Genomic DNA, 102,644 nt, shown 5'->3' with positions numbered 1-102,644 from the left:
AGTTTGGATGTTGTGAAAATCACCAGTAATTTTAAAAGTTGTCTAAATGCCGTTGAATGTATATATATAAATTGAATATTTAATATATATATATATCTTGGAAAACAGAATTATTGCCTGTTTTTGTGGGTTGATTATTTCCACAGTGTTAGCTCAATTTGTTAATCCCTGTGTACTACAGGTAATTTTTTTCACATTGTTTCAGGATCCCCATGAGTTGCCACTGTTGTGACATCTTTTCTTCCTCGGTTCCAGAAAGTTATACATCCATCTCGTTATGTTTATAGATTGCTCATGAAATCCAAAAACTCCAATACACATCCAAATTATTATCTACAGACAGTCATAACGAAAACCAGAGCCAAAACATAAGAAAAACACAACAAGAAGCCCAACATGGATGGTAATGGGACATCACAGCCCTTTGATGGGTCATGGATCCCTGACACAGTCAGTCATTTCACCTTCCCTGCCACACTCTGGCGTTTGGTGAACAATCCCATTGTGAATAGCATCTATTGGGATGTCCGGGGCCACAAGGTTATCATCGATCAGAATCTCTTTGTGGAACAAGTCCTGTCCCCTTCGGGTTTCTTCTCAAACGACAGTAAACCCTTCAAGACCAACAAGTTCTGCAGCTTCATCCGTCAGCTCAACCTGTACGGCTTCAAGAAAGCAAATAAATACGAGGCCTGCCTCACCGTCCCGGCCTGTCATCACTTCTTCCACCCACACTTCAAACGGAACCATCCAGAACTTGTGTGCTGGCTGAAGAGGCTCACCCCGAAAAACAGGGCCAAGCTTCAAGCTGGGGTGGAGGTGAAGAGTATGCCTCTTCGTAGAACCTGGCCAATAGTCAAGAATCAGGCTGACTCTAGGGAAACTACAAACAGAGGTTAGTGCTGTTGGATGTTTCCTTTAAGCTCCAAATGTGTGTAGATTGTAAGTGAAAAGAGAATACACTGACCAGCAGTTCATCCAACATCCACACCTCATCTAACTGTTGCAGGCTGCTGGAGGTAATGCCAGCAGATTAAGGGTACACTCTCACCAAAGGGGAATTTAAACTCAGTGTCAGAGTGAGCTTTATTATCAGACACAGTGCAATCGAAATTTCGTCTCACTTGCCCTCCCACGGCGTGGACATATATTACCCAGAATAAAAAAAATAGAGAATGTACACAAAATATATTTCCCCCAGAACTGAATAAAAATAACAAAATAGAGACTACAGGCAAGAAAAACAATGCAACAAGATTTTAAAATACAAGTTAAAAAAACAAAATGTGCAATATCTAAGACAGTGTACCCCTGAAAATATGCAATATATAATGCAGTATAGCCTCAGAATAAGCTTTATTTGCTTTATTTTGAGACTTGAAGCAGTGGCTACCGCAGTAGAGTTACCAGTCAAGAGTTATTAATCAACTTGCAGTCAGTACGTCTTCATGATGCAGGAAAAGTAAGCATTGCTGAAACAGTTGGAGTATTTTACAACATAATTAACTTAATAGGGGAGGCAAATTCATATTTAAAATCTCATTTGAAAGAGACAGAGGCCCCTAGAAGTAAAGATTGATCTGTGATGATCAAATCCGGTTTGAAAATCCAATCTAACTTGGTCTGACTGAGTTCAAATGCCTCTCTGATGGCAAGGGGTTGCATTCATGCCTCTAATGCACAAAGCTGATAAGTTAACATGTGGAGATGAACCATCAGTGCTAGAAAATACACAGAGGTTTCAGAAAAACATCACTTTAAATACATGTTTCATCCGGAAAATGCAAAAGCATGTGCGCTTCACAATAGAAGAGTCCATGTATTGAAATTCATATTGCAGTCAAGAGCTTTCACCAATCAAAAAAATATGAAGCATTAGAAAAACAAAAGGAAGGAAGCTTTGAGTCACTAGAATCTTCCTTCAAATAACAGGGGACCATATTTCTGCCCTAAACCTCCATCATCTTGTCTCTTGTGAAACACGTGCAGATTGTTACACAAGAGCAAACGTGGCCTTATCCTCACCTTATTGGCATTTGCTGCTTCAGATAGATTGTCTATGTCCTGTAAAACACCTGTAGATGTTGAAGAATTACAGCTTAGACTTTCTGGTGCTGTGTTTTGTCCCGTGTCTGTAGGAAGAGCTTCTCCGCCTCTCTCCAGCCACCAGCAGTCGGCTCACCCTTCCAGTCTTTGTGAAGTCCCAGCCCCAATGTTGACTGGAACCCCAGTACCTCCACCATGGCTGATCAGTGGCGTAATGCCCCCTCAGCCAGTTTTGATGGTGAACCACAGTAATCCACATTTCACCGGCTTTAACCATCAAAGTTCCCTCTTCGAATCGGTCTACTATTCCTCAGGTGAGCATGGAATCAGTTCAAGCGACTTTAACGGGACAAGGGAGAAACTTAAAAAAAGTTGCATCTGAATTGACTAAAAAGTGCTTGAACAAAAATCTGAATATTGAACCGTTTTGATCAGTAGAAACCTGACTTCAGACACCGCTTAACATCAAAACCCTGTTTTTCTTCCTTAAGTGAGTGACTTCTCCCCTCCATATCGTTGTGGCCTCCCGAGCAGCATGTTCTCTGTCCAGGAGCATGTCCAGGTAGGTGAAGAGCCGTGCGTTCACTCCGTTCACTCCGTCCATCCATCTGCTCATACGCTGCACATCTTTATCCAGCTCCGGGGCACACGGCGCTGGATCTGATCCCAGATGACTGGGTGGAGGCAGATTACAGCCGGGACAGGACAAACACACAGAGACACACACCCAAAAGAGCTTGAAGAGAATGAAAAGGCTCCTTTTAGATTCTTATATATGATACGGTTAAAATATAATAATCCTGCACAGACAGACTGTGATTGAGACACGGTCTATGAAACATCATCAAAATCAGATCATGACTTTATTCATTCATTTTTCTCTGCACTCCACTCACATAATATGGTTCATATTACTGAAGAACTGATTAAATCCCATATCACTAAATTATAAATTAGATGTGTCTGTGACTGAGATGCAGAGCAGGTTGTCCTTTAATGCTCAAGTGAGCGCTTTGATATCCATCTCCTCCTGTCCGTGTGCCAGGAGGCCCTGAGGACGGACGCTGACCCTCATTTGCTCCCAGTGCAGGTTGAACACCTTGCATGGCAGCTCTGTGAACGCAGCTGAGCGTGTAAAGCACCTCTAAAGGAGTCAGAATGTGCTACATAAGTGAATTTACAGTTACGGCGGATATGCCGCTTGTTTAAATGTACACAAATCTGCCACTCGGTGGGGGAATGCTCTTACTAACGGTAAAACTGCTGCTTTCAGCAGCTGAAAGGGATTAAAAACAGGGGAAAAAGGTAATCCAATCCGCCCTCAGAGTGGCTGCCCAGGCTGCTGAGATGACTCTTCGCAGTTATGAGGAGTCATCTCGGCTTTCCTCCACGTGACGCCTTCTGAGAGCAGCGAGCGTTACCTGTCACCGCTTAACCCCTGCAGCTCCACCAGCAGCTAACTCTTCCGGCGTATTGTACCATGGAGCGTCATGAAGAAAAGCTTCCTTTTCTACTGCCAACATATACTGGAGGAAATACGCTATTATTCAAAGTGTTCCATTAGAGTCAGACAGAATGTCATTTTGAGTTTTGGAGTGACATTGTGGAAAGGTTGAGCAGTTCTCTGAAGGCTGATGAAAGCTCTGCGCATACACACTTCATACAGTATTTACCATGTGTTTTTGCTTTTAATATTAACTTCAGTCCCTGTCATCATGTTGCTGCTATTATACCTAAATGTTGTGTTCTCCGTGTCCCAGTGATGTTTACGCCGCCTAAATGCCTCTCACGTCTCGTCCTTTCCCTCTTTCAGACAGTGCATCTTCAGACACACTCAATGGATCAAGCTGACTCCAGCAAAGATGTCCACAACAGGGGATCCCAGGATGCGAGGAAATCCAGCATCGACCCGAATAGTTTCTTCCAGATTACAGAAGAGGGAATGCAGACTCCTCTCACTAACCGCCTGGTTCAAGTGGAGAGCCTACATGATCCAGAGCTGTCCTCCAACACCGGTGGCACCAGCAGCAGCTCTGATGAATCCGCTCCTAAGCCTGTCTGCACCGTTCCCACTGAGCAGGACGACTGTTGGACTGCACTTCCTGAGCAGGTGCCCCAAGATGTGATCATTGATGTGAAGCTCCGTGTCGTAGAAAACCTGAAGGACCTAAATGCTCTCTCTGATGAACAAAGCATAGTCATATGTTTAGACAGCCGATATAAACTAGTAATCATTATTTTATCACTGTGGTTCTCTGCTCTGCAAAGGATTCTGGCAGTCGTTCAGAGTTGTTGTGTGGCGAGGTTAAACAGGAATGCAGTCAGGAGTGAGACAGCTGAACTGTAGGTAAGACATGATTAAAACTTCACACAACACAATCATAAGATCTCCATCTTCTTTGACAGCTGCTTATATTTCTCATTTTCAGCTGCTTCAGATGTGACAGGGAGTCCAGTTCATGTCTGGATGTCTTCATTCATTAGAGCAATTCATTGTTTCTGTGTTCAGATCAAATCTTATTTTAGAACTTTTACAGTAGCAATTAAAAAAAAAAAAAAAAAAAGGCTTTAGGGAAGTAAATTTAACGGAACTTTTGATGGCGACATTCCAATAGATTTTAACTGAGCTTGTGCATTTTTACAGCTGTTCATGTCTATATCTTCTGTGTACAGTATGACCCTAAATGTTTAGTCTGTGATTCCTTTAACAAATCACATTTCATTCTAAAGTCTTAACATGGTTTTTACTGCTGTGCAAAGCATCAACTTTGTGTTTTGCATGCTCAGAAACTGTACTGAAAACAGACTTCACCACTTGTTCAAAGAAAAGAACATTTGAAAAATGCATAATCGACTTTATTTCCTTGTTCTTGTTGAGTGGTAGCAGCTCCTTTTTGGCTGTTTTAAAAGGTTTTACTGTCATGTTTAAATTATTTACTGGTTGAAGTGTTAATAAATTGAAGATAAATGCAGTGCTCTGCTGTATGGCATGTTGATGACCTGTTTGGACACTAGAGGGCGCCACTCGCCTGCTTTTAACACGCTGCTCCGCCCTCGAGGTCTCATGCTGCCTTCATGTGCTCGTTAAAAGCTTCGGACATATTCAAAAGTAAGTGTTTTTAAACGGGTTCTGGAAAACCTGTTTTCAAATATTGAGGTAGTTTTATGTATATGTTGAAGGATTTGCAAATTAATGAATAAAGATGAGCAAACGTGACTTCATACAGGATAAAATACCGACTGAAGTGTATTATCAATCATAACAGTAAAAATAAAGTCTCAGTTGAATTCACCAGGTGTGTGGCGCTTGGTGAGGAGCGACTCGTTTGTCCCGCGGCTCCTGAACGCAGCGCAGTGAGCAGGTAGAGCCTGTCAATGAGGACCCGGGGGAGGACGCTCAGTCCGGGAGGTAAACTTTGTGGACGCCGTGTCTCTCTACAACACTCAACCCACTGTCAATGGACACCACGAGGAGGCTGGACCGCATTCACACTAAACTTTCTGCGGCGTTTCTTCTCCGTTGATAATTAGCGCCTTTTGGGAATTCTCGGGAGACTCGGGTCTGATTTCTCTGAACTCGGGGAAAGCCCTCTGGTTTTTTTTTCTTTATTTTTTCATGCGGGTTTAAATGAGTTGACGGCTCTGTTACACAAGTTCCAGACGCGGTTTGATCTGCCGGCTCCGGTTAATAAGTGGTTCAGTCTTTAACAGCTTCTCGGAGGATTATTTTTTGATCTTTCCCAGCCTCTCTGGCCGCCAGCATGCCGTGTGGCTCCGCAGCGGCAACCTGTAGCTCAGCCTTTGAAGTTCACGCCGCGGCTCGCGTGCCTCCCCGCTGGATTTACGCAGAAAAAGTGGCGCAGCCATCCGACGCACGGTCAACCTGCGCGCAAAATGTGATCGGAAGCTTCGGCAACTTGTTGAGAGCTGTGATCTAAAGCTTGTCGTCTTCCCCCCCTCCTCCTCCCTGTGACCGTCCACCGACACGGATACACTGTTTCCAGGACCTGTCCTTCTCGGAGAGGATACACCGTTTGTGCCACAACGCAAACACGCTACAAATGAGGACATATGTTGCGTGTTCCTGTGTGTGTGTGATTTGTGTTGCAAACAAATGCACAATTGAAGATCTGACACAACACTGTGCAGTGGAGCGTGCAGGGCTCCACCACCACCACCTCTAATGACACTGGATAAAAAGTTCATTGGAGCTCGTTTCGCTTTGCTTCTTCACGTTGTGCATCCGTCGTGCGTAACTGCGCACTTCTGCACCGCGTCCGAGCCCGATTGTTGACTCTGGTGCTGGATGGAAGTTTCAGGACGTTCACGCGTGATTTGTGATGGAAGTCCTGCAGCTTTAAAAGTTTGGATTGTATCTGTTCAGCAATAATCACCGAGGCAGAAAGGGAGACGTCGGGACCCGTGCATGTGTGTACCTGTATAAATCTACATTTTCTATCGCCTCCTCCTCCTGGGTATTTTGTTCTTTTTTTTTTTTTTTTTTGCTGATCCGCGGTGCTTGCCTGCTTTGATCGTCCACCATGTGCGGCCGGGCACCGCCGCTGCAGCCGAGGCCATGACCGTCCCCCCGCGGCGCCTGGCCGGGCTCTGGCCGTGGCCGTGGCTGCTCATGGCGGCCCTGCAGGTGGTGGTGGGCCAGCCGGTCCTGGAGTCCGAGCGGCCGGCCCTCCGAGCGGTCATCAAGGTGACACTCATCAAGGAGCCCACCGGGAAGCCCATCGTTTTGGAAGGGCTGTTCGTGGGAGGAAGCGCCGGCAAAGCGGAGGGAAAACTCATGCAGGTAAAGTTGGTTTTCCTATTTTAATGCACAAACTCACCTGCACACCTGATGTCAGCTGCAGCTGCCGTGCTGCAGGGGGTCACTCCATTGCCCATCGGCTCTACAACACTTTATATAAGTGGAGTTTGTGTATTTACTGCTGGATCAGATATACTGTGTGAAAGTAGGACACACTGCACAGCTTCAAAGTGCCCTCACTATAACACACCTGGCTGTAATGATTGGCTCATTATCAGGCTTTCTGCAGAGCTGCACCATGAAGCCTTCATTAGAGTCAGGTGTGTTGGAGCAGGGGAACATAGAAAGCATGCAGGACTCCAGAACCAGGATCCCTTATCCCTGGTCTGAAGAGAGAAACAATCAGTTATCCAGTTGCATGATTTTGAAATATGGGAAGATATTTGAGTACCTGCACAAGCAGCGAGAACATGCAAACTGGGCCTATATTCAAACCCATCAGGTGAGAGTGCAGCCCCTGAAGTCACTCTACACACCGATAAAATACTCTCATGCCTTATGAGCTCCACTCCAGTCTGTGCACAGTGCCATGTACAGTATGACAGGAATAACAAACCCACATCCGCCAAGTATTGAAAATTGATTTGAACACACTATCCCATCTCTGCAGAGTGACTGCTGGACCGAACCACCTGCACGTGTGGTCAGCTGCCTTCACAAATACCGTAGTGACCACTGCTTTGAGCGATCCGCTCATGATCCCACACTCAAATTCCTCTCACAACAGTGATGGCAAACAGGTGTAATTAGTTTGTTTTCAGTCTATTTTTACTCGCTGCTGGAAAACAGTGGCTTGGTTGAGGTTGCCAACTTTTTCTAGGTGGATCTTCACTAAGGCGACAGCTTTGTTTTGCACTAACTATTTTTGGCAATGTGAGTCTCTCCCAACACACTTAATATCAAGGTGTGGCTGAAGACTGTTAGATCATGTTGAGGCCCATGTAAACCTATAATTTAGGCAAAGAGTTTTGACTGTTTAGTTTAAGAAAAACATACCATCACATTGCAAATGTCAAATATGTGCACATTTAGGGTTCCCGGCCATAAAAACGCGCCTCTCGATTTATTTACCGTCTCCGAAGAAACGGGATGACAGATCTGAGGCACTGTAGGATCTTGTCTCTCTTCACTCACCAGGTGTGGGAGGTTTTGTGAATGGCGAGCCAGATGCTGTCGTAATTGATAAGGATTTACATGCCGTCTTGGTGGAGAAAGGCCTGCATTAGTCTGGAAAGCTGCTGCTGGTTCGTCTCTTCGGTTGAAGCTGATCTGACTTTAATGTGTCGGTATGAGATGTTGACTTGTTACAGATGGATTTTGCAGAGCTGCTGAGTTCAAAGGCACTTGTACCTTTCTGGGATTTCCACTTTTTTTATGTTTTACCAATGGACTTCAAACCTTGAACAGTTTGCAGAGGAGCTTATTGAGAATGCACATTCGATATGCTCCTGTGTTTTTGTTACAAGTGAAGGAAAATGTTATTTTTAACTTTTAACACTTTTTCCACAGTCAGAATGATGATACCCCCCTCTGGTTCTGTACGTTTTTTTTTTTTTTTTTTTTTTTCGTCAGACTGCTTATTGTGGTCATGTCTGAGGTTTGGAAGGTATAGTTTGGACTCTCTTCCCAGGCTCCTCTCGCAGTGCAGAGACTTGGTGTTATGCGGCGAGATGCTCTTTTGTTGTAGCTCAGGCCTGTTGGAACAGGCCCTCGCTGCCTCTGCAGGCGGCTTTACGGTCCCGCTTTATGTTCATGTCCTCCGGTGGATGAGAGGGATGAAAGCTGGGAAGTTGCTGTAACAGATTTTACGGTTTCTGCCTCACATCAGATGTATCTCGTATGATTTTATGGAATCGACTTGCATCAATTCATGTATCATTTTTTGTGTTGCTTGTTTTTGGAATTACATACAGGCGCTCTGTGAACGATACGCTGTACACATTAAAAACAGACATTTGTATGGACAGGCGACCATGTTGGATTACTGTTATAGGTCACTCTCAATCTATAAAACTACTAAGTCCCAGGAGAATATGTACTGGGATTCACGATGCTCTGGAGGCAAACATTATTATCCATCTACTCCCACATGTGCAGGAGTCTATTTTCTACAGCTGTGATGCACAGTAGCAGCAGCTCCACCGTCTGCATGGAACACAAACATTTTCAGAAAGACACAGTCTGAGCGTTTTTGCTCCACTTTCCAAAAAGTTGCCGTTTCAGTGGCTCCAAGCACTGTTTTTTTTTTTTTTCACACCCAAAGCACAACGAAGTTTTGCGTTTTCCCTTGAAAATGTTGTCAAGGGGGGGCCTAAGATTGATGCTCAAGAACCACAGAAGTTCATCAGTAGGCCTCCACTGGAGAGGACTGCTGTGTTGAACTTTCCTCATTCCACAGGCAGAGGATGGAGGTTATCCTCTTACCAGTCCCAGCACCCAATTAAATGAACCCCACCCCCTTTCACTTGAAGTCATCTTGACTTTATTTCCTTTCTTTGCTACTTTTTGTAGTTTTTCGTTCTTTGCCTTTTGGAATGTTGAATTGACCTTTTGAGAGGTCCCTAGAATACGTCAGCTGTAATTAAGGCTGGTCGACAGTCGGCTGAATACTAGTTAACTATGTACCACTTCACATTCTTCCAACGCCCTTCTCAGTGTCCCCCAAGGTACCAAAGGCCTCCTCTTCCCTCTCTCCTTTCTCACTCTTATTCTCTCTTTTTCTCTTACAAAACCCCCCCAAAAAACTACTGAAGCTCCGAGTCCAGTATGACCATGTGTCCTCCCGCCCCTCACTGGCTCTTAGTGCGGGCCGTTTGGGATTGAGGGATGGGAGGGCGGAGGGGGCGCTGAGGGAGAACATCAAAGTGCGTCCAGTTCCGAACGTGAGCCGGGATGATTAAAAGCCGAGACTGTTTACACTGCACTTCCCATATGGGCCCTCTCCTCCCCCTCCCTCTGGGTTTCCTGTCCGTGCTTCCCATTTCCCTGGATGCGATAACGGCCCGTCCAGGGCTCCTCCGGGCTTCTCGCTGCCTCGCAGCGCCTTGTAGCTCAATAGAAGAATGGAAAATTAAATGCTGTCTTGTGGATATTGTTTTAACTCTGTTTATCAAAGTTGAGGAAAGGTTCATCACTCTGTGAAACATGGCTGGAAAATGGTGTTTTAAAAAAAGAAACTGACATTATGTCTCCGTATAAAATTGAAAAGAATTTGGGAAATGTTATCAATGAATAATTCTGAGAATACAGGAAAAGCTGCTCAGCACAAGGCTAAGGTAGAATATTGTTGGGTGGATGTGATCTCTGGGCTTCATGGATGTTATTCTGCCATTTGAACCGCTGTGCGTGCTCAAAATCACATGATAACCATCGTCTATGAGCACATTTCATTACTTCATATTAGAGGTAAGAAACGCTTCACAAAGTGCACAGGTGTCCTCTGTGGTTCTTGGGATCCAGTGTGAAACCATGCATGCTGCTTCCTATATCCTTCTGTGTGTGAAGTGCTCCATGTGATAGATCCCCACATTTGGCCAGCGGATTCTTCCGCTGACCTCTCGCGTCTCTCTAACGGCACATTAACGGCGGACGGTTCCAGCTCTGAAGTCTGCCGCAAGCCTCGCTTCGCGTTCGTGACGCTCACGCCTGGCACGCGAAGCTGCCACCAGTATGGGCGCCATATGAGACCTCGACATAAGCGGCGGTGCTTGTGGTCACGTGCCCGCCCCTCCCGCCTACCCTCGGGCGACACTGGCAGTTACATGAAAGTATGAATGAAATCGCCATAAGCTCACAATTTCCCCTTTCGCTGTGCGGCGGCGCCCGTTTAAAGAACTGCTGACTTTCCTGTGATTAACTGCTGTTTGTGCAGAAAATGAGGCCATTCAGGGACAAACGCCAACTTTCAAATAACATAAGAAACATGCTCTGTGCTGTTCATACAGGGATTATTTATTATTTGGCTAGAGTTGTACAGATCTGAAGATTTTTTTTTCTTTGAAACCTTCAATTCAATATGATGGTGATTTTAAGCTTCCATGGCTCTTCTACCATCTCCCTCCCCCAGTGAGACCCCCCCACCCACGCGTGTCCAGGCTATGGGACGAGCTAATGTCTTCTCCTGAATAGGGATCTGACCGAAGCGTTCAGCCTGCAGCACAGGAAGCGAGGGCCTGTGTAGCGCTGTCCCATCCGCCTTCTTCCACCAGAGATGACTGCGGAGATGTTTTTGAGGGCAAGTAGGGGAGAGGCAGGTAGGGAAAACATGGCAAATCTCTTAATCCTGCCGGCCCCCTTCTTTTTTAGCCATTAGACCAAGTCTGGAATTCTTGAACGTTACACAACACATTCTTGTCCTCCTTTCATGGCTCTCCTCGTACAAATAACCCAGGACGCTGTCTGTTTCTTCGAAGTACACTCCTCTGCGATCGCTGCCACACTCATCCAGCCACTCCCGCTACGTTCACAAAGGAAATGCACACTTAATTCCATTTTTTTTTTTTCTTGCAACACACTCTTCACGGAGAGCATGCATGGACACTCCCCTGCTGAGCGCAGTGCTCTACGGTAAAGGCGCTATGACGGGATGTACGGGCAGGGAAGCAGAAACGGAGAGAACAGCGGAGTAGAAACAAACAGTCTCACCAAATATCACATTAAAGCCAGGCCTCTGTGACCACCGTGTTTATGTGCACTTTCACGTTCACACACTTCAGTGGTCTCAGACAGAGTGGTGGAAAAACTTGAAATGCACACACACTCAGATGTTAATGACACAGGCTTTGTGCGGCTCTTCATTCCGGGTTACTTTTATTGCGCGTCCCCCCGAGAAACCGCTACAGCAGCAGCAAAACGTACGCCGCGCTTCTGAAGTCGTGCCGTTCTGCAGCCACGCATCCATTACAATGGAGCGCAAGTGAGTCACCGCCGACTATAAAAGTGCGTCGGCTTCCCTTTGAAGGCGCCGCACCTGACACCGGGCCAGGTGGGGCCGCTGTGCTTTCAGGGGTCAGAGGAATTCAATTATGTGAAATGTCTGCGGGTTAAACGGTCGAGGATACCGCTGCATTTCTGCATTCTCGGCGAGATGTCTATCTCGCGCGACCTTTCTGAATTCGTCCTGACAGCTCAGGTCAAGTGAAGCACCTGTCTCTTTCCAGTTGAAACCGATCCACTGGGAGTACAGAGGAAAGCCTGCTGATCCATAGCGGCTGTGGAGGCCAAGCTATCCCTTCCCCGGGGATCAAGGCCACATTTATAGAGATTTACAGAGAACCCGGTTGCAACAGATGACAATTGTACCATAGGGTCCTGACAATTCTACTGCTACTGCCGGGAGACCGGGCTTTATCTGTCCTGTATTCTCCCCCAGGTGAAAGGTTGGGAGAGAAATTTGAAGTTTAAAGTTTCTCTATATTGTGATGCAGAGTTATATGTGATTAAAATGTCTATTTTCACAAAACCAAGCAATTGCTACTGAAAATTACCACAATCTCAACATAAAAGATAATTTTAATGAAAACTTCTGACGCACAATGCTGTGAAATATCCTAAAACTTCTCTTATAGCTGTTGCATTATAAATATTTTTTTTCCTAACTCAGCCTGACAGCATTGCTTTGAGCAACAAGCTTTCATGTTTGCGATTGGAGCCTCTTGCTGGCTGGTTTTGGCCCACGGCCCTTATGTTTGACACCGCTGGTGTAGACAGTCTTTTACAGATATCCAATTAAAGAATTATCCGATTTAAAGGTTGTTTTAGGCGAGGAATTCGTTTTTTTAAAACATGCCTCAACAAATGTGATCCCAGGGAAAAACAAAATTGTCAGTTTAATGAAACCACAAAGAAAAGAAATGACTTCCTCATTTTAATACAAAACTGAGATTTACTGTGCGGTACGAATAGCGACATGTTAGCGTGTTAATGTGCGTATTGCATTCCAGCTTTAGTTGTTTTTTTTTTTTTTTTCAAACTTCTAAGGAGTCTAGCGCTGCTAATTAAAAGCACAGTACTTTCAGCTGACGTGCGTTAGTAATGCAACAATAAGTGCCCGATTACGCCCTTCATTTGAGGATCAACACACCCAGGGGTGTGCAGATCAGTGCTAGCACACTTGCTGTGTAAACGTTGTGGCGGCTGCACGGGAAAGTAATTTTGAATCTGCCACAACCGGATCAAAAAGACCAGTTCTTCGTGATGTGTGTCTACTAAATTAGCATGAATAAGCACATGGTGCAGGGCCAGATTTGTTCACTCGGCATACTGGGTGTAAACGCTGCTATAGTTCTGAATGTGTGGCAGCTAGATCAAGAGGAGCCGTTCTTTAATGTCTTTGTGGACTAGATGAGCGTAAATAAACACATGGTGCAGATCCAGGCGGTGCTTAGAATCAGTGTGGACTGTGGACTTCGTGTCGTCAGTCAGCAGCGACTCCTCTTCTCCTGAAGTCAGTCGCTCATAACTTCTCCCTCGCCTGCAGACCTTCCTGCTCCCGCCAACATCAAAGCCGGCGACGCCTCTCTACACTTTTTCATTTCGCTGCCCGCCTCGCTCCTCTTCTCTCGCGGCAGCGCTGCTGCTCCGAATTCCTCCTCCTCACCTCGTCTCCTCTCACCAGCTCCTCTCTTGTTTCTTGACAGCTCTTTAAAACGGTTGTAATTCATTGCATGTGCTTCAGTTTCAAGGACAAAAATGGGTACATGTACTCAAAAGGCAGGAAGCGCTCAGTTTGCTGAGAGCTTGGAGGAAAAGAGTCATCACCATACCACAGATAAATGCTGTCTGACAAACTCCCTCCCTCTCTCCGACTCCCTGCGGCTCCTGTAGTCACTCTTGCAGACATTTTTTTTTTCTTTTTAAACAGCTTTGTGCTTGCCGCTTTGACTACAGTGAGTAAACACGTCCCAGGAAAAGTCATTTCATTTTAAGTTGTTTGGGTTCTCTATGACAAGCTGGAAACTATGTGTGTACACCATGTTCAGGCATTTGAGCGTACTCACATCGGAGCCGCAGAGTGATACTGTGGAGAAGCAGGATGTGAAGAGCTGGAGCAAATTTACTGCTTTTCTGCTTGATCGCACGGATCAACCATCCGCAGGAGGAAGCGCTTTCACCTGTGTGAGCGTCTCATTCTTGTTTGTGTGTGTGTGTGTGTGTGTAAGCATGAGTGAGTCCTTGTGAGCGTGTGTGTGTGTGTGTGAAGGCGGAGCTCCCATACTGAGATCATTTACCAAACTCTATTAAACGGGATCAAAGTGACTTAGATCTTTCAATGCTGCTTGACTACAAAAGCCATATTGTAACCCCAGATCCAGGCAGATAGCGCAGCCGACAAAAAAAGCTTTATGTCTCACAAAGTCACATGGTCACTTCCAAACAACAAACAACATGTCCTGTTTTTGACCTGCTTCTTTCTTTCTTTTTTGCCTTCTTTCCCAGAAAGGCTTCAGTGTTGGTTTTGATAATGGTCCTCATGCTCCCCTGTTCATGCAGAGCATAATTGAATTAGCAGCGCTGAATACAATCGTCACATTTTACTACGACAAAGACGGAGTGGCTCAGTCTCGCGGTGAACAACGAGGCAGCAGTAAAGTGGTCGGAGGCATGTTGAAACCGGCTGCTTTCAACTTTGGCCTCTCAGAACTGTAATACACATTGTCACTTTCCTGAAGGCCACAGACCACCCATCATGCCTGTGTTAGTGTTAGTCTGTGCATAAGTGGAGTCAGGTGGCTGCGTGTACTCCCCTCTGCATCAAATATGTGAGAGCCAGCGGAGACAACTCTTATTTCTGGAGCCGCTGGTATTGGAGGATGTTTGTCCTTAAAGGCCGATGGACTCACAGAACCACGATTCGACTCCGGTCGTGGCTTTGAGTCACGTTTCATATCAATTTTCTAATCTGCAATAATGGATGAATTGATGAATTTCTGCTATCAAAACCACGAACAACCAACAGGTCTCCAGAGCGTAAAGATTCACACAACAACGGTGCTCGGAGCCACTGAAAGCACAACTTTTTTAAAACTGCTTCCGAGGTAGAACATCTCAAATGCTTTCACTCCATCGTTGTGTAAATCATTTAACCGTTTCTGCTCCATCTATTTTTTTATTAAATGCTTAAAACAACATTATACCGGGAAAAAGTATCTCGATAACCTCTTCTTTTATTAATCAAATTCAAGACAACTTGCGTATTTGAGGTGAAAATCTAGTTTTGATCATTAATATTGTGTTCTGTGTGGAAATACTGGTGAAAAATCCTCCAGTTACAGTGTTTACGTTGGTGCACTCACCCATGTGTTTATAGCACTGTCAAACAAAGTCATTATCATGCAGCACCAACCTTAGAAAAGTGTGTATATTCAATGAACGACTCACGGTAGTAATCTCCTAGTGTAAAAGATTTTTCATGTAAAGCATCAGCATCCACAGATTGAAAGTATCCAGTATGTTTGACATAAATTAGATAAAACTCCAAACAGTGGAACAAGATTACACAAAGAAACAGGATCTCAATAGTGTCTGCTTTATATAAATCACCGTCCACACAATGAAGGTATCATTTCCCATCAGTCTGTTGTGATTTTGAAAGCTATTTTTGCTGTAAGTGGACCAGTCTTTCAGAAAATGCTTATGAATCAGTTCTGTCCCTGTAAGACCATCAGGAGACAGTCGGTTTCCTTTCCTCTGCTACTGTCCGTCTGTAATTTGCAGTGTATACAGTGAAAAACACCCAGTCAAGAGCGATCATTAGATCTGTGTGAGACTTTTCAGAGCGTCCACTGTTGTTCTCCTGGGGGCCGATAGCAATATGCTACAGTGTAAATGGAAAAATACTTGAGGCCTGATAGAAGGCTGTATTTGTGCTCTTTGCAGCTGCTTGCCTCTGCGACTGCTGTTTGATTGGGAGGTGAATGATAGCGCTCTGTGAACCACTTGCTCGTCATACATCCAGGCACATGCCTCCCGGCGCGATGGATGGCTGTTCCCTCAAATTTGTCTTTTGAATCAGACAAAAGGGAGAATGTCTGCCAGACTGTTTCCGCAGGCAGGCTTTCCCTCTTTCTCCCCTCCGGGAGTTTTCTTGTTGAGAATACACACTCAGGCAAGACGTCCCATGTGACTTGTCGGGAGAATTTGAACTGTGTCACATGGCCTCGGGTGCTACTGTACGTGCACCTATTTTATGTGCACGCTCAACATTGCGGCTCAGAAAAGTCTTCAGTTGCAGGGATTTGGTCGGTGTGTCACACTCTGGCTAAATTGACATCGTTTGCCGGGATTCGCTCTCCTCCCACCTGATCTGAGAAGGGAGTGCACCTCGCTGTGACGACGTCCCCACAACTTCTGCTTTACTTACATTTCTTGAATGTTTCAGGAAGTCAAAGGCATAAACGGACTGTGTTGAAATGTAAAATACTAGTAGCATACTGCTTAGTGCAAGGTGCCTGGTACTTCAGCAGCATTTAAACAAATGGGTTTGTTGAAGACCGTAAGTATATATTCTATGTTTTGGGGAACAATGCTCGCAATATGTTACTAAAATTGCAAATCCCCTCCCCCTTTCTAAAGGCCATCCTATGTGTCTTAATTAGATTTTTTTTTTTTTTGTTATTGTTTTTTGTTTAGTTCATAGAGAAATTAATTTCCAAAGTTTTTTGCTTTGTGGAAAGTCTGATTGTCTGATCAGGCTCCCCTTCTTTAACAGTCTTTAACAATACTAGGGATCAACATGCAGGTTGTCCACCTCCAGTGAACTTCCTTGATGATAGTGTTTAAGATGAGTGAGTGATTTCATTTAGATCAAATCTAACATGTGAAATGACATTGTGTGATAAGATTCAGAAGTTTCCTGAAAACGTATCCTCCACTGTTGCATAGAACAAAAACCTGCAAGACAATAAAGCTTCCAACATCAGTTATGTAAACTCCCCTGCTTGATGTGCTCCAGTTAATTCCTTTGGGTGGCAGCACGCACACTTTAACAAACGAGGCTGCAAATGTTTTTATTCTAATCAAAACTACAAGGTTGAAGTTCTTCCTGATGTCGTGTGACTCATTGCATCTCTGGCTGCTACACTCACTCTCATTTACTTTCATGATCAGGAGTGAGATTGTCCACGAGCTTCTATCTGAGTAGGCATGTTCCTTCGGCACCTATGTGCCAACACACACAACCCTTACTTAATCGCACTGGTGTGTTCATGCCAGAGAGAACACAAACTGATTGTTGGGGTCTCTTGAACTCTGTGGGAAAACCATCATTTGTGCACTGGTGGCCTGTGAGTTGAATGCAGAGAATGAGTTTGGCTGTATATCCGTTGTATATGTGAATAATTAAGTATTTTTCTTTTGCTGCGGTTGGAGCTGCATGGTCTGACTGTACGACGATAGCTATGAATGTACATGTCACAAAGATGGGTTCTTCTTGCTGACCTGTTTTCTCGTGCCTGTGAACTGATCTGGACTGCCGATGACCGGCTGACTTGTTGCTTCAATCATACGTATTTGGTCAAACCTCTCCAACAAATTGTAATGACCTGGAAATAAATCTATACATCGACTGTGAAACTTTGTTAGAGTTCTGTTGACTTCACACTTGAATGCTCCCGAGTTCCAACAACACCATGACTGGCCATTTATCAGTCTCACCAGGTGGACGGACTGAATCCACTCTGCCACACGCCGACCTTGTTATGTGCTCCAAAACCAAGTGAACCCACTCTGGACCGAGCCTGGTTGACCATCCTGCAGACCCTCAAAGAGGGACTGCGTTTCTAGGAGACTCGTTCCAATTGGCCGTGACCTCCTGACTGGCTGCTCCTAATTAGAGGCAGTCCCTTACAGTGCCTCCCTCTCTTGTCCAAAGTAAATACCTTGGCACCCATCAGGAATGCTGACAGGCTGCTGTTTAGGGGGCTCTGGGAGAGGCCTGGGCAGTCGATGACTCCCTGCACGGTTAACCCTCTGGAGTGCGGCACAGCCAACACTAACAGCCAACACCAGCCGCTAGCCGCAGCACGAATGAGCTCATCGTTGGATTAGTTCAAAATGTGCGTTACTATCTTTTATTGTTTTTCTCCATGTAAGCATGCTGTGTTGGTTTTTCTCCCCGATTATTCTCTTCAAATGGCGTTGCCCACAGACCGACGCAGTTCAGAGAAGTGATAGAATAAAATCCACATCTTCCTTGCATGGCATATGTATTTACATTTACTTTCATGAGTGAGCTTCCTGTAATTCTGGACTTAAAAAAACAAACAAAAAAAAAACAAACCAGATAATGTTTGAATGTCAGCTGCCCTTGATGTGCAGCGGATCAGGTGGGCGGATCAAAAGTCAGCCTGTATTTGAGCGAACAGGGCCATGATGTCTCACCGGGGCCGTTCACCTGATAACCTCCTCTCTGGAAGCCGCTCAAAGCAACCGAAAAAGCAGCACTCAGCAGCTAACGAGGCATGTTTTTCAGGGTTGCGTGGAGTCATACGGGCCTTTCTTCTGCTTTGAGATGGTCTGTTGGTGACTCCAGCTGCCAGGCCTCGTTCCTCCGCAGCCTGCTATTAAAACCCCCAGATTGCTGTGCGCGAGCGAAGCAGACCATGGTGTCGCTCTTTGTATTCCGGGCCTTAGGTTAAGGCTAGTGCCGCGTTACCGCCACAGCGGCCCTGAAAGTCGGCTCTGAGAGACCGAAGCAGAGCTGTGTGTGGTTTCTGGTGTTTGGTCTGCTCGCTCTGAGATTAGAGCTGCAGGTTGGCAGTGGATCGGGTAATGACATGCCTACCGTTTCTCGAGTCCTTGGGCCGTCTGAGGCCGCGAAAGCTGCCTGAAAACGAGACACGCACACCTACAATTGTGACCATGAAGATTTGCCAAAAAGACAGGCTGACATTGTGGCCGCAGAAACAACATAACATTTATAATCGCTGCCAAATGAGATGTGACATGGTCAGCCGCTAATGGCCCGAGACGCATTGATGACACATTGTTCCACTCATGTCACTTTTGAGTCACAGCATTATTTTCCAGGGTGTTAAGTCTTCACGCACATATGTAATCATAGGAAAATAAAGCAGCGGGGCTTTAGGAGAAGTGTGTTGCAGCCAATATCATGTTTCTATAAATAACACCAAGATGAGTGTCTCTGCTAAAAATTGAGAATTGAATGTTGAAGTTATGTATTCATATCATAGGATATTATTATCTTCTGCTGAAACCCAGATGCAGTTAAACATTACTCTTCTTTAACAAGCTGGATGTTCTAATCAGACATATGAGATTTTAGATATAGTCTGCTATAGTTACACTTATGGTTTTGCATTAAAGCCTGTTTTAGGTCTTTAATTTGTCTCTATTTCCTATCACTTCAAGGAGAGAAATATAAACTGAGGGTAAATATTTTAAATGAGCGTAATAAAATATTCCTCTAACCTCCAGAGTTTTTCTGCTGCTCTCTAATCTCCACCGTTTAAAAACCACTGATTTATGGGCTAGACCAGGGTTGACAAACATAAGGCACGTGGACCAAAACCAGCTACATGACACTCCAGTCTGGCCCACCAGACCAGCAAGCAAATGCTCAAATATTTCAAAGAAAACATTATTAATTAATTTATTTTTTTGTAGGCAAAAAACTAGTAGACACAATGAAACACTGAGACCGGAGCTGAGGTGTCAGTGATTTGCTAGAAAACTAGTTTTAGCCTCAAAATGATACTGTTGTGAGTGTGAGTTTGTAAAAACATGCAGAATGTAGCAGTTTTGTAAGTGTTTTTTTTCTTACATTTCACTGTATTTTGTACTAGAAGATTCCATTAAATTGGCTCCCTGCAGTAATTGGCTTGATGGAAATATAGATCATTTTTACATGAATATCCTCACCACATCAACAACAACAAAAACCTATTTAAAGTTTATTATGCCACTATGTTACCTGTTTAACTCACTCAAGATGCTGCATTGAGGCGCCTGAACCAAAATGTTATTAACACTTCTGATTAAGACGGTTTCAGAATAACCTCAAGCTGTCTGCAAAATATGAAGATGCATGTAGTAATTCAACACAAAGATGTCCATATTCTGCTGCAGAGATGTTTGTTTTATTTATTTGCTAGCTGTCTTGCCTGTTGACTGTTGTAATCGTGCTCTGCTCCACAAGATGGTGTGTGGATTCACTGTAGTGCGTAATCCCTCCAGTCGAACAAGAGAAGAAGTCGGCACAAAGTATGTGACATGGAAAATTAGACATAAGAAACTATAGTTAATGAAGAAAAACCAACCCACCAAACCTCTGAGATCAACGTCCTCCAGCATTGCCTGTTCATGCATGGAAGTTTCTGCAGGCTGAAGCATCATTTTAATAAGAATCACAGAAATAACTTCCAAAGAAAAGCGAAGCTGGAGATGTTTTTCACCTGGTCCCGATGAAGTTCGAACTAGTCTGCTTTTTCAAAGCAGTTGCAGTGATGTTTACAGCTGCGTATTCTTTATGAGGAGAGCTCTGTGGAAGTCAACAGCGTGTTTGTAAAGCTCCGGTCCAAACGTAAGAGCCAGGAGCCGAGCCAAGAGCGCGACAGGGGAGGGAGGGTTGTGTCGGAGCACGGTGGGGTTGGGCGGGTGGTGGCGGGGGGGGGGGGGGGGGGCGGCGGCGGTGGCGGTGCATCCACTGCAGTTCCCTGACCTACCTCCATGCTGCTGACTTCCAGTGTTTGCCCACTCTGTTAACTATTACCAAAAGGCTGTGTACCTTGGCTGCAGCCCAACGCTCTTACACATACTGCGGCCCATTATCAAAATAGAGCTGCACTACAAGCCCTGGCGTCCTTCCAGGAGGGCCACAGTTTGTGCCCGGAGACCTGTCCCCGCACCGCCGCGCTATCTGAGCACTCCCTCCTGTTTTGTCTCCCCATCTCTCTCACTCCTTTTTCCCCTTGCCTTCTCCCTCCTCCCCCTCCCCTCTCCATCCCCCCACGCCCTTGCTTCAACATGCACCCGTTGGTTGAGCTGTCCTTGGCAGGTACTTTGCCCACTGGCACCTCACTCTGTAATCCCTTGGAAAGTTCTCTCACATTCATTTTCTTTGGTGTGGTTACAAAGTGCAAAACAAGAACCCATCAGACAGTTTTTGTTTTTTCACATGATTTAAATCCTCTGTAATTAAAAGTGCTTGTTGATGTGCAGCTGTGTAATATTTCAGAACAACAACAGGAGATTCGTACTTTGCCGGGTTGATTGAGAGATTTAGCGCACGGGTGTCAAACACATTTTAATTGAGGGGCCCGCATACAGCCAAATTATTCTTGAGCGGAAAAACCAAGCCGTTACGACAAAAAATTACTACAATCTCAACATAAATCCAATTTGAATGAAATTTTGTGGAGTAAAATACAATGAAAACCTGAAAAAAAAAAAACTGATCGCATGGCTTTGAGGCTAATGCTAGTTTGTTAGCTTCTATGTCAGCATCATCGACATCTCAGCTCAGGTCTCAGTGTTGTTGTGTCTCTTAAGAAATTTGTGACAAACTTGCGGTTTACCGGACCACATTGGAGCCTCTTGCGGACCAGTTTTGGCCCATGCACTTTATGTTTGGCACCCCTAATGTAGACCAGTATGCTTAGCCTGTCAACACCTCTCTGTACAAAACATAAATTCTGACTTGAACCATAATATCCCAACTTTTCCACTGAAGAAGTTGAGCCTAATAAATAAAAGGCTTTATACTATGAACAGTTTATTTAAGCCTCCTCAAGTGTAGGACAGCAATGAACATCTCTGGGGTTGTTGGATCAATGACAGATGTAATTTTTTTTTTTTTCCCAGAGTGCAATTTCAAAAACGGGGGAATTAGCGTAAATGGCAGTGTCATGAGTCAGTAATACCGATGTTATGAAACCTGTTCTCAAACTTCCCAACTGCAGGGTTACTACGTCTGATGCAATTAGGCACATTGAATCCTGCATGCTTTTTGGTCATATCGCTGTCAGGAATGCGCAGTGCTCTGACTTTCAGGAGTCACAGACTGGGTGTGTGTTCATTACTGTCTTTCATTTACATCCAGCAAAGGTCACTTCACAAGCTTGTCTTTACTTTATGGGAGGAATCTGAGGACAGGAAGAAGATGAAAACTGCACAGAATATCATGACGTGTTTATCCTGAGGCAACAGTGCTCACCACTACCCCACCATGCCGCATAATCCTCCTGAATCCCCATCGTAAAAAACATTTAAAGATATTTCCAGACATTTAGCTTAAATGAGGGGTGTCAAGCACCTTTTATCTCAGGGTCCATATTCAGCCTAATTTCATCTTGAGTGGACCTGACTGGTAAAACAGATCTGTAACAGTCAAACCGGTTTCAACCCACGGGCCTCATGTTTGACACACCCACTTTAAATGGTCATCCCACTTTTGAGCCATTGAACAGTATGGTCACCACAGCCCACAAAGTCTACATTTCTCTTCTATTTTTAACCAGAGAAGAAGTTAGCTGTTATGTCCAAGTGTTGTTATGCAGAAAAAAATGCTGTCAAAGTACACAGAACTACTTCCTCCCCTCCTGCTCATGAATTAACTGTGTAATTCATGTTTTCATAGCTGTTATAATAAGAACTATCATGTTTGCTAATTGTCCCCACAAGACATTTCTTGTCTTTTGATTTCTTTCATTGATATACAGCCACCGAGCTGCAGTGTAGCGTGCTCAGTCGGCTGGAAGTGTCGTAATACACGAAGGCAAGTGTCAAATAAACAGGTGCTATTCTACTTATAAGACCGTGGGCCTCGCTGCTTTATATACCCACACTGAGAGCGGATGTAGCTGCTCATAAATGTTTTATGCTCGCCATCTCATATCGCAGCGCCAAGGTTTCATCCCTGATAGAAATGTTGACTCTCCTGTGTACCTGCTCTCACTCCCACAGGTTTATTCAATTACACCTGAAAACAAACAACACATTTTTTTGTGCAGCTTCCGCCCATCCAGTTAGCGACTTGTGTGACAGTGAGTTCCATTATATTACTTATGTGTATGGCTGATATCTGAACGTTGTGACTTTGTTAACCTATGTGACCAATCCTCAATAGGTGGCACCTACAGACGCCACAAAATATTTTTTTAAATTGTTTTTCAATAGAAATTAATATGAGAAGCAATGGAAGCCTTGGCTGTGCCCCCTGTTGGTAGTTCTTGATATGTGGCGGCCAGATCGTTGGTCTAATTTTAGATTGGGCAGACTGTTTCTGTCTGAGGGTGCATTGTGATGCTCCGCAGTGAAATTTTTGGATTTATTGTGCAGGTGAGAGGAGCCCATGTCAATGCCGCCTATTGTCGTCCATTATGTGGCCTATTTGATCAGGTGGCCGCCTCGTCATGCTCCAGCCAGGTGCTCTGTCTGCACACATGGCACCGTCTGTGGCATGTAAACGCCTCATACTTTCAAGTGTGTTTGTGTGTGTTGGTGTGTGTATCAGACTTGGACTTGATTCTTTCTAATTGATGTGTAAACAGAGGCTGCTTTGAAGTGTGTGTGTTTGTGTGTGTGTGGGTGGGTGGCACAGACTGTATCTGAAAGTGTGATGTCAGGCTCCCTCGGGCCAAGCGGCGCACTGGTTCTGCTGGTTCACCGGAGATGGTTCATGTGGGGAGTTGAACCACACACACTCTCACACTCACACAGATGGCTTTGCTCAGTCCACATCCCCTCCCCTGAGCAGGATGTCCTGGCCTTTTCCACCCCGAAGGAGCAGCGGGGACGGCGGCGTCTCCTCATCCGAGCCTTATCTCCGCAGCTTTTAATTAACTGTCAGGTGTTTAGTCTCTGCCCCGTCATCCCTGCCTTTTCAAGCCAGGGCAAGGGTGATTAGACACACAATAGCAGCACTGTGACGCTTTAATCCTCGACTTGAATGCGGTTCGTGATGCACAATAACCTGTGTTTTGGATCAGCTGCGGCACCACGCTTCACTTCAGTATCCACCGGCTCTTTGTGTAACGAGCCATGCATTCAAACCTCGTGTGTTGGGAGGAAGACCACCTTAAACTCCAGATCCACCATCCGTCAGAAGGGAACTTTTAATATCGTTAAACCTGACTGGAAGAACACATTTCAAAACAAAGTTAGATATGTGCGTTATCAACCACATGCACAAAAACAAACTGACATCAACATTAAGGATAAGAAATAGGAATGGCGTTAAAAATTTAAAAAAAAAAAAAAAATGAAACTAGGTCTGAAGGTCACATCCAAACAGTGGGTTAAAAGGTCTTAAAGTTTTTTATTCACCTTCAACCACCAATATAACTGAATTCAAAAGATATCAGAAGGTTAACAGCCTCATAACAAAGGTTATAAGCATCAAAACGAAGTAGCAGGATGTTGCTGTAGGTCTCCAGGAGTCCACATCTTCAGGCTCCAATGATACAGTGTGTGAAAGCCTGAACACTGTCAGTGCATTTTGATTGTCTGTTTAGATAATAACAGTGCTCAGAGTCACTGAAAATGCAACTTTTTGAAAATGCTTCGACTCCATCGTTGTGTAAACAGGGGAAAACAATACTTTCTGGAAACATTGTTTCTCCGTTTTTTTGCTGTCGGCGGAAACGCTGCTTATGCGGATGCTCAACATGCCTGTAGTAAATGATTCTTCTGCACATGTACAAGTAGATGGACAACAGCAGCGTCATGACTCCCAGTCCATATTCTCCAGGGACTTGATAAAGAGTTGACGGTCACCGCAATGAAAATCACACTTTATCGTCTGTGCATATGAATGTCCATGTACTCACCGTTCATGTTTATAGCGTATTGTCCTCTGAATGCGCACGTGTTGTTTTATTACAAAAACGAACAGCTCCCACTCGTGACCTTACATAAAAACTAAATTGTTTTCATTATTTCTGTCATTTGCGTGTAAATGGACAAAGTTTTCAAGACGTTGCCGTGCAAATGACTGATGCGCTAAAAATAATATGGACCATTTGTGTGAAAGTTGACAGATTTGGAAACCTGTTTCCCATTCTGTGCCTCTCACCTGTATCCCTGTATGACTTCGGATGCGTAGCTCCTCGGAGTTTGCTCTCCGGCAGTTTATTTACCTCCACTGCAGCCGGTGTTAGCCGTGAGAGGCTCTAGCTGAAAGGGCTGGCCTCAAGTTTGAGAAGGTCTACGTTTGACGAGTGTTCAGTTGTTGCCCTCAGGGCAAACAGTGGCAGCAGTTTACAGCTGGCTCTTGCCAAAGACTTCACAATGCAGCTCACACAATGATGCACAGGCCGCAATCTTGATAAATTACAACTCTCCGGCTGAAACGTCTGCAGTTGCCACTGCATAATTATGTGTAAAATATAGTTACTCACCACCCTCTGAACACAGAGTTATTGCTTTAAAGAGCCTAATTAGGTCCAACTTTAAAATTGGGAACCGGTGAGATTTCAAACACACCACCCACCCCACACACACACTCACACACACCGACAGTTCAGACATAACATGCCCCGTAGCGACCCGGTGCTTCCAGTCTCCATGGCGAGCAGGGAGGAGAGAGGGCAGCACCCTGTCGGAGGGTTTTCTCCTCCACGCCTACGACGCCTTTGTTTTCTCACATAATGATTTCCTTTTGGGTCACCTCTCCAGCCTTTCAGGGCAGTGAAAGTGGATCTGTCCAGGGCCTCTCCATTACATAGCCCATCAGATAGGGAGTGCTAGATAAGTCCCCCCTGTATAATAAATGTCTCATATTTGATCTTCACAGGTGGGAGCGATCTCACAACACTCTAGCCAGGCTGCCTCTCCTGGGACAGCTTGCACAAACACCTGCTCTTTCGGAGGAAAAGACACGTCTACGTGCCTTTTCACATACTCCACGCCATACGAACAAGGGGAGGGGGGAAAAAAATAAAGCACGCCCTCGTGTTGCCTTTTCCTGTGACTCTACACTTTTGGTGTGCGGTAAGGTGAAAGGTTAACATACCGGCGCTCATTCAGCCCGATCGACCTTTCAGGAAGCTTTATGGCGCGAATCGTAAACGAGTTGACCCCCAACCCAGAGCCTTCTTGCCGTGCCTCGCCTCCTTACAGTGTGCTGCCCTGTACGGGTTCAAAGTTCAGACGCAGGGCCCGGCAAATCATTGACTCGCTGAAACGACACGGTTTTAATGGAGGAAAATTTTTGCCCGGGAATCAAAAATGAGGAGACACAAGAGAGTTCGACTTGGAAATGCCCAAGTGATCATAAATACAGAGGAAAGTAAATAGTGGAGGCAGAGTGTCAGGCTGCCTTGTTAGCACGTATAGTATTGCACGGCTGTGGTCTGAATGGGAGGCATTGGAGACACGGGAGGCAACCCTAGCTGTGAGTTATGTTTCCCGAGCTGCACGGGTATGCACTGTGTTCCCTCCTTAGCATTCACCAACAGTCAGAGCGGCAGCCTTGTCAATCATTTTTGTCAGCGAGTGACCTTTTCCTTTTAGATGATTGGCCGGTCGGGTGGGGGAGTGCTTCGCCGGACGGCCCACCACAAACTCCCCGCCCCACCTCCTGCGTGGGTCGACCGTCGGACGCTCTGTGCCCTGGTACACTGGAAACGCTGTGACCTGCTTTTGTGCCGTTCTTCTTTCCCCCTACGTGTATCTGTTCATTTAGCAACACTCTAAAGCCCCCTATTCCTGGAAAAAACGCGGTGAAAACTTCAATTGAAAACAGCGCAGCTTTTATCAGATGTAGACAGCAAACCCATTCAGCTGCATCAGTTGCGATAATTTTTCATTATTTCCAGTCTCACAGTCCTTTGTGAGCTGTGCTACAGATATGGATTGGAGCCTCAACATTGTTTGCAGTCTCACAGTTTATCTAATGTAAACCAATGGAGAAAATTCTAATATCAGGTCATGATTTTAAATCAAAGTTTGTTATTCCAACTTGTTCCTTATCTATTTTGTTAAAAAAAAAAAAAGAAAAAAAAGAAAAGAAATAAATGCCCGAATTCCATTAGCAGGAATCTAACATTCATGAAGTGTTTATTCATGGTGCCATCAGTACGTACAGACAGGAGTTCACTGGAGGATAATCCCAGTTAACCGAGGAGCTGACCCCTGGGCCGTGTGTTGTTGTCGTTGTTGTTGTTAACAGTGTTTGTATCCAGTTGCAATGGAAACAGGCATTTCCCAATTTTATCTCCTCAATGTTTCCTCTGCTGTACAGGTTCAGTCATTGTAACGTGCACGCTTTGCTCTGTCACCGCCGACCCACGTCTTCAGTCCCCCTTATATTTTTAGGTCTCTTATCTGATATTGTCATGGCAATAGAGAGCAAACAAACCGTTTGGATAGCTGCCTGCAGGTCTTTTTTCTTTGTTGGTTGGAACCTGTCTTGGGCCTCTTTGATCAGTGGGGCCTTTTATTCTGCCAAGAAGCTTGAGAAGCCGGGAGGGGGCCGGAGCCACAATGAAGCAGCCAGAAGAGCAGCGGCGCTGCTGAATGGGCGGAGGGAGGAGGGAGCCTGATAATTCCTCGCAAAGGTTTTAAAGAACTGACCCGCGAGTAACTTCAAACAGAGGGTTCGGGCTGCTCAATATTTTCGCCTCATAAGACTCTATAATGGTAGTTAATTATCAACGAGGTGAGTAACGAGTTATCAGAGTCGGCTCTATCACTTTGAAATGAGTCAAAAATGTCTTAATACACCTTTTGTCATGAAGCTGCTTTACTACACTTCACTACGTGCCGAATTTACAATGTTTCCCAACTGATCTGCAGTTAAGCATGTGCTGACGTGTGGGGAAGCGACCCCGATGAATCAGTGATCAATTTCAATTGCTTACTCACTGGTTATTGAGTAATAAATTCTGCATGCGGGTTACCCAGAACGGCCCTCTGATTCAGTTATATAAACATGGCTAGAAATGGTAACAATGTTGCCAGGGCTGGTCAGATAGCATGCTAAGCCAGGAGTTTGCACTGTTGCTTGTTTCTGGAACACACAAATGCGTAGAGAATATTACGCTCCTAACTTTTGTCATGGCAATTACACGGGCAGTCGTATGACCGGACGACAAAGTTGGATTGCTATTCCAGCGACTCTCAACAGGTGGAGTGATAGAAAGCCTCCCTACTTTACTGAGACCTTGTGCAAACCTCACCAGCATGGACGAGTGATGATTTCACTGTTCCAACAGTTTCTTTCTTTTCATCTGCCTCAAATAACAGAACCTCACTTGACCCTCAAATTAACAATAAATGGTTTCAGCTTCACATTCATTCATGCCACCATGTTGACATCACAAACATTTGTTGCTGATGCTGTCCATTTGAACAATAAAGTCCTCTTCCTGCCATCTCGGCTGTCTATTTACAGTATGTTATGTCGATGATTTGGACGATTATACTTGAAAAAAGCCCATCTTTAGGGACGACCGCTGCTTTGTGTTTAGTTGTAGGTTTACATCCTCTTGTAATTTAACCTTACTGAAAGACTAATGTTGACTTTGTGCAGCAGAGGGTTGGTGGCACTGAGAGAGTAGCTGTGTGAGTCCAGCACTCTCTTCCTGGAGGTTTTTATCAACAATACATGGCTGTGAAGTTGTGCGTTAGCCTCTGCACGGTGAGGTCACTGCTCATTGGCCTTTTTGAGGGGGCAAGGTTGGGGAGCAGTGATGCCTGCTAGAGAAAGGGGAGTGTGGGAACCAACTGGGCAGCATGCATGGGATGGGGGGTGGGGGCAAAAAGATGAGGTAAATGTTCTGGAGCCCAACAATCAGCATGTTGATGTCTTCACTGGGTGGCCTAGTTCTACGGGGGCTGCAGGACAGAGCAGGTCGCTTGGTGTCAGAGCACTGTGAGAGCACAGTAATGTACGGTTGGGTGATGAATGAGCTGAACTGCTCTACAGGAATATTCCTATGGAGCCTCAAACTATGAAATCTGTGTGACTCTGAATGCACGGACCAGAGGGAAGGTGGGGCGCATGGGTTATGAGAATGTGAGATGGCATTGTTTACCCACTATTGTTGCTATGCTTGTAAAGCAAAAATGGTTATCAATTAATTTATGTAATGACATGGCCCTTTATCATAATGCGCCAGTAGCTCAGAACCAGAAAAATGCATGCGTCAGTGGAAAAAGTCTTCAAGCCTACGTTTTTTTTTAAAATTATTTTATTTTATATTTGACCATTTCCTGACATGTTTCCACTGTGGAGCTGTGTGGGTTACCTCAAGGTGATTTCCCACTTCAGTTCTCAGCCGTCTAAGCTCATACTCAGCGGATCTGTAACCTCCTTTTAATCTTTGTATCTTTTTTTGAAGACTTTAAAATGGTCCATTATGTTTTATTTGGGCAATTTTTCATCCGATTTTCATTTTTATTGTGTGCTTTAAAAATGGATTTTGAGATATATTTAGTTGTTTCTATTTATGTTTATTTCAAATTGAATGTGTTCTTTCCACAGCCTATTGGGAGGATTTGCTGTGGAAAATATACCTGATGCTTCTAAAAATGTTAGCTGTCGTGATTGTTAGTTTGCATTCGCAGGCTTATCATTCATCTGGTCACCAGAGTTCCATTTTTAGAGCCTGTTTTTTAATCATCACGCATCAAACAAACCCCAATTTATTCACTCATTAAAAAGAACTATCTGTGCTTTTAGCTCTGCTAACATGTCTTTAGGCCACGAGTCATGGCCTTTATTGTGGGATGGGCAGTTCTCTGTTGGCATAACATCACAGATTCCATTCTTGGGTTTTGTTTTTTTTTTTGTGATTTGTAGCTTTGGCACAGTTAGCATAGCTTACAAATAATGATTAGCCTTTGCTTGTCTCTCAAAATAGTGCTCACAGTCATTGTGGCGACTCCTCCCTGTCGCTCTGTGCAAGCACCATCATTTCTTCTTGCTTGACAATACAATACCTCCAGCATTCCTCTCTTGTTCGATCCCCATGTAACACATTTTTATATATGTATATATTTTTCGAGCACAGGTGGCTCCTGTTGGGACCGTGTCAACACTCGCCGCCCTTCCCCCCCCCCCCCCCCCCCCCCCCTTTGGAGTGAAATCTTAACTCCCAGCACTCAAAACCCCGTCAATGAAAGGCCAGCTGTTCCCCGCCCTCTGCTGGCCTGCTCGGGCCTCCGTTAGGTGCCCGCCTCGGTGTTCCACCCCCAACTAACACAAACACACACACACACACACACACACACACACACACACACACGCATGCACACTGACAGCCCGGGCTCGTGTGAAAGCATGAAATGCCATTACCATAGGGCGTCAGGTTACGCGGGCACGGCCCCAAACTATGTCCCCGCTGCTAACGAAGGCTGCGGTGAGAAACCCTCGAGCTACAAGCTACAACTGCGACGTCCAGCACGGTCGTCACAGCACGATTCTGTAAAACTTAACCATGGGACAGAAATAGAATGCAGCGGTCTCTAATGTTGGAGTCTCCCGGAGAAAACCCAGGCTGCTGGTGGGACCCCTTCGAGTAAATGAAGGCTTATGTGGTCGGTTCTGATGTTACTGTAAGAGAGGTTTGAAGGCTCCGGCTGATCAAAGACAGCATGGAGCACCATCACTGCCAATAACATCCTGTGTCAAAGGAAATATAGGGCACTGATGTCACTGTTGTTCACGTATACAAATTACAGCCTTCAGAAGTCATAATTTACCACAGAAGGATTGCACATAGCAAAAGAAACTGCACACCTTCCCACAGTGACAGATTAATGGTGGAACCAGAGACTGAGGTTCAAAGCGGCCATCAAAATCAATCCAAAAATACAGCAAGCATAAGTTCAAAGAAGACAACACTTGTGCATTCGTCAAAATTATTATTGTGTCATCGGACACCCTCATAGTGCAAACGCAACTTCCAAAAGCTCCTCAATGTGGAGTCACATCCTCAGGAGTGGTGAAGACGCAGCAGCTGTTGTGAATGGATGATCCTCAAAGCACACACATACACAAAAAACGCTGAGTTTGGTGTGCATATGGGCGGATTTGGCCCACAGGCCTTGTGTTTACACCCCTGCTCTAAAATGTATCCTATTGACTCCCATTACAAATATAATCATGCATTATGTAGTATTCTGTTTTTTGCTGTTTAAAAATAATATCAGACACTACCTGTTTGTGGACTTTTACAAAAAAAAAAAAATAGATGATGAGCAAGATTAGTGTCTCCAGCTGGACCATATTAATCTTCCAGAAGAACCTAGTTTTTCTCCAGGTGTTTTTTAAAATTTTTAAAAAAAATTTTTTTTATGAGACTTGATCCATGCGCATGACGCTGCAGATCAAACAAGAAAATAGAAAGTTGCCGTCAGCCATATTTTATTGTTGACACATTTGTTTTGATTGCATCATGCGCGACAGTAAGTGCGCCGCGGTGGAGTTTTTAAACTCTCCGCCCCCGCTGCGGATAGCCACACTGCCGTTTTTGAAGCAGCAGAGGGATTGGCTTGGTTTCCCCACGTGGGAGGCGTACTCTGCACAGCCCGAGGACACAAAACCAGATATCTTTTTCATCTGATATCAGCTACTATCAGGTCGATGGTTTCATTCATAGAACTGTGAATGCGCCCTTTATTATCACTTGCTCATTTTTCTGAAATAAAGATCTGTCTACAAAGATTTCCCGATTGTTTCCAGTAAAGTGAACGGAGGTGTATTTGTTAAGTCCTCCTGCTTCTCCCTGCGAGTCTGAGTCCGAGGCAGGTTTGCTTTAATGACTGAACTCCATTGTTACTTGAGGGCGGCTGCCTGCTTGCAGCTGTGGATGAAACTATCTGGTGTATTTGGCACAGCGCCCATCTTCGGCCTCAGTTTTTTTGGGGGTTTTTTTTTGTACAGGCAGAGGAGGAGGAGGAGGCGAGACCAGTGCATTCGATGTGCTTGATGTGGACTGATGGACAGCAGACAGCTTGCTGCGTCTCCAAGAAAACAAGAGTGCTTTCCTAATCTACTTAGACAGGAATCCACAGAAACCAAATGCTGGTGGAGAAGGACAGGGTGTTACAGTAGATGAGAGATTGGCTAACGGAGCATGAAGTGAAAGTACCCCTCTGCTGTCGGTTTTTCCTCTCCATTCAGTTGATTTTTTTTTTTTTTTCCCCTCCATATTTCGGCTCAGTTTCTCCACAGTATAATCTGCCTGGGTGGATTTCATGCCGCCATGTGTGACAACATCAATTTGCAACATAAACTCTGCTTTAACCTGTGGGCTCCACTGACTCCTGAGCCCATCCTGCTGCTGAGAGACAAAACACTCTTATCACTTTTATCCCTGCGGGCTTCCCGTGTCTGTTTCAAACTTTATAAACCATCTCCGAAAAGCAGCTGAAGTCCCAGAATCCTCATAATGCTCAGGTCTTAGATGGATGATCAGACTGTCATGGAACTCCCACATTACACAAATCCCAGGAAAAAAAAAAAAAAGGTCTGTGAGTTCATCCTCTGAGGCTTTTCTGGATGTACATCATGTACAGTTTTAGATTGTTTCAGACAGTCAATAATTGTTCCAAATCGTACAGTAGATTTAAAATGGTGGTCTTTTCTTGTGTTGTGAAGGTGAGCGGGGATGGCTGCTGAGAAGTTACAAAGTCCCTTACATCTAGCTAGCAGCTAGTTAGCATCAGTTAGCTGGGTAAAGCATGCTACTGTTATCCAAGAGATTAGTGGATTGTTATGATCCTTATCTACTGGCACTGGATTAAAGACACTGCAGATCTGGTTGGTAAAGGGCGTGCCTCTGCTGTTAGCCTCATTAATAATGTTTCATTTACACAAAGGCTTTTGTTTCAAGTGAAGTCTTAATGCTTAATTAAAAGCATCCATCCGTACACAGATGTACATCAATCTTATTTACTCCTTTTTTTTTTTTTTCTTAAAAGAAAGAAAAAGCAACAAGTTATTTTATATGTTGAAAACGGACATACAGAGATGCGTGATTCTGGGAGTGTTGCCTTTGAGTTGTTTTCTTTCATATTGCTCAGATTAAACATAACTCTATTCAGCGGAAATGATCTCCTGATGCTTTCTGCCGTCTTTTCATCTAACAAGGCTCACCTACAGCACTGCTTCGTTATTTGCAGTTCCAATTATATATGAGTACTGAAATCTGAATTTTTTTTTCCCGGTAACTTTGGTTACACACCTTGTTTGTTGTTAATTGAATATACCTGTGTTGCGATCATTCCTGCACAGGATAGTTGTGGTTGAGTACAGTTGTGCTGTCTGCCGAACCCAGTTCCAAAAACTGAGCACTTTAAACCTTTATAACTCCAAAGTCATGTAACAGTGTTGGCTTGCCTCACTGTCCTCTAAAATAAACACATGTGCAGTATGAGGCAGATCAGGGAGGAGTGTGGAGACGTGTGTTGGCAGAGGGCTGAGATTCCAATATCTGGGGAGTTTTATATTTGTTCCAAAACAGAATACGGGCCGGACAAGTCAGTCACTTCTGAAAGCCAAAATATTTGAACACCTGGAGAAGTCATTGTTGAGTCATTGGTATTTATCCGCTCCTGTATCGTTGTGAAGAAGTCTGTCGAGTTGCCCTTTCTCCGTGGTTTTGTAGTTTTCTTCTATACGCCGTACCCATACGTCTGTGCATGCAGACCAGTAGATTGACATGGCCGTCATGCTGGCTGCTTTGGCCGCCAGTGGAGAGAGCTGACCCCGAGAGCTGCCTATTGTCTGCAGCAGTGCAGGTTTCGGCAGCGGAGCGAGGCCGCTGTAAGTGTTATGGGTGGAAATAAAGGATGCGGATGAAAGCGGACAGATTACATATTCATCTGGCCCCTATTAGAGTAAGCCAAGCCTATAGTGATGTCTGTCGAGGCGCGCCGACACACTGAGATTGCTTACAGGTGCAACCGTGAAACGCACCTCCTCCTTCACACTCAGCCGCTCTCCAGCTCTCCATACCTGACTCTTTCTTTCTTTCTTTTTCTTCCTGTCGCTGTGTTTCAGATGCTTGTGTTTCGCCACCTTCAGCACGTTGTTTCTTATCACGGGCTGTAATCTCCCTGGTCTTGGCGCGTTTCTGCATGTACAGTCTTTGTGTCTTATCACCAATCTGCGCGGCTTATCGGTCTCCTTTTATGCACAGGATTTTTCTCCCCCCCCCCCCCCCCGTTTCTCCTTGTCTGTTGTCGGCATGCTTTCATATTTCTGCAGCAGCTCATAATAAAGTCCTTCATAGGAAGGTCCTGTTCTGAGGCTGCCGATGTCGCGGTTCCTACCCAGAGGCACAAACAGAGGGGAGCCGGTGACGTCATGACCACGGCGTCTCCAGAGGACAGATAAGGAAAGCTGTCGTTTTAGCTAGTTTCCAATTAAAATAAAAAAACAAAAAGCTCAGTCTGGGCTGAGCTCAAGGGCTGGGAATGCCTTGCTTTAGTCAGTTTGCCTGAAGTCTTTATAACACATTAACAGTCAGAGAACCGAGCACTCGGCCATGAATCATGTCCTGTAGTCTCACATTATAGACGGAGGTTTGTTCTGCAGGGAGAGCTTCTCCTCCTTGCAGGAGCCCAGCATGCCTCACATCTTGTGGTGCACAGAGGACTTTTATTTTCAGTTGACAGAATAAAAATTAATACAGCGGAACTACAGATAATGCCTTTTGTTCCTCCCGATCAAAGCCTGTTCCCTGCATTATCATTCAGCCCAGCCAAGGCACCAGACATTGGATAGGAAACGATGGTGAGCCGCGCTGGGAGCAGCTACTGTCGCCTTGAACGGAGATGTGGGCTGCAGAAGTCTGCGAGCTCGCTTCTTTCCACTCCCACACCAGCAGGTCTTTTCATTTTCTTACCTTGTAGCTTTGAGAAACTTCCTCAGACTTCTCGTCGAGCTCTCCGAAGTCACATAAAGATTATTTTACATATGTAGCAGTAGCCTCTCTCAGCTCCGATTAAGAGCCTGTGTTTGAAGTTCCCAACCTGGGGTCCAAGACCCCATTGAGGAGGCGCCAGAGGTCACAGGTCTTCTGAGGTTGTCACAATTACATTTACACATGTTAAAGAAAAAAGAGATGAGGAAAAAAGAGACTTTTTCATGAACAATTTTTCCTTTGTATTTCTGTGTTTGTCAATTCGTGTTTGACTTCAATGTGAAATTTGCAAATTAGGAAAGGGGGTCAATCGTCTATATTCAAAGCTACCCGGGGAGACTCTGGAAAAGAAAACAGGGAGTCACTCCTCTGAAGAAAAAAACAAATTAAAAATTATATAAAATGATAACGAGAACCATTGACATATAACTGTCTGGGGCTTTAAAATGTTGTCCACTCATTTCTGAGTCTCCTATAATATATTTTGCAAACTCACATTGGAAAACCGAGGCATCCCCATTCACTGCTTCAGCACACCCTCTCTGTGGTGGCGCTCTCTTTTTGTGTTTTTTCCTCCACCTGCAGTGTGTTCAGCCGTGCGAGAGATCTCTGGTGCCCTCTCCCTGTAAAGCAGGTGGCTCAGGTTGCCTCTGATAAAAACTAATGAATAAGTAACTTTCACTGCTTTCCTCTTCAGAATTCAAAGGAGAAATATGCCTCGTCATTACATGATCGATCAGCTACATGCAAGACCGTTTGCCCGATGGGATTTGGGTCTTTGTGCCTGAAAAGGAATCGGAGTCGGAGCTTCCCTTTTATTGACCTCGACTTTTGATTCATTGTTGGTGACTTCGGGGACTAGAGAGGTGGCTTCCTGCCCTGTTTATGGACTGTACGATAACAAGGTCAACAATGAAGTAACATCAATCACGTCTCTGACGACACTATCAGTTGGATTTTCCGCCTCTTCAAGACATCGAGGAGATTGCGTGCTGGTTCGAGATAAGCCGCCTTGTTGACTTTATGTGCAGGAGGCGGTGTGTGGAGGCACGTCGCACAGCGTGGTCAGCAGCCGCATGGTGGAGACGTGATGTAGGACGTCACGGAACATATCGTTTTATAAGCCAAGCCGGCATTCTCAAAGAATGGATTTGCTCCTGTCATGAAAGTCTCGACGAGAACGCAATCAAGCATACATCCTACGACACCGAATCGCTCTGTCTTTTTTTTCCCCAAACCACAGGTTCGTGAGGAGATCTGCAGCAGGCTGCCTCTCCTTGAGGGTCTCTCAGTTTGACAGGCATGTTTTTGATTCATGCCCCATCTACCTGCCTGCTCCTCTCCCACCTTTTTGCCTGACTGGGCCTGAAGGGCCCAAATAGGCGGCGTGCTTCTGAGCACATCCACACCAAAGGAGCGCTGCGGCTCAGCTGTCGCAGGACGTTGCCCGAGGCCGGATCCATCGCGTGCAACCGTCTGAGCCTCTAATTAAGCTTCTGAAGGGAGCGACAGCCTTTATTGGTAATAGAGATATAACTCAGTGTGCAACTGTTTCGCCTCCTTCCTCATCCATTTTGCAGGAAGCCGAATGACGGATGTCTTCCACTTAACCTCTCAGATTTAACCTCTGTCTTCTGAATGAAAAAGTGCAGGATCTGGTTGTGTTTTTGCATCATGTTAGCTGGTAGTGGCCGTCATAGGACGGAGGCCCGGAGCCGCTGGACGGGGATGACTCCTCCAGACGATCATGGTGTGTAGCAGTGAGAGCCACGCAGCTGGAATTGTTATCTCCTTTGATATTAGGGCCGCATGTAATGTGGAAAACACCCTGGGCCGACTCCACTTCCTCTTCAGATGATAGGGTTTTCACATGCCAGGAGCTTTTTACAATCCTCCAGAGATTTGTAGTTTATTCCACTGAATTCGACTGTAGCTATGTTAGATATTTCCGCACTGTTGTCGGGCCGAAAGGGAGAAAATGGGGATCACATTTTGTTTTGCTGTCTCTGAGTCAGATCAAACAAGTCTCACTAGTTCCTGAACACAAAAACCACGACGGAAATGAGAAATTGTTTGATAAAGTGATGAACTCATCGAGCAAGTTGGCGTGCTGCGACGGCCCACAATCATGTCTTGTGTCTGATGTGGCGCTCCCGAGTGATGAACATCCAGAGTCTCGGCCCGTCTCCTTCTCTTAACAACATGTTTCTTGGGAGGGAATACCGGGGAGGAAGTGCTTTGGATGTCGTAGCCTATCTTCCCAGAGGGGCTGCGTGTCGAGACACACCCCTCCCTCCTTCCCCTCCTTCCCTTCACACCCCTCGCACTGATCTTCCAGCCCATCCATCTCTCCTGAGGCGACAGTCCCGACTCCTTCACCAGAGTTGTCTGGCCCGTGGGCTTCGCAGAGCGTGACGAACCTGCTATCCCTGTTCCAGAGCCTGCCAGCATCCGTTCAGTTCTCCACAGCCGTGCAGGGCTTACATGATCGAGCCTTCATAGATACGTACGCGTTAATAAATAACAGTGGAACGTTTAAATTGAGCCATGAATAGTGTCTGGCGTCTGCACAACTGTTGCAGTTCTCTGTGAAGACAAATGTTTGATTGTGTCTCAGTAGTAATCCTAATATGATGTGACTAAACTCACAACTCTTTCCAAACATGTTTTAGGTTCGGGCTGCTTGATATTTGTGGGGAAAGAGTGGCGTTTTTTTCAATAACCACATGACGTTAATGTGTTTGTGTTTGGAGATTTGTTCTTTCCTGACCACAGCGCTCTTTCTCATGCTCTGAATTCGCATTAGCTGTGACCGACAGATTTTTTTCTTTATTTCTATTTTCCATTAAATGAGCAGTTCCCACCAGCACCAGGAAAGCTTGTTGACTTGATGTTGATGTTGTGATCATGATGGATTTGTGACACAGAGCGAAGTGGATCATGATGTCTCCACAGCATGACCGCAGACATCTGCACCTTTACGATGCTATTCTGCAAATATTTAGCTTATTACAAACGTAAATGGGCAAAACCAGCAGAAGATGTAACTTGTAAACAGGCGTCTTTGGAAATTATCAACATAGCAGCTCCTTGTGAAATGACGGAAGACTTCCAGCTACTTTTGCTGAGTTTGTTTGTGTGTTTCTTATGAAAGAGCAAAGTTTTTCTTTTTTTAAAAAAAAACAACAAAAAAAACTGATGTGATCGTAACAGCTTCATTAGTGAACTGAGCCCACTTAAACTTTCAAAGCTTGATAAATACCTAGTAGTACAGCTAAGATAACAATCTTAAGTATTTTTTATCCTGATGGTGTAATCATGTGCGTAGCCTGCTCTGTCCATAGAGCTGTAGATAATGAGCTACTGTAAGAGCATCTGGAAGATTTGGTGACAAACCTTCAGGCAAAGTAATAAATGTTTTTCTTTGTGGGAGGTCTGGACTCTGCTTTAGAACCCGACATAATAAATAATAAGTGGTTGATTAGTGATTTCTGTAAAACTCCTGGAGACTAATAGCTGGGTTAAGATCTCCCACTAACTGTGGTAAATCAGCGCCTTTTAAGTGTCTTCCTTTGAGGAAATAAAGATGTGCCTATAAAAGAGCCATCATATGCAGGTCGCCTGAGGGCAAAGCAGCCCAGAGAGACGCAACAGAGGCTTTTTTCAAGTCCTCATCTTCTGGCCATTGTCGTGATCATATTGATTTATGTTAATCCTCCCTCTCCTCCAGCCGTCTCAAGTTTGAGCGTGTTTTCTTCTCCGTTCAGCAGAAAACACATGACTTTTACACGAATGGGTGTTGGGTATTGACTGCCGGAGTTCATCCCGAGTGAGACGGCGGGGCTAATGATATAGCGATGTTTAGACAACTTGAGTGACGTGTTTACCTGGCAGCCCGGCGCAAAGTGTGTCTACATGTGTGTTTGTGTGCCAAGAATGACAGGGAGAGTGGAGATAACTGCTTGACGTCGCCGGTAATAACGGCCGAGCCTGGAAAGCGCAGTCCTCCGAGCGGCGATGAGTCACAGAGGGTGCACGGCGTTAATCGTCTGGCACAGTGTCAGCGTGACTAAACATCTGCTTGAATCACACGTCTGCCGCTGTTGATTTACCAGTACTGGTCTCGAACGCCGAAATGCACAGGAGAGGGCACACCTACAGCTTACCCAACGCCTCATGAGCATTAGACGGAATTAATTCCTCTGTAATTACCGGGCTTATTGAAAGCGGTGAGTCACGCCTTCACACTGGCAGATGAAATCAATTCAACTGAATGAAAGCAGATCAGGAAAACAAGAAGCTTCTATGAGTGCGTTCACCGCCGGCGCGAGGGGAATTTCTGTCACCCAAGACGAACTCGAAGAGACAAAGTGGTTTGGCATCACGGCCAGACTGCAGTTGGAGACAAACAGACAGTTGAGATCCAGCGCGGCTCATTGAGGGACAAACTGTAACCTGCTGGACAAAGAAACGCACCACGGCTCTGTTTTCAGACGCATGACGCTGCCACAACAAACCTCAAAGAAGATTTCAAATCTCCGCCTGCTGATATATTATCACGTCTGTATCGTTATGCAATGTGATAAACAAAAAAGGGCTGCACAATGCAAGTTCAGTGTGTCTGATTCAATGTAGGTGATCAATTAACACTTAAGTATGGGATCATTTGGGATTTGTACTTCAAGATCATAATGGCTTTTCTCCTTTCAGAGCAGGTTTTACTGCACAGAGTTCGTACGTCTGTAGTTCAACCGGCGGCAGTATAATTCCAGTGCTGATAGCGCAGCCCTTTTGAAAAACTTATTGATCTTTTAGTTTAACAGTTAATCAAAACTTTTGACGGTTTAACTTGATTGTAAAATGAGAGAATGTAAAAATGTAGTGCAGCATTAAAATTTCAAGTCCTTACTGTGATCTTGAAATGTTTGTGTGTGTCGGCATAAGTGTTCCTGTGGAAAGAGAATTTGTAATTTAAATTCCAAATAAACAAACCCCATAATAATACAGTCGTATTCTTTTAGCTGAGTGTTATTAGCGCATGAGGTTCATATTTAATGAAATATCATGCAGAGAGAGGAATTCATTTTATTGATTAAAAAAAACTGACTTCGAACGCAACCTTTTCAATGAGAAAGGAGATTAATTAGTTGGAGTCTTTGTAATAAAAAAATCTAGAATAGAAAAAAATAGACTCCTTTGCACACATTAGTATTTTTCTGGTATTAATTCATTTAATAGAAATGGCTTTGATTTCAGTTTTGGCTGCATATGTATCTTCCTTTTTTAACCTTTAAAAATGTATTTGTATCTACTTTCAGTGCACTAATAACTTCGAGTATTTTGCTTTTCTGTAACCTGTTTGGTACACTGGTTTTAACTTTACCATAGTTAATCCTACTGGCGACAGGGTTTATTGTATTATTCAACTTTAACGATTTATCTGTGTGTAAAAGAGCTGCTAACAAATCAGATGCCCTTCAAATCCATTAAATATGCATATCAATGCCATTGCTATTTTATAGTGAAATGCAGACATTTGTAGACGAAATTTATTTCAAAGCAATCAGCAAATGAATCACTAATCATCATCATGCACACTGAATTCTATAAAAATTCAAAAACTGTCCGGAGTAAAGATTAAAATGTGACATTTGTAATTAATTCTGAGTGAGTCTTTTACCTCCTGCAAAGATCATTTTGACAGTAATTGTAATGATGCCTCTGCATTTTTCTTTGTATTCCAGTTTATTGTCAAAATGCTCGCGGTCTTACTTTCTCTTCCACAGTGAAAACCGCAAATTAAAAGCATCTGCAGCGATGATTAAAGACCTGTGAAAGTGTTTTTTTCTCGTCATTGTTACCTCGCATCCACAAACAGATGTTTAACATCAGCATGACGCCCACACGGACTCATTTTGAGCTGTTTAACCGCTCGTTCCCCCTGCTGTTCCCGTCTTTGTTGTTTCACCGCAGTCCTGCCATGATAAGCAGGTGTGAATGGGAAGTGGAGGGCTGCGGCCATCGGGAGGCGATGAGTGGTCTAGAAACTGGCGTTTGCTTGAGTTTTCTCTCTGATGTGGCGCACCGGGATGATGCAGAGCGGCGGGAGCGGCGGCACCGATTCCTGTAACAAAAAGCTGCTTCAGATTTGCGGCCCACCCACAATGCAGCGGTGCTCAGACTGAGGGAACGCAGTGCTTCCCCTCTGAATTTATCACATCCCTGCCAGGAGCTCAATTTTACACAGTTATTTACAGCAGGCTTGAGTTCCATCACTTTCTTCCCCCTCTGCAGGTGTGTGTGTTCACTCGACCGGAGAGACGAGTCGCCTCGTCTACAAAGGCGCCGAAATAAAAACAAAAAAAAAAACCCATCAGGAAATTCTGGTTCCATTTTATCCACGGTTCATTTCCTCGATTGCATGGCAGAGAAAAGGTGATGCAAAGCTTCAGCCACATCGATGCTGTCACCACATCTCTTTTCATGATTTGATCAGTCTGACAGCAGTTAGGAAAAACCCGATACAGGAGCTTGTTTTTTTTTTTTTTTCTTTTACTCTTTCCTTTGTGCTGTGGGCGCTTTAGCAGACGAGTCGGACTCGGGTGACAGTTAATAGGCGAGCACGGTGCTGTCGGCATTGTGGCCCCTTCGGTTGACTCCAGTTGAGGCAGGACTCTCGAGTCTCCTTTCATGTCATATGAGGTCACTCTCTTTTGTGTTCACACACACACACACACACACACACACGCACGCACACACAGTGTCGCACTCGGTCACGGCGGCTCCCAGATACTCACGGTCCTCACACCCTCAGGGCCAGAGGAAGGAGACCCAGCAGAGGAAGTGTAAAGGTCTTAATGTGAGGCTGCTGAGTGACTCTGGAAGGATCCCAGATCGGGTTGCAGAGGCCAGCCTGGCCTGCATTGTAAAGATGAGTCAATCTGTCTCTGTGAATTGGGCCCTGCATCCGTCAGTGGGGTCTTGTTTGTGTCGCAGACCCCCAGACCTGCCTGTAGGCGTCGACCGCAGAATGCCACAGTGGAAATTTGAATTCCTTTGTATCGCACAGGAATGCCATTCATGACTTTTTGACATGGAAAGAAAAAAAGATATCAGAAGTATGCGGTGCATTGTATTCACACCGTGAGGTGGTCAAGTCTAAAAGTTGAACTACACGGTATTTAAAGGTAAAACAATGAAATAATTTAAAGCATTATTTATAGAAGCTTTTACATGGTTGAAGCTTTCAACAGTCAGTCATCCTTTAGTACAGGTGTCAAAAAGCCCAATTTCATGTAAGTCTAACACAGAAAAGATGAAAACACTGTTGTTTGCTTTCCAGAAGCTCCTTTAAATAGTTTATCTTCCTTGCAGAGGCCCCTCAGCATCTTCTGTATGTGAGAAACATGTTTTTGATCCAGATAATTGTTTAATAAATGTGCGCTCTGTTGGAGAAATGCTGTTAAATTCAAGAGTGAGCGGTGAAAAACACTTCAGTGAAATGAAGTGAAAAATTTTCCGTTTTCACTTGAAAACATTGTTGTTTAAACTGGGTGAGTGAGTCTAATGATGTAAAACTGTTACTGGTCGAACTCTTCTCAGATAGATGAATGAGAAGAAGTAAGATCATTCCGCTTTAAAGGAAGAAATGCAAAACATTGCAGCTCTAAAAACTTTTCTTCAGGTTTGATAATTTCATTTTGAAACAGAGATTGTAAACGTGTCCTATAACAAAAGCAGGAGCTGAAAAGGGACTGAACATGGTGATGGGGCCCAGAAGAAAAGACTCAGGAGTGAAGAGAGTGACCCCATGACGAGCTGAGGATTGAAATAAATATTCCAGCAGGAAATGACTTAAGGGGCTTCCTGGAACTGACCCCAGGCTGGTTTAGTCATTTGAGAGAGTCTGAAAGACAGCAGCGGAGTAAGGAAGGCACACTTTCCACCCGGGGGGGGTGGGGGTTGCTCGCTCTTTCCAACAACACCAGGGATTCGCGACCTCTGTTTACAGTGATCCCAGGCCAATGATAGTAGCGAGAGAAAAAAAAAAAAATATCCGCAAACCTTGAATGCAGTCTGTGTTGGCCTGTGATTGAGTTTAGAGGATGTCTGTGCCGCCGCCAGGAATCTGCAGGAAAACAGCAGCGTTTCGGTCTGCAGGCGCTCCGAGCGTCCAGGTTCAGAGCAGGAGAGCTGCCCGTCTGACCGAGCTCCCGCCCTCGGAGCAGTGCCTGCTTGTGGTATCGGCTGGCCCCTAAATCACAGACAGTAAATCTCCTCCCCGCCGAGGAGATTTATCTGAGCGGGTACCAGAATACACCAGCAGACCTGCCCTGCCAGGCAGCACAAGTACCAATTTAAAAAGCTTCCCTGTGATATGACAGCGCGGCGGCGATGACAGGCCGCGCCTCGCTCCGGCCTCCCCTGCCTCTCCTCCCGGAGGAGGCTTCCGAGAGGCCTTTTAAAAGCAGGAAGCACTTCGCCGCAATGCTGCTGCCGCCGCAGTAGAAGGATGGCTCTGGCTTTGTTTTTGTCTTCAGGCTCATTACACTCCCCTTCTGTAATTATACCCCACATATATTTTAATGAGGAACGATGTCTAAATAAATGCCGCTTGTGCAGAGCCGTTTCTGTAGGAGGATATTTTGGAAAGTACAGTAGGTGACGGCGGCAGAGTTCACCTGCCGGGCGCCGCTGTTCAAAGGCTCTTCCAGCAGAGATGGCACGCCTCTGTGAAAGCGATGGCTGACGACAGCGGCAGCCCCGGCCCGACTGTACTTTTGTTAGTGTCTGCGTGTGTGTGCTGTATACACACTGTTACCACGTAGGGCCCGTGATTTATGTGTATGTGTACACCATAGAGACTTTTATGAGTATATATATGCATGCGGTGAGTGTGCTGCCTGCTGCTGGAGCGTACAGATGGTATGTGACGATAACAACCTCCTGCATCCAGTATTTAAGACTTCCTCCGTGGAAGATAAGCACTATCCCTCATGTATTTCTGGCGATAGCGCACACTGCATTCAACATAAACGGGTATGAGGAGGTCTTCTGCATAATTACATCCAATGATAACAGTCTGCTGAGGGTAACTTTAATAGAAACGGCTTGGTGTTGTGTCAAGACAAGAGAAAAGGTGTAGTCACTATTCTATGTAACTTTTGCGAATAAATTAACAAAAACACAAATATGAAGATAAAATGTGATCATATATTACCAGTACAAAACCAAAAGTTTAGCGAGTCCAGTGGTTATAGAATGATCAGAATAGAATGAACCCCTCTTTACGGCTTGTGAGTTTAGAATTAGTTGAGTTTCTTCGTCAGTTTTTTGCTAGAGCAGCTGATTGTTTAGCACGACAACCTGTCAAGTGAAAACGTATCATTTTTGCGTTTTTGTTTCAGAAAAGTTTCGAATATGCTAACAGCATTAAAAGTGGTGAGAACATTTGTATGGACAGCTGACAGACATTGAATTGCCATTATGGGTGACGCTCAACTATCAAGTCCTAGGAGAAAATGGACCGAGAGCCATGACTCTCTGGAGGCCACCATCGTTGCTGTCCACCTACTGAGCATGTGCAGAAAACTACCTGCTCGGGCGGTGTGTATGCACTGTAGCAGCATTTGAGAAAGCTGTGTTTTCAGTGGCTTCGAGCATAAAAACGTAACAAAAAATGATCCGTCTTCATTGCTGGTGTAGCAACATTGTGCTGAGAATAATTCAGCAGACATGTCAAACTTGCAGGACTGCCAGACATACTATTCTTGCACATTTGTCTCTTTGTGGGTCTTTTTCCACATTTCGGATCTTGGCCCTGATGGGTCACCTGCCGTAAGGAAGAATTGTGATTGTTGCATCATTCAGAAAATGAGTGCTGTATGAATACAGTGAATGTAATGTCATGCTTATTGGACACTAATGCACAAGTTATATTTAGTTGTATTTTTAGCTTCAGAAGAAAGGACTTGCAGATGTGATATCGTTGGCAAACGAATGGTTAAACCTCAAACTGTGGAAATAGTGAAGAAAATATGACATTTCTGTCAGTTTTGTGCAGCTGCTTTTATACTGAGGGATGGAATTATACCCACTGCAGCCAACACAATTCATTGTCATCAGGCTGTTACGTAATGAATGTGGCAGAACGAGCAGAGGGAAAAAGCTGTACCCGCTTCTCCCTCATTGCCACTGATAGTAAACTGCTCCAGTAAAAGCTGCAGTGTGCCGGGAAGTTGTTCAGGTGTGAAAGTGTGAGGAAAAATACCCAAGTGAGGCATTCGGCGCTATATGAAAAGAGATATCGAACCTGTTCAGTGAGTGCCAGAAAATGAACGATTACTGTTACGGCCTCGAACGGGGAAAATGATGAGCAGCAGATCAGGTGTGTTCAAAGTGTTGGAGGATGAGCCCTCCTCACGGGGCTCACATCAAATTTCTCTCAATCCTTATGGCAGACGGGCTTCATTTTACACTAGGTTGTAATTCTTATTTATTTTGACATTGTAGGTCATAAAATGGAAGTCTTCTCATTAATAACATTAAGTCTTTACGAGTATAAACAGCGTGCAACTTTTTGTACAATTATCCTACAATCTGAATTTGTTTCCTATACTCTCTAAACTCTCTAAACATATTTTATAAAAGTAATAGTTTGAGAGAACTCCTAGACTTTTCCCGCCTAGAGAGTCTTTGTCCCCCCCCCGGGGAGAGCTGCCCCGCATTTTGAAACCCACCTCAGAAGACCGTCTTTTGTCTTGGACTGAGGATAATATAAATGACCACATCAAACAGCGTCACCTGCTGTTGTGCACGTGTGGCCAAACCAAGCAAAGAGAGTGTGTTCATTCGATCCCATGCAGCTCTCCTCATTTGTTTGCTAACATGTGGATGTTTACATGTCTTTGTTTTAACGTGAAAATTATGGCCCGGGAGTGTTTATGCTCTCCAGACCGATGTTTTGCAGTCCGTGCGGGAAGTCGTACCCCCAGAAACCACTTAAGTATCGAACCCTCAATGTTTTGCACACGATCAGAGAGTGGTTTCTACACAACGCTTTCCACCGTGTCTCTCTCCTACACACACACTGGCAGTAAGAGGGATGGCGTTCCAAAGGGCAGCGGTGTTTACCTGCCCACTTGAGCAGATTCCTCAGCCGGCTGGCTCAGACGCTGAGGTACAGACCCCGGTGCCTTCGTGTCTACCGTCGACAGCGGAGACATTCTTAGCCCCGTATCACCGCCGCGCGCTCAACAAAGACGTTGAAAGGCCATATTGAAGCAGCAGTGGAGGGCGAGAGAGGCGAAGGGGGAGGGAGGAGGGGGGTTCACAATATCAACTTAGAGAGTCAGCGGGGGGCCGGAAGCCTTGAAGTGCCGTGCTCGTGGGGGGGTGGGGGGGGGGGGTGGGGGGGAAGCAGGTGCGAGCTTCTGTGCGTGCTTGTGTGCGTGTGGGTTCACATGTGCACTGGTGGGCTCTAAGTTGAGTGCATCTGTGTCAGAGTCATAAATAGAGCGTATGTTCCGCAGCCGCGGGACGTCACAGCGTGCACATACTGTACGTGCCGTGTCGGGAAGACGGGTTCTCCAGCCGCCGCCGCCGCCCAAAAAACGCTGCGCAACACACTCATTAGAACCTTCTTCTTGGCTAATTGTGCAGCAGTAGGTGTCGGATCTGTGTGTGTGTGTGTGTGTGTGTGTATGTGTGTGTGTGTTTGTGTGTGTGTGTGTGTGTGTGTGTGTGTGTGTGTGTGATAGGGAGATGGAGCGACTTCAAAGCAGCATGGCAGCATTCTCTCGGCCCAGCCTGTTTACACTGCTCAGTGGAGTCTGCATTCCTCTGTCTCATTTTTCCATGGCATTCCACGAAGAGCTCAGTGCTTCTGGCTGTGTGCCCTACAAAGTTTATCCCCCCCGCCCTCCACTGCTCACTCAAACCCCCCCCCCCCCCCCGTACACATATAGTGCACACATAGTTATGTACACACAACTGTACACTCCATTTGGCCATTAAAACAAGACAGAACCCAGCTGGAAGTGAAGCACCCAGCGGCATGGTGAGCTTAGAGGGGAAAAAAAGAGAGATTAGGGAGGGTGGGGGGGGGGACGGAAGGGATCACATGCCACGGCAGCCTCCCCAGGAACTTCCTCCTCTCGCTTGCCCCCCCGGTGGACTCAGGTGGATGTCCAGACGTGCAAATGTCGGTGCGCGTCTCATCGAGAGGCCGGACCGAAACATCTGCGCCGACTCCGTCTTGAAAAGCTCTCAGTGCATTCCCTGCTCATAAATCAGGCAGCTTCAACGCCTGCCTCGCTGCCAAAGTGAAATATAGCAGCAAAAAAGAAAACAGTTATGCTGCCAATTACAAGGTGTGTTGCAAGCAGTCTGCGGGCCACATCAGAGTGGCTCGGCGCTGATGTTTTTGTGTCTATTTACCACCACCGTTGCTAAGGATGCAGCATGTGCTGGGGCAATATGGTCACATAAACATTTGTGTTAAGTAAAAATAACACTGAAAATATCCCTTTGCTTAGATGTTGTGTTTACCCCGCTCCTCGCCTCCATGACTGCGTTTCTCCGGCGTCGGCCACAGGTGGTTACGTGATTCCCTCTGGGGTGGAGCGGAGCGATGGTGGCAGACGGTGACATCTGCGGAGAAGTATGTCGCTGCCTTGCTCTTTTCACTTTTCCACTGGATCCTCCTCTGGATTAAATTAGAGATCTTCCATGACAGTGTTGAAGGTAATGACAACTGCGCAGCAAAAATATCCATCTGAAAGGGCGCTTTCATCTCGCCTGGATCCTCCAAGAATTCCGAAAATCTTGAGACCGAATGGAAGCAATTTTCTTTGCTCTTTTTTAGAGCTCTGACTACGTTTCCTTTGGTTTACGGCAGTTTTCTTCCCTGGATTACAAGATTTAAGGCTGAACGTGTAACTACATGTCTTGGTATTAGTTTGGAAAGGCTCCTTTGTAAATAGCAAGTGGACATGGATGAGGACAGATGTTAAAGGAATCAACTGTGAGAAACGAGGAAGTCAGTGGGTTAAGCCATTTTTGGTCTGTCATTTGTTTTGTGCAGAGGAGGATTGGGATACCTCAGAGGGTACTTCAACAAAAATGATTTATGGTGTAAACACCAACTTCCACGGCTGGGCTTAAACCTTTCCCTGCAGGCTTTTCTACTTCATTCAGACCCGCGCAGGTGAAACATACCTGATGCTGACTCACCGCTTAGGATTAAAAAAAAAAAAAAAAAAAGAATTGGTATCTGTCAAATGTAACAATGTGTCATGGAAATGGTGTAAATCATCTTGTGAAGATACTTCATTGGCCATTTTGACCATCCTATTCAAAGCAGTGGAAGCAGCAGTGCAGCATTCAGGAAGCTACTGGGGGTCAGTGGTTTTGTCAGGGACCCACAGTGGCGACCTGTTGGCATTGAGATTTGAACCAGCAACCCCCTGAACTGAAGCTTGCTTCTGTTATTGCACAATTTGCCCAGTCAAATCTGACTGAAGATAGTGTAACATTTTTTTAGATCTAAAATATTCATGCATTGATTCGGTTTGATGCATGTGTCACGTCCCAAACTTTTGACAAAGAGGCAATAATGGAATAAAAAGGTTGTGTTATTGCTGTGCGAAATAACCAAATAGCTGATAAACAAATACTTAACAGACCAGTAACTGCACGAACTGAACCAACCTTTGAATGGATAGACGCCTCAGCCACAACCGCACTATGAAGCTCAATCGCTTCTACAAAATGTTTGTCAACTCTCTTTTGACTATAATTATATTCCAACCGCCTGACAAGGGAGACAAGCAAAAGACGCAAAGACACGACTGAAGAGACAGACGAAGGTTTAGACAGTTTATTCTTGGTCACAAAGGCAACAGAGTTCAGTACGTGAGGAGTCAGTCAGTGCTGTAAACACAGCAGATGAGGGAGGTTCAAGACACGAGATGCGAAAACAGGCCAGGGTCAAAATCAGACTGATTACTGAGGCTCAAATGCCAAATACAATGGACAAGAAACAACGGACATGGCTGAGAATGAGGAAGCTCAGAGAACACGAGAGGGGGATCAGGATTTCTCCTGAACTCATTAAAATACACAAGCATGAAATTGTCCCTGTGTCGGCTCAAACTCCTGCAAGATTGGATCCAGGTTAATGAGAAGAATTGACATCCAAATTGTCAACATCCTAACAAACCGCTTCTGCTTTGTTTTGATCTGTATGTATAACGACTTCCTGTAAACTGAGCCATCTTTACATCTGCTGCCTCTGAAAGACGTCATCATGTCCATCCTGACCCACATGCTGCAGCCTCAGTAGCAAAAACCAGACTTCATACAGTTTCTGAGAAAAATTTTATGCATTTTTACATTTTTTTTTCCACCCGAAGTTCTGCCTACTGAGCAGTTATGTTGGCTACCTTCTTATGTTTAACGAATTGCATATACAGTCGTTCTAATCTGTGTTTAGGCGTCACCCTGTCAAGTTTGACCTCCCCTAAAGAAAAGGATATCACTACAAAAGACACATGTTGGTGGCAGGCTTCAGGGGGAGTGAACAGGGGATTGCATTTCCCATATAAAAGAGCGGTGTTAAAAGCCCCCCCAGCAGCCTACTGGTTTTTTTTTTAATTTTATGTGCAACTGTGTAAAAAGGGCACCTGTTTCTCGTTAAAAGGTCTCTCATTAAAGGGAGCCACAGTGAAAGGATGCTGTGGTGTCCCTCACTGTTGGAGGAGACACTTTTACACACTGGTTTGGTTTTGAAACTGTACCTCTGACTGTCTGATTGAACTCATCTAAAGTCACGCTCCTGTTTTCTCTGGAGAGCCGACAACATTTGCTTGGAGTGAAACATTTAAATACGCTTTGGCTCTCTGGGAGTTGGTTACATATGGTTGGAGCCACAGTCGCAGGCCAGGTCTACGGTGGGTCGGTCGGCTGGGCTGTTGGTCCACCACTTTGGTTTGGACTGAAATATCCCAGCAAGACGGGAATGGATCGCCATGAAATTTGACGCAGATGTGAATGATTGTCACATAATAATTATGCCCTGTCTGTTCTCGTAGCCTCTACTCTGAAAGTAATCTAACATAACACAATAGAAAGGTTCCAGTGCAATGCATCACAATACATTGCAGTTTAGTGCATTCATTGTTCATATACATAGAATTTATTCACACAGGTATTGTCATTGAGAGGGACCTGTGAAAGCAAATGATGCATATTCACATAGGGTTACATAAAGTTACTGACTAAAAGTACAAAGGTACATAAATCAGAAGGTGCAGGCGTACAATGTTTGATATAGTCAATAATTAATTCCCTGAAGTTTTTTCAGTCAAACATTGTGTGTGTTTAAACAGCATGGCATTGTGGATAAATGTGAGGACGATATATCAAGAATGGATTTAGAAATAAATTTCATTTCAATTATCAGAGAAATAAAAGTGCATACATCCCTTGGCCACCAGAGGGCAATGCTGCGATCCATCCATCTATAAGACAAGTAGAATAAGAAAGTCTTAGTCTCAACAAATGATAACACATCTTGATGCACTTTGTCCAAATTTTTCTTGCTCTCTTGAATAAGTTTTAAATCTCTTGATAACCATCCATCTATTGATCCGTTGATCTACCTTCTGTACTTAAAACACATTGGGACAGACAACTGCACACGTCTGACCTTAAACAGTCAGTGAGATTACAAACGCATTTTAAAATGTTCTGGTGTTGACTGAAGCCGCTCAAAATCAAAGCATTGCACATGTCAAGTGAAATATGTGCCCCAAAGTCAGTCAGACGGGAAAACAAATACCTTTGTTGAACTCATTTGGTTATTTAAAGATAACCTCTAGTTTGTCCACTTGTTTCTTCATCTTAAATTTTCTTCTTGTTGATTCCTTAGTGTTTATTTCCTCTATAAATTGGAGTTTCCCTCTGCATGCAGCCTTCCTCACTCCCCCGGCTAATCACTTTCCACATAGCTGACCTTAAGTTCTCGGCTGTTTGAGTGATCGACGCTCTGGAAAGTGTGTCTTTTCTCTCTGACTGATGTTGTGGAACCTGAGAGAGCTGTGCGGCGGCCCTGCAGGCCCAGGACGGGGCTCGGAGGAAGCCTGCAGGCGCTGCGGACATGGCTCCCGTGTCCACGGGGAAGGAGGATCGCTGCTACACTAACAAACCGCTGGGTTAGCAAGCCGCGGACTTGTTATGACAGGGAAGTGCTGTGTTTACGTTTAACTCAGAGCTTTGAAATGTATAGTGCGACGCTGGCCTCGGGCTGATGGAGTGGACCGAGTGGTTGCTGGATCGAAGGCTAATGTGTTTGTGAATGCGAGCGTTTGTGTTTGCGGGACCAAACAGCCTGTGTCATGAAGTGTGGACAGTACACAAGGCTCCATCTTCTGGCTGTTCCCATGACGACCGCGATGCAAACCAACAAAGTTTGCATGCAAAGTCGCACGAAGTGCTTCGACCCCACATACACAAATGCAGGCGTGTGGCCATTTGGCTGTAATTCATTGAAGTACCTCCAACAATAATACTGACTAAAGTTAATAATGACTAATGTGCTCTCAGCGGAGCTCAGGATCCTTCGCTTGGGTCATGGGGGACGTGTCGCTACGCAGCAACCTTTAACCGCATCTAGTGTCCAGAAAGGTTTTGTCTTCTGATGCAGAAGTTCCCAAATTGAGGCCTGTGCCTCAAAATCAACCTAAATTCCAAAATGATTCTTCTTATTGAGCATTTTGTTGCCTCTTGTCAACTTTCTACATCAGAATAAATTCAACTTTTTGGTAAAATGTCTTACGTCCAAAATCAGTAAGTTTGTCTGACTTCATTTGGGAATAAAACTGATTTAAATGAGAACTGCAAATCATTGCATTTTGTTTTTATTCACACGATGCACTATCCACCTACAGCAGCTTGTGTTTGTATTTCCAGTAGACTTCAAATGGACTTGGTTAATTGTTATTACAGTTGTGTGTACAGTGATCTTAGTGTGACAGTCTGGTCTGCGGCGTTATTGTCAGAGTCAGCGGTGTTTTCAGGGTGTGTCCTCTCTGGTTGTGTCCATCCAGGCTCTGCAGGACTATTTCTGTTACTTGTAATTGATTTATACCGAGCATGGTTAGACTCAGGCGAACATTAACACTTTTTGGAGACAGCTTTGGGAATGTGAAGCCTCTTTCTCAAACTGTTATGACTCCTCCACCGAGCTCTGAAATCCAGGATTTTCTAATGACATTTTCCAGGCCCGAATAAAAGTCTGCTGCTCTCATCAAAGAACAGGTGCGGCTCGGAGCTTCGCAGTGCAAAGTTCATTCCAGTTGAACTTTTGTGCTGTGTGTTATCTAACAGAGGAAAGGGAAACGGTGAGTGAGAAGGGCCGAGGAGTGAGATGGAGTGGAAGATGCTTTTTTTTTTTTAATGTGGTGGGAATATTTCTGTTTGGCGGTGATTCCTTCGTGTCTTGCCAGTCCAAGAGCTCAGCTCACTCCTCAGCTTCCTCTCTTTGAAGCTGGCTCCTCATCCCTCTCCAGGTCCTCTTTCTTCTCCGTCTAATCCCTTTTATAGAGCGGAGAGACAGTCTGACGGGCCTGGAGTTGGTGCTGGTGGCGGGGGAGAGGTGCAGCACACCTACTTAAAGAAAGCGCCCGGGCAAATTTGGGGCTGCTGGTAATTATTTGGGGCTCATTATGGGATCACGTTTCCCCCCCGACTCATTCTCTGCAGTAAGCGTTACTGGATACGGGGCTGACACTGTCAATAAAGCTGATCGGGGGGAGGATGAGCCCACCTCTCCACCTCCGCCTCTGCCTGTTCACGTAGATCTGCTCACAGCATGGTCGTCAGATGTGAGGGCGTCAGATTGATCTCTGTTGTTGGTGCCAGTGATGCCTCATGGCTTCAAAGATGAACATGACATTTAGGAAAATGCTCCGCGGCCTCGCAGCAGCCACAGGTTCCCGCGCCCAGCGCCGCTTACTCACCGCTACAACCACACGGGGACTTTCTGCACGGAGACACACTCATGTGCACATATGTTGACATGCAAGCACATGCTCACAGGCTGCCTCCAGCAACAATACATAGCTGCGCTCTCACTCATTAACCCGCGCGCTCCTTCAAACCCAGAAGTGTTTCCGCGGTGGCTTCGAGCGAAAGGTCACCTGTCCCGTCGCCTGAGGCTCCCACCCCAAGTCTGGAACAAACACAGGAGGAATTGATGGAGATGCGCATGTTGCTCGGTAACCTTGGCAACCAGATTGCGATCTCCTTGAAGTATCACACACGGCCTGGGTTGCTCGCTTTTGGCAGCAGATTTTCCTACGCTTAAAGCAAATATTCGCCCACAGTGCCGCGTCATTTACCAGCAAGAGTGAGACAGAGCTTTGATTTAAGAGATTGAGAAATGACAGAATATTAATAGGAACTCCATCAAAATTTGATTGACTATCTATCGCTTTCTAATGAAGTTTGGATGGTGAAAATGTATGATATAAACCTTTTAAGTTAAACTGCATCAGAAGCAAATTATTTCCATCTGCTGAACATTGTGTGTTTGTTTCAGGTTTCCTATGTATTTTTGCCATGCGCTTAAAGCTTTCATAAATAAAAATAGCGATAATGTCTAGGTATCTGTTGTGCCAGAGATTTGGACGCTTTAGTTAGTGAACCAAAGTCTATAAGTGGTCCTCTCAAAAGCAGTTGAATTGTAAATCAAAATCTCTCTTTGGTTACTTACTCAAAAAGTTGCCAGAACTCAGAGAAATTCAAAAGAACTGGACTGAACTACAGTGACTCACTACTGCCACCCAATGCATGTAAAAGGAACAACTTCATTTATTATAATGCAGCTTTGATGAAAATAGAAATATCAGTAAAACCTTAACAAAACATGAAAGGTGCATGATATGGCGTGACATTGTGTGGCTCGGTATTAATGTAGACCAGAGCAGAGAAAAACATCTTCAAAACCATATAATGTACTGACTTTTAATCTGAAATATATTTATATCGATCACAGTATAACATATAGCATGGTCTGGCCCTCCATAATAATTCCAGTTTCTCATGCTCATCTTCATTCTGCTTAACAGGTTGTGTACGGATTTTAGTTTTTAGAATTACAGGTGTTTTAAGGGTCTTTCCCAAAATAAAGTGTGTTTCGTGATACAGGACCAAGTTTCCAAACTGTGGCCAATAAAGTGTTTGTTCATAGTGTCACTTTCATAAGAAAAAGTAGTTTAATTTTCTCTTAGCCTCTCAGAAAAGCTTTGGACACCCTCTCCAATCCATTGTTTACCAGTCAAGACAAATAGTGGACCCACCTAATGCCATCTATAGCAACAATCAAGTCTAGAGACAGTGTTATTATGATTTCTTTGATATATATAAACCTCATTTTTTTAAACTTACTAAAAAACAAAACCTCTAATCCTGCCATAATCTCTGGAACAGCCACAATATATTTCCCGGTGTGAATCCAAACTGTTTCCATTCTGTGTTAATTGCAGCCTGAATATCAACTCAATTAGTTTTTGAGACCTTGGAAAAAAAATCATTCAGCTGAATTAAACGTTTTGACACATTGAGTTATTTAAGAACACATTGAATCAGTTCTAGCTCTGTCCAGGGTCTCTTTGTGTGGAGTTTGCATGTTCTCCCTGAGCCTGAACTTGTATTGCTTTTCTACAGAAGCACCAGCTTCCTTCTTCGCTGACATGGTTATCTCGGTCAAACCTTTCAAAGGAAACACAGGATTTTACTCTTTGGAAGGAACAGGAAGTTGCAGCATTTCACTGATTATGGCTGCAACTTTGATTCCTTGTTCCAGCTTCAGCTGGCTTGATTTAGCTTCTTTTAGACATTCTCTGTGCACAGATATGTGTATTCAAAGTTATTGTGAAGAAAACATTCAATCAGATCACGTGCCACCAAAGCCGTGTAGGCACCATTAATTTTGTTGCAGCGCTGGTATAGTTGGTGTGCGTGTGCGCGTGTGTGTCGGGGCTGATTGACTTCTTCCCTGATGTGCTCTAACCTGGCAGCCTTTCCAGGCCTCGGGGCAGAGCTCCATTGAAAAAGACGCTCAGTTTTGATTCCTGTAACAGAATAATCACACTCTCATGTGTGTCTTTCGTCTCGTCTGGACTGTTTGTGTCTGCGGCGGTCCGGCCTGCGGTCCGTCTGACCTGAGCAGCTGGTAATAGAGTGGTAGCACTTGATGAGAGGTGCAAGCTGACTTTTTTTTTTTTTTTGCTTCCTTTTCTTTAACACACTGACATAACTGCCTGGGCCTGGCTCCCTGCTGGCAGCAGATGAACTAGAAAGCTCTCCGGCTGATTATTGGCAAATGAAAAAAGAAGATCCGCAGGGCTAAGTGCGGGGGGAAAAAAAATATTATTGACTTCTCACCGCAGCTACTATTTATTTTCCCCCTCTTTCTGTCCTTGTATTTGTTTTTTAGGCTGTCCCCATTCTTGCCTGGGAATATTTTTGGGGTAGTCTTTGATTGGGCTCGAAAGGAATGCCTTTAATCGCGGCTACAAAGGAACCGAGGGACATGTCCCCGTCAGTTTCGCAACAGATCTAGACAGATGAGGAGGCGGCGGCGGCACGGAGGAGTGCGCATTGTTAGCAGTCTGTGGGGAGCTGTTTGCGTGCCCTGTGGTTTCCAGTCCCTGTGAAATGGAGACTCAGTGATTCGCTTTCCCAGGCCCCTTCTTCTCATGGCTGTACAAAAAAACCAAAGGAAGACGTTTCGGTCCGTCCCGCGTGCCGTTTATAGTCCCGCGGCAGCGTGTTTGTAAGTGGTGACTGGCATCGCTGGTGGCACATGGAGGGTGTTCACAGCCATCTGATTGTTGGTGCTGTGGGCGCTTCGAAAATAGAAGGTAATGCTTAGTTATGCCGACGATGCAAAACGCAGACAGTGTGACCGTGGAGGTGGTTTGAGAGGCAGAGGAAAGTAAAAGCAGCCACTCCTTCCTTCCGAGCCTGTTTGGCCCAGCTTTGGGATTATTATCTGCTTTATTAGGTATGATTGCACGGCCCCGTGCATCAACATGTCTCATATCACCGTACGAGAAAAACACCGCGGAGTCAGACTCGGGATCCAAGTACGTGTCACCGTTTTACAATCAGACCATACTGACTGTGGCTCCTTCTCAACGGTTCCCACAAACCTTCAGTGAAATGAGCAGAGGTCATGACATGAGTAAAGTAGTGTCATTAAAGGATTTTTTATAATTTTCTTCCCTTTTTCTTTGTTAAGGGCCAAGTTCAACCGTAGGCCTTTAATTTGTGCCTAGTAAATGCAGACTTGTGGAAGCAGCTGGCAGCACAACACAGAGGCCAGGCCAGGCCAGGGGTTCATGCTCCACTTCTATCTTGTTGCCTGCCTGCGTTCCTCAGAACAAGGGCAGCCGTTAAGGCAGCGCGAGGGGGCGGGAAGCATCAGAGAGGGCAGGAGCCTCCGCACTCGCCGTTTCATGGGACTTCAGGAGCACCTGTCAGCCTCCAGATGTTTCTCTTCAGCAGATGGGAAGCAGTTGTTTGGATATTGATTCATTAGAAGAATGACAAATGGTTCGCGACTCGCTCATTTCTGCTCTTCAGGGTCATCAATCCACTACTTTTTATTAGCTCAGTTTTTCAGTTACAGAATTATTGACTTTTAGTCATGTTTAAATTGTTCACGATTTCCAGAAGTCGAGACATTTTCCCAATTTTAACCTCTTTTTTTACATTTTGCATTTTGAGCTTTCTAACCAGTTTACTAGTAATTTAGTACATTTGCAAATTTAGCTGATTGCTAGTTGGTAGTTTTATGTTTTAATTTACTTTCTTTTCTTTTTTTTTTTTCGTTCAGTTGTGGATATTAGCTTTTGAATTTTCTCATTGGCATCTTACTATTTTTTCACTTTATGCTGACTTTTGTTGAGTTTTATCCTACTTTCAACTTTTTTTGTCACTCTATATCAAATGAATTTGCTCCGCTGTTTACGGTGCTTTAGATTTACCCTTTTAAATATTCTGTTTTACATCCAACGGACTAAACTTGTTTTAGTTTTAGCTAACTTTTTAACCCTTTACCTTCAACTTTTAAACCAGTTAGTTTATGTTGTTATAACTGTTTGTTTTGCTTTTCTGTTTTGTTATATGTTTATTGCATTTTTCCAATTATTTACCAAATGATTTGCTGCACTTTCAAAACTTTGATTTGCTGATTTGTTAACTTTACCTGCTTTAAGTGTTCTTTTTTTCTTTCACTTTCTCCTGTAAAATGGATTAAAGATGGATGCAGCTCCTGACTCCAGGTGATGACAGATGTTCACTGTGCTGTTAAAAGAAAAATATGATCCTTACTAATGTCAAAGATCGTCATCACACCTGTCGTCACACTACTTCCATGTCGCTCCCAGAGACTACAGTTTGGAATCACTGGCCCGGCGTTCATGCAGTCAGGATTCAGATTTTTCCTGTAATAGATGCGAAACATTTGAATTATCATGCTCCGCTGCACAGTCGTGATACCCAAGGTGTCTCTTCCCCATCTCTCCTTTCAGCCCTTTGCTTTAATCTCTGGATCTGACTCCAGTCCCCCGTGTCGGCTCTCCTCCTCGAGTCCCGTCTCTCCCCCTGACAGACACGCACCAGCCCTTTGCAGCGCATTACGTCAATTCCCCTCTCCGGGGGTGCCAGCTGTTGATGTCACCCTTGGGTCTTTTTAATTTAGGGATTTCCGCTGGGTGAGATGAGGGGGAGCCCCATGACCTCAGCCCACAGCCACATGAAGGGGCCCGCCGGGCCCAAACCAGGCGGGGACGGGCCCCATGGCGGAGCGGGGCATGGCAGGACAGGGTGGGACCGCTCCTCCGGGGTGTGGGTGAGCGCACACACCGGCCCATCTGTGACCTCGGAGGTCCGGATCCCACACCGTGCGGGCAGGTCGGGGATGCACCGGGGGTTGTTCCAGACGCGGTTCGCTTCCTCGCCGAGTGCCGTGCGACTCCGCGTACCCGTGACAGCATGTCTGTGACTCGCAAACACAGCAGCTATCCCTTGAGCTCTTAAATGCAGCCTTTCAGCAGCTATGAATTTCCTCCCTTTCAGAGGGGATCAAATGTTCCCTACCAAAGACTATCTCTCATTCTTCCAGTCCTCAAGGCTTTGAGTGGGAGTGAGCATCGCCATCCATGTAATTGATTTCGTAGGGTGCCAGAGTTTTTCCTCCACATATCGACTGGAATCGGCCGAAGAAGGAAACGCCTTAATTTAACACACAAAGGCTCCCATCAAGTGCCACTGTTGTTGTCTAATGGTGTGAAAACAGCTTTAGTGTCTCCGTCTAGACTGCCTTTGAAAGGCTGACTTCTACATTTCTCTCTCTGACTCGTGGTTTTGGTCGTTTCTTTGAAGTCAGGAAGGTCAGAGTGAAGACTGGAGGTTTCCTTTTTTCTGCACAAGTTTTACAACATGCAGAGTCACAGAAACAACCTGAATAGCTTACGACAAAAAAACAAAAAACAAAACACAAATATGTAAAATGTCTAAAACATATAGCATGTTGAAGTAATTTATGTCTAGGGGCCACATACGGTCCGACTTACTGTTGATTGGTTTGATCCAGTTAAATGGTGCCATAATAATTCAGTAATCTTAAAAATGATAAGTACACAATTTCCTTTGTTTTATTACACAAAAATGTGTGATACATTTTCTTTAACCCTCAACAATACACTGTGTAACCTACAAAAACCAGTTCCAGTAGTGTGCACCCTTAAACATGCATGTTTTTCCAAAAATCCCTTCACAATATGGTTTGATGGCAAAACTTTCACTGTGGGATCATCACTCTTTGGTCTAAGAGAAACATAGGTAAAAAAAAGAAGCATCCATGTTGGAGTTTTTATAGTCACATGCAACTATTTATGGCAGTTCCTCATCAGTTTCCTTCAGGTTTACTGAGGTCATGACCTTTTAGACATGCAGCTCCAGGCTGTTGCCCTGCGTCTCCTGGTTAGAGTGAACTCACAGTGCACGTCATATAATTAACCAGTTCCAGGGAAAAAAAGAGAGAAATGGATCCGCTCTGATGGTTCACCTCAAAGAAGCAGATACAAGAGTAATTTCATTTGTGACACACGTTATTACATTCATCTAATTCAGTTAATTTAGGTAATTGCAATGCTTTTGGGGATAATATTATCACGCTACAGACCTTTACAAATTCATCTGTCTGTTTTAGTATTGTAAAGCAAAAGAAAGAGGAATGCCTGATTTGTTGTCATCTGTGAATCTAGAACATCATACATACATAGGTGTGATGTGTGTGTTTGAGTGTTTTACAGCAGTGAATAACAACAGAGACATTGTGATTTAGATATTATATTCTATATAACATCAGTGGGACACTGATTTACATGTCAACGTCTTTAAGTCAAGCGGGAAGTTTCGTGGCATTTTGGGTGACTGATTGCCTGTGCTCAGAGCCAGTGAAAATGCAGCTTTTTGAAAACGTCTCCCAACGTGCAACTTTTTGAAGACGCTCCAACTCTGTCTCCGCAGAAACGGAGTAAAAGGCAGCTTGAAATGCTGCTACTGCGGCCGTAGTAAATGGTGCTTCTGCACAAGCACAATCATGTTGAATATAGTGAACTCACTGATATATTATTTTAATGTCGCAGTTGTGTAATTTGATTAAACTGTGTTGGAGCAGCTCTGCTGCTCACATCGTCTTTTCTTCCGCTTTGACCGTGTTTTGTGTGTTTCTCCTCAGTATCACCCCCTGTCTCTGTGCAACAACAGCGAGGATGACCCACCGGAGAGTGACTTCATCACCATCGTCAAGCTGGAGCGCACAGTCACCAGCTGCCTGCCGCTGCTCGATAAGGTACGAACGGCGGAGACCCCTCCCTCCCCGCCGCGGCAGCAGCCGGATGAAGCCTCTCGCCCCTTCCGCTCCAGGGTTTAGACTTTAAAGCGAAGATGGTTTTCGAGGGAATCATCTTGGCCGCGGCCGAGCGCCTTTGTTGAGGACTGTGATCTTTCAGAGCAAGGGCTCGGACCGGAGGAAGGGGAGGTTTTCGGGGGAGGCGGTGGGCTTAGCTCGGCGCTGCTATGTAGCAAGTGGCAATGAGCCCTGGCTTTGGATGTGAGGATTTCAAGCCCCAGCTGTCACTGGTCCGATCCCAGCCAGCTAGAACCAGACACTCAGCGCTCTCCATTTCTGCTTCCCTCTAATATGAACCTCCATAGATTCCACCCAGTGGCTCAGACGTATGTGCAACTTTGACGGAGTTGACCTAAATCTCCCTCCTGTTTTAAGTGCTCCACCATACACACTGGCTGGCATGTCCCGACTTTAAAGTAGTGTGATTTAAAACTGTTGCTATTTTCTCCCTCGTTTTTCAAGTGGTGACAAATTAGCAGGCAGGAGTATAGTTCGGCGACTGCCTTTTTTTAGCCCGTGTTTTCTTTTCCACTAATTTAAAGCCATGTTTAGGAGCTGCCCGCCGTGGCGACGATGTAGAGACATTCCCACACTTCCCCGCTCCTTTCTTCCCCCTCCTGTCGCTGCCCCAGTGGGAACCCAGCGGGGATAGAGGGGTGTCACTCCGCGCTAACTCCCCACAAAACGCTTCTGATTAAAGCCTTAACGGCAACGCTGTGTTGTCCCGTAAACAAAACCTGCTCTCCCCTTCCTGTAAAAAGCCCGGCGGAACAAAGAGCCGCAGCTCCAGAGTGCTTTCTCCCTCCCTGCAGATCGCTTTTGAAATCAGGAGAAGTGAAAGAGAGAGGGCGGAATGTGTGAGTGTGTGTGTGTGTGAGTGTGTGTGTGTGTGAGTGTGTGTGTATGTATGTGTGTGTGTGTGTGTGTGTGTGTGTGTGTGTGTGTGTGTGTGTGTGTGTGTGTGTGTGTGTGTGTGTGTGTGTGTGTTGTTTTGGTCGTCTGGAAAGTATGTGTTGCAATAAACTCCCGCTCAAGCCACCTGCATCCTCGCTTCCTCCTGGAGATCCAAAGCTTTCGGTGGTGGTGGATTTACTGGGGATTCAACACGCAGCTGTTGAGGAGTTTGCTGCCGGCCGTTTGAAGAGGATGAATCAGATAGTTTGGGATGTGCGGTGCTGGCTCAGCCGCGCTCGCCGCTCTGCTCTTGTTTACAGTTTAGTCTGAATGTAACCCGCCCTGCCGATCTATAGATACTCAGACAGCCACAAAGGGTTCGTGTTGCACCGCGTGAGCTCAGAATAGCCCCTAAATCAAACAAAGTGACACTCAAAACCCTGATGGATAAAGTTTCATTGTTGTCCTCTGTTTTTATTTTGGTTTTCGGAGGTTCTTCTTCTGCTGATTTTCATCTCTCCTCGCTTTCCGACGTCCTCCGTGTGGCTCGGGAAAGCTGCAGATTATCTCTGGGGATGCACTTCTGCACAATGTTTAGACAAAGCAGATCATCTTCAAATGAAAAGGGAAACATCTTCAGCCGACGCTGCAGCGTTAGGCTTTTCAGCGTCGCCCTCTCCTGGTACATCGTGCACCGTCGACCTCTCTCACACTCACACACTCGCTTGAGTCCAGTTCAGCTGCTTCAGAGAGGCTTTGAAGTCTGCAGAGTATTTAAATACATTCTAGAAACAGAAAGTCAATGCTGATTTTATCCCATTGCTTTCATTTTAATGCCCTGTTACGCACATGCATATTAAAATGCATACAAGTTGTAATCCTGTATGTTAATTGATTGCTATGGCCCGCTCTTTCTCATTGAGCTTTAGTCCTCTCAAATGTGTGCTTTTTCCGACAGTAATGACTCAAATTCTCAATTCTTAAATTCAGCAACTCAAGTGTAATGCAGGAACTTGAATAGATCTAATGCATACACACTGACAGAGGATGTAGGAGACAATTTCTTTCAATCGCAGTTCAACTTTCTAAATCGAAAAGTACACATATATCATAAATCTTTTTAGTAATAAGCTACCAAGTGAGTTTCATGGGGGTATATGATATATAGAAAAAAAAAAAAAAGGTTTTCTGATCAAATCTGATGAAACGTTATAATTCCATTTTTGTACATACCTGACAATGCATATGAGTCAGATAGTCAGGTCTTCTTTTGTGACATGTAGGAAGTCCGGAATTAAAATTAAATTTCCCCCGTGTATGAATCTAAACTCCAAAGTTCACCAATAAGGACTTTAAAATCCGTTTTCCTGGCTCTTGTTGCCTCTGCGTTGATTTTGCAGCCACTTTTAGCCTTAGCTAATGAGCAGCCGTGTTTGTCCTGTAAACTCATTTGGCGCTGCCGTGCTGCAGGACGAGGTCAACTCAAGGCTGCACATTTTACACAAGAGTGTGCTTGTGTGGCTCGTTTGCCCATTTATTATTTTATTTAGCACCTTCAGGTTTCCCGTTTGTACAATTATTTCCCTGTGGTCTGTTTTGGCCACGAGCCTGCACTTCCTGTTCACACATAAGAAAGAGAGCGGATCGGAAATCTCGATCACATGTGTTTCGCTCTGCCCCCTCGCCTCCGTCCAAGTCCATGAATCAGAAGGAGTTTTGTGAAAACCCTTCGCAGCGATCGAGTCTCTGGCCCGTGTCAGAACTTGTTGACTCTTTTAGAAAACCTCGCTCATTGATTCCGCTCCTCTCATGAAAAAAAAAAAAAAAAAAAAAGGCCTCTCGGCCTGATTGTGCAGTAATCCTGTTTTCTTTGAAGAGGGTTTTCGTGTGCACGTTTTGTTCGTGCGCTCATTCCGTTTATGTTGTTCCAGATTCCCCTGAAACAACATGATTTTTGTAATACTTTGAGCTGCCGTGGTGTCTCTGAAAGCTGCGTCGAGCAGATCAGCCACTGGCAGACCTGTTTTCTTTTGCCATGTTTTTTTTGGTTAGTTTATTCAAGTAAGATTATGTGAGCTGGGTGGATTAACAACCCTGAATACAATCTCTGAATGATGAAGCCTCTTGACTTTGCTCATCCCCTGACCTCATGGGCTGCGCCAGGAAGACGAAAACATCTTAAATAGCTCTTTAAAAAAAAAGCTAGCTACTTTTACCCATGGTTGTTTGTTTGCATGTATGATCGCTCCATAACAGAATATATTTTTGGGGAATCATTAACTCTTTGACGTGTAAGAATGACAATCTGGGAAAGCAAAGTTTGCCTGGCTTCTTTATATTGTGACATAAACCTGATCTGGCAAATGATCCACATATCAATCACAAAATAGAAATAACACTCTTTATTTCCTGGGAACCCTGCTGGAAAGCTGAGCCTGAACGTTCTGTCGCATCATGTCGGCGATCGCAGCAACACGTCTCCCTCCAGGCGACACTTAAGAAGACTCTTTAAGAAAAAAGCGGCTGTGTGCAGCTGTTGCCGTGGTTACCGGCTGTTTTGCAAGACGACGCCAGGGGAGAGAGAGAGATCGGCAGGAACGGATGGTCCCGAAGGAGACTGGAGTTTTTTAATTGATCGACAGTTTTCCGTGAGACCGCATCGTGTCTGCATGGAGCGCGGATTATAATTCATCAGAATGACAGATCTGAATTGCACATGACCCCGGAGGGTTTCTGCGGTTTTTCTGAAGCACCCACATGCGTGTAACATGGAATTTAAGTGGATTGGCCGTGTGTAATTGCGATTAAACTGATACCTGCAGCCTTCGGATTCCTACAAAGAAAAGTCACCCAGGAGAGGTGGAGAGATGCTGAGAGCACTTATTCACCATTACATTAATGAAAGGCTCGGCTCTGATGTGCCAGGTGGATGCCTGTGGCTCTCAGACTGCAGTCGGTCATCGGAGACTTTAATTGTTTTACTTCATATAAAGTGAAAACACAACCAAAATGGCTGATATGTTCTGAAAGGAAAAGCAGACTGGGGTTTTTCTCCTGTTGGCACATCACTGAATAAACATGTGAGGAATGTGTTGCAAATAATAAGCTGCTGATACAAATATTCTAAGACTAAGCAATTTATAATCAAATCAAGCTGGAAATGGAGTTGGTATGCTCCATAAATTCCTAATGGAAAACGAAATGTGATCATCTTTAACTCATATGAAGCCAATATTTGGAGGAACCTAACAAACCTTTCTGTTTGCTTTGCTCATGCAGTATGTTAGGTAATATCCAATTAAGCCATTAGCACCATAAATTCAGGAATGTATCCAAGGTGAATGGTTTAGTAAAAGAAAAAAAAAAAAAAGAAAATTAATAGCTTGGACCTGTGAAACAAGAATTTGTATCAGATGAAAATAAAATAGTAATTTTTACTTTCAGCTGCTCTTTGAATGTCTATTTATTTTGTATTTATACTGAGTTAAAGTCTAAAATAATTTAATTGAAGAGAATCTGGAGAAAAACATCTGAAACCCAAAGTTGGCTTGTCATCATCTTCGGGCAGAACTGCAGTTTAGTCAAAGCCACATTTGAAGACGAATGTCTGATGCCTTAGTCACTGAACCATAAATGCAAGATAAAAACCATGTGAAGAAGGAGTCACATACCAAATAATAATAAAATGTGACTGTCGTTTCAGTTTTGAATTCTCTCTATAGCTTTTAGTTCTCCTCTAGCCTTTATCCAGATCAGGTTATAAAGACTCCTGATGGTCCGTCTGGTCTTCAAACATGGCCTGAACCTTCAGGAAATGGTTAAAAACAAGGGAAACCCTTTGAGAGAGGAGTAAATCATGGTCCTCCTGACAGTGTTTTTTGTTTCCCGGTGTCTTATTGTCTGTTGGGGGGGTGACGCTGACCTCAGGCTGTTCCTGCTGTTTTTCACCAAAGACAGGGGGCTGGAAATGCAATGGCAGCTGCCTCGCTTTGGCCGCGTTTCCCTTTCGGTAGCCGAGTCCAACGTCTCCAGTTCATCTGAGACAAGTCGAGGAGGAGGAACACAGGGACACATCTGGAAAAAAAGGGAAATCTCAGCTTTTCACAGTCAATGCATAAAGCAGCAGGTACACAATGGACATTTTGGCCGGTCTGAAATGCGTCAGTGTTTTCAGGCTTCTGGATTCACTTTGATTTCCCTCCCAAGAAAATTCATTATTTGCTGGCCTGCTTCAGTCGGTTGCACCGTTGCCTGAAAAACTGCGACTTCCTTTTTCCCAGCTTTGGCCATGCTTTGCTTATCAACCAACAAGAATCCTGCACCTCTTAAACCAAGTGCATGCAGCTTATGTCCTCCTTAATAATCTTTCAAGTGTAAAAACACAGATGCACCATCATATTTTAGCACGGAAAAACCTATAAATCACTTCATAAAGAGTTTGTAGAGCACATGGGTACGCTACAGTTTTTCAGTTGCCTGGGCCAAAGGTACAACTCTTTCATCCCGCTATCCTGGAGGTGATATTCCCTCTGTACCATGTCAGGTTTTCACTGCTTTGATCATTTAATCAGTGGTGTAGAATTAGCTGTGGGCTTATCTCTCCCAAAACTCCCTTTCTGTTGAGCCGCGGAGCGAGTGGGAGGCAAATGTCCCAAGTATTTCCCCTGTTTTAACCGTTGAGATGCTGATTTGCTCTGGTTTTTCAAGACACACACACACACACACACACACACACACACACACACACACACCCTTGAGCTGTGTATGTCCTCCCTTCCCCTTAGAAAAGACTGGCTTAAGAGACGAACTCGCCACGTTCCTCCGCTGATGCCTGTTTGACCCTGAAGACGCAGTCTGCCCCCCCCTCCCATTTCCTCTTGGCTAAAGTTAGCCGCCGACTTCGCTCACAGTATCAACGTGAAGATAAGTCAGTGGGAAGTACTTAGTCCTGCAGGCTAATGGCCTCCATCTTTCCAGTCGGTACACTCATCGCCGCTCTTCATGTAATTTGTTGTGTGATTAGCCGAGTCTCCCAAGGACTGTTTTATTTATTCCGTCTTTCAAACAAAAAGAGCTGAAACCCCAGCCGGATTCAGAGCACTCTGGTTCTTGTTCTTTTCATGATGATGCAAATATTGAACACATGCAAGATTTTTTTCTTTTTTTTTTCCACATAAAGCCAGACAATGAGCAGCTTTGTCAAGCTTGTCCCTCATTCACCTTCTCCAGCACACGCTTCCATTCTGGGGTACATATCAGCTGAAGTCTTTCCTCCTTTGCAAAGTTTCTACTTTTTCTATTAGACTGCATCCTTCTCTACGTGTTTGCACACAGACGACCTGGGTCTAAATGTCAATGTAGAGTTTAATTCAGTCAGCATTAGCTGTTACCGGTTAAAAAAAAGTACATTGCTCTCATAAAACAGGCCTAGCTGTTATATTTCTGTCTCTACTTGCGACATGTTCAAGTGCATTTATGCAATACGCTAAACCTCTAATTGTTTCAAGTAGTGTTTTATTGCATAAAGTTCAATTAAAAGTTAAAGTTCAAGTGCAATTAATGCCCACTTAGTTGAAAATATGGTGGAGTAAAGTCCATCGATCAGTCTTTCGTCCAGACCAGAGTAAGAAAAACGAATCATCTCTTTTTTTTTTTCCTTGCTTTCAGTTTGTGACATTTTACTGAAAAGTGAAAGCACATTGATGGTGTTTAACACGATTGTTTTGCAACGGAACAGTTACAGACTATAACAATGCTTTGTGCTGGATTTCATGCAATTGTGGCGTTATTTTGGCATTTTTATTAACTCTGATTTTGCAAATCCAAAACTTTTATTCAAATCAAACCTGGAACACACTTCCGGGCCACCCTGCTATCAGATAACTTTTTGAGCATTTCAGTCCTGCAGACAACAGCCACCTTCCTTCTGTTTCCTCATTGGGATTGCAAATATTAGTGTTTTTCTCATTTTGACAAACCGATAAAAAAAATCAGTAATTAATCCAGCCTTCCCTCCTTCAGGACTGCTTATATCTAAATCACTGGTTGCAGGGAGCATGAAAGACGATCGCACACCTACAGGTTATTAAGAGTAACTCATTTGCCTCGTATATTTGTTTAAGGTCCCATTTACATGACGTTTCAAGTGAAAATTTAAATCTTTCATCGGGTTTTGGGTATGTGTTTGCATGGCAGCATTTCTTGCAGCCGTAAACTCAACATTTCTGAAACGCTTTTACTGCGCATTTGCACCAGCATCGTAGTTAATGGTTCTTCTGCATGTGGACAATAACCGCAATGGCAGCCTCCATTGATTTCAGTGGCTATGCTGTGTCCATTTGTATCGACATCATTTTCAAAACTTTGGTGTGTAAAATTTAATATTTTCCTGAAACAAATACAAAAATTATGCTTTTTTTATCTGAAACATTACCGTGTCACTGGGGCTTCAGCATTGTGGGAGGATGGAGCACCCACAAATAAAACCCCATGCACCCACAGGCAGAACTTTCAATCTCTACACAAAATAACCAAACCCAACCAATAAATAATTTATTTCATCATGCTTGATATTAGTAACAAAATTATCAACAAAACCTAATAACTGAACTCTCGTGCCACAAAAACTCAAAGTATGATTAGAAAAGTGAATTCAGCCCGTCCGAATCGGCCTGCTATTACCACATCTGCCAGACAATCATGATGAAATTTTATTGACTTGTAGTCTTCCAGAGATTGGAACAGCCGAGTGTTGAGACACACTGATAAAACGTTGAAAGGCGGAAATGTCTGAGAGTCGGTATCAGCGGCCACCTGTGCTGGATGCTCATGAAGAATTTGGTGTTTTACAAGTCCAAGGGCAGGAAAACAGAGTGATAAGTCCTCTCTTGTCGTCACACAGTCCCGTTCCCATGGGTCTCCTCCAAGGAGTATTTGGAGCAAGGAGGAATCCAAAGCAGTCGTAAATGTTTTTAGACACCAGCTACCAAAACAAGCCCAGGGTCGCCGTGTATCGACCCCAGTTTGTCTCTGGAGGACTGGAAGCTTGATTTCGGGAAGATTTTCTGCTTATCGGCTGCAGATGCTTTCTGTGTTTTTTTTTTTTTTGTTTGTTTGTTTTTTTACTGCTCCGTGTTGTTGACTTTTTGTGCTTTAACCACCTGAGCATGTGAGAGAAACCTCGAAGTTCAGTCCAGCTGGCCACTATGACTTTCCTCTGATAAGGTGGAACATTTGGACGGGGCCGTGGCTGTAATTTTCCTTCACCGCGCCGTGTTTGCGGTCACAGAGGGGAAAATCACGCACTCAGAACCTGGCTTTGGAAGCAGAAAAGCAAACAGACATATTATATAATTGCTACCTACATCATGCAAATTTGGGTTTTTTTGCCTTGTGTGTGGTTTTGAGGGACGGATTAGGTTTAGTGTTGGCTTCTATAAAGCACTGAAACATGAACTGGACTTTTTCAGGTTAGCAGGTGGGTTTGGAAAGGTCAGCGTGGCTGATAATCATGTTCCAGTTGATTTTCTATTTCTGTACGTGTTCTTATGAAGGTTCAAGTCTGCAGTTTAAAGTATCAGTGCAGTAAAAGGTGCATCCTGGTCGCGGTTACAGCTGCTTGTGTCAAAACCCTCACCAGACTGTCAGACATCCGTTTTACGTGTCTCCAAAATCGATGCTAGAAACCACCGTTAAACAGTTCAAAGGTAGCAATAGTTGACTACTACTCTGAAAACGGCTCCCTCGGTACGTTTAGGTTCATATTACAGCAGCACTGACTATTTGGGAGAATGGAGGATTTTCTTAGAGCAAGGCTTTCTGCTCAATTGTTTTATTGGCTTCTTTCTGGAAAACATCCATATCAGGCATGTCAAACATAAGGCCCATGGGCCTAAAACTGGCCCTCAAGAAGCTCCAATCTGGCTTAGAGAATGACCGAGTAAAATCAGACATGATGCAACACTGACACAAAAACAGATTCAGTGGTGCTGTCATGAAAGCTAGCTGCCTCATTGCTAGCGAACTAGCATTAGCCTAATGGTCACTCAGGGTGAATGTATGAAATCAGCTATAGGAGATTTTTTTTTTTTTTTTTTTGACATTTCACTGAATTTCGCTCTAGAAGTTATCAATAAAACTGACTTCATGTTGACGTTGGAATCATTTTCGGTACTAAATGTGAAACATTTTGGAAATACCTTAACTCACATGTACAGTGCAAGATATTTTATGTAATACTGACCTAAAAGGGAAATAGTTAGGCCTTTTTTTTTTTGTTGAGGAGGCTCTGAATGGGCGTCGGTTTGCTCTTGTTAAGGTACTGTTTGTATCTGTGAGGCAAGAGGATCAGTGTATGTAAATGTTTATAGAAAAATAATTCATGTTTAAGTCAACTTAATTCCAAATGAGACAGGAAGAAAAGTGCGTCCCACGTTGCTGAGCCAAAGCTGCTGAGAGCAAGCAAGCATATATAGTTTACAAGAGTGGAAATAACAAGGTATAAATTCTCAAATTGATGTAAATACATACTATTTGGAGTAAATACATTTTGGGGTGTTTTTCTTTTTTCTTCTCATATTATGCAACTAGTCATGCTTAAGTACATTTACCATTATTTTATCTATTTGACTACTTTTAAAATCACTGATTGCAAATATTTTTACTTGTAAGTCTCTCCATCTAACAGAGATATTTGATTATTTGTCTACATTTATTTACAGAACAAATATCCACAATGCGAGGTAATCCATAATTTAGTCTGCCTTGTCTTAAGTATGAATATTTTCAGAAGGTAAATAGTCTTTTTTGAAGAAGAAGAAGAAGAGCACCTTTTAGTGTTAGCAAAAATATTTTTGCTTGTTATCAGGTATACTTTGGGCAATCTAACAGTTGTTGGGCTTGACCATCATCGCGCCTTCCACTTCTGAGGCTTGTTTATTTCTCGGTGGTGGATGTTTGACGGGAGCCTTTGTGCTTCCCGGTGAGTGCTTCCGGGCTCCGTCTCAGTAGATGTCACCGTGACCTGCAGCGCTGCTGACGGTCAGCTCGGAGGTGCGAGTGATTCGCCCCTGTCCGCTGGACTCTCTGCACCCGTCCTGTCATGTCCTGTCAGTTTTCTGCCCGATGCCAGCGTTGCTAAGCTAAACATTGGCTCTGAGCTGACGGTGCAGCGACCGCTCCTTCCCGGCACGTAGTCCGCCTCTGGAAGACGTGCTGTTTGCTCGGTGAGAGGATGTTTTCAGATGCTGGCTCTATTTTCCCAGCGATTAGCAGCTTGTTGCTTCCCCCTTTCTAGCGTTCTCCCCCCCTCTTACCCCGGTCTGAAAGCCTCTCACATGCTGTGTACCTGCTCTGGACCGTTACTGTCGACACAAGGTGCTAACTTGAGCCTGTCCAGATTTGCAGTCCAATTGGAAGATTTGTCGGCGGCATCACCGCAAAGACTGTAGAACACAAACAGTGGGATGTCCAGTGCTGCCCTGTGGGAAGGATCCAAAATAGAAACAGCTGGACTCTCACTCGCTTGTGTATTGTCACTTTCAACAGGACTCAGCTGAATTTTTGTCATATTTTACTTCAGAGAAGTGTCAGTCCTCAAGTTGAAGAGCTTTACAGCATAGAGAAATCTAGTTAAATCTAGATGACCCTTAATCTGGAACTTTCAATTAATCTGGATTTAGGTTATTGATTCAGCGTCTCGGTTCTTTGTCTTCACCTTGTGCCAAACTGGCAAAGTTACAAGCAGCTGTTGATGGTTCCTTCATGCAAATGATCAGTGCATGTACAGACAACTGTTACTGGATTACTTTGATGCTGAAGAAACCTCAGGCGACTTTAACCCCCGATGCACACTGGATGCGGTCCGGCTCCAGAACGGCTCCGGTCCGGACACCGCAGCTAATCCGTAGTCATTAAAATCAATGCTGTGATGCACCCCGGCCGCGGTCCGGCTCCGGTCTGGCTCCGGAGCCTCTACGGAGCTCCGGTCTCTTTCCGCAAAGATCCTATTTTTCCGCATGCCGCAGCCCGACCGCGTCAATTCAGACAGAAGCAAGTCGGGTGCCCGGAAGGAAACGCGATACGTGTTCCAAAATAAGTGACTTCAAAATAAAATCTGTGTCGTGTTTTTGCCGTATTATTCTATTTTTTCACTTCTTCTGGTAGAATACAGAACAAACAACGCCATGTAGTCATTATACACATTAGTAGAATGAATGCTTTTGTACTTCATCACTGCAGAAAAGTCAAATGACACCAAAATGACTCAAAACAGCTCTGTGACCGGAGCAGCTCCGTGTTGCCAGATTGGGCGGGTTTCTGTCAAATCAAGCTTCTTTTTTGAACACGTCGGACGGGTTGATGAAATGATTATGTGTTCATGACGTGTTTTTTATCATACAAATACGGTTTTAACGTGCATTTTCAACCGAGATGGCGGTTTGGGCTGCTTTCTATTGAGTAAAACAGGGTTCAAATTGTTTAAGGGGGATAACGACAGATCTGGCAACCTTCATCAGCGGACTGCGGAGACACCGCAGGCGGTGTGAATCACAGTGCTGTGGTATACCGGACCGGAGCCGTTCCGGAGCCGGACCGCATCCAGTGTGCATGAAGATTAAGAGTTATGGGGATTACCTTTTTTTTCTGTGGATGAAAATTCTCAATTTAAATCCAATGCAAAGATTCCTGCCAAAACTGGTGACCTGAATAAAGTCCTTAATTATTTCATTTGAGTTTAGTGGACATATTGTGTCTAAGGTAATCAGTGTGTTTGCTAGAAGAGTCGATGCAGATGAAATTATAGGTTATTTAATGAAACATCATCACTTGGAGCAGCATTCAGTCACATTGCCACGCCTTCTTTGGATCACATCCAGTGAATAATTTGACCTAAAGGTGTCAGAAAAATACTCAAGCACACATCAGCAAGACCCAATACCTAAAACAATCCTATGTAGCATTAAGTTTATTCAGTGAATGTGTCGCAGTGGTAGAACTATCCTCTCAAAAATAAGGTAATCCAGGTTTGTTTCTCTGTGAAGGTTTTGTGCTCCCCGTGCCTGGGTGGATCATCCCAAAACTGATGAATGTAAATTTACCACGCCTGTGAATGTGTGTGGGTGGGTGGTTTTCTGTCTGTCTCACACACTGAAAGGCTCCAGAGCTCATTTCTTTACTCTGGATAAAGAGGATATGGAAAATAAATGGCTTAAAGAAAGAGCTCATGATTTAATGTCATAAACCACAACCATAAAACTGAAAAGCTCAAACCGTCAACAATCCATCCATCTTCTAAAAGAGCTAACACAGTTCAGACAGCAAGCTACAGCCGCTCTGATGAGCCACTCACACCTGTGGCAACTTTCCATCCATCGGCTCGTCTGAATTTGAATTTTACAGCATGCATTCGCGACACAGGGCGTTTATTCCTCTGATGGCTCCGCCTCCGAATGTGTTAAATAGGTCAAATCAGCCTGTCAAACGACAGTAACTTCACACCTGCATGCACCTGCCTCTGGCACTGCCCACACGCTCAAAATAAGCAAGCTGCTTCCACCTCGAAAATGCTTTGTAACGCGGCTGCTTCGAAGTGATGAGCAACGCAGGTTAAGGCTGATGCGAGCTGCACATATATTTCAACTGTTTCAACTCAACCAGTTGGTACAACAACATTTTTTTTAAAGTTACAGCAACATGGGATTGTACAGACGTGATTTGCAGTTGAGATGAAAGTGCGGAACTTGCTGCGATATCCGATGTGAAAGTGAAAGTTGTTTAAACGAACTGTCACGATGAATGAGGGCAGATTCTCTTGAAGACGTACAGGCGTCTCCTGAAATAGCCCCGTCTTATTAGTTGCGCACAATTTAAATTAGATATTTCAAGTACATCCAGTTTTTTTTTTTTACACTGCAAATGTCATTGATGTCCTTATTGTTCCAGATCGTCAGACTGGAGACGATTTGAAGTCGATTCATGACATAACAGAGAGAGTCTGTCATTTCCTGCTGACCTTAAGTGGAGACAGTTGAAAAGCTTTAGTGTTCTCACTCAAACGAGCGTTGAAATGAGCTCATTTACTCAGGAAAGATGCTTTCATATTGGACACGCTTGTTTTTGAATCGCGCCTGCTAAACTCCTTCGCCTTATGAAGAGCAACAACTATTGTTTTTTTTTGTTTTTTTTTTTTGTGACCGCACACACTTCAGCATGTGTGCACGTCGCACGTTTACCCATTAGGAGTGTCTCATGCACGCTAGGCTGTTTATCCGCCGCCCGAGGGCAAACACGCCGCCCTCTTTGCAGGGCTGCTCCCGGTATTCAAGAATGAAAAGTGTTTGCATCTCAAGGCCTTCGTATTAGTGCGGCACATCACTCACTTGTCACTTCAAAGCGAGCGTGCGAGGGTCAGGGTTTCATCAGACTGTCATCGGCGCTGCGGCGCACATGATCTGACAGTAGCGCGGCGCTAAAAATAGGATGCCATGTCATGCTGCGAAAGGGAGACGGCGCCCTCGGACGATGCCAAATTTTCTGTTGTTAAAATGCCTCCAACTCAACCGGTTGGTAAACACCTTCATCTGGCTGCCAGGGAGGGGACGGGAGGAATGGCGGCGGCGGCGGCGCGGTCGGGTGCCAAAACGTTTTTGAGCGTTGACAATTTGGCGTTTGTGCACTTCCTTAGCAGTTCCGACTTTTGGCACGGCCCAGAGGAGTTCATCTGTGGTTCTCGCGCGGCCCGAAGAGCTGAAGATGTTTTTCCACATGGGGGTGGCAAATAGGATCATATGATGAGTGCTTAATGGCCCTGCAGTTACAACTGCACTATATCACTGCCTCTCCCTGATGAATGAGCCGTTCATAGGGCAGTAACTTATTATTACTGCAGTATTAGTCCTTTGATCTCGCAGCAGTTTGAACGCTGGAGTTTTTCAGAGGGGAGGCTCATCAAAATAGCTGCGCAGAAGGGATCGGGCCCGGTCTTGCCCCGGCTTTGGGGAGAGGAGGCCTGGAGGTGTGTGGAGGGAAAACCTGACTGCGGTCCCGCAGACCTTCCTCACGCCTGTACGGATCAAATGAGTCCTTTATTATTCATTATTTGTGATAGCTTGGTCGATTGAGGGTTCACGCGTCGGCTTTGAAAAGGGGGAGAAGCGCCGTTTTATCTTGAGAAAAGCCCCTGAAAGTAAAGGTGCTGCCCTCGAATCCCGGCAGTGAACCCTGAGTTGTCGTTCGTGCCAGGACATTCCTGTATTAATGACAAAGGCGAATGGTGAAAGGAGAAGGGAGTAGAATGGAGCCGGCAGAGGTGAATGGGTTGACTCGGAGGAGTGGCGGGCCGAGCCAGAGGGCGACCCACGCCGCCACTCCTGTCTGCCTGCCTGTTTCAAGGTCAGCTCCGCAGGTCAGAGGCAGGACTGTTGACAGGAACACTTCTTGCCTCTTTGATTTTCCTCCCATGTTTCCTTTTTGTCTCTCACATTCTCTCCTATTTACCTTCCTAAATCTCTTTCCACCCTTCCCTCCCTCCATCACTCCGTCTGGCACATCCCAGCTCTCATTGTGCGGGCTGAGCCGCTGGCCCTCTTTAAGATCTGCATTAGAATGTTGTTTTTATATAGCAGCAAGCGGAGGCATGTGGAGTCTCTTTTGAACTGCTAGGCAAACAGATGGAGGTTTTCACGCTGCCTTTATGAGATTAAGTGAAACATTCCCTTAAAAAAGACATTTCCCAGTGTCCCTTCACCCTTGGCTCTCTCTCTCTACCTCCCTCCTTCTATCGTTTTGCCTCCCCCCCTTTATTATTTTTTCTGCCTTGCCTCAGGCTGGGGTAAGGGTGCCCTGCTACTGCTGCTGCTGCTGGGGAAGTTGAAAGTCGGCAGGTTTGTGTCACCAATAACTGCTTCCCGCGGTCAAGCTGTGCGTTGAGCACAAAGCATCACCTGCAGTTCAGGCTGAGGGGCCACTTCTAGGCCCCCTCCTCCAACCCCATGTGCAGTGTGAACCTGTTTAACTCTGACTCAGGTAGACTGGTGCCAAGTACCCCCACCCCACCCCCACCTCCACCCTCCGCCCTGGCTTTTAACAGGGGTTTGACAAAACGGATTCACAGGGCAGACAGCGAGGCTCTGCAGCCTGTAATCCGCCGGGATACAATGAGACTATTTAGAATCGGGTCTGCACAGAATTCAGGACATGGAAAAATGTCAGGCTTTATTGGAAATGACAAAATCTGAAAATATTAACTCACACATATGAACTCTACAGGTGTGTGTTAGATCTATTCACATTTCATCCTTTTGTTTCACTTAATCATCTTTAGGATTGGTCCAGGCACCCTGGAAGCTGCATAATATAATAACACAAGGATGAAGCACAAAGATTGATGGCTGGCTCTGAGCCAGTCATCTACACAAACTCCCCCCCAAAAAAGGTTTAAATTCACTAAAGAAGATAAATGAATTGAAAATAACTGTGAAATTCACATTTGTGTCCCCTTAAGGGCAGATTGTCATAAAGACGCCTGTCCAGTCGGCACCATCACGCTAATATAGTAACTTGGCCCGCACCAGGAGCTATCGCTATCAGAGCTAATCACTGAGTATAATACATCACTAATAGCTTATCAGTCATATAGTTCAGAAATGTTTGAGGTATTTTGAGGATTTCAAAACTGAATCTTCAGTAGTTCTATTTAGCAATATTGCCTTGTGACCTTAATGACCCACATCAGTTACATTTGATTAAACCATAAAAAGAAAAGTCCATTACATGCAAAAACATCACAATATTATCATTATATACATGAATATCAGAGAAGAATCATGGTATGTTTGTAAATTACTCCAATTATAATATTACAATTGCTGTTTAAACCCGTTTAAATATATCCAGTTAACTTATTGCTGCTTGTCTATTTACTCAAATATTACTGTATACTAAATGGCAGTTTTTATCAGTTTCAGTTCATGCGATCTGATTTTTGTACTCCATTAGAGCTATGCTGTAATTTTATTTGAGAACAGTTTATGGTTATAGGAAATGTGATACATACCGTCGATGCGGGTTAAAGTACAGTTTGTACCTTCCATCAAACACTAAATGAAATCAGAACACATTTCCTTCACTATTCCATCAAATGACTTTTTAACCCGATGAATTGCAAACAGCAGTAAAAATCTGATTTATTAACAACCCAGAGTAATAATAGCTCTTATTTTCCTAAAACAAGCGTCGCATTGACGAAATAAAGTGTCATCCGCACTGAATTTATAGCAGAAGCCCCACGTGTTAGAATGTAGCTTTCAGTGCTTTGATTTTAAAACAGGCAGACACATTTTAATCAAACTCCACCTGTATCTGGGTTAACCTCATTTTTCAGACGGTGTGGTGTGTGTTCATATGTGACTGTGCTGTGTGTGTGTGTATGTGTGTGTTTGCTCTGCAGAAAGACACGGCTTACTGCACCGCCTGTTCCAAGAATGAATTCCTGGAGGCTTACAAGAGCTGTTGAATGAGATGGAGGGCTCAGGACAGGAATGATTGGTGGGGGTGGGAGCGTAGGGGAGGGGGGGCCAGCTCCACGCTGTAGGGGGGTGTCAGGCTCTCACTTACAGGCCTGATTAAATAACAGGATGCTTTATGAAAACAAGAACATTATCTGCCTCTTAAAAGGCCGGGAAAGGCCCTCTAATTGGCTTCCCCTGAGTCTTTGTGTCGCTGCTCGCTGGTGAGCGCCCGGCACAAAAAGTAAAACAAACCTCTTTCTCAGCCTCCGCTGTTTGTGCTCTCATCAGCACCGTAGGAATTTATCAACATACCGATACCGAGCCCGCGGAGAGCGCCGTGTCTTTCCATTCAGAGGCAAGTCGCTCCTCGACGAATCTCTTGATCGAGACCAACACAAACAGCGAAGAGATGGAGGCCCCTCTGCGGGGTGGGACGTCCTCTCATGTGGTGGCTTTCGCAGCCGAAGGTTTAAAATAATAGGCGCTTGGAGAAGTGAGAACGGAGCGTCGGAGGTGGGGCTCGGTGTGTTTGTGTTCCCTGTCAGATCAGAGGAGTCGGTGCATCCACAGATCCGACCCGGCCTCTTTACACGGCGCTCTCCCTTCAGCCGAGCCCCGGCGGTTTGCCTAATTATACTTATTACCGTCAAGTGCTGCTGTATATCACGACAGTTACAGCTGTAATTAATTTCAGGGCGATTTTGTGTGCCTACACATCTTTCTGTAATTACAGTGATAGTTGGGAGAAGCAGTCTTCATTGTGGACTGAAAGCATCACATGTATTAGTACACCGTATCATCAAAGGTGAGACTGGTCTTTAGCTAAAAGGGTCATTTTCACATCGTGTTTCTGAATGTCTGAGCACAATGACACAAAATCTCAAGTTGCAAAAAGGTTTTGTTTTGTTTCATGTGTTGCGAAATTAGAAAATTGTTCATTGATTATTCTGGATGAGTCAGTTTAGTTTTATTGAAACTTTATATTGCCAGTAGTCATGAACAGAAATGGACATTTTCCATGGCTGCTGCCTCCCTGTGGTGGCATCTTGAAAAACACAGAACATTTCTTTATCATCCTTTCATCCATACATGAGTTATACTCATTTATCCAAGTTACAGTCATGTATTTATTATAACTTCTGTCATAGTTTCTCACTGTACATTAGTGTTTTATTTAAAGACTGGTAGCACTTTAAATATAAATCATGTTCGGATGCAGAGTTCTGTTTTAAATCAGCTTTAGTTGATGTCGGGCTGCACAGTGGCGGTTACTGAGATACACGGTGGTGTAGTGGTTAGCCCTCTACCAGCCTTGCTTCGAATCCCGGAGCTTTGAGGCCTTACCGTGCGGAGCCTGCTTGTTCTTAGCTTTTACACCCTCAGCCAAAAAACATGTGTAGCAATTCATAATGTAATAATGTCCAATAATGTGATAGTATTGACCATTTTGAATGTTGATAGTAACTTGCTAATAGTGTAAAAAGATATTTGAGCCACTGTCATAACAACAGTTCTCCATGAAGGAGCAGTATTGAAAACATCCTGGAATAACTTCACAATTCATCAACCAATCTTCATTTCTCTCCTTTTTTTACAGTTTTTGTGCATCATCCGTTTTTAAAGTAGGCATAGTAAATGACAAAGTCGTCATCCTCATTCTCTGAGAATACGCACCGTGCAGCACCGTCTCAGTTATGGTTGTAAAAAATAATTTGTTATAATTACAGCATTCATGGTTTATGACGCTATTGGCTTCATCACATTCAAAATGGCCAGAATTATTGCTACATGTGTTTGAGGTTAACTGGTGGCTCTGAAATGCTTGTAGGTGTGAATGTGAGTCTCTCTCTGTATTTTCCCTGTGATGGGCTGGATCTACCCTACATTTTTGGAATAAACTCTGGCCTCCTCGACCCAGAGCAACATGATTCAGATGGAATATGAATATATGAATAGGTGTAATTAATGATTAGTGGCTCGAAGTTAAATTAATTCCGTCACAGCCCGTAAATCAATAGTTGATATAAGCTGACTTGTGAGTTGCCGCGAATGGCGATGGATCCCTTCTTCTTCACAAAGCGCTCAGTGAATCCTGTACCCAGCTGAACGCCACAGCGTTCCCCCCCCATCTTCACTGCACCAAGATGAAGGAACGGAACGTGAAAGAACACGTGTTCATGTCTCTCCTGGACAGCTTTGAACATTCTGAAGGCGCACAGGAGCTTTTCTGGAGGGACGTCGCCTTACATAACAGTTAATGTTGATTCGTACTGTAATTTATCGTCTGTCTATATTGGATCCAGATAAACTACGAGGCTTACACAAGGCAATCAGGTGAAACCGCTTTGATCCAGCTGGGTTTAGAAGAACACTTTCAATAAATATTGGCTTTCCTGCAGGATGTCGGATGAGTTGGAAGCTGCACTGTAAAAATGCCGATTCGTCTGTTAATAACCTGCAAGTTTCCTGTCTCGTTTGCTGGATTCAGATGTTGAAGAACAAACCATCTTCACTACAATCTGAGGTTCTCTTCTTGTACTCCACTGCATTCTCTGTCCACTATGTCCACTATCTTTGCTCCGGTTTTGGCCCACGGGTCTTATATTGGACACCCCTGCTCTCAGTTGAACAGGGTTTTTCATCAATAATTTCAAATTGAAGTCGTACAAACATAAAATCTTGGCATAAATTGGCAGAACGAACCTAACAAATCTGAACCGATAAACTGAGCATGTGGAATGAGGTCAAAGCAGCAACAGCTTGTCTGTTTATCTGCAGCCAAATTGACCCAAATTCTTCATTTGAAACAACACATTTTGTCCTCTGATCCACATTTAGCTTTTCTTTGAGGCCGATCCACTCAGTGAGACTCAGCTTAGTTTCACTCTTTATGCCACTTTAGCACGACGGCCTCCTGACTGGAGGCTGCGGCTGGTGCCGTTTACTGGCTGTTAACCCTGCGTTAACCCCCCCGCGGCCTCGCCTGGCCTCAGGGGCTCCGTGGGTTTGTGTGTCAGAAGGCCACGTTGCGTTTCGGCCTCGTCCCTGTCGCCGACGGCCACGTCAAAGCTCATCCCGCCGTGCAGGAGCTCGCCGCGCCGCTCTTTGATGCCGCCGCGATGTGTTTGGTGAGCGACGGCGTGTCAGATGGCGGTGGTCTTTCCGTGTCACCTTGCGGTTTGCATTTCACGTGTGTGTCACAGAGCAGCGAGTGCCTGCTAATGAGGGGAGGGGAGGGGGCGGCGAAGCTTTCTGAATGACCTCTCTTACCTCCAGACAGGCAGATCGGGTTCATCACTTTTTCCAGAGCACACCAGAAAGGTGGCCAAGCCTAATTTCTGAATTTTGTGCGTGTGTGTGTCTGTGTGTGTGTGTACACTACAATGAATGGAAGGTCTAAGCAGCAGGAGGAGCGGTGTGTGATTCAGTCCCACCCCCTTAGGCTCAATACTTTTCCCTGAGAGTAAAATCTGCTCACCTGCCCTGACATGCCTGCCCAGCAAACACCCCCCCCCCTCGTCTTCATACAGTACGCCCCCCCCTTCCTTCCTTCTCCTCTTCCAGCGGTCCAACATCAAACAGTCTCTGTGAGTAATGGATACCCAGCGGCGCCACACCCTTCCCTCGTCTAACCAACTCGACTTGCTGCTGCTCAGCCGGGAGCAAACACACACACACACACACACACACACACACACACACACACACACACACACACACACACACACACACACACACACACACACACATTATTCATACACAATTAGACTTAATTATGAAGCTTGAAGGCTAAGAAGGTAATATTTAAAGCAGACATTCTATGTCAAGAGGAAGAGAAGCAGCAGGAATACTGTCAGGGAGACTGTTTTTAATTCTTTGGTGTGTTTTAGGAGGCAGATATCCATTTCACCTCAAATTTAACTGAAGCAATGGTTTAGAATGTGCCGGGTCCTCTTAAACTCCTTGACACTGCACTGAAATCTGACATTTAAGTAAAGTCGCTTTATCATTTTTAGGCTGGATTGACCACAAATAAGACAGTAAAAACTCCTTGATGAGGTACCGATTACCACTGCTGAGGAACAAAACTAGCTGACAGATAAAACAGTCATCTACATCCGTGCAGTCTTCCAGTAAACTTGTTTTAGTGAACTGAGCTGATTTGTCATCACTTCCTCTCGGATCCCACAGTCTTCTCCGTAATCGTTGTGGTCGCATAATGTGGTAAAGTTTCTCAAGAACTGTGTCTGTATCTTTTTGTGTTGAAAATCTGAAAGGATAGTTTGTGACTGTGAGAAAAATGTGCTGACTTTAGTCAATGTTCTGAATCGACGAAGCGTTACAATGTTAATTTCTTCGATTCTTGTTTGAGAGTCTGAGATTCAAACCTGCCAGCTGCAGTCAGTATATCTCTGCTGGTGTTTAATTGAGAGTCATCTGCTGTTAATGTGACACCTGGATGAACGCAGAGTTTCATCATTGGCACAGGGAGAGTAAAAACTGAGCTTTCTGTGGTTTACAATTCCATTCTGTGGTTCGAGTGCTCCTTTCATTCACTTCATTTCTCAAGACAGTAATGGAATTATAGTTATTATAATATTTAACATCTTTCTACTCGTGTGTGTAGTATCCATACAATATACTTGTTTTACACATCTATTAGATTTGAACTTATCAAAAACTTAATTGAGACAAATAAGTATGATCAAATAACCCTCAGTCCAGTAATTGTTATATGTAAAGACTTACCAGATGTTTTATAGGATCTTCTTACAAGAGCACAATTAGAGTTCTGCTTTTTATTCCCGATGAATCTTAACAGCCATTAACAATCACTGTGTAATGTGGAAAACATAAGGAAGTCCAGCATGCAATTATTAGCTGGTATATGACAAACTATGTGCAGTTCTTGGCTGGGGTTTATTTTTAGTGTCCCACATTTTGGAAACCCCTGGTTTAGATTTTAAGTTCACCTAAAATCATGCACATACCATGTCTTTACAACGCCACTGATCGTGGGGTATGTCTGAGTCAACTGTCTGCCAGTTATCGATCTCTGTGAGGAAGCTTTGAGCGATGCTTTCTCTTCAGTTGATTGGTAGTAACACAGACTCAGTCTGCACCTGTCCGTCATGCTGCTCCGCCACCTCCTCGTCTGCTTCTCTTTTAGTCCCGCCGCCTCCATAATGGTTCCAGTGTGCCGGTTCGGTCAGGAGAAATGACAGAGCAGAGAGTCGGCCTCAGACCTGCAGGCCCACAGCGCTGTGCTCTGTCATTAGTCTCTTTAATGCAGCAGCAGCACCACAGCCTGCTCTCCTCCCTCCATCCCTTCATCCATCCCTCTCTCCGCCTGTCTCTCTGCTTCCTCCCAGAGTTTCCCTATGCAGCGAGTGATAAGTCCCCACAAGTATGATGAAGTTAGAGGTTTTATGAGAGTGGGAAAAAAATAGTGGTTGGAAAAATATATCCTAAATACTATTTCATTAGACTTTTTACCTAACTTTGCATGTGGAAACAGTTATTGCATTTCCACAACAATGTGTGTATGTTGTTGTGTAGAAGAAGGGTTTTTATAGTGTGAAAGGATGAGCCCCGCTCACACACCGGCCACGTTTTGTCCTCACAACCCGAGGTTTTGGTTGAATTTTTCTCAGTTTATGTTTGAGATCCATAGACAATTAGAAATAAAAAAGCGTTCTTTCACCTGCTAGTGACATGATTTCATGTTAGAATGTCTGAATCTGCAATTATAGTCTAAAACTGTCTCATTACATCTTAGTTTATTGATTTCGGTATGGTTACACTCTGATAAACATTTCCTCTTTTCATTCTTTTTTAATTCTGATTTCGTGGAGCATCGTTGACCCTCAGGCTGTTTCCGCTGCTGTGGCGTTATCGTTTTATTGTTACAGAGGTTTTCAAATCCTCAGTATGAGACGAAATGGTCTCTGCTCAGCCTCACTGCTGTGTCACCTAAAAGTCAGAGGTTAGAAAGGTAGTGGGTCACACTCTCAATATAGTTCTGTAATCATAGATGTTCAACTAATACAGCAGATGTTTGTGTGTGTGTGTGTGTGTGTGTGTGTGTGTGTGTGTGTGTGTGTGTGTGTGTGTGTGTGTGGATGTCCTTTTTCTCTCTGTTACGCTGGTACATGGCAGCAGATGAAGGCAGTTCACCCGCTACATAGAAGTGGCACAAACATCAAGACGCTTCCGAGCAGAGAGATCATGTCAGGCAACGGAAAGAATCCTGGGCCGGCCCGCCGTGCGGTGTAAAGCCATGGCAGCGGCGTGGTCGTGTTCCGGCTCCGCAGAGAACATGCTGTGATGCCAGCTCAGCGCCGGCTCTCCGACCGCACTACGCCGGGGATGTAAACAAACAGCGCTGGCAGGCAGGCAGGCCGGGCGGCCGGCCCCCCGGCCGGGCCACCCACTGCTGAGCGGGGCAGATCTCTGGCTCCTGCTGCTGTTTACGCAGGATGAGCCGCGGCTAATACTGTCGCCAGCCCCCGTGGCTGCTCGTAGCAATGCGAGCGATGTGCAGAGATGTCGGGTTTGTGTGAGTCAGTTTGTCCTGTCGGCTTCTGGAGGCTTCTCTTACATGATTAAAGCATCTGGTTGCGGACAGAAGCGGGATTCAGCTTAATTAGATCAGTAAGTTTAAAGGCATTCAAGTTGATGAAAGGATGAAAAGGTGTCATTTGTCGTCTTGAAATTCAAATTCTATTCACCAATACGTAACACACAACTTCAGTGATAACTTTTCTTTTTCCGCATTTGATTCAAACAATGTGTGTGTTGAGTGCAGCACGATAATCCTGCATTTAGAAAAGTTTAAATCCGAACGTCCGTGCTGCATCGTGCTGTTTCTGCTTGGTGCGAGACGCACTGTGGAAACTTGAAAATTAGTCTTCAACAAAAAAACAAACCAATAAATTGATCAGCACTGATAGCTTCATGTGATATGGCTGTGGTAAAAATAGTTTGATGTCTCAGAACTGTGCAAAGTTCTAGTCAACAGTAATACTTAAAAGCTTAGGCCTTTTATCTGCTTCAGTCATTCTTCTCTCACTAAATTTGCACTCAAAAACATTACAGTGTAAACATTACTCACACTGATCTTAAGAGCCTTCTTCATTTGATTGATCTCAGACAGCAGAGGAAAACGAGAAAGTGTTCTATTTTAGAAATGATTAAAGCTGACGCTTCCTGTCATTTTCGCTGCCTATTTTTAGAATGCTCCAGAAGGATTTCTGTCGGCTGCAGTGATTGGTGAAGTTTGTTCGCTCTGCCGACAATACGTCCAAATCCGCTTTTATAAAAAAAAAAAAAAAGAAGAGAAACGGCCGTGCGGTCTGCTTGACACAAGCATTCATCTGTCAGATCATGTAGCCACACCCAGCCGGCGAGGCAGAACCGCCGTTTGATGAGGACTGCGTTTTTACCCAAGCTTTAAATCTGGTGTTGGACCTCCTGCGTCAGCTGGGGGGGGTCCAAGGTCGGAGCGTTCGGAGCAGAGCTGTCAAACACATTTCAGTTCAGAGGTCACATACGGCCCAGCTTTATCTCGAGTGTCATAGTAATCTTTAAATACCGACTCCAACAAACATGCTCATATTGAATCGCTTGTCCACGTCCAGTTTCCTCCACGGCTTCAATAAAGGTTAAAAATAGCTCCTATTAATGGTGTCATGAGATCTCGCAGACCGCTTCCGGGTTGGTGGCGACGCGACCACACTGTGGGCCAACTTCTGCTAATACTGAGATATAATAAGACCACAGGAGGAGTCATTTCAGAAGTGTATTATGATGTATTCCTGAAGTTTATGGGACTGTCTGTGGCTGTGTGTGTGCTGGACCACAGAGCGCTCGCTCCGACATTGATTGCATTAGAGGATGTGCAGGCTCAGAGAACTTTTGAACTCCAGGTAGAGCTAATTCCCACATGTCAAACCTTCAGCCCCACCCCCTCAACCCCCATTTAGACTCATGCACGTACTACAATTACCGTTCTGTTGAAACGCTGAAAGAAGGCTGCAGCTCTTGACCTCTTTGTTTTGTCTTTGCACACTGTGGGAAGCTTCACGACGATGAGAATGTGTTTTAAGTGTGCACATTGCTCTGAGGGAAGCTTATGACATTTTGATCCTGCAGTGGAAACTTGTGTTACGTGTCTCTGTTTGAATGAATCCACTGCACAGAGGAGGCTTTTCATTACAACTTGAATAAGGGATCACAGAAGCGCTGCTTGGGCCGTATCTGTTCATGTGCTCCTTCATGCCCTGAGCTCTGATCACTAAGCCAGAAACCACTGTTTAGTGTTTGGCCTGTCCAGGATCAGTGTGTGTTTTCATCCTGTGACTCCTCCACATGAAGTCTTGGCCGATGCCGGACACTTTGGAGCGCAAGATGAGACCTTGACGAAACACTTTTTCTGATGCTGTAGAAGAAAACACTTGTGGATTTTTATTACGTGTGCAGAGGCCATGAAGGACAGCCAAACACAACATCAACACGGAAACATCTTCGCAAAACGGCGACAAACATCCCAGCTGATGTTATTACAGTCATTACAACCCAAAATTAGATGGTGGTGAAAGGCTTCCAGTGTGATCCTCAGTGTGTGTCGTTATCAATCGATCAGACGTCTCTTCTACATTTAGAGCAGAAGCAGCGTCAGAAATGTCTCTCTTGTAGTCTAATTTTGGACCCACATCATCCCTCTGCAGTCTCGATCCATTTTTTTTAAACAGGAACTTTAACACAACCTCTCTCAGACAGACATGCTTGTAGAAGGAACTGCATGGTGACTCTTGAATATGTAAATATGTGTGTGAGATGATCAGCACTTTTTCGGCCTTTGAAAAACTGAAGGCTTGAAGTCGTAGAAAATGCTTTGTGACAACAGAATATAAACCAAACCTTTATTGCATATTAGTCTGATAATATTCTTTATCATTGGTGACTCTGTTTCCACTCCAACATTGTCATTCTCTCTTCTCTTATTTCCACGTGTTGAAACCCTGTGGTCCGATCGTCAGTACAATTTATCCAGTGTGTGAGGCTGTCTGGTGGAAAAGCTGCAGGATGAGCTGAACTTTGTTCCGCATGTGGCCTGAGGCTCACGACATGACTGCCACCTAGTGATGGTTCAAGGAACGAGCACGCAGGTGGAGGACGTCACTGTCCTGCATGTTTTTAGTTGATTCCTGGCTATAATCGCAGTGGGAAGCTCATTTCATGACCATTTAGATATGCAAGCGTGGAATAAAATGCTTTTTGGCTATTTCATGCATGACTGTATCCTGCATTTTAAACTGTATCGTCCACTGTTGTCTCCTCCAGGCTCGCATGGCACTGGCTAAAGGAGCTCAGGCTGTTATCTTCGATATCAGTGACGACGACCACGCTGCTGCTGAGGTGAGTCTGCAGAGAAAGTTCGATCATGTCAGAGAGAAAAACAAAACCATGCATCACCGCTCACCATGCTGTGCCGCTCTCCTCCTGCAGCTTCCAGACACGGACTCGCTGCCCCGTCCGGTGGTGCTGGTGGAGGCCGAGGACGCCGAGGAGCTCATGGGTCTGGTCAACAAGAACGAGGAGGCCAGAGTGGTTATTGAGGTCAAGATGGAGTCTAAGTGGGTAAGCAGCGAAGAGGCACACACAAAACATCTGTGAAAGAAAAGAGAAGTCTCTGGGAGTGAGTGGAACTGGAAGGGGATTTACAAGTTGCTGAGAGGCTTTGTGATGCCATTTGGCTTCATAATCCATTGGATATGCTTCGTTTGATGCTGCTTGTGATCAAGCATGCCGAACAAAAAAGAGCCAGAATCCGAAACTGAAGATTAATGTTTTAGTTAATCAAGTTTGTTTCAATATAGTGACTTTTTGTTTGGATTAATCTTATTGGTCGCACATGCTTGAAATCCACATCTGAAATGTTTCTAGCAGACGTGCGTCGAGCCGCGGATGAATAAACATGAAAGGAGGTTTTCTTTTCACATTTTAGTGACGTGATGTGACTCAGATGTAGTAAAACTGAAAATCGAACACTTTTTTTTTCTTTTTCAATAAACAAGCTGAACATTAATGTGCAACATTCACACAGAAAAGACACGGTGCGGCTGAAATTCAAAAGTTTGAAAAATCAAATACTGCTGTACAGTCCATGAAAATTTCAAGCATTCAGCAAAATCCCCATAAATAAAACAAGGAGTCATTCTTTGGCATTGGAGTGAAGATCATTTTTATTGATACCCTTTAGTTTATGAGATATTTTTCAGTTTTCCCAATCTAATTAGCCCTATGATTTCCTCTGTTTCAGCCATTCGACGTGGGCATTCTGCTCACCATCGTCCTGGCGATCCTCACCATCGTCCTCATCTTCGCCTTTCGCTACAAGTGTAAATCCAACAGAACCTGGGTGAGTCACCGGAGCAGTCGTTTGGCTCGGCAGCTTCAGCAGGAGCCGATTCGAACGTCTCCTTCCGCTTTGTGCAGGACTCCGTCCATCAGCAGACCATGCGGGCCATCAACCGGCTGGAGACCAAGACGTACAGCTCCCAGGGCTGCTCGGGCTCGCAGCGCCACCGAGCGGCCTGGGGCTCCGCCAGCAGCTCCAACTCCAGCCCCGTCTGTGCCATATGCCTGGAGGAGTTCCAGGACGGGCAGGTGAGAGGACGGAGGGACGCCGCGCTTCCGCCGATTCAACCCCTTCGTCGTCGCTCACCCTGTGTGTGTTTTTACAGCATCTGAGGATCATCTCCTGCGCTCATGAGTTCCACAAAGACTGCGTGGACCCCTGGCTGCTGCAGCACCGCACCTGCCCCCTCTGCATGCACAACATCATGGGTGAGGACAAGCATGCTTACAGTTAAGTGCGGGCCATGGAGGAGAGGTGTAGACTTCTTCTGGTTGTTTTCAGCCACTTTTATCCAGATCATGGTTGAGTGGTTTTTTTTTGGTGCGATATCACGACTGTGTGTTTTTGTGCCGACAGGGACGGAGCGGCAGTCGCAGAGGAGTCGACACCAGCAGAACGCGGAGCAGACCCAGGGCTTCCTGCACCCTCAGCCTTACAGCAGCCCGCATAACCACCCCTTCCCCCAGCATGCCGTCCCCTTCTCCATGAGGCCCCACTACCCCCGCGGGCCCTCTGGACAGTACCCCAACCTGGGTCACTACAGTGCCTCTGCTCCCATGGACCCTCAGACTCTCCGTTTCCTCACCAGCCGGCCCCTGGGCCCGGGCTGCGGGTATCACCCGCCCCCCGAGGGCCCCGGGAGGCCCCACAGGATGGGAGGGAACTGCAGGACGTCCACGCACCACTACGCCCCCCGCCGCTCCTGCCACAACTACCGCTCGTCCTGTCCGGCCCAGCGCAGCGCGTCCAGCTCCAGGCTGCACCACGCCGCCTCCGGAGCGCCGCAGACCCGCGGGGGCCCGGCTCACGGCCGGCAGGACGAGGGCAGCTGCTCGGGGGGCAGCTACCACACGGAGCGCAGCGGGTACCTGGCCGACGGGCCGGCCAGCGACTCCAGCTCGGGGCCGTGCCACGGCTCCTCCAGCGACTCGGTCCTCAACTGTACCGACGTGTCCCTGCAGGGGGTCTACGGCAGCTGGTCCACCTTCCGCAGCTCGCTGAGCAGTGACTATGACCCATTTGTGTATTACGGGCCGGGGCCCGGGTGCGGCCCCCGCAGGAACAGCCTGGAGGCCAGCGCGCAGGCCCGGCCCCGGTCCCTGGACTCTGTGGTGAACAAGGCGGGCTGCCTGGAGGAGCAGCCACAGACTGTGTTCAGCCACATCCACTACCACCGCCACCGACACCACCACTACGAGGAGGCGGAGCACAGCCAGGGGCCCAGCAGGGGCTCCGACGAGGAGCAGGGGGCGGCCGGTGGGGCCCCCCCTCCTGCTGCCCTCAACCCGGGGAAAGACTCACCTGTGTGTCCTCCTAAACACAGCTCCTGCCACTGCCCCAAGCCGGAGCCCAGCGACCGGCCCGGCCCCGGCTCCGGCCCCGGGGCGGAGTGCCCGGACCACGACCCCGGCGGCCCCACCAGGCCCCCGGTGCTCGTCTCCCCGATCCCCCTGCAGCTCCAGCCCCACTGCTGCCACCAGGGACACGCGCTCCCTCCCGCTCCTCTGGGGCGGGTGGGAGGCTGCGTGCTGGACGGGCCCTCGGTTCGATTCCACCAGAGCCTGGATCTGCAGGACGACCGCAGCATCCACATCCACTACGGCCAGGGGCCCAGCTTCTGCTGCTCGCCGCCCGAGCTGCGCCCGGCGCTGCTGCCCGTGCCTCTCATTCTGGACTCCGGGGGGGTGGAGGACTGGCCCTGCTGCGCCGGGGCTCACGTGGTCTGGCAGAAACGGGTGCAGCAGGCCCGCTCGGAGCCCCAGCTCCTCGGCCCCGGGGCCTCAGTGGACAGACCGCCCTGCAGGTTCCACCAGGGGCCCGCGGCTGAGCGCAGCACAGACATTTGTTTATACTGCCAATCATTACACCACAATCAGGGTGAGTGTGTCGTCTTTACCTTTGATCAGATGACCGGCCGTGGTCATGTCAGCGCAGATAAACCTTTTTATCACCGTCAGTGTCAGCGTGTTTGTATCGATTATGATCACATCGTGGTCACGGTTTTTAAGAGGGGAACTCTGGAAAGAGTCGATCTGCAATGCTTTCAAACTGGAAGAATTTGCTCTCTCGTAGACAACTTAGTATTATAGCTTTTTATTTTTCTCTGTAAACAATAACTTACTTCATGTCTGGAGGATGTTAAAGTCTCCTGTGAACTCGTTCAGTTGCTGATGGTCTGTAATTTATAGCTTTGACGCTCCACTTTTCGTGTAGACACCAGTTATTTCCAGCTTGTTGTCATGTCTGTGGTCGGCGCCTGACAAAAGAGGATTGTTGTTGTTTTATGTTTGTTTTTTCTTGCATGACTTTGAGAGGTGATGATCACTGGAGTGGAGAGAAAAGTGAAACTACTGCTCCATCTACTGTTAAACTGCTTAAACTATACTTCTTTTAAATTAAAAAAAAAAAAAATTGGTACCACTTTACTTGAAGCACCCCTGTATAACACATAAGTAGCACTTTATAACTATAGTTATAAACACTCATAAATGATCACAATGTTTTTTAACATCAGGACCTGACCCTAACTCTTTGCTGTATAGTGGGTTATAAAGCATTGTGATCATTTGAGTGTTTATAACTACTTATAATGTGTTATACCGGGTGCTTCAAGTAAAGTGTTACCAAAAATTCTAAGGAAACAGTGAGAAGTACAAAGTAAATGATCAAAAAATACTTTTTAACTGCAGTTGTATATATATTGTTAATAGTAGGTATTTGATTTGAAATACCTCTTTAAATTATCCACGTTTATCGCATATTTCTCAGATTACACAGTGGGAATTTGTAAATTAACATTAATCATATTGTTATTGTATATCTCTAGTGATTTAGATGACATCAGGTAAATTGTACTTAAATATAAATGATTTTACTTTTAAAAAATAAAAAGATATTTAAAGTATGACAGCTCCAAAATACTGCTCAGTTTCAGTACTGTGAGTGACGGTAGTTTTTACTACCGATCTGAAAAAGTATCAGTGCTTCAGGTCAGGATAATACAAAGCATGCAAAGAACAGTAGAAAAATGTCCCTCATCTCTGTTCTGAGTGTAATTTGGGCTGTTTGTGTGTGTCCAGGATCAGAAGAGGAGTCTGGAGTGTGAGAGCATCTCGCCTTCCCGTCGCCGAGTAGAGAAACCTCTCATCCTGCCTTCCAGTTAATTCCACCAGCGATGCCTTTCTGGAGGAGACGATTGTCCTCCGGCCTCCCCCCAGTCTAGACTCACAGGATGAAATGATCTTTGTTCTCTAAAGAGAAGCTAAATCGTGCTCTAATTTCAGAATAATGTGGAAACTCTTTTTGATATTTGATATCAAACCGTACCGAGCGATCTGAGTATGTGAAGATGGGTCGTTGCTTGGAAAACGACTCGGGCGTCACAAAGGGGGAAAAGTGTCAGTTATAGGAAGAGTGTTCGAGTTTGCGTGTTCCTCGGGCACGGAGCCCTCGTGAAGCGAGACTTCGGCCCTGCATCGCTCACTCAGTCCCAGAGTGTCCTGATTCAGATTCGAGGTACTTTTCTTTCACATCTCCGCCTTCACTGGCTGAGTCCAGCCTCAGCCGACAGACACTTTTCTCTCCAGCCTACCTCAGCTCGGATTTCTTAACATGCCTCACTAAGGGGGTCTTTAAAGGTACTGCTGTAGTGAATAGTTTGTTTCTGTCTCTTTTTTTGTTTTTTTTTTTGGTTTGTTTTGTTTTATTGGTCACCACCATGTAGCTCCCTCAACAGAAACGTATTTTGTCCTAAACAGAGAGAAAGATCAGCGCCTCAAACAACGAGCTTTCACTGAGGTGGCTGAGCCTTGCATGGGCCTTTTTTTCAATATTTCAATAATGGCAGCTGTTTTGTTTGTGTTTTGGATCCTTTTCTGTTAATTTTTTTTTTTTTTTTTTTTTTTTTACCTTTTTTGAATGAACTGGTTTGACTGAATTGCCTTATCGTCATTAGAAGCTATTGTTTTTTTGTTTTTTTTTTTCCATTTCTCTTGCCAGTGGTTACTTCACATGTTCGACCTCAGTGCTGTTAAAATCCCCTCCGATCCGTACACAGTGAATCAGAGGCACGACTACTCATCACAGTGTGGTATTATCCTCCGTAAAGGTCAGACCCTCCCCTCCACTCCCAGCAACTGAAGCTCTAGAAAAATGCTTTGCCTCGCAGCCATTGAAACCAAATAATGACTGCAACAGTGTAACTGGAGTAAAAGCCACGCTAGGTGAACCTAGCAGCCCCGAGCACCAGCAGCCTGCTGCTGCCGCACCGGTTTCATAAAAGCTCGCTGTCCCCTTCCTGTGATTTCAACCCCACAATGAGTAGACGTTTCAGGATCAATCAGACACTGAAAAGATTTGTTTTGGTTAATTTTACCAGAAAAGCTCAGAAAATGTCTCGTCGAGGTAGACGTGCACTGATTTTCTCTCAGCTTAAAAGTACAGTAAAAGAAAAAAATGCTGTCGTTAGTAAATTATCCAGTGAAGTCGGCAACTAATCGCTGTTGTAGTTCCAATTTTCACCACAAGATGGTGTGATGAGCCCGCTTTCAGATCCATAAGACTAAGACATAGCTTGTACATACAGTGAATTGTAGTAAAGCATGACAGCTCACAAAAAGTCAAATTATAATATCATGTTCGCCCTCTAGAGGTGGTTTAAAGAATAGGTCATAATCAACACACCACAAACTGGGAAAACAAAAACAACTCGAAGTTTTCTAATTTCTAGCTGCTGTCTTGGTTTGTTGTGGTCATGCAATCACATTTTCCTCCAAGTTTATTCCTTTGGATTACATTAGTATGTGGAGACTGGCATCTTTTCTGATTCACCACTTTGTCACAATAACGTTACAAACAAAATCGTAGCACTTCTATCCAGCTCATTCTGGCCTTGCTTTTTTGGGAGGAGGCGGCTCATGAAGCTGAAACTGGTCGATGGGACAGTAAACAGAAGATAGCCGATTCACTTGGCAGCTAATAACCAAACCACAAACTGGCAAACCTCCGAGAGCCGAACAGAAGGCGGACTCAATGACATTGACTCACTAAAGCCACCTAATGTCCCACATTGGCATCATTTAAATTCTACGTACTGTTCTTTTAAGCCACTTGAAGGAAAATCAGAAATTAGACATAACGATGACCTAAAAAAAAAAAAAAGCTCAATCAACTTAAAAATGCTTCAAGTATTTGTTACCTAGTGTTTCAGGTTCAGCCAAACCGACCTATAGTTTCAACTGTGCAGAGAGAAATCCTCATGTCCCATCGTAAATGATCAGCGATCAGAGGAAATTACCTTCAGTGTGTCTTTCTTTCAAAAACTGAGTGAAAATGTGAATGATAGTTTCCTGCAGTCAGACTGCGGACGGAGCAGAGACGGCTTGTGGTGATCATCAGGAGCACTTACTAATCCCCTCACATGTGCCTTATTCAGTCCCCAATCAGGAAGTCTCCCAGCACTCCGTCCCCGTTTACACCACGTTTCCAAGGGAAAACGCAAACGCCGTTGTGTATTGGGGGTCAGTTGATCCGATGATGATACTTTGAGCCATAGAAATTGTAACTTTTTGAAAATGGCTCCCAGGGCGGAACTTCACGAAAACGCTATGACTCTGTCGTCGTGTAAACGGCCAAAAACACAGCTTTGTGGAAACGCTTTGCGCTCAGTTTCCGTGTAGATGGCAGAAGCGCCGCTCGTGGTTCTTCTGCACATTATTACATAAACAGCACCTTCTAGTGGCCCTATAGAAACACTACACAGTTTTCAGAGCTGCTGCCGTTTCCATGTAGACAGCCATCGTTTTAAAAACGTTGCTGTGTAAGCGTCCAACTTTTCACTTGAAACATTTTCGTGTAAACGGGGCCTCGGATCTCACCTGTCGAACCAAAGAGTCAGAGTCTTGAACACAGTGAACCTGTGGCGCGTCGCCACGATCCTCATCGTCCAGCAGAGAACGCGCTAGAATTGAAGTGGAGTCCTTCACGCTTTCTGGACAATCATGCAGAACGCTTCGCCTGTAGTCCCTCCAAACAATACCTCACTCTGAATGTGTCAACGCGGCGTCCTCCTGCTCAAACTATCAGGGTTTTCTTCTTGTGCCCAGCGGTCTCAGAGACTGAGATGGAAATGACTGAATTACAAGCAGCACTTTGGCTTTAGCAGCTTTTTCTATTCAAAAAGAGAGAACATAAAACTCATAGTATTAATAGAAGAGCCGGCCCGGAACCATCAGCATGTCGATAGAATAGCAGCTAGCGGTGCCGCAGAACATCCGGTGTGATTTCATCCTGTTCAACATCTTCCTCTTTGTGCTGTTCATGTGTTTTTTGTTATGATGTGCAAGAATAATGAGCTGAAACTGCCTTTTCTAATAGAGTTAAAAACAAAAAAACAAGAAAAAGAAAAAAATCCCTCCAGAAGTTGTAAGGGATATGTCAGTATATTTTGGATACTTTGTGTACAAAAAGAGAACAATGAAAACAGAAATGAAATAGTGTTGTATTTTATATATATAATAGAACATTTCAATATAGTGACATGTCACTAATATATTTATTTACTAATATATTTATCCATTTTGCCCAGGTTTGAAAGAGTGGTTTCTGTATAGACTGAATGTTTCTATATGGAAACTGACCGGTGCCATCACAGATGTATCAACCTGTCTTCATTCCAATTATAAGCAAATAAATTATTTTGAAATAAAACCTCTGTGCTGGATTCTTTTTGGTGCTGATCCCATAAAGCCACATACAGAAGTTCATATTCACTCTGATGACTCAGGCTTGAAGTTCGACATTACCTCAGCATCATCTGGGTAACTTTGCAAGAATCCAGAAATTTCTGACAAAACAAGGTTCAGAGAAGCTTGTTTGTGCATTTTTTCTCATTGTTTTCAGCAGGCTGTATCAGTGTTTTTATAGGTCAGTTAATGTGTTGATGGCTGCAGCTCCTCCAGTCCTCATCATCAGACAGTGGAGCGCATCTCACCTGAGCTCCAGTGTCTGCTCTGCTACCTGTGTGTCAAAGAATCCACTTCAGAATATCACACTGATCTATAAAGCTTTGAATGGTTTCGGACTTAAATAAATCGCAGATTGACTTTTAGAATATGGAACATCCAGACTCCTGAGGTCCTCAGGAAAAACTTTACTGAGCTTCCAGAGTCAGAAGAAACGGCAGCTTTTAGTTCCTACGTTGCTGAGGGCTGTACCGCTGTGTCCGCCTCTACAGCCAATAAACCCGATGAGCATGTCTGAGTTGTAGGACGTCGTCACTGGAGCTGAGAAAAATCCAAACGAGGATTTAGGATGGGAAGTTTGCAGGTTTGAATCCCACTGAGGACAGGTTGTGACTGTGAGTCCCTGAGCATGACCTTCAACCCCCCCACGAGATCCTAGAAATAGGATGGGTCCATAAAAAGGGGATTTCATTTTGTAATATAACACCAGATGTGAACACACACTGAAGGACAGCTTACCTTATTGTTCTGATATGTAGAATGAATAAAGAATAATTCATTTAATTTCTCATTTGCAAAACAAAAATTAAACTGATTGACATGTCACCATTTGTCCGATTAAAGGGAAACCTCTGAAATATCTGGTATTGTTATATCAGCAGAGTACAGGCAGAGAAAGAGAATGTGAAACAGGCCCATTTATGTTCTCTGGAGATTCATCCAGTCATTGATTGCAAATTTAATGTTGTGAAGTCATAGGATGACGATATAGAAGGGGACAGAAATTACTGTTGGATACTCAAAGAAATAAATAGGAACTGTTTTTAGCACCTTTAAAAATCATCTTCAGATGCATGATACAGCACTCAGTGAATTTAAATGTAAAGACAGTTCTGACATCCCCCATTAAAAGACACTTTTGGATGTGAATGACTTAAGTATGAAAATTATAATGAGGACAGACAAACAGCTACAACATTTTAGGCACTAAATAAAGAAACACAATCACTTAAAAAAATTATTGTGCCCATTCCGTGGTGAATTTTTTTCTTTAGATTTTTTTGTAACTTTCATGTGAAAGAGTCAATTAGTCCTACTTAATACACTGAACCTATTTCATTATAATATTTAATAAAACAGTAGTTGTTGGTGTTTGTATTCTCTACATGTTTCCGTTCATCCATTCCTAATAAAATGAGCTCTCCTTCTGAAGTGTTCCAGTTGTTTTCTGAGTTGCAGGTTGAAGGTTTGGTTTTCCTCCGCCGCCTGCTGGACAAGAGTGTAATTACAATAATAATTTCTATGGACGGCCACAGCCGATGACGTATAGCTCTATTATATACGTCATTGGCCACAACAGGTGCTGACCGGTCAGAAGAACAAGCTTTGTTTCCGGAGGACAATATTTTCTGACGGAACCCATCGATGTATGGCAGAGCGCTTTTTTTTTCTTTTCTTTAGTTTTGATAGAGCAAAGACATGACTTTATGAAAATGTCAGCATGCTGATTCCTCAAAAAATATATTATCATCAATAACAACCGCTGAGCAGAAGCGTTTTCCTCACGCTTCTTTAAACTCTACTGGAATCAAATAGTCCGTCAGAAAATATTGTCCTCAGGAAACAAGGCCTATCCGTTTTGTTCATAGATATCTTATATAACACTAGATGCCTCGTCTCCGCTGCTGGCCAATGAAGTCGGACGTCTGCAGAGGTCGGCCATCTTTGTACGGGAATCTGGCTCGCTCATAACATTGTGTTGATGAGACATGAACTGCTTAACAAGCTATAACTTGCTCAAATTTTTACCGATTTTCAAACGGTTTGGTTTGTAATAAACATCAAATCTCTGTTAATGACATGACGTATGTTTGATGAGTATGGCATGCCTTAAATATATATCATAAATATATATCATATCGTAAATATTCATAATATTCTTCATATTAGGCTCCATGTTCAAATCCTTACACTGAGATATATTTATAGCACTTACGAATAATTTAGACAAGCCATACATGTCCATATTTTTAGTTTTGTGTGAAAATATTTTAAGATGTGGCAGGGCTGCAGTGGAGGCTGAAGATAAACAATTTACCCACCTGAAACTTCAGAAATACTTAAATCTCATGAACCTCATTATATTGAATGTATTATATTATTTTTCATTAATATATAACATTAAACAGTAACCTTCCACATTATTAAATCTATTGTGAATGTATAATGTCCCCCCATTGATTATTTAAACATGAAATAGTGCACCAGAAAACACATTGTTTAAAAAAAAAATATTTGATTGTAAAAATGTATAAAAGGAGCTCAGAAAGTTTCAAGTCAAATAATGGAATTACAGTCACAATATAATTAGGTAAACGAATAAAAGGCAACTGAGTCAATCTCTTGATCAATCCATTTTTATATAACTCAGAGTCACAACAGCAATTGCCTTATAGTGCTTTAAGATGTTCCATTAAAAAAAATTCAGTGAAATACGAGTATAAAAGTCTGCACAGATCACCAACCTTACATTGCGTTCCACAGAAACTCTGACAACTTTCCCGTACAAAGATGGCCGACCTCTGCGGACGTCGTGGAATCTGCCGTGAGGCATCTAGTGTTCTATAAAATATCTATGGTTTTGTTATTATGGAGCTCAGTGAAAAATACTACTAACAAAAATATGTAAATATGCACGAAAAAGAGTATATTCTTTCTTTCTTTGTTTCTTTGTTTGTTTCTTTCTTTCTTTCTTTCTTTGTAAAAAGTCCTTGAGAGTCCTTGAGAGTTATCTTTCTGCAACAATGTTTATTGTCATGATGCAGGTTACTTCATGTGAAGGTTCAACTGATGCTCATACTGTGGGATATGGAGAGGAGCAGAAGACAGTTTTTCTTTACTTTTCTTTTTCAAGCAGAGTTTGAGAAGTGTGGACTAAAGTAGGAGAATTAACTGGTGTTTACGGATTATTAGCAAGACAATCTGCATGAAGACACATTGGAACTCCAGCACAGTGTTTCTAGGACTTTTAAACTGAGCTTGGAAACACTGATGACTTGGAGAAGATCTGCAAAGAGGAGTGGGACAAATTCCTCCTTAGATGTGCAAACCATGCTGCCAACTACAAGAAATGCCTGACTCCTGCGATTGCAAACAAAGCCATGTTTTGTAAAAGGGTCAAATATTTATTTCATTCATGAAGATGCAAATTGATTTGTAACTTTTTTGGTATGCATTTTTGTGGATTTTTGTTCTATTATTAGTATTATTATTATTATTATTATTATTATTATTATTATTATTATTATTATTCTGTCACTGTTCCAATAACCCACTGAATTTATAGGCAGATCTTTTCTTTGTTAGTGGGCAAACTTACAAAATCATAATATAATTCAAATGATCAAATATCAACAATCAAACATATCAACAATCGAACATTTTTCCCCTAATACTGTACGTACATACTGTATGTCTATATATGTGTTTGTATGTTTCTAAGTTTGCTGCTTATAAGCCATGATCATACATATAATTACAGTTAGTACTGGAGGTTTTTGTTATCAGTCAATCAATCTTTATTTGTAAAGCACTTTTTATATTCATAAAAAACAACGCAAAATATTATTTATTATTTATTACTACTACTACCACCACTACTACTACTACTACTACTAGTAGTAGTAGTAGTAGTAGTAGTAGTAGTATCGGCATCTGCTGCAGCAAAAGCGGATCCTAATAAACCGAAAATGCATACCTTATTTACATGTCTTGATCAAATACCATGCACCCTATGTTGTTGCAGTTCTCCTCTGCATCACATTGCACTTTGTTCTCATTGTTGGTGGTGGAGATAAATTTGATGTTGCCTGTTACTGAAGTGAGGGCAAGGTAAAGATTGAGGCACGGTGACCTACAAGAGCATCTTGAGCTATGTCCAGGATCCCGAGTCTCGTTTCAGGTTCATTTACATTTGAATTGTAAAAAATAGAGAAAATAAAAAATAAATAAATAAAAAAAAAGCCTGTGTTCCTAGAGAGTTGCACAAATTGTGGCTTCTATGGAGAAAGTTAAATCTGAATGCATCTCTAGAAAAAGCTTGAGCTCTTCTCCGCAGCTAATTACAGAAACAGGCCACTAGATGGCGCTCTTCATTCAGTATTCAGTTGACACTGTTCCTGGTGGGGATGATGAAGACCCTCACTGCCCTGATGCTTCCTTTCTCCTCCTGTTTCCCTGCAGGATGCCTCTCTGGACCAGATGCTGTCTCCTCTGTGTTTGTTATGAAATCACGTTTCACTCCTGAAGAGTCGTCTGATTTCACCGTGACCTTGAGGGATCGGGGTCGTCCACACAGAGGAGCCTTCAGGTCTCACAGACTCAAACTGGCTCCTGCTGCCGCTGACCAGCTTCTAAAGACTGAAGTATCAGTGATCTGACATCCAGGATCTTTTCTCACTGTGGAAACACCGCGTGAAGAGCAAGACACGGAGGCTTGAATGAAATAAACACTGAAATATGAGAATCTTCTCAAAACATGTTACATACAAATGTTACATACCTTTATAGTAATATACCTGCAGTATGCTCTCATGATCTTTTCTGCTTATTCCTTTTAGTTTCCAGAGCAAATTCATATTGACATCTAGTTTTGTTCATTGGGATTATTGCACACTGGTAAACTGATTGACAGTCCTGCAGGAGAAAAGAAAGTAATCACAGTAGGTTTTGAGGAAAGTCCGCTGTTCTTTCGTTTTTCTTTTTCTTTTAACCCTTTATTGAGCAAGAGCCTCATTTCTTCCGGCTTCCTTCAGATGAGTAACAATGACTTAATGACAAGAAAGAAAACACACTATTCTTCCTTTCCACTGTTACAGAAACACTAAATTCAATGTAGCAAATTTTACATTTTTCATTTTTTTTGTGTGTTTTAGTCAGTTGTTTAAACTAAACTGCAATTTTGAGTAAAATCTTATCAATATAACATCTGTTGGGAATTGTTAAACCAAACTAATCCTATTTTATTAATCCTCCTGTGGCTCATTATCATGATTATGAATAAAACTCCTGATTTAGGCCCCGTTTGCACAATGTTTTCGTATGAAAACGCAAAACTTTGGTTGTGTTTCGAGCGTCTGATCAAACAATGGTGGTCGAAGTCACTGAAAACAATGACTCTGAAGGTTAAAACTTTTTCAAAACACAAATTTTCTGAAATGCTGCTCCTGCTCATGCGCACCAAGGCCATAGTAATGTTAATGAAGTGTTTTTCTCTGCCTGGTTTCATGACTAAAACAACCAGCAGAACCGTGGACAGGCCTGACGTTCTGCAGCAGGTCTGATTTGATGTGACCTGCTGAACATGATCAGATTGATCCTCTGTTTCAGTCTTCTTTTCTTTCACAGGTGGAGGTAGAACATGCAGACAATACACAGTTTTATGTTGTTTAGGTTGCAGCAACTCTGAGATAGAAATAAAAACTTATGCGATTCATCAGAGAAAAACTGAAGTCATCTTCACCTGTAGTGATAAAACTCTGAAGCGTCTCAGTTCTGTGAGGATTATCTGAATAAAAAAATGTTTCTTTTAAAGAGCTGCTTGTGGAAAATGCAGAAAAATGTCATCAAAAAGAATTTTTTTTTTAATTAGTTGGTCTGCCGAAAAAAACAAAAAATTTCAAAGAACACAATTTTTTTCATGAATATTTGAAAGTAGCAGACTTAACATGACACTGAACACTGAGCTGTGATATCAGTGATGCTGATATAAAAGATGAGCAGTTGGTAAGTTTGTAAAAAAAACCCATCATGCAACAGGAATAAGAGGGTTTTTTGGACATTTTACTGAATTTCACACCAGAAGGTTTCATTAAAATTGGCTTTATGTTCAATCAATCAATCAATCAATTTATTTTTGTATAGCCCAGTATCACAACAACAGTTGCCTCAGAGGGCTTCAAGATGTTACATTTGTCGGTAAAAGTAAAAACAGTGAATAAGCATAATGGTAATATGTCAATATTTACAGTAACGAGACAGAACGAAGCAACCACCGCCTTCGACCCTCACATCCGGCAAGAAAAAACTCCAAAAACCCAGTGGGAAAAGAAGAAATCTTGGGGAGAACCACAGTATGGAGGGATCCCTCTCCCAGGGACGGACAGCTTTGGCAACAGCTAGCATGAGACAATAAGAAGTAAAGCCTAGGACATGGAGATGTTGAGATTGGAGTCATTTTCTGCAACTTATTGCTTGATTCTATGGAAACAAGACATTTTCATCACGAATATTCTTTATCACAATAAAGAAACACTTACAGAATTGAAATTTATTCTCATGACAGAAACTCACAGAGTGAGTAAAAGTCGTTTATTATGCAATCCAGAAGTGCAATATCATAGATACTGTTAATAAACAGAAAGCATGTGATTATAGATATAGATATACTTGTACAGAAACGGGAACCATCGTTATTTAACAGCCTGAAGACAACGGTTCAACTGAACCATCATGTTCTACAACTATACACGGATAAGTGTGAAAATACACTAAATGTACAGCTATACACACATATAATATGAGTATATTAAATGTAGCCTACAGATATAAAGAAATATGGAGACATCATATAATGTTCTAAAAACAGTTTAAATTTAAAGCTTATTGTGGTTTTCTGTTAGTGGTCAGGAGGGAATCAGGCTGAACTAGAATGTGTTCACCACCCCGATCTACAGTCTGTTCATGAGGCTGTGAATATTGCTGTCTTTTTATTGCTAATTCATAATGTGTAGATTTTTTTTTTTTTTACAATATTCTTTTGTGCAACGTGGAGCAGCTGTGATGACTGAATTTCCTCATGTAGGATGAATGAAGTCTGAATGTGTCTCCCCAGTGTGTGTGTGTGTGTGTGTGTGTGTGTGTGTGTGTGTGTGTGTGTGCGCGCTCTAGTATTCTCACATGTTCGGCCAATTCAATACAAACTCTCGAAGAAAGTTTAAACTGATTTAAGAAAATAAAAGCAGAGACCAAATTATGAATCATGATTATCACACAGCTCTGAAATCGTCCACGTGTTTTCAACAGGAGACACTTTCCGAAGCGTCTCCGGCCTGCAGCCTCCCTCAAAAAGTGAAGTGAGAAACACTTGAGTGCTGCAGTTATTCAAATCCTGCAGCAAGCCGTGCACGGAGGGCAGCGAGCGTCGGCCTCGTGCACGGAGGGCAGCGAGCGTCGGCCTCGTGGACGAGCAGCGGCTGGAAGACAGTTGAAAACCAACCGAGACGTGAAAAACCACAGCTGTCAGTCTGCTTGCCTCCATGCTGGCTCTGTGTGTGCGTGTGTGTGTGTGTGTGTGTGTGTGTGTGTGTCGGCGCTCGATGCTTCTCTCTCAGTTCAAAGTGAGCGGCGGCTCTCCGGCTTCTCGAGTTTACGCCGTTCGAGCTCGACCTTTTTCTCGCCTGCAGACTCATTTCACGAGAGCACAGCGCTAAAAACAAAACCGAGAAGTTGGGCTTCTGCCACCGCAGGCGTTGTCAGGAAGGGCTTTCAGCTCCGCCCAGGAGCTGCCTTCCACACATCAAGGGCTCTAGCATCTCACACACACACACACACACACACACACACACACACACACACACACACACACACACACCGAGGCCTCGCTCTTCTCACTACAGTGGGTTTTGCCCTTATTTGGCTGTGAAGCTTCAGAGGACGAGGAGTTTGACGCTGCTCTGTGACCTCTGTCCACACTGAGGAGAAAGACCCTGGAAACTGCTTTGGCTGCGTTTACACGTGTGTGAGCGAGAGGAACGGAGGAGAGGGAACACCAGACTCACTGAGCAACACACACACACACTGCTGAGTGTGTGTATGTTTGTACACAGGTTTAACTGGACTTGAGGGTTAGGACGTGTGTGTAGTGTGAAGGTTGATGGGAATGCCCCACACAGAGGCAGTGTGCTTTTTTTTTTTTTTTTAATTCTTACAAAACTTCCTCTTTCTCACACACCAGAAAGCAGCACAAGAAGCGAGAGCAGCTCGTCTTTCACTCTTCTCACAAGCTTCGGTGAACAAGAAGCAGAGAATTCTCTCAGAAAGCTTTTTATTCTGCAAACTCTCGCCTGTTGAAACTGAAAACTGCCGCGTGAATTCTTTTTTAGGTTAAAAAAAAATTAGCATCGCCTTGGTTTCCTCTTCTAAACAGCCCATTATATTGACACAGTTGGTAATCTGAATGAGAAAACGTTATGATCCGCATGTATTTAAGAAAAACTCTGGCTCTGATGAAGCTGATCGCTGGGCGAAAGTCGCTGAAACAAACTGATGCATGGAAAAGTTAATAAGAACAAACAGTTGGACGAGCTCAAACGTGCATTTTCATTCATCTGCTTGGAAGTAAATTTGTTTTAAACGGAACATTTATCAAGCCTGTGGTCACTACTGACCTATTTTTATTCCTTTGACCACAAACTGATTAAAAAAAAGGGACTTCATGAGAAAACTGAGCGCTGAACTTATTTCAGAGCTGTGGGACTCAAACCGGTGTGAAACAAAGTTCCACACCACAATCCACTGCAACGTACAACTTATCTGTTATATACATGTGGAATCTTTACAGTCTGGGATGAAGGAAGCAGTGGAAGCTCTGTTTCAGTGATTCACCCTCTCTAATAGTTTGTCCGCTGAAGATAAATGATGTGTCTTTATAGCAACACTGATTTAGAGACAGGAGCTAAAAACTGCTCTGCGGAAATATTTTATACGTTCTTAAAAAAACTGCTTCGCATTTCCATGTATAAACATCCAAAATATTTAGATCTTCTGGCCGTCTGTTTATTTTTTAAGAATACTTAATCTGCTTTTTACTTTGTTTTATTATTTTAAGTTTCTTTCTTCATTTATTTGCTTCTTCCTTTTCAGACATGAGTTCTGTTTGCATGACATGAGTG

General features: G+C 44.4%; 1 protein-coding gene across 2 annotated transcripts; it reads left to right on the top strand.

Annotated features, from left to right (window-relative positions):
• Window positions 1-6,544: 6,544 nt before the first annotated feature.
• On the top strand, window positions 6,545-93,132 carry rnf43 (ring finger protein 43). 2 transcript variants are annotated; one of them, XM_030101586.1, is made up of 9 exons: window positions 6,545-6,847; window positions 59,513-59,626; window positions 85,435-85,509; window positions 85,600-85,731; window positions 86,414-86,512; window positions 86,590-86,760; window positions 86,838-86,940; window positions 87,089-88,609; window positions 89,812-93,132. In XM_030101586.1, exons 1-9 carry the CDS (start codon window positions 6,623-6,625, stop codon window positions 89,835-89,837), a joined length of 2,466 nt encoding a protein of 821 aa, XP_029957446.1. In that variant the 5' UTR covers window positions 6,545-6,622; the 3' UTR covers window positions 89,838-93,132. The 2 variants fall into 2 exon arrangements, with proteins under 2 accessions (XP_029957446.1, XP_029957445.1); XM_030101585.1 differs by having other exon boundaries at window positions 86,838-86,961.
• The last annotated feature ends 9,512 nt before the right edge of the window (window positions 93,133-102,644 follow it).

Source organism: Salarias fasciatus, chromosome 10 (genome assembly GCF_902148845.1).
Source record: "Salarias fasciatus chromosome 10, fSalaFa1.1, whole genome shotgun sequence".
Classification (NCBI taxonomy): Eukaryota; Metazoa; Chordata; class Actinopteri; order Blenniiformes; family Blenniidae; genus Salarias; species Salarias fasciatus.
This window is presented reverse-complemented; position numbering and strand designations above follow the sequence as displayed.

Excerpts from the sequence above, each read along its gene's own strand:
- rnf43 (XM_030101585.1), top strand. The coding sequence starts at position 6,623 with ATGACCGTCCCCCCGCGGCGCCTGGCCGGGCTCTGGCCGTGGCCGTGG. Across the intron at positions 59,627-85,434 it reads GCCTGCCGCTGCTCGATAAG|GCTCGCATGGCACTGGCTAA; the intron begins GTACGAACGGCG and ends TGTCTCCTCCAG. Across the intron at positions 86,962-87,088 it reads TGAGGACAAGCATGCTTACA|GGACGGAGCGGCAGTCGCAG; the intron begins GTTAAGTGCGGG and ends TTGTGCCGACAG.